The sequence below is a fragment of the Cyrtonyx montezumae genome, unplaced genomic scaffold (assembly GCF_038088225.1).
Source record: "Cyrtonyx montezumae isolate F1298 unplaced genomic scaffold, pur_monq_1.0 scaffold_3, whole genome shotgun sequence".
NCBI lineage: Eukaryota > Metazoa > Chordata > Aves > Galliformes > Odontophoridae > Cyrtonyx > Cyrtonyx montezumae.
This window is the reverse complement of record NW_027072034.1, coordinates 130,110,547-130,254,725: the sequence shown is the minus strand read 5'-3', so window position 1 is coordinate 130,254,725 and position 144,179 is coordinate 130,110,547. Positions and strand designations below refer to the sequence as shown.

Below are 144,179 nucleotides of genomic sequence, written 5' to 3'. Positions count from 1 at the left end.
AGAGTAGTCTGACTGGACCAACATTTCAGGAATTCGTGATCTAAGTTCTTGGCTTTGTGGGGCTTTTTTTCGTTTGTTTGCTTTCTAGTTTGGTTTGTTTTTGTTGTGTTTTTGTTAATTATCATCATTTCTATTTTTAGGATTATGAAAAATCATTATGTGAGAATCTGTTTTAAATTTGAACTGAAATCTTGTATTGTTTATCTTAATTAGAATTCCTCTACTCCAAGCACTGAGGCAAGTATACCTTACCAACCTCAAAAGCTATCCATATCCTTAAACTGAGGATCCCTTGTTATTACCTCTCAGAAAAGATATTATCATTATATTTCTTAGAGATTAGAAATACTTTCCTTATAGGGACTGAGATTGTCCTAGAGTGCTGGGTCTTGTCCATAATTTCTTCCTCGTGAAGGCAGTGGCAAGCTCCAGCACTGAACCTTCTGTTAACCTGCACCACGATCTACACAAGACTATTCTGAGGGTATAAAAACAGACTTCTGCCTCCTGTTCACCTCTTTTCAATATCTTCAGAAGGGAACGTCTGCAAAGGACAGCTTTAGTGATCTCTAAGTGATGTTAGCAGTAGAAATAAAATATTCTGTGTAAAATCAGAATGCTCATTACAGAAACTAGATTTTTTTTTCTTGGTAACTGGAAAACAGACCTGTCTTTTAGCCTACAGTACAATAACTTCTGTCCTCTTGATATTTCTTCTGATAAAAAATACAAAAAATTACCATTTGAACCTTGACACTTCATGCAGGAATCCAGTAGCTACATCTCATCAGGAGACACCACACATTATGACACACTGACACAAATGTCCAGCAAAATATAGTTTTTATTTTTTCCTTCTTGAGTTGTCCCTGCAGAGGTGATAAATGTATAAGTCTGTCTGAACACCTCGTCTGCAGAGTAATCCAGACCCACACAGCACTGTATGGGATGGATGTCTAATCCAAGTTGCTTACTAGGGTTGCAATAAAATGCTCACAACTTACAGCAATTGTGCACTGCATAAAAATTGCTTGGGCTAGCTATTAGATATTTCCTATGTACTCCTTAGACCTGTAAGCCTGTAGATCTCTCCAAATAACTTGAAGCCTTTCTAATGTCAACTAATCTTTCAAAGTCAGTACTCCTGTACTTTGTTTGAACACCATTCTTTTCCTCTGTTTTAAAAACAGTTTGTGTTATTTTCAACATCTTTCAATACTGCGTATGCAGTTGCCTATTATTTTTTTTCTAGCAGTAAGCTGAGTGTTATTTAAATGAGAAATCAGAGCAATACCTCTTTCAGAGCAAATGTCACACACTGTTTGCCAATCACAACATTGTTTGCTGGTAATATATTATTTCAGGTTTACAGTTTTCTCAAAATGTTTGTAATTTAGACAAAATATAAGCACCTGTCAAAGCAAAATGTTCTTACTAATCAGCAAAGTTGTCACTTTCCTAGACAAAGTGGCATAAACTGACCATGCAGCACAGCTGGTAAATGAGTCTAAAATATTTCTAAAAATAACAAAAGAAATCTGAAGTTTCTTCAGGAGCTAGTAGGAATGAAAATTTTCAAAACACTATTAAAAATCAGAAATGTTATCTAAGGCAATAATTTTTAAGACTCATAACCTTCTCAGAACAACTCTAAAAAATAAATTGAGAGAAAACTATAAACACTAACAGGTGACCCACCCAGTAGATAAAGAAACTTCAGAGATCAGAATTTCAATTCAGTTTGTATGTCCATGTAAGACTTGGGATTTAATTGCTGAACTCCATCCAGGTATTCTTTTTTTTATTTTATTTTTTTAAATGATGCCAGAAAAAAGCATGGAAAATCTGACAGCAAAATTATTTACTTTTCTGCTTCTACTGAAACAATAGCTTCTCCCACAGAGTTTTGCTTTTTATTTTAATTATAAGGGAAAAGAAGACTAAGGATTGCAGGCATATTTGAATTTGAAAGCATAATAAAGCATAATAAAGTTTGAAGTTTATTCAAGTTTGGAGTTATATTTTGAATCATCCACCTCTTTATCTGGCTGGTGAGCTCATATCTTTATTAATGGGAACTGCATATAGTGTGTTCCTGGTGTGATCTCAGAAGGATCACACAGAAATAACGTCATTTCCCAACTGGATATTCCAATAGCTGTGCTTATACAGCTTGAAATTGATTCTGCTTTCACCACAATGTACTGCCAGGATAGATGCGAGCTGCTGTTCAATATCGAGTCTTTCTGAGCAGCACAGCTTTCAGAGAACTTTCTCACATTTCAGTGATTCTGTGTAAGAATATTTTTCCTATAGGAATTGTCTGAATTTTATTTTTTTTAATATCTTATTTCTAACCTCTTCACATCATGTGATACTAAATGAAAATGTCAGAATTCAACAGATTCATGAAAAAAGGCTCACGTATGTGAAAATAAAACAGAGAATGATCTTTTGAGACCGGATAAGAATAATAGTTCTTCCCTAATACTATAAACATTAATTAGAAGCTGTTGTCATTACCATTGTCTTTTATAAATGTGTAACACTGTATAGAGTCTCTACATAATCACATACCTTCAAGAAATGAAATGAGAGTGAATATCAGGAAAAATTCCCTGGACAATGAGATAGAAACACGGTTGGTCTAGGAGATATTCTGTACAGTGTACATCATGTATATACACAGCTACATGTCTACTGAGTATCAAAATCTACTTTGAGTATATGGGTTCTGCAGCACATAATTTTAAAACTATATGGTTTTCTCATTGACTGTAGAGAGAAGACTGTATAACTCAGTGGCAATCCTGGGACAATGATTTGATTTTCATTCTGGTAAAATGTTGATAAGTTGTAGTTAAGGTTCAATATTTTCAGTGTTGCTGTTTGATGCAAATGCTGTATTCCAAGTCTAGAATGGAAATTATATCTACCTTCTATCTAACAGAGCATTTAAGGAGGTAGCTGTGGGATGGGGAGATGGGAGAAGGAGATAAGTAGGCCAAGTGCGTGATACATATCTACCTGCTCAGGTACCACTTAGAGCTGCCTAGGTAACATGTCTCACATTTTTATCTTATGTTATTAAAGAGAACATGGACCAAATAGTAAGCTTAGTAGGGGTCAGTAGATTACTACCTTATTTTTCCTCTGCAGAGCTTCATAGAATAACTCAAATCTCCCCCTACCAGTAACTTGCCTCCATGTACAACTTGGCAATGTATGAAAAAAAAAAAAAAAAAGATCTCAGTGAAAAAGAAAACAGTTTGTGACATAGCTGGCTGAAAAAAGTACAGAATAGAATTTAGGACAAATGAAAAGGGAGATAGAAGTTCTCCCAAATCAAGATGCTATGGGAAGGACAGAAAGGAATTCAGAAAAAAAGGAGAAATGAGACTAAGTTCACGCTTCCTGACGTACAACATTTTGACCTTCTCCTCTGCAAGGAGGGCATAAAAAACTACGGACAAGCAGTAACAAAACATTATACTTGGGTTTAACTTAGCATTTAGGACTTAGTAAGCAAAAGGCATGGCTCTAAAATAAGATTATTGAAAATAAAAAAATAAAAAAAAATCATGTTAACAGCTTTTGAAAGAAGATTGAGTACTTATTTAATAAACCTGAAAACATACAATGGGAGATATAAAATGCATACAGAATTAAATCAAGCAGGTACATTTATCACTGACAATAGAATAAATGGACCCAAGTACCAAACATTTATTTTAATGACCTAAGGCAGCTTGGGGATAATGACATAAGATAAAGAACACTGTGAAAAGTTTATTTTTATTTATTTTTTTTTCTGTAGCCTGTAGCACAAGGGCAAACAGATGCTGTGATGGAGAACTAAGGTAGAAGGATGGTTATCTTCTTAACAGGTTAATTGCAAATCCATACATTTTAGATGGCCAGTCTTTTTTTATTGTGTCAATAATGGCAGGACAACATGTTATTTTGATTTTAACTTCTCAATGCCCTCTATAAAGAAAAAAATTCAAAATACAAAAAAGTCATTCTAAATTATGAAGCATGTCATTAGAAAACTGTTAAGACAGAACACTTTTTTTCCTTTTTGACTGCTTGATTGTTTTTAATGTCTTCCTCTAAAACAAAGTTTAAAGTGGCTGATCAGCAACTACTGAACCTGAGAGTATTAACACCCAGAAAGACTGAACTATTAGATTTAAAGTAAGTATATTTAAAGATCTGAAAAGGCAACTTAAAGTAATTTTAATTTCTTTTCTCCTAATAAAACAAGTTTTAGAACTCCTGTGTAGTAAACAAATCTGGATCACATAGGACTACTTATGTTTCTAAAATCTGTATGAATTTAAGAGCCTAAATGTTAAATTCAGAAATGGTTCTCAACTGGTATTATCTCTAGTGTTCTGTTTTCCTATCAAGTGTTATTTTCTTTGCATTTGCCTCATAGATTAATGTATTACTTCTGAAGTTAATAGCTATTTCCAAATACTGTAAAGCTGACATAAGCAATTGTGATTTTTTTTATTTGTTAAAAAAAAAAAAAGGATCCTGATTTTTTTGCCTCTTTTGTTGTTGGTGGTGGTGGTTGTTTTCTGTTTTTTTGTTTGTTTGTTTGTTGGTCTTTTTGTGTGTGTGTGTTGTATCTGTAATGGACTAGCATTCAAGAATAAAAACTCTCAGTGACAGTACCTCTAACTTTATTACTGAAGTCAGAATTCCCTGAAATTTGAAACAGTTGATGTAAATTCTGAATTTGAGGATTTAATTTAAATTTTTAAATTATAGGTCAGTAGGTAAGGGAATTAATCCTGGTTCGTGGTCCTGTCTATGACAGAGAAACAGGCCTTCTTCTGGGACAAAAACTGGTGAAAGGTTTACAGAACTGAATTTAGAATCATGGAGAAGTTTCTCTTTGGCCTTAAAATAAATAACAGAAAGGTTGAAATCAGAAGCTGAAGCAGAATGCACACAGAGATAAATCTGTACTCTGAGCAGCATAAATAACTCTTTTGACCAGTTCTTCTAGCCCTATCAAAAATAAGAAACCACATCGAAGGGACTGGAAAATTCCTAAAGACTTGATAGCTGGAGTTGACTCCAGCTTGGTGACTGGGCTTCTGAGTCCTAACTCCCATTTTCTTCTTTTTGCTCCAGAGTTCGTATTAATGGCATTCTTTATTGAGTCTGCTGTTAAGACTGACAAGTCTATTCAGCCTTGATCAACACATTGGCCTTTGCATAGCAATACCATGCTAGTTTGTACAAATACCATATCAAAGCATCATAAATGCCCTCTTTCACCTCTCTGGCTTTGAGCTGTTAGCAGGTACATGTTCGTAAATTATTAACTGCATATGACCTTCAACATGTATGTAGAAAACTCCAAATCATGTCTCCACCTCAACAAGGTTCTGTCTTTAAGCCTTCTGTCCCTGTTCTACCTTACGTCTTAGTAACGTCTACTGACACTCCAGATTATTTTACTTACTGGTTAAGATTCATCCCACCTAACCTTCACCACTTGCCTGAATCAACATTTAACATACATTCAATGAGAAAAAAAAGCAGAGTAACATTCACTAAGTAGGAAGATCAGTGTAACAAAACTCAGAAGGAGTTCTTACATGAGGAAACTGATTTTATTAAACAGCATCTTTAAAAATCTTACTCCCTTCAGATTATCAACATAAAAATCCTAAAAATGATCTACCCAACTCTACACATACACTCAAAAAAAAAAAAAAAAAAAAAAAAAGGACACAAAAGCAATACAGTAAAATAAAAGATTATTAATCATATAAAGAGTCAGAAAGTTACTGAAAACTACTTTTGTCAACTAATTGTCAACATTTTACAGGCTGGTTCAGCCTGGAGCAGGAGGACCTATGGACCCACGCCCTGGGATAGGGCAAGGAGGAAAAGGGAGAGGACAGGGAGATGGGCCTAAAAGCAAAACAGCGGCAATGATCTGAGGAGGAAAACTAATTTATTAAATAAGATATCAGAATACACAATAACACAATATAATACAATATAATTGGAATTGAAGTTAATAAAGCTAATAAAATGAGAGTGTCCAAAACTGAAGGCCTTACTCTAAAGCTGAGGGCGAGATGGCTAGGGAGCTCCCGCTGCAGATGAGCAACAAAATAGGGAGAGGCTTGGGACTTGTGTGCAGTTTTATCTTTCCCTCTGAATGTAAAATGGAAACACAAAGTTCTCTGGGGTATGTAGTTCTTCTTCTCTTCTGAGAACCGGGTATTTGGAAATCCAGCAGCCCTAGATCCAGAACTGGAGAATTAACTTTCTAATTTCCAGTGCTTTACATAATGTTATGATGTGGAATATCAATAAAAAAATCGTTAAATCATGACAATAACATATAATACTGAAATGCGTTTACCTGAAGTGCAAGCACCCTTCCACCTACAGCTATTTCGACTGCCTTCATGAATAGTAAGAAGATGAGATGCCTAGAAGACCTGGTTTTCTTAAGAACCAATGTTGTGACTCTTGTCTGAGGAGTAAATGGGCTCTGTGAGTAACTGAGATAAGTAAGTGCAGCCTGCTTGCAAAAGCTGTACAGATAGCTGGTGCTGTGCCTTGGCAAGGACATGAAGGGATCACAGTTCCTTAGAAGGTATCCATCTTCTTCCCCCCCCCCGCCCCAATAAAATCTAGTAGATTTTTGCTTCATATTCTCACCTGTAATCACAGTCCTTTGCCTCACTAAGAGTGTTATAGTCACTACAAAACCCCATAAGGTCCCATTTTGAGTAGTATATCCACATCTTGAGCTATCAGTACATGAAAGATGTGGAGCTGTTGGAGATGGTCCAGAGCAGGGCCACGAAGATGATCAGAGAGCTGGAGCACCTCCCCTATGAAGACAGGCCAAGGGAGATGGGCTTGTTCAGCGTGGAGAAGGCTGAGGTATTTGCAGTATTTGCGGTCTTCCAGTTTTTAAAAGGGGATTATAACTAGGAGGGGAATCAAATTTTCACAAGAGTAGACAGAGATAGGACAAAGTTTTAAGCTCAACAAGGGAATGTTTAGATTGGATGTCATGGGGAAGTTCTTTGCAGAGAGCAGTGAGTTGCTGAAACAGGCTGCCCAGACAGGTTGTGGATGATCTGTCCCTGGAGGTGTTCAAGATGATGTTGAATGTGGCCCTGAGCAACCTGACCTTGTACCAGACCTCGAGGTTGATGGCTCTGATTGTGGCAGGGGTTTGGAACTCAATGATTCTTGGGGTGCCTTCCAATCCAAGGCATTCTGTGATTCCATGAATCTGTAGTAACTCAACTGTAAGTTAGATGCTTAAACTGTCTGAACATTCATTCCCTGGTAGAGCATATTTCTCTCCACTGAGTATAAAGGGATTCTTAACTTGACTTGCTCAGGCTCAGACATCTATCTTTCTGACATTTAACTTAGGCAAGTGACTCTTGGACTCTTGAATGTTAAAAATCATGCTAATGAGTCTCAGTAAAATACTGGGAAAGAGAAATTTGATTTGAATTCCACCAAAGGGCATATTTTGACCCAAATGATTTCTTTCAGATTTGAGTTGCAACTTCTGTTCTACTTGGTCAGAATACATCATTAGAATACACAAATGGATATTGAACAAATGAAGGGAATTATAAGAAAAGATTCAATGCCAAGTTCATTAAAGTCTCTGAATTGTGAAAAGAAATATTCACTCCTGTTTGCTTTTCATTTTTTTTCTCTTTTCTCATTCCTATACTCTTCCTTATAATAAATAAATCAATGTTTTTACATAGTTGCAAGACATTCTATTGTGCTCTCTGAAAAGTAAAACCAGGAAGCGAATAACAATTCAATCACTCAGAATAAAACTAAGGCTTGAAAGCTCTGTAAGAAAAGCCACAAGTAAAGATTATTTATATGTTATCTGATCAATGAAGTACCTGCATGCTTTTCTACTTGTTATATATTCAATAGCACAAGCTTTGAAAAAAAAATAACAATAATTAGCAGTTTTATAAGTCATAATGTGTTTATTCAGAAAAAAAGAAATGCCAGTTTCAAAGTATTACATAAGCAGAGGTGAAACCTGCAGCCTGATAAAGCTCAACGTGTTTTTCATCAGATTGCTATTTAATTCTTATTACTTTGTATTTTCAGAGTGAACAAGCAGATGAGGAAAATGAGTCACGGAAGTACACAAGGGAGGGAACTTAACATCTCCTGCAGAGAGAACTAACAGGCTGTGTGTGTGGATGGAGCAAGATTTTGCATCCCTCCACCTCCTTGAATTTTTTCTTTGTAGAGAAAGGAGGCAAATTCTATTTGTGTGAAGCTTTTCAATGTCTTGAGGGGAAAGAAAGAATTGTGGCAGTGGGGAGGGAAGAAAAGAGAATCTGACAGAAATTTCACTGAATGGGCAAGTAGTGCAAGTTTTAATCAAAGGGAATGTCCTGTCAAATCTAAATACTTGACAGGTTTCAATTTAAGGACCACAGTCATTATTTAATATTTTTTATATAGAATGGAATGAAAGACCTGGTGAAACTGGGGGAAAAAAAAGTATTTAGGAAAAAAAAAAGAGCAACAAATTGATGTAAAATAGAAAATTAGTTCAGACAAAAATGAGAAGAATCTGTCAAAGTAGTTACATTTTGAGCTAATCTTCTGGGAGAACACAGGTAAAAATTCTAGCCTGTTTAAAGGTAACTTTTTTTAAAGTACTATATTATGTAATATTCTATGAGGTAAGTTAGACTCAAGAGGCCCTATTCTTGCCCTGTTATCTGATGTTCTTAAATACAGTGGCACATGCTCAATCTCAAGTGGAAGCTGCTCATTTTCATATAGAATAACAACAAAACATCTATATTTTTCACTGTTTTCTATTTCAGAGGGAAAGGTAAAGTACTCAAACTGGGGAGAGAAGTGCAACAGCAAAAAGGAAGAAATCTGGTGTGCTAATATGACGACATATGTGTGTGGTTTCACACAGTAATGTGTAGTTGCAGGTGGTGGAAACTGTATGGTGTCATGTTAAGTATACAGGTGTTGATTAAAGATAAGTGAAAAAATTTACTTCAGCATTCAGATGTTTAGGGTGCTGATTTCCTGCCACTAAAACAAATGAAAGATTTGGCTAGTTCTGTTAGACCTGAAATGTGACAGAGGAGAGAAGTTTTACAGAGCTAATTGATGGATTCTACACCTGGACTCCAGTCCTTCTCATTAAGCCATCTATCACTGTGTGCCATGGATGTGAATTCCAGCAGCAGTTTAAATGCAAGCCTTGTAATCATTCCCCTTGTCCTTCTGAAGTACCTGACCTGCCAGCTGTAGCTTTCCTTTTGCTCTCTAGTGAGGTTTTGAAGAATATTAAGGGGAATGTATCTGAGCACTGTGAAGCCCTAGAAGGGAAAAGCTCCAGCTAGAGCATCCTGATGTCAGACGCTACCTACTGATGGCATCCCAACTGAGTTTGATTGCTGTGAGAAATACAGCTGGGTAGAGACAGGAAAATTCAGCTTTGGAAATCATACATCTTATCCCGTCTTTGATGTTGTCTCAGCAGACGGTGCAAATGAGCAGTGGCCTCTGAATTAGGAAATAACTCAGCAGTTCCAGCTGACATTATTTGCACATACAGTGCTGCATGTTATGCTGTTACAACATGTGCTCTTAGAATAAAATTCTTCGCAGAAAGTGCATAGTTGTATTTTTGAATATGGAGCACTCTGACAAAAACTTGACAAAAAGTTTCTCTCAGAACAGTGGATGAAGAAGTGAGTTTAGTTATAAAGCTTCATAAAGCTTCATATCACCAAGGTTGTTAGGACTTAATGAAAATTGGTCCTCTACAAAACTTTTATAACTCCTGGCAGATAACTTATTTTTCATGGAATCATAGAATCATTGAATCACCAGGGTTGGAAAAGACCACAGAGACCATCCAGTCCAACCGTCCACCTACCACCAATGTTTTCCTGCTAAACCGTATCCCTTAGTGCAACATCTACACATTTCTTGAACACTAGGGCCTTCCTACCCACAGGCTGATTGACACTTCCTCCCACCTCAGTGCCATTTGCAAATTTACCAAGTGTGCACTCAATCCCCTTGGCCAGGTCATCAATAAAGATACTGAAGAGGATAGGCTCCAGTACTGATGTGTGGGGAACACCATCCATCATCAGTCACCAGCTGGATGTGATTCCATTCACCACCACGCTCTGGGCCTGTGCATCCAGCCTGTTCTTAACCCTGTAAAGAGTGTTCCTAGGCAGGCTATGGGCTTCCAGCTTCTCCAGGAGAATACTGTGTAAGACGGTGTTGAAGCTTTGTCAAAGTCTAAGTAGACTACACTGACCGTCTTTCCCTCATCCATGAGGCGGGTCACTCATCATAGAAGGAGACCATACTGGTTCAGCAGGACCTATCTTTTATAAACACATGCTGGCTGAGCCTGATATCCTGGTTGCAACCTCACTCAAGATAATCTATTTCATAACCTTCCCTGGCACCAAGGTCAGGCTGACAAGCTTGTAGTTCCCATAGGTTCATAGGTTCATAAGGTTGGAAAGGACCTACAAGATCATCTAGTCCAACCATCCTCCTATCACTATCCCTACCCAACTACTAAACCAAATCCCTTAGCACCTCATCTAAACGCTTCTTGAACAGCACTAGGGATGGTGCCTCAACCACCTCCCTAGGCAGGCCATTCCAGTGCCTGACCACTCTTTCAGAAAAAAAAATGTTTCCTCAGGTCTAATCTAAATCTTCCCTAGCACAGATCCTCCTTATGACTCTTCTTGTAAATGGAAGTCACATTTGCAGTCCTCAAATGCCTTGAGACATGTCCAGTTTACCAGAACCATTGGTAGATGGTGTAAAGTGGCTTGCAATCACCTCCACCATCTCCTTCAGCATCCTCAGGTGGATTCCATTTGGCCTGCATTTTCTTAAATAATTCTTGATAAATGAACAACAGACTTCAAAATTTTCTGGCAGCTAGAATTCACAGCTAGTAGCATATAACCTACATCTGGAAAGTATTTGCAGTGTTACATATGATTTTCACAGAATCAGAGAATTGTAAGGGTTGGAAGGGACCTCTAGAGATCACGGAGTCCAACCCCCTGCCAGAGCAGCTCCCTAGCCCAGGTTGCACAGGTAGGCGTCCAGGCGGGTCTGGAACGTCTCCAGAGAAGGAGACTCCACCACCTCTCTGTGCAGCTGTGCCACTGCTCCGGCACTGCACTGGGAAGAAGTTTCCATGAACATTTGTGCAGAACTTCCTGCATGCACTCCAGCATCCCATTGGCCTTCTATGCCAACAGGGCACACTGCTGACTCATGGCCAACCTGTCGTCCACCAGGACACCCTGATCCCTCTCCTCAGAGTTCCTCTCCAGCAGGTCATCCCCCAACCTGTACTGGTGCATGTGGTTACTCCTCCCCAGGTGCAATACTCTAGACTTGCTCTTGTTAAACCTCATGTGATTCCTCTCTGCCCAACCTGGTGGTCCCTCTCCAACCCGTCCAGGTCTTGCAGAATGCCAGCACAGCGTTCCAGCTTCTTTTACTTGTTATTTTTTATATTTTCAGTTTCTTCAATAGAAACCAATAAATTACTTTTGTAACACCTTTTGCAACCAGGATAAAAATAATAATAATACAAATATTAACCATATAAACTGTATTTTGTTTGTTTACTTGCTTATTTCTAAATACTAATTTGGTAAAACTTTTTTTTTTTTTTATTTTGAACAATTCCAATTTTTTTCCCTTTGTATTCTTGAGACATGAGAAATTGACTTTTTTAATGAAAGAATGGATTCTCATTAATTTTTAAGTACCACAGGATATCATAAATGAGTGTTACTCTAAAATTACGTAGATAAACATCAGCCACTTTGGGATAACAATCACTGACTTATCTAAGCAGCACATCTAGTTGCACATATTTATTCTACAGAGTGGCCACTAAAATGTAGCAAAATAACTTTTCATATGGACTATTACTGATCACAGTAGAACAATGTAATTTCAGTAAGTTCCATGAGCAAAACTGCCTCTGTATTTCAACATAACATGCAAATCTATGCAAAAGAGATGCTACAAATAAAATTGCAACACTTCAGCACCTTTACATATTACTGAAAGGCTTTTGTTAAGAAAAATTTTTGATTAAAAATTATGTCTATTCTCACTTTTCTTTTCCCTTCAAATTTCATCATATATGCAGGAAGAGGGGCTTCCTCAGATAGGTAGGAATTGACGTAGTAAGTCCTTTTGTTCAAATTAAAGCCTTCAGATTTGACTGTCAGCATTTCCAACATAATATCTGATCTGTCATCACTTGGCACAATTAGCAGGCTTTGCTTAAAAAAGATTTTGGAAATGAAATATCGAAAGGTTTGCAGTATCAATATTATTTTCATTTTACATCACTCAAAGCACTGTCACAATGGGAATAGGTTCATTGTCAAAAGGTGTTTTGCAGATTTGAGGTAGCAACAAAACCATCAAGCAGAGTTTAATTGGATTTGACTCCAGTCTTGTATGTTGATTTCTGTAAAATGGATTTACTGGATAAGATATGGTTGAAGAATCTCACTCACTACCACTATCTCTGTGATAGGGGATGAATATTTGGGGAACAGGAGGCATACATATGAAGGAGGCATACATATGAATGTCACTGTATTGAGCAATCTAGGCCTAATTCTGACCATGCCTGGAAAGCACCATTTGATAGTGAAGAAAAGAATGCTATGATGAATAGCTCCTTTCAAGAGCAAGAAGAACATTTCAAGTTGTAAAATATGAGACGTTATTTTGTTCAGGATATAAAAATCAATATCAGTATTATGAGTATCACAATGGCCATAAAGATATCCCTGCTAAGATCAGAACCACAGTATATCTTGGAGTCTGTGCATTGAAACCAAGACCCAGTCCAAGAAACACATAAATAAACATGGTAATTAAATTCCATGTTTTCACAAAATACAGTAGAGCAAAGGTAGGATTTCTTTTGACTATTGCTGTCTAAGAATTCAGTGTCTTCTGTGAGGTAGTTACTTGAATTCTCTCTGTAGGATGAGTGCTATCAGTGAGAAAGTGGTGTTCATGTCTTTCTGCCTCTGAGCTGTGAAATGCGGTGCACATCCTTTGTCCTACTGTGTGTACTATGCAGTAGAAAACAGTACAGCTGCTCAGCAAATGTTCTGCACTGAGTTAATTCTTAACAAATCAAAGAATATAAAACCAATATACTTCTTTACAAGAATCACTGTTTCTTTATAAAACAAGGTAACTGAAAAAGTGTAAGTCTGCAGTTGAAATTCAGCCTCAAGCCATTGATCTCTAAAAAGACATCTATGGAGCTGCTGAAGGGTGTAAACATACAGAAAAGAAATGAAAAAGTACTAACTCTCATGCACAATGAAGCCCAAAATCCCAACAGTGTAAATAGAATTTAAAAAAAAGCCTACAAAAAGCACAAAACTTTTAGAGGATACAAGACAAAAAAACATAGATTTTAAGTGCCAACAGAAAGAGGGTAGGGAACGATTAAGAAATATATTATCTTCTGTTGCAACTACTTCTTGGGCTCTAGGCTCTAGGGAGCATAAGTTGTGTGTTCCTAGTAAACCAAGAAAGATTATGACCCAAACAAATAAGAACTAATTTTTGCTCCTAGAGCCTATGGAACCCTAAATTCTGGGTAACAACATGGGTTAGACAAAGCAAACAGAAAAACTCTGGAAGAATGCAGATAAAATACTTAATGAATTATTATAGCTTTTATCTACTCAGTACATAATTATGACACTGATTGGTGCATGTGGCTGCCTATGCTAAGACAAGCTGTCAGTGGATTTAAATGTAAGATGTGAAATGAATAGAATTTACAAAATTGCCTGCTTTATGCTTCCTTTTTGCTGCAAAGTTGGTAACTGGAGTATCAAGGACAAAATCCACTTGATACAGGGCGATAATGATTTAAAGAGGAGCACTGTGAGGTCCTAAAGACGTTGACAGGCAAATAACTGAAAAACATTTGAAAAAAACACCCAAAATTGAAAGAACAAAAGAGCTTTCCCCTTAGAAAACTAAATAGCAACTGTTAGTCATGCAAAATGTGGTATACACTGTTTGAAAACAAGCCATTTTCCCTATCATAAGACAAAAAGAAATTGAAGCTGTGACAAGATTATTTCTGATAGCCCTAAAAATAAAAGAAGCATAACCAATTGAACCTTTGTTATCTGGGGAAAATGCACATCTGGGCTATCAAATTGTAGAACATGTTTCAATGACACTATAATCAAAATTAATCTCCATATGATCAGCTCAGACTGAATCATTTTTCCCTTACATTTGTATTTTAACTCCTTTTAGTAAGGGCATGAAACGAGAATGCATGATAATTAACTATGCTAATTTGCATGCTTTGCTCTAATAAAATAGGAAAGTAGTTCTGTGTGTTATTGCAGCTATGAATACCAATCCAGTTTGTCTGTAAAAGTTTTCCAGAACACAGGAACCATTTACCAAAGCTTCAGCCCAGAATCCTCTATTTTGGCTGTGAATAAGTGTGTTACTGGTATTCTCCAGCACATATTGCTTTCAAGCTAATTTGCAGGAAGGCTTTCTAGTCAATAGAGCAATTCTTCTCATTACTGTGAGGTCTGTAGAGTGCCTGTCCTTGGTAGGATCTCTAATGGGATAAAGCTGCAAAAAAAGAGCCATCTGCCTTCAACAGTCTTTCTGATGATAGTGCTGGTAAAGTATGCAGTTACCATTAGTGGCCAGCTGGCCTCTTGCATCGTTATATGTTACAAATGTTTTACAGCAAGACAATATAACATAAAATTACATTTTTTAAAAACTATAGCGTGCTTTGAATAGTAAAAGCATCTTCAAAGCGAAAGATTGGCTGTGATTCTGAAGGCAGCCCATCCAGGTTCATATTTGTTTATGCAAGCTTTTTAATTCTAAATTTGGGTATATTTCATCTTTCCAAATCTTAATAAAAAATAAAATGTTGATGAAGAAAAATATCTAACAGAAATTATATTCTGGATATGAATGAAAATAAAAAATATGCACAGAATTTGGATCTTTGTTTCTTTGTTTTTGCTTAATGAAGTGCAACTATTTGCTCATGTGTTTTTTCTTTAAAATGCATGGTAATGATAAATCATCATACTACAACAACAACAACAAATGGAAGCCCACAAGACAAACAGCAGAAAACTGCCACTTGTTACCAACTCCACAGATAACCATTTCAAGTAATAAGGGAAATTCAAGGAATATGCTAATTTTTACTTCCCTTCTAATGTACAAGTTTCATCCTTTGAGTGACTGTGAAAATTGCTACTGTTATGACAATACTTTAAAAAATTAAAAGATAGATATATTGTTTTCCACTAAAACACAGCATTTCATCCAGCACTGGCACACAACCCATTCCAGAAGCACTTTCTGCCACTGCCTAGTCCTGTTATTTCCTAATTTCTAACAATTAGCAAATGTTTAGAAACTTCTGAGAGCTGAAAGCTGTAGGCAGAAGTTCATTTTCACAATAAAGTGTTTAGTGTTTTGATTATTGAAAAGAAAGATCAAGATTGAGACACATTAGCAACCGGAGAGTAAGTTCCACATGACCCTCTTTTTTTTTTCTCTCTCTGGTACGATTGGGGTTTGTCAGTCCTGAAATCCTTAGTCTTACTCAAGAAAACAAAAGCCTTGAAAATCATCTGACTTATAATAATGCCAGTGAACCCTGACAAAAAGAAAGTTAAAAAATAACAAATTCCTGTCAAAAAATGTAATCAAACAATGGGCTTATATTATTCTGGAAAAAATAAAAAATCTACCTCTTTTCCCTTTCCCTTTTTCCCTTCCCCTTTTTCCCTTTCCCTTTTTCCCTTCCTTTCCTTTTTCCTTTCCTTTTTCCTTTCCTTTTTCCTTTCCTTTTTCCTTTCCTTTTTCCTTTCCTTTCCTTTCCTTTCCTTTCCTTTCCTTTCCTTTCCTTTCCTTTCCTTTCCTTTCCTTTCCTTTCCTTTCCTTTCCTTTCCTTTCCTTTCCTTTCCTTTCCTTTCCTTTCCTTTCCTTTCCTTTCCTTTCCTTTCCTTTCCTTTCCTTTCCTTTCCTTTCCTTTCCTTTCCTTTCCTTTCCTTTCCTTCTTTCCTTTCCTTTCCTTCTTTCCTTTCCTATTCCTTCCTTCCTTCCTTCCTTCCTTCCTTCCTTCCTTCCTTCCTTCCTTCCTTCCTTCCTTCCTTCCTTCCTTCCTTCCTTCCTTCCTTCCTTCCTTCCTTCCTTCCTTCCGAATTCCTTCCTTCCTTCCGAATTCCTTCCGAATTCCTTCCGAATTCCTTCCGAATTCCTTCCTTCCTTCCTTCCTTCCTTCCTTCCTTCCTTCCTTCCTTCCTTCCTTCCTTCCTTCCTTCCTTCCTTCCTTCCTTCCTTCCTTCCTTCCTTCCTTCCTTCCTTCCTTCCTTCCTTCCTTCCTTCCTTCCTTCCTTCCTTCCTTCCTTCCTTCCTTCCTTCCTTCCTTCCTTCCTTCCTTCCTTCCTTCCTTCCTTCCTTCCTTCCTTCCTTCCTTCCTTCCTTCCTTCCTTCCTTCCTTCCTTCCTTCCTTCCTTCCTTCCTTCCTTCCTTCCTTCCTTCCTTCCTTCCTTCCTTCCTTCCTTCCTTCCTTCCTTCCTTCCTTCCTTCCTTCCTTCCTTCCTTCCTTCCTTCCTTCCTTCCTTCCTTCCTTCCTTCCTTCCTTCCTTCCTTCCTTCCTTCCTTCCTTCCTTCCTTATTCCGAATTCCTTCCGAATTCCTTCCGAATTCCTTCCTTCCTTCCTTCCTTCTGAATTCCTTCCGAATTCCTTCCTTCCTTCCAAATTCCTTCCTTCCAAATTCCTTCCAAATAATTAAAAAAAAATTATTGTTGGAAACAAACAAAGCTTTTCTTAATGCTCAAGAAAAAAAATACTTAAAAATTTTGCAGCAATGAGACACAGAGTCAGTATTTTAGCAAGGTTTCATTTGTGTTCTAAATATGTGTCATATCAAAAGTTTACAATCAATATTATTTTTTAGTAGAAAACTCTTGGCTATTCAAACAATTGAGCCATTCTTGAGTATACCCTAAGAACATGAGACATTATATTACCACTGACTTTAGACATTGGAGATTGCTTTCCTTTTTATCAAACACTGAGGTGCCATGAGAAAACAGTATCCTATGTGCACCAATTAGGGCAAATATATATAGTTGTTTCGACCTACTGAAATTGATTGTAGTTAGTTGTTATTTATTTCTTTTTGGAAGAGCCCATAATGCAGTAGGTGCATTCAAACATTAAAAAAGGCACATTCACAGCTTGTTTGTTTTTATATTCTAAAAATCCCTACAGTTCTGTCTCTGAAAATAATGGCCAATGTAATGAACTCAGCTTCTCTTTGAAAAATATGCTGGCTGGGCCAAGTTTTGATTTTATTGCTATTTTTGCTTTGTAGATTAAATAGTATTCTTGCTGCTTGACAGAAAAATAGAGCTTGAAATGGAGGATAACACTGACTGGTTGAGAGCTGTAAAGAACTGCCTAGTGTCTGAGTATTTCTTTGAAAAGCATACAAAATTCTTATTTATGGGCACACACACACACACACAAAAAAAAAAGTGTAGTGCATTTCAAGCGTAAAGCAACAATCAGAACCAAAGTATTCCAGAAATGCTGTGAAACTATGGTGGGCTGTATATAAGAGGAGGTGATTTCAATAATGTTATTCCCTTGTATGACTTTATCATCAAAGAAAACAGTGTTTATTTTTAATGGATTACACATAAAAATGACATGAATCAGTGTCATGATTTACACACCACAGGAAACTATTCTCCTCTGTAAGTTTCACTTCTACTGTACACAATTTCAATGTTTTTCAGTTTCTTGCTATTACTGAACTGAGCTCACATATAATTTTCTGACAATGTTCAGTGCTATATGTAAGGAATATACAACAGTGAATAAGGATGAGGGTGTGGGATCACTCATTTCTCCTATTTTTATTCATCATTCTACTTGGGATCCATGGTTTTCTAGATTATTGGAGCTGACCCAGAAATTCCTGAATTACGTATTATTTATTATTGATTTGGTTCATACACAATTGAGAGAAAAGCTAAAAATATCTAATCTTGAGTAACAGGTGACAGGTGATAAAATTAAGTTATTCTTGTATTAAGCATATTCTCCCTGTTCTGAGCATAAAACTTAGTGTGAGGTTATTTCAGATCACAAGTATTTGAATGGGTGTTTGTTTTCTAAAGCTGGCATAGGAGTTTGCTTGCATACTTTGAGTTGCACAATAACTATAAGCCAAAATAATGCACACGCTTGCCATCCAAGTAGCAAAGGTTTGATTTAAAATTTAAATGAAAATCTTGCAGACCAAAAATCCAGCATACCACCAGATGTAACAGATCAGAATACATTTCTGAAGCGTGAAATGTCTCTGCTTAAGAGAAAATCTACTTCTCTTGAAGATTGACTTCAGCACTACTTTTGGCTTAACTCTTTCAATGACTTCAAGATAGGTCTGTTGAACCCCTTTATGGCATATAAGAGAAGAAATTGAAACAACTTGACACAGTGATTTTCCACCTCAAACAGAAACTGTCATTATTTTTTTATCCAGAAAAGCAAAAACATCACGGAATGATGACAAAAAAATAAAGTGAAAAAGGAAAGAATCAGATTTACATCACTACTGATCCCAAATATTCTGTATTCACCAGCTGAATTTTTTTATGTATTTTCAAGAAGTCACACAGCCATCAAAACCTTGTATTTATTATCAAATCTTTGATAGAGATTTAACTAGTATATCTATATATTCCTATATATAGGTAATTATACTGAAAGTATAACTGGGACTAAAAAGATAAGTAGAATATCCTACAAATTAAGGAAGTTATTCTTTCCATTAGCCATGGGTGATCCCTGAAGGCGTAGAATGGTATGTCTGACAAGGTATCTGAAAAATCCACTGGGTTTTTCTCTTACTTTTCATAAGATAGAATAAAATAATAAATTAAAAGAATAAAATATAATGATATAAATTAATAAAATAATTAAATTGATTTTCCGCTCAGTCAGATGTGAATGAGGGTAATTCTCCAAACAACTTCGAGACATCCTGCATCTTTGTCTGTACAATTTATCAAGCAGATACATACAGTGCAGCACTCCAAGTTTCTCGTTGCAGGCAGGTGTGGTAACTTTGCAATTTTATTCTTTCACAACCCTTTTATACAGATTATAATGGCACTGTCACAGGTTGGTATCTCCTTTATGTGACATCTTCAGACAAATAAGCATAAGCCCTGATGTCTGAGTTGTTTTGGGAAGACTCATTTTCCTGTCCTAATGATAATAGCCTCTGCAAGGTCATAGTCATACAACCAGGCACCATCTCTTACTTGGCCCCTGAGGAACTGGCATCTATATGGTCTCCACTGTTCTTTAACACCATGTTATGCTCAGAAATAACTCAGGAAGATCACCTCAAAATTATGCCAAGGTTTTATACTATTCATGCAATTGTGTTTGCATAACTGTAAGAATGGTTTGGGCCATTTCTCCTCCCTGAACCTCACCCTCTTTAGGTTACCAGACCAGATATGACTGTAGGATAATTTGAGGGCACTGGGGAAAACACTGAGCCAAATTTTAAAACTAAACTGTGACAGCATTAAAGTAGAAATGAACATATAAATGATGAGGCAACTTGTGAGGGAGGAAGAGAGATTTGTACACATCACTTAGTCTAGCTGTTAGCACCACTAGTTTAGATCAATAAAATCTATTCTCTTATTACATCTGTGGCTAGCCTTACATCTTCCGTTTCCAGAGGGGAATAAACACACTATCTGTTATCTTGTGTCCAAACTCTACATTAGTCCCTAGGTTAGATTTCTTTGCCTTGTAGATCTCTGAAGAGAGATGGTTACAGGCTCCCATTACTCTAGCGCTCTACTCAGCACTTTCCCACGATGCTTCTGGGCCTGTGGGTCCTCTGCAGACATCTCTTCCAGTCTGCTTGTAGAGGAAGCTCAGAATGTCTATCATGTTTCCTACTGAGCTGCAGCTTCAGAAACTATTGTCATCAGAGATTGTAACAATCACAGTGCCTGTGCCTTATTATACTCGCAGATATTTTTTCATGGCTTTTAATGCACTGAAGTCATTTGATTCTTTAGTAATATATCCAGTTCACATTTGCAGTCTCAGCTTGTTTAAACTAATTCACACTAGCCCTGTTTTCAGCACGTTCAGGTCCTGAGGCAGTCCACAGGTCAGTCTCCACTGCTGGCTCCTCCTCTTGCTTAACACTGGTTCGGATATTTCCTTGATACAAATATCTGAGTCAGTTTATTAACCTGTTAAGATATTTTCTCTGTTTACTTAGCTTGGTTTACTCTGGATTATATATATATATATACACACATATTTATTTATTTATTTTTCCCGAGCTTAATGAAGTAAATAAGCTTACAGTGCAGTCAGACACATATGAGGTTAGGCACCACAGCAGCAGAAGGAATGCCAATCTCAGAAGAGCAGGGAAAGGATGGAGGTGGAAAATAAGAATGGAATCTCCCTATTTTTTCCTTTGTGGAACTGTTAAATATTAAGTTACAAAAGTGCATCTTAAGGTTCAAGGTAGGACTGTCATTCCTTGCCTATTTCCTATACTATCTCCCTTTCTAAGGATCCTTCTGAAGATTACAACATTGTTTTTCATAATGACTGAGGACTTTGAGTGTCTTAGTTTTCTCATATTATGTCTAAATCATTATTTTTTTGTTTTTTTGTTTTGTTTTGAGGAAAATTTCGTCTTATGAAAATATAATCGTGACCCTATAACTGTCATTATCATAGCAGGTATGTAAAATCTACCAAATACAGATCTTACCAGATTATATCTGAAAATCATTTTCTGTAAAAATGTTTCATGATAGTGAGAATAAGAATGTAAACAAAGTATGACACTTTTTTTCTCCAGTATATGCAAACAAAGGTATGCCAATCCTGGACAGGAAAACCACAGTATCATTAAAATTATATAGCTGCACAGCAGTGATTTTCTGTGTTTGTAGCTCCTAACTTTCTGCATGATTTCTTATTTCTGGAAATTTTTGTTTTTTTCTTTCTATGTCTTCACTACTTTTGCTTTACTCTCTACATGTTTTCTTCCACGCATTTGCAGTCTTGTTTGTTGTGCCTTATGCAGTCATTTTCCTTGTTTTGTTGACTATACCTATGGTTTTGCTCTTTGGTTACACAGTTGTATCACACAACTAGATTGCTATCTTTGTATGCTTTCTTATTAAAGACGACTAGAATTTCTAGACTCCTTTCTGCATCTCATTTCAGACATATCAGCTACATTAAAACAACAATCTTATGACAGCTTTCACTTACCTGAACAGACAGCTTTCTCTTTTGAGTCTTTTCCAGTTATGCAGAAGAAAGTTTTATTCTTTATACAAGGCAATCTAGTATCTTGTTGAAGGAAGTTTGAGATTGGTACCAAGGTATTTTCTTTGCAGCGAAAGACAAACACAGCAGTGATGAAGGAGCAGAGGCAAGTAGAGGGAATATGTCGTTTAACACCTATCAGCTCAGATTGCAGCTGCTTCAAACCAACATGTTCCACTTTCCTCAGAGAAACTATGACAGAATACCTTCACAATCCAGGATATATATATATATAAATATATACATATATATATATATTTATTTTTTTTTTACACTGCTTTGGATTTTAGGTGAAATAAGAAGGGAGAAAAACACAACTCCCATACAAACTCAATCACGTCTATAGTCCAATGTTCAAGTTGCAACAGCATTGAAATGGTTGCTGAAGCTGGAAATCATCCATCTAGTATTCTAGAGACAATCCCTGCTATCCAGAGCATCGTGATTTCATTCCTCTCCAAAGTCCCTGTATTGTGACCATACCCATCACCATTTGGCAGCAGTTTCAGGAGAGAAAAAATGTATAATTTTGATGCCCCAAACAGCATCTGATCCAGACCTAAGGAGGTCACTGACTGCTTTGTTTTTCAAAATAAAAAATATTAAAGCATGAATATTCTGCTTGTCTTAGTTAAAGGTGAAGTTTTCAAAATGAGTTAGTAATGATATCTGCCACCTAACAACACTTATTAAACCTTTCCCTACTCTTTCATTATTAAGTTTTAGGATGGCATCTGTGAGATCTTGCCCCTCAGAGAGCCTAGTTCCAGACAGTGTATCATAGCGTGCAGTAAATTAAATGTGTTCTCTCAATATGTGTCCTTTCTGTGCTGCAGTGTTCCTGTCTGCTGTGCTGTCCTTGAAATGCAATGTGAAATTAGCTCTCGATAGTGCAGCATGGCAGAAATCAATAACAGAATTATGCCAGTGTGTAGGATGGGCTGCTACACCCTGGCAGCCCCAATAGCATCTCAATGCATGTCATGACGAATGCTGAACTCCGGAATAGAGAAGTCTCTCTCTCTTTAACCACTTTGATTCTGGCTGATACATTCCCAGAACAGCTGAGGTATTGGAAAAGTACTGAAATACATCACCTTGTGATTTCTAGCTTCTATAAGAGCATTTCCTGACTATGTAAGCAGACTTTAACTCACCAAGGATATGAGCCTATGCTTTATTACTATACTGAAAATGATCACATAAGAGCTTCTAGTGATAAATATTTTGGAGCATGTTTTTGTGTTCTTTCGAGGAAGCAGAATAATCTGTCACAGAAGATGAAATTTCAATCAAATTTGACGTCCTTTACACAAGTTTACTAAGAAATCTGATTAAAGTCTCAAAGTCTTCTCACTTTGATATTAAATGACTTGTCCCGGGCAGAATGCAATATTGCCTAAAAGGATGTGATTAGGACTTGATGTTCACTCTGGTTTCAAAATCTTTGAGGTGTATGAATACAAAAGAATTGCAATGATATACTTAATAGAAAACAATCATGAGGTGATTTGATATTTCTGTGTTACTGTATCCATGGAGTGATACAGAACTTAGCAGAACAAGGTGTTTTCAAGTGAATTAATTATGTGAGACAGAAATTAAGAGTTTTAATGATAATGCAGGGGGCCAAATGCTTTTCAGTCAAGAATCCACTTAGCCAAATATCTGACCCTTCTCCAATAATTTTATGCCACTAAGAAAAAGCAAAAATAAATATAACAAACCGGTGGAATTGTCAGTGCAGAGACTGCAAAAGTAGATTGTAACTTTTTTTCAACAAAAATGTTCATTCTTTGGAAGGTGTTAACAAACAAAAGCCTAAATTCCTGTACAACAAGAGGTCACTTTGGACAACTTACTTCAGTATATTATCTGATATCAGACGCTGTAAACTATGATAATGTTTATTTCTTAAACTAGCCTTTTCTTATGAAGATGAACAGTTGCATTATCTCCATAGGAAAAGTTGAATGTTTCTTTTGCTTTTGTCTCCCCTCTACCCTCTGTTCTTATAGCTCCACATCATCACTTTGATTCAGTACAGCCCTACATTCTAACTCAGCTTTAGTGGATTACACAAGAAACAAGATCCATCAGCAAATGTTCCCAGGCAGACTGGCTCATCACTTTGACACCTACAGCTGCCAAGTTTGAGGACTTCTCTGAATGACATGTCTTTTAAAAACCACAGACATGAACAACTTTGAGGTCAGGCGATAGTCAGAAATACTTTTCAGGAAATATGTACAGATTCCCTTATACTTCTTTACAGCATCAATTTTTTGATTGCCTGTTCTGAATCCTGTCACTCTGAATTGAGTGCTCCAAAGATACAATCAACCTTTTGCATTTCCCCTCACATTTTCCTTCTTCTCGCTTGACCTAGCTATTGTGAGTCACCATGATGACAGATCTCTTTTTCTTGCTACTCACTCCTGCTAGGAGAGGGAGAGGACGTACCATTTACATGTTCACACTCCTGCAGGGCTGGAGCCAACTATGGCAAGAGCTCCAGTGGCCCCCTTAGACCTGCCCTCATAGACATCTCCACACAGGGCTGCTGAAATAATTAGCATAGAGTCAATATCTCAGGGAAAATGTGGGGAAACACCTACATTATTTCCTTAGAAAATATACAAGAGTTTTAACTGCAGAAAATCAATTCCAATTGTTGCCAGGTAAATTTCAGATAGAAGCCTATTCAGCTTTCTGCCAGCCTCTCTACCTCTTGGATTCCAAGACAATCTTGCCAGGGCTGCCAGAGATTCCCACCCCTGGGAAGCCTCCCAGGCATGTTGACAAAGAAGTCCCTTTGACAGTGGCTTTCAGATTTTCCAACTCCCACATTCCCCAGATATTAAGGCTGCTGCCCTGGGTACCAGGAAAGGTCTTAGTTGTAGCAGGGATTTATATCCACATTGGTGAACTGCCAGGGAGACAAAATAATCAGATACATCATCCAAAAGGGTTGTATTTTTCTTCTCTCTTCAGTCTTCTCTTTAGAATCTGAATGAAAATACAATTGGAAATGTAAGCTTCCCAGGGGTTAGAGATTCCAAGTTTTGTACAGATCAAATTGAAAGCTTGGGTTGGGAAGGTGGAGAAAAATATGCATTAAATTAGCTGCTGATTAGTCTGGCAGATGGATTGGTGCCTTTTCCACAGGGGAAGAAATGCTATAGAAAGACTAGAGATAGACAAGAAAAACAGTGAGAAATCAAAACAGGAGGATGGGGAATTAGAAGACAAACTCAAGGCAAGAAGGAGGCATAGATTTGGAACAGTATTATGAACTAAAAAAAAAAAAGCCAACAAACAAACAAAAAAATCCCATACCATTAAGATGAGTTTACAAGTTTTACTATGATGAATCAATTATAATTAATGTCCAAGTGTGATGCTGAATGAGTCAATAAAGTCCTGAAGAATAAATATTTTTAAAACAAGATGTGTATACAACTCAAAGACAATGACTATGGTTGTCATCTCTTGCTATTACTGTGAGGAATACAATAGTTATTCTAGCATGCTGAGTTTATATCCTGCCCCTGGATAATAATTTAGAATAGAATTTTACCTTTATGTGGAGTAATTTTGACTTGGCACACTTAAATGCGAGAAAAGAAAGAAAATGCTTCTAGAGACTTCATGCTTGAAAATGAAGGTGCGAAAAACGAGGCTGTGTTTTAAATATCAGTCTTCATACAGTCTCAGGGTCAAATTACAAATTACAAACTGATTTACATTCTCTCTTAACCCAGTGTCAGGAAATCACATATAATTTATGTAAATCTTCTTTTCACTCTAAATAACTCCACGTGCTGTCTCTGATGGCAATCGCATCCCAGCTCTCCAGCTGTAGAGTTTCAGGCAGAAAGAAGCATATTCAGAAAACATAGAGGAAATAAGATGTCCATTTTTACTTCATTCATAAAAAAATAATAATAATAAATAAAAAGCAGAGAAGGCTAGAGGGGTTAGACAATTTTTTTCCTTGGAATATCTTTTAAATTTTTTAATGCTTGTTTTCTGGTACATTTTATTTAAATCCTTCTAAAAGCAGCAGTTCTGAGTACACAGCTAAGCATTTGATTCCACTGAAGTTCTGACCTCCAGTGTCTAATATGCTTTCTAAACAGCTTTGCAAATAAATGTCTGGATTTCTCCAAAGAACTGTTCCCTTTTCTTGCATTACTATTGCATATATCTTTTCTCACTTAAACTTCACCTCATTCGGCTTTGTTGTTTTTATTATGCATCCTTTAAAATCATTTCAATTGGAAAAATCCAGCTGTTAGTAAGCTGTCCTAAAATGTATGTGGAGCTAACTTTCCAGACACTTTTCTCAATGACCAACACATCAGATACTCTGCCAAAATTATTCTTAATATAACCAAATGAAGAGGGGAAAAAAAAGAAAGAAAGAAAAAATCACTTATGGCCAATAAGAAGGAAGAATTGACTTCTAGTGGTTCACATTTATATACTTGATTTAAAGTAAATCTTGAAACCAACCAGGGTTCCCTTACAGAAAATCTGTGAATTTTTAGAGCACATAGATAAAAATAAACTAATGAGAGATAAAAGAGTGGAATAACGGGATCTAGAATTATATAAATATCACCACGAAACTAGATTTTATACATTAAGTTTCTGATATACATATTCAATGTACAAATGGTCAAGATTGTACTGTCCTTAACACGACTCAGTAAGAGTAAATAACAGGTAATAAATTGCTACCATTTCAGCCTGATATGGCAGTACAATGCAAGGACAGTCAAAGAAATCATCATGATAAGGAAAAGGTTCTGAAGTAAAGGGGAAATAAGATTCAGCTTGTGTATCCACCCAATTTATTTCTCTTCTTTTAAATACTGATGCTTGCAATGCTATCTCCATGCAGATCACAGTATGGGCCTCAGTTGTCACAGATGAAGTTAAATAACAAAATTATTAGGGGAAATTGACAGTGCCAAGTAATTAAAGTTTAAAACCTCAATCTACTCTTGGCTATGAACTCGATCAATATAACTTGTGAATCTGTCTTAAACTTTCTGAGACAGACTTTTGTTCTTTTATGTGTTGAATTTGCTTCTGTTAATGCTTCAAACAAGTGAACAGGAAAAGTTAGACTGAAAGATTCAGTTCTTTTCCTTGAATTAGTTAGAAGTTATACCACAAAACTGTGGAGAATCAGAACTTCATGTCACTATCTGGCCCCTGTAACTAACATACATAAACACATCATAAAGTTTAATATGTTCAATATGTTTATCCCCATAACAACATAGAGAATAAAGTATTATTATTCCAATTTTCTCAATGTGTAATTGAGGGCAGGATTTTATATTAATAGAAAGTCAATTTGATGTAAAGCTGCTGCCAAAAGTCATCATCCTACTACACATTCTTCATCAGTTCACTTTTTATGCTTCTACTCTAACACAAATCTTAGTCTTTTATGCAGCTACATCTGCAGAAAGCCTCCCAGAAAAGTAGGAAGGCTCAAGAAATTCTCTTAGCATCATCTGGTCAGTAAGTCAGTTTAAAACTTAAGCATATCTCTCAGAATGGCATGAAAATGTTTCAAAATTAAGAAACAAATTTCTTAAACAAGTGGGCCATTTGTGATTGAGCAGAAAATTAAACATGAACTTCCACTACATCTCTTTGATGGCTTGGTTCCTTGCCTTTGCTGTATCTGCATTTGAAAGTGCTATGATGTATTTAAAGGGAAAGTAAAACATGATAACGTGATCAGAATTTTAAAGGTTAACATATTTGGTTACAAGAAGGGACATTCTCACATTTCTCAGAAGTTCAGCTTCAGTTTCATGGTACTGAGACTCAAAAAAATGAGACCAGTTCGTGGACTTCCTGCATCCTTCCCTTCCTCTGCAAGCCTCTAATCAATAGCTCTTTACTCTTCATTTTACCAATGCAACAGTTTGAGGGGTCATGCAGTAAGTGGAATCAATGAAATAATCCAAGCTAAAAAAAAAGATCTTTTTCTATTTTGGAGGTCAGGAAAAGGTTATTTTTAAATGACTGCATTTACTGCATAGTCCACAGTCATGTGTGTCAAAATAACCTGGAGGGAGGAAGAATAGCAACACTGATCAGTTTGGGAGTTGGAATGCAGTGGGATGGAAACTGTAAGTCATAGTTCCATTAAAAACAGGATATTGATAAATAATGTATTTATACTACCAGGGGCAGATGTGGCCAGAAGCATTTTCAGACTGCTTTAGATGACTGAAGGCCTAAATATCAACAAAAATGCTAAATGTGTATTATGTGTGAGTGCGTATAGTAATAAATCTGAATGACTGCTAGTAATAATGGTTATTTCCAAAATTAAAAAAAAAAAAAAAAACATAGGGAAAATATCTAAGAGATTACTGAACCAATAGAAATAACTTAATCAGCAAAAATGTAGACAGGAGCCAAAACATATTTGCTGCTAGATGGTGACCACATGCTAGTAACATCTTCCAGTATTATATTTAGCATTCTCCATAGTCCTTCTAAATGACAATATTTGAATTGCTATCTAAATACAAATGACAACAAATCACAACATGCCACTCTTTGAAACATACAGACAACTTCGGTCATTAAAGTATAAATTAATATTATATACATTAGAGGAGAAGCCTGTACAAATAGTTTCCAAGAATTAAAAGTGACCACATTACAAAGCAATGATCCAAGGTGATTTCAATAAAATCAGTTAAAATGCATTAGAGCACAAGCAACCACATTCATGTTTACTGGATGTTTGGAATATGCATTTATTATGCTTAGCATAAACTTAAGTGAAAGAAAACACCATCTATAAGGCACAGGTCAAGAACATTTTCTGGCTATGTCAACTCCAGAAAACAAACACACAAGACTACTTTGCACTGCCTCAAAAAGCATTGTATATTGTATTGTGTGGCTGCAAGCAAGTAGTGGGTATGGGAAGTAACAGAAGACATTGCTATTGCCAGAAAGCTAACATTAATTAGAAATAAATTAATCCTCATACTGAAGTTCATTTCTCTGCACTGAGAAAACTGCGATAAAACCTCTCGGCATCACATGCCAATGAAACTGTACAACCTACTTTCAAATTCCTCATACCTGTCTTACAATCTAAAGGGAAAAAAAAATTAGAGGTAAAGATTTAGCTTGCTAAATCTTCACTGAGCTAAGAACTGTAGTGGTTTAAGGCATTACCACTATCCAGACAGTTGTTACTGTTTCAGTACTAATCCAGGAAAAAAAAATTAAAAAATTGAGAGATCAAAAGCATCTCTCTACCACTTGGATTAACGGCCAGGTGTAAGACTCATTCCTTTTTTCCTCTTCTACTTCACAATTTTTTCAGCCTCTTTTCTTTATTATAAATGTTCTATTTTCCAAACAGCAGAGCAAGAGGGCATTTTAATACTGTCAAACAAAAAGAAGATCATATTGATTCTGAAAGAAATTACTTAGGAAAAACAAAAACAAAAAAAATCTTAATTGTTTATATTATATGAAGGATCGTTAATAAAATGAGCCTAGGTTATTTATGGCAAGTTTGAGAGGAGACAGGTACTCAGATTACTACAGGATACCATTTGAAAAAATGGCTCACTTACATATGTGTTGTCCTTGGTAGTGCAAAGAGAATTGGCAAGGTTCCCAACTTCACTGTTTAAAACTCATAGCATGAGTACTTTGTCCACTGGGAAGTAAATGGTATGCTCCTTGATGAGGTTTTTTGTTTTGTTTGTTTTTGTTTCTACCAAGAGTTTTGAACAGTTTGCTATATTGCACGGATGTTAACTGCTTAAAGTGATGTAAATGTATATTAGTTAATGCCTTACACAAAAGCGAAGACCTTCTAGGGATACACAATAAGCTAACACAGTAGCATTTATATGGAATTTAAATCCATTCAAATCAGTAACACCTGAGACAAGAGCACAGTAAATTTACAGTGGTGTAAGGACATAAGCAAGGAAAAAAATAGGAAAAATATATAATTTATTATATCAGTTGATAAAACTCAAAATGTGTGCTGAAGAGGCTATTTCTTCCATTTGTATCTCTTCACCTGAAAATAAAAAAAAATACCTCTCCATAACAAATAAATTCTTTACAAATGCCTTCAGACAAGTTATAAACAATACAGAGCAGAAGGTTAAATACACTGTTCTAAGAGAAGTTAATTAAAACCAAAAGTCTCTAGACACTCAAAGTCATTCTACAATAAACGTGAAGAATCTAGGCAGTATTGAAAACCATAGTTGGATTAGGTAAAAGAGAATAACAAATAGAGGAATGTTTCAAAAGCCTCACATTTACTAAAGAGTTCAAATACACATACTAGGATGCAAGAAAATATTTTCATGCAATTTGAATCCAGGCTTTCAGGGTTCTTTTCAGAAGGATTTTCACCGTATCAAAAAAAAAAAAAAAAAAAAAGTATTGCTGATTGTAATTAGCTTATGCAGAAAGGTTTTGGTAACAGGTGCTCTGCAGAGGTGGTCTCTGTGAGTACAGATTTCCTGCCCCGTGTTGGATCAGACAGCTCCGGCTGCTTCAAAAGGGACCGCGAGCAACGAGCGATGCAGGGTGTGCTCTGGGAGAGCGGATTTAATGAAGGGAAAAAACTGCGCAAAAACAGCTGGGAGAGCAGAGTGAAAGTAGTGAAAAGCAGCCCGGCGGGCACCGAGGGGAGCTCAGGAGGTGCTCCAGGCGCAGAGCAGCAGCTCCCTGCAGCCCACGAGGGGTACACGGAAGAGCAGCACACCCCGGGCACCCCTGCATGCAACCACGGAGTGGATGCAGCATCTGTGGTTGGGATCAAGCCTCACATGGAACAGAGGCAGAACACGACTGTGAAGGTGTAGCAGAGACTAAGTACTGTGGATAGATTACAACCCCCATGCCCTGTGATGCTTGAGGGGAGAAGGTGGAAAAGCGTTTTCAGTTCTCCTAGTTCTCTCTGGTCTAGTCTGTTAATTACATTAATATCCCTTGTGATATGTCTGTTTTGCCTATGATGACTGTTCTCCTTATTGTTTAGCTGATGAGCTTTTTTCAATTGTATTTTCTCCCCCACCCTTTTGAGGGGCAGGAATGGTGGAACTTAGTTTAACAGTGATTAGTAGCTATCATACTGATATCTACAGAATAAACACAGGCTTGATTTTACCATGGTTATCTCTAGTTTTTAAATCATTAACTGTTCCACATACAATGACTGAACATCGCTAGGAGCAAAGACTCCTCCTTCCTAGAAAAAAAAACCCAAATACAGAATGACAGATTGGGACTTCTGTAATGCTGTAACAGAATGAAATGCACAGCAATGACAGCAGAGTAAAAAAAAAAAAAGTCATAGGCTGAAGCAAGTGAAATGCTCAAACGCTACAGACACAAAGGGAAGAATAGAATCATAAAACCAAAGGTAGAAAGGACCTACTAGATCATCTTGTCCAACCATCCACCCATTACCACAATTACCACAAGTTACTAAATGATTTCTTGTAGCTCCTCATCCAGATGCCTCTTGAACACTGCCAAGGATGGCAACTTCACCACCTCCCTGGGCAGGCCGTTCCAGGGCCTGACCACTCTGAGAGAAAATGTTTTTCCACGTGTCCAATCTAAACCTTCTCTGGTACAACTTGTGGCCATTTCCTCAGGTCCCGTTTGTTGCCTGGAAGAAGAGGCCAGTCCCTTCCTCATCACAACCTCCCTCAATAGACTTCCCCTTAGAAGGCCTCAGGTAGGCAGGGACCTCCAACAAACTTCCCTTTCCCTTAAATGAGGTCTGGGAAGAGGTGAATCCTGGCTCCACCCCTTCTGCTCACTCAGGTGCATTGTTTGCAGCTGAGCTCCTTTGGGTTGGCCCTGTTTTCCCACCAGGTGCTCCATCACTGGTTCAAGCCTTGACTTAGTATTTCCACTACATACTTCCTTCTTCAAATTCTCTATTTTTTTGTCTATGAATTTTAAACTTTTTTTCTACAAAGATACATAGTGCAGCAAAAAATTGTGAATTGCACCTGATGAGGCAGTTGTTGAGACTAGACTTCTTTTTCTGCACTACTGCTGTAGCCATTTGTTTAATAAAAATAAAATTCTAGTTTCTCCTCTAGATAGATCTTTGGAAGAAGTCTAAACGTGTCTGCTTTTTCTTCATCTGTTAATAATAATAATAAAATGTTCCTACATACAAAGATACAGTGCCACCTTCCTAACTTCATACATTTAATTGAGGACTCTGACTCCAGTCTTCCAGGCTCCTCTCCCCTGGGAGTAAAAAGAGATACAGACATCAAGGGCTATACTGCTCTTCTCTAGGTTGTAATATTTTTCTTTACAGGTGAAAGCTGCTAAATTTGATGTCTCAGACATCAAATGCCTAAGTAAAGCAGGATGAAGGTGAGCCCACCTGTATGTCAACTTACATATAAAAATTCTTTTTTTTTTTTGTATAAAGGTTTGGGTTTTTTGTTTTGTTTTGTTTTGTTTTTTTGAACCAGTTCTGACAGCTCAAAAGAAATCAAAGTAAAAATAATGAATTAAGAAAAACAGCAGTCAACAAGGGCTTTACTAGTTTATATATGCCGGGTTAGGTTCTCCACTGGCATATCCTCAGGCAGTACTTCAATTAGAACTACATCAATATGCATCCACTGAGATCCAAACTTAAAACTGAATAGATTATTCCTTTTTTTTTTTTTTTTTTTTTTTAGAAATCTTTGTCTTTGGGCATAACTATTATCAAAATAGAGATTAAAAAAAACCATTTTTTTATGTATAGTCAGTTGTTATTTTGGTAGAATCTCTCTTCGACAAAGCATGTAAAGTAGAAAATTTGGCCTATTGAAGCACCATGTATGTATTTGCTTAGATGATGAGTTGTGCAGTCAAATAATGGCTCCTTTGTTGTATGACTGAATTCATGAGTGATTCTTAAGGTCAGTATGTCTCTGATACGTCCTTTCTCCATAAACACTGTACTGGACTAAATCAATTACTGCTCCCAGCCTCCATGGAAAATCTGGATGGATGAGTTGAGGTTTTCTTTTTTTTGTTTGGTAGGTTGTTTTCCATCTTCTCTTGAAAGAAGGTAAATCTGTAAAATTAAGATAGACCATGTAAAATAAAGTGTTACTGATTTCCAAACACTTTATCAAAATGTTATGTGAAAATCACTTTAAAACTTAGAGCACAGAAAACTTGAAACCAGATGACATCTCTGTCAGCCTTAAAAACTAGTTTCGTTCATATCATCACTGTGAGTGACATTCCTCTGCACAGCTTTTAAAATGCCATCTGCATTTTTTTACTCAAATCTTCATCATTCAATAACTGTCTTTATTTTTTTAAATAACCTTCTGATTTTTCCTACTGTATCCCCCAGAATTGTCAAAGTCTTTACTAATACTTTAAGTCAGTGTACACTGTAATTGTTTCTGGTAGATAAGATCAGAAAGAATAGACTTAAATTGAAGATTTGGGAATTGGTGAAGGGCTGGGAGAACTAGCTGACCTTTTGTAGTCCTTCCCAGATGTAGATTTTTTACAACAGTACTGTATGGCCAAAGTTGAACCCATGACAGCAAGTCATGTAAAGACTGAGCATGACAGAATTTACATCCTCAGAATAAAAACTCTCACTTACTTCTGCAAAATATATCATCTAACAATGTAAGAACTAGCTGCTGATATCTCTTTCAGTATACCTCCTAGTTCTCAGTTGGTTTGCAAATACTGTAGTAATTCAGAGGATGAACTCCAGAAGAAATATCTATTTGGGTCTGGAACTGACACCTTCCAATTTAATCTATATAAAGAATAATACATAGCTGTTGTATCACCTTCTCAAAAAATTACATAGCAGAAATACTTAATCAGGAAAATTTCATATAAGCTTTCCTGTACCGTCTCCTTTTTCTCTCTGTATGAGAGCATGCAACCCATCCTCGTAGGGAACTGTGAGCGATATTTCTCTTCCGACTGTAGCAGTGTGCTACCCACGCACAGTCTTTTAGGCAAGAAGGGAATAGCAGTTTGCTGTCAACACTTTTTTCTCTTCTCTGATGATTTGACAAGTCCATATAGGGGAAGAAAACATCACCTTAATCTCACTACAGCTCTCTGCATGTGGCACCATTCTGAGCATAATGTAACTTATGCATTCTCGCAGGCACAAAAAACTGGGAACATTTAGATTTATTTTTATTTATATTTTTTAACTTCTGTCTGCTTTATAAAGCTTGCTACCAGGCAGCTCTCAGCTCTCCAGCAGAGAACTGGAGAATTTTAAGGATACCTCCCTTTTTCTTTCTTCTTTTTTTTCTTTTTTTTTAAGATCTGTCTAGAATTAAAGTAAATTGGTGAAGGGCGACTATTTTATTTTACACTTTAAATTTAAACTGAGTCATGGGTTAACCACATTTCCACACCTGGAATTTGTTTTTCTTGGATTTGGTTTATATCTTTAATAAGTGTTAGAGTGAATGTGCTAAGGAAATACTTTCCAGTTTTACTATTTTTATGTTGTTACAGTGAACTTAGTTTCAATTTTTGTTTTGAAGTGCATTTTATTTTATTAATGTATTCCTTTGAAAAGAAAAACTTATTTCAGTATGGAACTCTTCTCCCCTTCATGCTGCCTCCTGCCCCTACCTCTTTTAAGTTTAATGGCAATTAATGAATTCACACACAGGTGGGCACAGAAAGTTAGCAGATCCCATGGTTTATTTTTAATGTGGTTGGAATGGTGTTCCTTACACTTCTCTTCTTGCCAAGGCTGAGTGAAAGTGTTGGAGTGATCTCATACTCAGAAAGGTGTGTCTACATGCTCCCATTCACAGGTGCAGCAATAGAAATCCTACCCACTCAGTAACTGAAAACCCATCATGTTTGCAGCCTTGTTTCTGCTCTGTGGGTGAGTGCTGGAGCTGACTCAAAAGCCAATCAAAAAATCTATTATGGTGGTTTTTTATGTTCATGGACAATCCCAAAAATTTAAGGACTTGATTCAGGTTTCATTTAACATCTCCAGGAAGTTCCACGATGATGACAAAAATCTACTCTTCCCAGGGACAGTCCAACTTACTTTCTAATTTATGTATTATAATGCTATTTAATTCTTGGTCGTGCCATTTCAGGTTTTCTTGTGACAACATTTAAGAAAATATTTCTGTCCAGTGTAATTTAAAATGTACCAAAGACCTCATGTGGGAGATGTTTACTGTTTCTGGATACTACTTAGGATCCAGAAAACATCTTTATTTTAATCTTATCACTTACAACATGTTAAAGGTATAAAATAATTCTTTATCAACGTTGCTGTTTATGCTCCTCAATAAAAGCATATAGCCTTTTATCTAACCTATTTAAGTGCTATTTCTGACACAAATAATCTCACAGATGTTAGGACTAGTTAGATAATGGGAAATTTTTAAACACCTTTTCATACCTTCCATTTGAATAGTGTTTGCATATCACGTTTTGCAAACATCTGGGTGAGAAAAGTTCTTTTTGCACAAATACAAATTGCAGAACCCTTTTCAAGTGGCTGCAGTAGTCAGATGGTGACCTTAAGGAAGTCTGGATCAGCAAGTCTAGTGCAGAAGGAAAAGCATGGAAGTCACAAACAGCGCATGACAAACTGCATTCTTTGAGAGGAGCAAATCTACTGAAGTATCACTGAAGATACTGAGAGGACATTAGCAGTGGGGCTCAAGTTGCATTTAACATATGTGCTAGCAGCACTTTAATCCTCAAAGCAAACCCAGTCAGTTGATGATCCACACAGCCAGTGAAGTGTAGTTCGTTCTCACCATTCTTTGGAGTCAGCTAACTCTTTCATCTGGCAGGGAGCTGAAGGGAAAGATTGGCTGCTAAGTGAAACCTGTCCATGCCAGCAGTATAGACAGTATTGTCACAGGGAACCTCTTTTTGGATTCAGGCATGAAATCAGCTGTCAAAGGCAACATTAATTTACTACCAAGTCTTACAAAGGGCATAAGGGCACGTAAACAGATTACTGAACTTTGCCCTAATGGTTTAACCACGAGCATCGGCGTGCATGTAGCATTGGGATGTATGTACATATTTTTCCTGTTTGTAAAACTAAGTTGGAAAATTTTCTTTCCAGTTTTACCTCCAGTCATGTACAAATCTCCTCCAAATATCTTTGGAGAATACTTTGGAGAGAAACCAAAAACAGAGTTAGAAGGAGCCAAGTGAAGAAGCCAGAATCAATACTCATGAGTGGCACAATCCTCACAATCCAGAAAGGCAGATTTATATCTCCATAATCGAGGCTTCCCTGTGCTTGCATGTGCTCTCTAATTTGCAGCAAAAGCTTTGCCATTTAACTCTACTTCAGGATGCTGAATCATGCTACCATCCTAGAACTATGTATGAGACACAATATAGCATTTTGCTTAATCACACAGAGCCTAAAAGGTCAAAAGAGAGTTGATATTAACTTAATATCAATTTTTATGCTTTTGCTTAGGGACAAAGGTAATATGATTTTGGCAAAGAGCCATTATCTTAAATCTGCTAGCAACCTGGAGGGGAAAAAAATCTTCAGTAAATACTGTGTTTTAAAATGTGAAATAACATGAATAATAACACATTAAATTTCTGTGTGCCTTGTTTACAGGAATAGGCAGAAGTGAATAAATAAAATGATATTATAATCAACTGCACTTCAGTAAAACACATACACGTACATGTCTACCTTCCCACTTACCTAAGTGGAAGTTTTTATGCAGGGAAGGAAGTGGGGTGAAGAGGACTAGGAGATGGAAGTGGAAACAGAAATTGTGTGATGGAAAGTTATTTCTGCTTGAAATGTACAGGCCAGAACAACTGCGTGATAAGCAGATCTTCACCCCAACACTACAGGGAGATTTGCAAGACTTCTAAATATAGCTTCTCTCCAAGCCCTTCAGGCACAATTCTGTCTGAAAGTAGAACTAAAATGTAATTAAACTTTGCATTTAAGTTTACATTAAAAACACTGAAAAACTGCAAGAGCAATTTTATGTATTACCCTTGCAGCAAACATAATAAGTGCATGTGAACGTATGGAACAAAAGTTCTATTTCCTTTGTGTGACACTTTTTTTACCACATACTACATAAAGAAGACACATCTGAGTTCCTCAGCCTGGCTGTGTTCTTGAAATGGGAGAAAAACAGGTCTTTAATTTCAAACATGGATTCTTATGCCCCCCTATTCTTATATAACACTTGCTGTGATTTGTTTTACTTAGTTCAATGCTTGTGAAAGCTTACTATCTAGCTTAGGTTTGTTGTTGGGGTTCACTTTACATCAATGAAAAGAGGCACCTCTAAATGGTAACTCATACTGCTCATGTCAGTTGTCTCCTTAGGACAACAAAAATCTTTTCATGGAGATGCCGGTCTTCTTCTATTCACTGAAGTGGACAACTTACTTAGATTTATGCCTCTGGCTTTCAGCTGATTAAACTTAGTTGAGCTGAATCCCCAGGCATAAGCCATGAACATTCGTATTTTCATATGTATGGTGAGATAATCTCAATAGACACTCTATAATGAACAAATCTGGATGTTTCTTTCCGGGTTAGAAGTCTTTTTCTGGAGGACCTTACTCTACATTAAGCTGCCTAGAAAGCCAACCTATATCAAAAGAAGCATTAACAGCATCTAAAAAAAGAAGGTTGAAGGAGGTGATTCTTCCTCTCCACTGCACTCTTTTGAGACCCTGCTTAGAGTACTGCATTAAGCTCCGGGGACCCCAGCATGAAAAGGACATGGACCTGTTGAAATGGGTCCAGCAGAGGGCCACAATGATCAGTAGAGTGAAGTATCTCTCCTATGAAGGCAGGTTCAGCCTGGAGAAGATAAGGTTCTGGGCAGACATTGTGGCTTTCCAGTATCTAAGGAAAGCTGGAGAGGGACCTTTCACAGGAGCATGTATTGATAAGACCAGGGCTATTAGCTTTAAAAAGAAAGAGGATAGATTTAAATTAAATATAAGGAAGAAAATCTTCACTGTGAGGGTAGATACTGAAACAGAACTACCCAGAGAATCTGTTTATGTACCATCCTTGGAAATACACAAGGATAGGTTGGCATCTCTGACTGGCAGGGGGTGTTGAAGTAGGTGACTTTTAAGGACCCTTCAAACTCAAAGGAAGTTCTGCACAAATGTGCATGGAAACTTTTTCACAGTAAGAGTGTTGGAGCACTGGAACAGGTTGCCCAAAGAGGTTGTGGAGTCTCCTTTGGAGACATTAAAGACCAGCCTGGATGCCTACCTGTGCAACCTGGTCCAGGGAGCTGCTTTGGCAGGGGTGTAGGACTAGATGATCTACAGAGTTCCCTTCCAAACCCTACCATTCTGTGATTCTGTGATTCTGTGAAACCATGATATCTCATGGTAGGAGGGGACTTAGGAGTTATGAAGGTCTGCATGAGAGAGCAGCACATTTGAGTAACAAACCTGGATAACATTCAAAGATGTTGAAGTCAAAACAGAGAAGTGGAGCTTACTCTAGAATAATGAAAATGTGCAGCGCACAGCATAAAAGGCAGGATCCCACAGTTCAGTCTTGGGTCTTCTACATACTTATTCAATATAACTGATAATTATGATCAGAATTTGCATCATTAATAGACTGTGGACATTATTATCTGTGTAAAAGAAAAACAAACTTATTTTTTACTTTTCCTCTTAGCAAAGCAAGAAAATACTGAGAGGAAAGTGAGCCACGAAGCATCCATCAGCACTGTTTTCATTTAAATCAGTGATGGAAGGAGAACATTTTCAGGCCTTGATTCAACATATAAAAACTCTTAGACTGGTTACATACTTAATAAGAAGGAAGGTTATTTCCAAAGGATGTGCTAATAGTATATGGGCCTTACTCTTCCAGATAGTCTTAGATAGAATATAAAATAATAATCCTCTGAATAACCAGAATAAATTTTTCAGTGCAAAAGTGTACCCAGAACAATTTTTAGTTTCTATTGAAACATATAGAGATATTAGCACAGAAATTTTCCATCCATTGTCAATTTTGTTTTTTTCTTGGAATTAGCAGTGCACTTCCTGTAATTTAAATAATAATAGTAATAATAAATTCCAAGAAAGACAAAGGATTTTTATTACATTGAGTGTATGCAGCAATCACTGGATTGAGAGTCACACTAGGACAGATGAATTTCACCCGCCTGTAGGCACCTATAACAAAGATACATATTTTAAGCTGGTTGTTTAATCTCCCCCACTACTCCACTGGAGTTGTCTCACTCAACTGTTCTTGCTTTCTGTCCCTGTCCACTGACTGTGGAAATAACTAATTTAGAACTAGATATATAACTTATAGACAGCTAAAGTACATGTAATGTATTTCCGAGTCTGTATATTTATCTATCTGACTGCAGATGAACTTAGAGCCTTAGAAATATTATCAGTAAATAATGCTAAGGAAAAAGACATCAGAGAAAAATCACCACAATCCTTTTCATGATTTTGCAGTTTTTTCTTTCCGCTGGCTGTTATCTTTACAGATAACAGAGACGTAAATATTGTATTATTTTAAATAATATAGCATTATAATATAGAAGCATCTGTAATTTATAAACTTTGTTTTTTCTACACCTTTCAAGTATCCAGTTACATTGTATTTTAATTTAGAACAGAATCAAGAAATTTCACAAATGTAGATATGTAAAAAATTCTATTTTAATTCTTTTTAAAAGCAGGTATTTTTATTGTGTTCGAACTCTCTGGTGAAAAATGATTAGATTGTTCTGCACTTCAAAAAATTTCAGTGACAAGCTTTGTTGAGAGTCATACATGCTCCCAGAATATTTAAGATTTATTAAAACAACCATCCTTCAAAAAGAAGACTTTTTTATTCCAGCCAGATCTACCTATAAACAAATGAGCTGGCAATGTGCTTTTTCTGAATAGAATTTGACAAATAAAAGAGGGGGTTGTGACTCAAAGAAGTAAGAAAAGATTTGGATAATTTTGCTTGAATTACCAAAGTTAACAGACTTGTGCATCTTTAGATGGGTCCCTAATTCAGATGCTTTCATCAGCATTCAACTGATCTCCCATACAAAATATAAAATTTTGCTTTAAGAGATCTCTGGTGACTTAGATACTTCAGGAAATCAGTGCACTAAGTAGGTAGGGTAGTATCATTTGCTGGCATCCTTTTGTGAATTTAGGTAGACTGTTAGTGACTGCAGTAACACGAGCCTCAACAAGAGCACATGCAGCATCCCATGAAGATAACCAGAATATCCATTTTGGCCTTGGAGACTGCGTACTCCACTTACAAGGTAATTTAAGAACTGTATTGTCACAGCTCAGCTCCTGTTACTCTCTGACTGATTAAAGCAAGCTTTCACCAAGCAGAAATGTATCTTTGTAAAAAACTCATCCTAAATTTTCAGCCTTGGATAAGTACTTCCTATCTTTGCAGCTGCTGCACATGGTATGGCTTTGGTAGGAGTGACAACAACTCTCTGCCCTCCATTTTCTTCCCCAGAGCACATGACCTTCCATTCAGCTGAGTGTACATCCACTCTACTGTTCTGGTTTTGGCTGGGTTAGAGTTAGTTTTCTTCATAGCAACTGGTATGATGCTGTTTTGGATTTGTGATGAAAACAGCAGTGATAACACACTGATGCTTAGTTGCTGCTGAGCTGTACTTGCATAGAGAAGAGATGTCAGTTTTTCCTGCTGCCCTGCCAGCAGGGTTGTTGGGCATGCTCAGTGAGCTGGGAGGAGATACATCCAGGAAAGCCGACCCAAAACAAGGTAAAATCTCATACCATATGACATTATACTTAGCAATAAAAGCTCCAAAAACAACTGTTGTGGTTTAATCCTAGTAGGCAACTAAGTACTACACAGCAACTCAATCACTTCTCTGTTTCTGATTCTTAAGAGAGAATTTTGTTTTGGATTTATGGACAAAAATAGTATTGGAAGTATAAAAGTCTGGGAGATAAAAACAGTTTCTAGGTTGCAATAAAGACAGTTTACTAGGTAAAGCAAAAGCTGTATGTGCAGGCAAAGCAAAATAAGAAATTAATTCCCTGCTTCCCACTGGCAGGCAGATGTTCAGCTATTTCCAGGAAAGCAGAGCTTATCATGCATAATAGTTCTTGGGAAGGCAAATGTCATCACTACAAACAGCTCCCATTCCTCCCTCTTTCCCCCAGTTTATTGCATCACTATTGTCATCATAAATCCCAAACACAGCATCCTACCAGCTCCTATGAAGAAAATTAACTCTATCCCAACCAAAACATGGACATCTATCCAGGAGGAAAAAATGGTTTGCAATGTCCTGCCCCTCATTGCCCAGCTAAGAGTCAACCATCCTCCTGGCTGCTGTCTCCATCTTGCAAGAGCCATGTAGTAGCCCTGCTGTGCAGCCGAATCAGAAGGCCGCAGGTGTCCATGAAGCAACTTCATTGCGGCCTTATTGGCAATCTAGGAATGCAGGTGTTATGGTTTTATGATTTTTGTTACATTATTGATATTCCACCTCATCACATCATGTAGTGTATTGGGAGTTAAAGTGTTAATGCTCTTGGTCTAGTTGTTAGGAGCTGGCGCTCTCACTGCCGCGGCCTGGGTTCGATTCCTTGTCTGGTATACCCAGAACGCAGCTAGAGCATTAACTCCTTAACTCACAATACACTACATGATGTCATGATCTGGAATATCACTGATGTAACAAAAGTCATAAAACCATAACAGAAGCCATGGAGTAGGGAGTGCTCATGTGACCCAGGAAATGGGAGCACCAGCCTGAATGACACAGTGGTAAAACAGCTCTTATGATATGAAGCAAATATCTTCGCATATTAGCTCACCCTTTCCAAATATGAAAGAAATCTTTCTTTGCCATTTACCTCAGGCTTACTACAGGGTCCAGATATTCACACGAGCAGTTACAGGGACCATTTGATACCAAAACTTAATGCACAGGGTTACCTGTCTGTTTGCCCTGTATTTATTGAAATACCATGATGAAAACTTTTCTTCTGTTTCATACATTTAATATTTATGGTGAATAGCTACAAGGCATAATGAAAATTCATTTTCACAGTCAGTTTGAACCTGCTTGTTTCAGCTTTTCTGAAAGGCAGCAAGACAGAGAGATGAGACATATCTTGCACAGGAGGGTAAAAAAGGACAACAACAGTAAGAGAAAAAATAATGGAAGTGTTCTGCAGATAAAAACAATATGAGAGAAAAGATTGATTTTTTTCTCTGAAATAAGATGTCCCCAAAGCGCTCTCATTTATTTGTCTAATGGCAGGGTACTTGCCATTGCAAGTACTGCTCCTTTATATGTCACCTGTGCACAACTGCAGGGACTTGTCAGCTTGATTAAAACCCATCAATTAGCTTCAACAGGTTTTGAATCAACCCCTGCTCTGCTTATGGGATCTATTTCTCTTTCAGATCTGTGTGAAAAAGCCTCTTGCCAGTAGGGGGTGGATCTGTCTTGGAAACAAGGACAGAACAAGAATGAATCTTAATGCACCAGACACCACCCTGTTTTAATCATTATATTTATTTATAACAGCATAATAGAGAAAGTGCCAAGACATTATCTAATACATAGATGGTGCCACAACAGCTTTTCATCTTAGTCTGGGAGCCATTAGGATATTTTGCTGCATAAATAACACAGTGAATTAAGACTTCTCCTTGTATCAGCACCACATGTTAATAACAAACATATTTATAATGTTTATTTCAATATCTTCAAAAGGGGATATTACAGCAGATCTGTTGAATTGTAAACACTATTAAAACATTTGTTAAACTTTATCTCAAAAGCCTCTTAGAAGACAGAGAAATGTGCTAGTGAGAAATTTAAAAAGTGGGGAAAACAACTTCTCATCACGTTAACTTTGAATTTCTTATTGCTTTCATTAGCTATGTGAATTAAATAATCTCAGTAAACTGCGTGTTTAACAATTCTCTCTTAGACAAATAACAGAAAATGCTGGGCTGTCTTGATAGTCGATCAGTGAAAATTGCTCATGTTACAGGGAACTGTACCACTGATGTTTATAAGTTTCTGGGTGATATATTAGAGTTAACATAAATACAGATGATACTAGCAGTTTCTGTGTCCACAAATTAGACAAGCAAATGAAAAGTAAGGAAGCACTTACATGGCTATATCTGAGAGAAATTATCAAGTTAGCAAGTTATTCTATGTAAGTTCACATTTCAGAGAACTGTTAGTGAGTTCAAGTCTAGTCCTTCTAGTTTCCTCATTTGTTAACTGTCGTCGGCATCTTTATTTATTGATTTATTTGTGCTCTTTTTCAAAGAAATTCACAATTTTTTTTCCAAATCCAGCTTCAAAGAACAAGTCAGCTGTATTTAGTGTTTGTGTGTGCTGTTTCCTTTAAATATATTCTTCAGTTAAACTTAGTAGCTATTAAGACATCGATGACACTACCCAATGGGAAAGAACCTTTAGCCTTCTGCAGCACAGTAAAATGCTGACTCTTTATCTGTACCCAGTCAGGTTAGTCAGCAGAAAATCTGTGCAAAGAGAATGTTTTCAAAGATTTCCACAATGGACAAGAAATACATTCCAGACACTTGTACATCCTGAGTTAGTCCTCCAAAAGAAATGAAAACGAACAAACAAGACAAACAAAGAAAACAAAATAACGATGCCAAAGTTTTGATTTACTGCAAGGAAAGAAGGAAAATATTACATTGGCTGGGATTCACTTCCCTAAACACAGGCATCTGGTGTCATTTAAATTGTGCTAAGATATTCAGGACAGCTGTGTGTGTCTGGTACTTATGATATAGAATCTAAGGAGAGCTCTCCTACAAAATCAGTTGGAAGTTTGACAGGATACCACAGAGCATCCAAAATGACGTAACACTCTTTTGCATCAGTGAATAATTTCTCACTTGCCAGTGAGGCTAATTAAACGTCCAGGTAGATTCAACAGTTCCTTTCTGCTTACACTCCAGAAACATGCCTACTGTCTTAGCTATTTCCTAGAATTTCAGCCAGTCTGAGAAACTGGGTTCTTTCTGTATAGTGAAAAATGTCCTTGCACATGTGACTGGTCTTACTATCTGTTCCATATCCTATATATTAGTTTTTGGAATGAGGACTGTTTCTAGCTACAGGACTACTAGTCTCAATGTTGTAAAGGAGCCCAGGAATGAGTAAATGGACTGAGCAGTTGCTTACTTGGAGAAAAGAGCACAGTAATTCTACTGTTTCATTGTCCTTCACATGTGTCATGTATCAGCTAAGCTCTTTTAAACAAATGAGCCCTTCTGCATCTCCAGATCTGCTTCAATGCAGCTTATGATTCAAAATGGAGAGCTAGCACTGAAAAATTTCAGCTGGATTTTACAATTTTGAACATAGTCACACAAGTATAGTATTTTCCACCCAAATTCCTGGGATGTAGATGCTCACTGATGGTTTCAGTATGTGTAGATGAATGTAGGGTGCTGTGTTGTATGGACTTGATTTTTGCACCAATAATAGGCCTTAGAAAGCAAACTTTTGAAGTCAGTACAAAATCTGGGTAACAGAAATGGAATTTTAACATTTAAACCTTACAAACCAGCAGTCTGAAAGGTGTTAAAAGAATATAGCATCATGAAGCCAAAGATTCCAGAAGTTAAAAAATACCAGAACTGGTCTGGTATTGGCCACATAAAACCTAATTTCTTTTTCTTCAAGTATATGCATTATAACACTGTGTATGATTGCATTCTAACTTGTTACAGACCGCAAGCAATTTCAGTGCACTAGACAGTACAAGTCATGCACTGGACAGTTACTCATGCAGTTACTGCCTCTCTGAAACTAGAAAAGAAAGCAGTGTAAGGCTTTGTTTCAGTTGATTGGCTTGCTACATTCCCAGGGCATCTTTTTTTTTTAATATATGAGCTATGAAGGTGGAGTTGAAATGAAGTCAATCACCAGCTCTACTCTGAGTAAGGGGTCACTAATCAGTGCTTGCACCTTGTCTCCTAACAACAGCATTATTGCAGTGTATATGTATTCCCTTCAAATGCATGTAAGAGGTCAGTTGTGTGCTCTGTATCAAAGACAGGTTGCGTTTTGTCAAGTTTTGTCATTTTACTATCATAGTTTTGGAGCATAGCAGGAAAATCTAATACAAAATATTATGATTACTTTAGCATTCCAAGTGGGCTTTGATCCATATTTTGTTGTTGTAAAGAATTTCTGCTTTCTGAATAGATCACATCTATGTCTAAACCATTTTCTGGATTCTGTCACTACTCCCCACTCTGCTTCAGAGCAGCAGGAGTATATCTGCAAATGGCTTCCTTGCTTCAATGGCATGCAAGAGTTAAGGGTTTCAATCAAACCACAGTAAGAACAAACATCCATATGGGTTTGAGATCCAGGAGTCTGCAGACTGATTCATGAACTTCTGAACTGTGTTGGCTACTTGTGACACTTCGCTGTGAATTCCTGCTGGACTGGCTCTTGGAACATAGGAGGGATTGGGGCAAGCTGGGTGTGTGGGAAGTCTAAGTTCCCGAATCTGGATCTTTCCATCTACTGTTGGATGAGAGGGACATACACTGTGACTACACTACAATTATTCACTTTGCATTGTAGGATGAAATTGTTGTTTTGAAATAACTTTTCCCATATTAGACATCTTCACATGCTGAAAGGAATAAATTGCTCATAGAAGTACTCAGATCATTCTCCAAGATGCAGGAATGGCACAAATCTTGACTTTTATTGCTGTCTTCAGTCAGGCCCGCACACACCTTTGTCTGATTACCAAGACAGCTTTGGTGAAGTCTGCGGGGTACATAGCCAATCACTACAATGGCAAAGTTTATGCTAAACACAGCTTTTAAATATATTAATTTTTTTTTCATTATATTGTTTGAAGTGGAGCCACTCAGTCTGTCTTGTGCAGACTGCCAGTTTTTAAGCATGGAATGAAATTTGAAAAGCTTATTTTACTTGGGCAAAAATGCCAACATTGAAAATATGATTATTAATTTAAAAAAATATATGTTTAAGTTATTTTGCCTCAAAAAATGCAGTTCATAGACTTAGAAATGCATGTAACTTATTTGTTTGATTGTTTCTCTAAGCATGAATTGGGTTTCTGCATTATAATCTTTAAGTGATTAGAGACAGGATATCCAGTAAGCATGTTATATTCACAAATAAAATGAGTGTATGTGCTATTTAACTCACACTAACCCACTATTTAAAAACATTTAATGGCTATCTGCTCTTCATTTCTTTTCTTCTGACAATTCAATGGAAATTGTGTCTTCTTTCTAAATTCTTTGCTAGAAAGACATTTTCCATTATATATTTTTTTCTACCAATAAACTTTAAGACTATACTTTTTAACAGTACTTAATGATATTTAATGGTGGACAAGCCAATAAAAGTTCAAGACTCAGAATGACCTCATTACTTAATCTTGGCTTTATTCAACTTCTATATTTGAGGTTGAAACAAAAGACAGAGTAAAGAATTCATCACCATGACCTTAAAAGCTGTATTTTTCCCCTTCATGTCCATCACCCATATCTTTCATATAAATAGACTGCTTTACTGGCTTTACTCATTTACTCAGTAAGATAGCTGTCTGCATCCATCTCTTTACCACACTTTTTGCCATATCTAGGTCTACAGTTGTGACACTTTGAATCACACTTCTTCAGTAAAACCCTAATGATCCTGGCAATTACATTAGGTTATAATACTGACAAGGCATATTCATTTAAACATCTTAAATATTTTAAAGAATCCTATAGAATTGGCCTGAAGGCCATCACTCATCTAATGATATAGAGCATATATTTACATTATAAGTACTATAAGTTTTGGCTTACCCTGACAAGTCTTTACCAAGGGTTAAGTACAGCCCATTACCTTAGCTCATTGCTATTCTTAACTCAGGATACGTCTAATGGAAATCACAGAAGTGATAAACCTTTAGGCTTTCTTATGAAATTTCTTCTTGGTTCTTCCAGATTTTGGCCAAGAAAACCCAAGCACACCAAAAAGAAAAGTATAGAACACAGGTAGTGCATTGCAATTGATGCTGATGTTATAGATGGATATACAAGAAACAACGGCTTCCGTGTGAGAGGTGTTTGTTCAAAAGAGTGTGATGTTTTCAGGTGAATTCAACAGCATATACCAGACCCACACATCTGAGCTAGTTCCTGGAGGACCTGATTTCACATCACTCAGAAGAGCCATAGCAGGTAGCCTCCTGTCCATGTTGTGCATGTGAAGAGAAAGGGACACCCCAGGTTAGGACTGACAGTAACAAGAGAGAGAGAAAGCCTCCACTTGGAGAAAAGCAATAGAGAAAGCATTGCACAGAGCTGTGCCATATCTCTGCATTTCTCTGGCACCTGGCTGCATAAAAGGCACCTTTGGACTCACAGTCCAGAAGCCTATCTTGAGATAAGTTCTCACGTTCTCAGGAAATCAAACAGAACTTTTCTCTCTTCTTTTTTATGTAGGATCTTAATCATAGAGTCATAGAATGACTTGGATTGGAAGGGATCTCAAAGATCATCATGTTCCAACCTCCCTGCCAAAGGAAGTGTTGCCAGCTACTGGATCAAGTACTAGATCAGATTGCCAGGGCATCCACAACCTCTCTGGGCAATCAATTCCAGCACCTCGCTACTGTCTCAGTAAAAAACTTCCCCCTGACATCTAAACTAAATCTCCCTTCCTTTAAAATCATTTAAAATAATTCCCATTTGTTCTATCACTATCTACCCATGTAAAAAATGTATTTCCCTCATGTTTATAAACTCCCTTTGAATACTTGAAGGCTGCAATGAGATCTCTCAACAGCCTTCATTTTTCCAGGCCAAACAAGCCAGTTCCTTCAGCCTGTCTCTATAGGAGAGGTGCCCCAGCCCTTTAATAATCTTTGTGGACCCTCTTCAAGAGCTCCACAACTTTCCTGTAGTGGGAGCCCCAGTCTTGAATGCTGTACACCAGCTGGGACCTCACAAGGACAGAATAGAGGGGAACAGTCACATCCCTTGCCCTGCAAGCCAACTCTCTTCTAATGGAACCCAGGATACTTTGGCCTTTTACGCTGCAAGCACACACTGCTGGCTCATGTTAAATTTTGCATCTACCAGGACCCTTTTCAGCAAGGCTACTCTCAAATTCTTCTCCCAGTTTGCATACTTACCTTGACACAAGTGCAAAACCTTGCATTTTGCTTTGTTGAACATCATTATGTTCACAAGGTTAATGAATATTAACATGGAATATCGTTACTATGGTTATATGAACCTTCTCATGAGCCTAGGAAGAGTGATTTGCAATTCCCATCCTACTGTGATTTGCAATTCCCATCCTACCAGAGGGTGTCCATACTATTCTGTTAAGTCATTCACCAGCTAAAAGTGTAAAAAAAAAAGTGAAGAACTTGACAGTTGTTGAGTTAGAAAGAAAGAATGAGCAGCAGCTTGACCAAGCTTTCCAGAAGGAAGACTGATAGTTGTTCCACAGGACAGAATAAAGACAATGGTCTTGGACTGATGGTGTAGCTCAGAAACCAGATTTTTAACCTACCTGCTCAGTACTCTTGATCAACAAACTAGGAGAAGCAGTCATATTGTACATTTTTTCTTCTCTGTTGGAACCATAGTTATTGGCTCTGCCACAACCGTACTTCACCAGTAGCACCAAATTGCTTCCCTGTTTGGGCTACCATACAGCTTGGTGATAGGGGTACATTCTGGGAATAAAGGGAGGGAAATTTCTCTGACAAGGAAACTGAATCCAGATGTCCAATAGGAAGTATCAAAATCTTCAGTGTTAAAGGTTTGTGGATCCTTGTCTTTCAGGACAGACCATCCATTTCTGTTTCATAAAAGCTGTTTTGAATAACATAAACACATCAGCTGATTGTCACTGTCTCCTTGTTCTGAATCCTGAGCAGACTGCACAGATCTGTGTTCAGTATCTCTTACCAGCTAAGTCAAGACAAGCTGTCATTCTTGTGGAGGCATTCTAGTTCTTTTAGTGCCTGCTTTCCTCCATCAGCTAAGAAAAGTAACAAGATACTTAGCCTAACTGATTTAACTGCCATGACAAGACCTTACATTTTAGGCTTTGCAACCTTTTTATATACAGAGTAAAACCCCAGAGCACCAGAGTAAGATACTGATTTTGGTAAAAATTTTAAAAGATCTAATATTCTATGGAAATTTAATCAGCTATGTATATCTGCTATAGGACTGCATGTTATGTGGGACATTAGAGGCCACCTTCAAACTGCATTTAGTTTGTGCAGCATGCAATAAATATAATCCACAATTATTATTCCATTTTTTATCAAACACAGCAGAATAACTTGTCAAAAACATATTTTTAAAGGTCTTTGCATGATCCTCCATGGCTAATATATTCTTGACAACTGAGGGATACAAGGTATTTAAGTAGACATGGAAATTCAACTAGAAGTGAAGAAGGTAATTTAGAAGTCCAATCGCAACTCCCTTTTGGGAGGAAAATTAAATGTAAATCTGCTGAACTCAGAGTTTTGATTGATTAAAAAAGAGGAAAGAGGGAGAGGGAGAATGCCCTTGCTTTCATGACTTATCTATTTGCTAGTTATTGAGCATATTTTGCTTTGTTATGATTTGATTTGTTTTTCTTATGATAAAGGTGAGTCTTTATTTCTCATTTCCAGTTCCAGTGTTCCTGAGATGTGCCAGAGGCAGTTCAACCTCATGTAGTAAAATGAGCTGTTAATACCTGTTTGTATAGCTAATTCTGCTGCTCCCTAACCTGGGATTCCATTTTTGACTAAAGTAGTAGCTCCTCATCATGCAGTCTTATCAGGTTCAAATGTGGAATAGCATCCTCCAGGAATATTTTGGAGACTTACACTGGCCCCATTTCTTGCCAGGAACAGGCTGATGTTCAAAGATGAGAACACTCCTGCCTTCATCTTCTTTTTGTTTGTTTCCCATATTAAAATAAATTGAAACCTTTTTCTTTGCTTGTCTTCATGGTATTGCCTGTGTATAAAAAATTCTGTCAAAATAATTAAGAATTAGTAAGGGTTGAACTCTGTGCTGAGGCATCCTCAAGCTTGAAAAGAGAAATACTTAACCAGCTTGTTCTGGTCAACTTTGTAATGCTATAAATTAATATTTCATATTTCCAGACCTTTGAGGTAAGAGAGTCTGAAGAAAGGAAAACTTCCCCTTGGTCAGAGGGCCTGGTCAGAGAGCATCTAGGGAAAATCGTCAGACATAAATCTGTGGGCTCCAAAGAAATGGACCCACATGTGCAGAGGGAGCTGGTGGAAGTGATGGCTGAACCATTCTCTATTATATTTGAAACATTTTGGTGAATGGGAGAGGGGTCTGAAGGCTGGAAGATAGCCAATGCCACTTCAGTCTTCAAAAGGGGCAAGAAGGAGGATGTGGGAAAGTACAGACCAGTCTCCATCCCTGGAAAGGTGATGAGCAATTTATTCTGGATGTCATCTCCAAGCAAGTGGAAAAAAAAGAAGGTTATCAGGAGTAGTCAACATAGATTCACCAAGGAGAAATCATGCTTGACCAGTTTGGTAGTATTCTAGGATTATTATGACTGGTTGGGTAGATGACAGGAGAATAGTGGATGATGTGTATCTTGACTTCAGTGAGGCTTTTGACACTGTCTCCCATGACATTCTTGTAGGTAAATTTAGGAAGCGTGGAATAGGTGGGTGAATGGTGAGGTGGATTGAGAACTGGCTGACAGGCAGAGCTCAGAAGGTTGTCATCAGTGGTGCAGAGTGTGTTTGGAGACCTGTAACTAGTCGTGTTCCCCAGGGTTCAGTGCCTGGGCTGATTCAATATCTTCATCAACAACTTTGATGAGGGGATAGAGTCCACTCTCAGCAAGTTTGCTGATGATACAAAGCTGGGAGGAGAGGCTGACATACCAGCCGGCTGTGCTACCATTCAGCAAGTCCTGGACAGACTGGAGAGTTGACCAGGAAGGAACCTGATAAGTCTTAACAAGAGCAAGTGTAGAGTCTTGTGCCTGGGGAGGAATAACTGCATGCATAACTGCAATACAGTAATACATAATAACTGCAGTACAGGGAAGGGGGGGATCTGTGGTATGGAGACTGGGGAGAAGGAAGGATCTGGGTGTTCTGGTCGACAATAGATTGGCCATGAGCCAGCAGTGTGTCCTTGTTGCCAAGGTGGCCAATGGTTTCCTGGGATGTGACCTGCAGGTCAAGAGAGATGATCCTCCTTCTCTACTCTGACCTGGTGAGACCACTTTTATGATACTGTGGCCAGTTCTGGGCTCCCCAGTTCAAAATAGACATTGATCTCCTGAAAGGAGTCCAGTGGAGGGCCACAAAGATGATAAAGAGCCTGGAGCATATTCCTTATAAGGAAAGGCTGAGTAACCTAGGTCTGTTCAGCCTGGGGAAAAGAAATCTGAGGGGGTATCTGATTAGTTTATAAATATCTAAAGGGAGATGGGAGGCAAATGGATGAGGCCAGGCTCCTCTTGGTAATGCATAGAAATAGGACAAGGAGTGATGGTAAAAAACTTGACCATAGAAAGTTCCATACAAGCATGCAGAACTTCTTTAGGACAAGAGTGATGGAGCACTGGAACAGATTGCCCAGAGAGGTTGTGGAGTTACCATCTATGGAGATTTTCATGACCAGTATGAATGCCTACCTGTGTGACCTATTTTAGGGTACTTACTTTAGCAGGGTTGGGCTCAATGATCTCCCTTCCAACCCCTGCAATTCTTTGACTGTGATGTGGAAAGAGAAACAGTGGACCCATAATTTTGGCTCCTATAATGTTGGCATAGTCTGAAATTCATAGGTAAAAATGTCAAATCTCAAGTATATGGACATCAGCACAAACTTGTTAGTGTTCATAATTATGCTCTCACATAAATAATCCAGATGGTTCCTTGCTTTTGTGCATAATTGAGAACTAAATAATTGTCAGACACTGAAAATCCGTTGAATGTTCTTTTTTATTATTTATTATTATTCAAACAATAAATCAAGATCAAGAATGTAGAAAGCAGTAATCTGGAAGAATATATTCTATGAAAAATAACTTATGAAAAGACAGTTTCTACTTGCTGAATAAGCTTCTGAATTGGTCTCTGCATAATGATATAAATCTTATCGATGGATTTTTCTTCAGAGAAATTTTGCCTACTTTGTACTTTTGAAATAGGTTTGGTCATTTCCACAATTCAGCATCTGTTTTTGATGCAAAGACTGTGAGATATCAGCCCCACAACAGAGGGAAATTGTCGTCAGGTTGTAGAAGTTCCTAGATGAATGTGTATCAGTTAAATCATAGAATAGAAAAATTTCTTCCAGAAATGAATTACAAGACAAGGAGTAAATAAACAAACCTGGAGTCCACGCAGGTGGGAAAGGCAACTGAGCAAATCATGAAACTTAAATCTGTATGGGGTGCTAGATCATGGGTGGGGTGGAGGAAGGCCCGAGAGGAGGGATCCCTTGAGGCCCTGACAACAACAAGGACTACTGTAATAGCATAAAACTGGAGAAGATGAATGTCATGGCTGATAAATGAGCTCACCAGCGATGTCCCAGAAACACACATACTTCTACAGTGCTAAGAAAAACAGATCAAGATTCAAAAAAGCACATTCAGTGCACAACGAAGGCTCTTGCAGTAGCATTACTGTCCCTAGACTCCCAAACAATATTTGCAGTGCTGCAGCCAGTCCACCAGCAAACTGGCCTCTGGAGAGTAGGTGCTTTGTGTTGTTGGGAAGCACTGCAAAATCAGCATGCTGTGCTCGTCACAGCACTGCTGTAACAGAGACCTCTTCCTCTGGTGTTGCCTCTGCAGACACAGTAAATCATTTTTCCTGGCTACTGTTCATGAGAATGTAGCCAAGGGAAAACTTTAAGTTGTTATGGGGGTGACAATTTCTGGCAAAGATAAGTTACGGTATAGTAAAAGGAGCCCTGGAGCTGGTTTATACTCTGTTCTGAACAATGATGGATATTCTGCTCTGAGTTCTGTTTAAGGAATATTTTAGGAGCTGAAGTAAAATGAAGCATTTGCCATTTTCTCCTCTTAGTTTTTCTTCATTTGGAAGCCTCTCCAAATTAAAGTTAATGGATAACATGCATGAGTTTGCAAAGTACATATGTTATATGGCACAGAAAATCTTACTTTGTATGCAAATTCCTTCCATTAGAATTAGATACATATTTCTTGTTTTCCACAGTCACTTTTTTGATTTTCAGTCTGATCTGAAGCTCTAGAAATATTAAAGCAAGTGGCAAAAGAGGGTTTCTGCTTCTTATTATCTCACTACATTTGCATTTGTAGAGGGGCTCTGAACATACTTATCCTTACCAGGGAGTCAAGAGTAAGACAGAGGTCCTTTTTTGGTAGGTCTTGCTGTTACAATTTCCTTTTTTTATGCCTGTAACATATTTTACAGCATTGTACTCACTTACACCTAGAAGTTTCCCTCCCAGTTATTACTCTAAAACTGGTTGTCAGTGGTTTGACAGTACATCTGTAATTAAAGTCAGACAGTAAGAAGGGCACCCAAACAGGCTTAAACGAGAAACATCAATTAAGAGGAAATGCAATAAATTACTGACTTACATCTCTTGTTTGGCAACTAAGAAGTTAAAGTGCAGCAAAGCAGTGGCTTTATTTTCAAGCATATTTTCTACCAAGCACCTCCTCTCTTGAGCACCAGCCAAATCAAACATTCCAACAAACAGCCTGGCTTTCTTCCTCCAGAGCAGGACCCCCTCCTATTTTCATTTACTTTAGAATTTAAAAATGCAGTTGAATCTTGGTTGCTTAAAATTCAGTAATGGAAAATCATTCCTTGCTTGACACAGATTTCTGCTGCCTGAATACAGCAGCAAACTACTAAATCCTGAGTTTTCCTGAAGTTATGAAAGCACCCAAAGTCACTGGTAGTTCTAAGCCTAACATAAAATAAATTAAAATAAAAAATCTTGTAAAATGTAGCATATTAATAGCAAAAGTACCTAATATTTTTTTCCTAGCCCTCTGAAACAAATTCACACATTGATATCTAATTTCATCCCTTGTCACCCACACAGTCCAATATTGCAGGTGAAAAACTAGTAGATCATATTTAAGAACCTCTTTCTGACTGGTTACATTTTGGTGCCACCCACCTTACTTTGCACTCAGCATCAAGAGAGGGGGTGAATGGACTTCCAAACGTATCCAGCAGAGAATGAAAAATGTGATGAAAAGTCTTCTAGAGACTTCAAGTTCTTAAGGCAATTTATCTGTCCTTGAACACACTGACTGCAAACCCTCACTTGGAGATTACATTACACAGATAAATTACCTTACATCACATGAATTCAGGGTTTTTGTCTGGTAGAGGTTTGTCTATTGGTTTTTCTGTTTTAATAAAATCAATCACTTCTATCTGATTTAGAAAATGGTAGCAACCCACCTGTGCTGGGAAACGTGTGCAATCACAGAAAGGAAGAAAAATGATCAGACAATGTTTTAAGCTACATGCTGGCTTATTTAATTACTATTGATATAAAGAGAAGTGTGTTAGCTTTGTCACAAAAGTCACAACTGGCTCAACAAATGTGCTCCGTGTTCTTTCATAACACTGAAAGAAAAATGTAAATGGGAAAGTAAAGGCACAATAACATTTTTTTCAGCAATCAGCTGTCAAAATGAAGGATATAAACATGGACCTGAATTTTGCAGCATGAGATGGCATTCAGATTTAGAGATCATTTCTGGAGTTGGTAAACATTTTCCTCCTCTTTTTCTATAAGTTAGAGAATTGGTTGGTGGTTTATTTTACTATTTTTTTTATTATTATTATTTTAAAACCCATTAAGATAATTTTTATCTTTTCACTTTACATTCATTGAAACCTTCCTAAATGTTCAACTGTGTAGTCACTGAAAGGGAATTAAGTAAAAAGTTTTTTTGTTGCTGTTTTTGTTTTTTAATGTTATCATTATTATTATTATTATTGTCTCACTTGCTAGATATTCTGACGCAACTGCCCTATCTTAGGTAGTTACTTCACAAACACCAGAAAAGGAATATTCCTTTTTCTTTTCCCCTCAAGTGCTGAAGATATTGAATCACCAAGCCCCAAATACTTTATAACTATTTGATATCTCTTTCAATCATTTAAAAAAGAAAATAACACCTCATGCTCAGTTGTCACTGACAGTTTTGCCACTGCTGTCAAAAAAACAGACTTGACTAACAATTATTTTTGTGCTCAAGGACGTCCAAAGATAAATGTTGAAGACACTTCCACCATTTCAGTGGAGAATCCCTACAGATTATATTTATTTCCCTGATCTCTAGGAAAACATCTTTTCTTTTATATCTTCAATGAGATTGCTATTTTGTGAATATGGAATAACCAGGATAACAAGAATACATGGAATATAGTAATTCTTATGACAAAAGGTGTCTGAAATTTGCTTCCTCAACAGGGACCCATTGTAACAGTATGAACATTATTCGCAATTAATATTTTAATATTTTCTCTAACTTAGTAATCTAGAGTGACCAGGTAGATAAACTGGTCAGAATAAGCAGAATATGATTCTTTCATTTTTTTCAAATTTATTTTGGCATGATGCTTTGGGTTATTTATAAGATAGAAAATTTACAGTCTAAACGAGTAGACCCCCCCAGTTTCAGAGGTTTAAGCCCTGGAGACATATCTTGCTTTTTTTTTTTTTAATATCTCTTTGATTTTTTTCTCAAGCATCTGTAATCATTCTAAGACCAATCACAATAAAGAAAGACAGATGGACTTTTATAATACTTATTTCATTTCTCTGTAACAAAGTCTTTTCGGCTATTTTTACAGTTGAATTTTTTGTCACAGCAGTGACCTAGGACAGAGGTTATATAATCAGTCCTACTTGTTCGTTTTGTGACATGGGTTCTAAATGTCTACAAGCTCTATGACTTAAACATGATGTCATAGGCAATCATTAAAAGATTATTTTTATTTTCTTGAAGCTATTAGGAATTACAAAAAGAGCTATGTTACAGATCTGTCCTAAGGAATCAAGTAAGTGCTCAACCTAATCATGTAATCATACAATAAGCAAGCAAATAAATAAGACTTCTGTTTTTATTGATTTTATCAAATGTGGGTTTACATAGCTACAGTACATTTTATCTACTGGAGAAGAAAAGGATAAGAAAAAAAGAAAAAAAGAAAACAAAGAGGAAGGTAACAACGGTATGACACATTATAGCCTCTATAAGTGAAAGAACGGAGACCAGAATCAAAACTTCCAGAAAGTAGAAAAGTATAACTGTAAAGGGCATTAGAGGTCATTGTCAGCAAACTGAACTCAGGGTGAGAGGAAACCTTGAGAAAGAAATGAAAGTAGAAGGAAAACAAATAGAGATGCCAAAAGGGTGTTGATCTTAAGATAAAACCGTATTTTGGATGAAGAATTCTTAAGAAATGTGTTGGAGGTTGCAAGTAAGGTAAGGAGTCAATGAACAAGCAGTAGCAGTGGTTTTGTGAAGAAAGTAGAAAGCATTGAGCTAAGTCATTTTATGTATGGTGAGTCTGAAGAATTTAGCAACTGTCAGAATGTGGGAATGTCCAACTCAATTATGGGCTTGAATAAACCTGGTACATTTGTTGGAGATTGTAGAATTGAACTCATAATCACAGGTTTCACCATCAGGATTACAGTCTAGGAATTGCTTCTCCAAATTAGTCTCGCATTTATGTGGTCATGTTTGTTTTGGCACTGCAATATGCATACAGTATACTACATACTGCTGCCTTTATAACATTTTAGCAAATAAATTATTCGAGGCTTTTCAGAAATGTCCTTCTAATTGAGCCCAATTCTTTCTCAAACTGCACACCTCTTTATTATAATATCTAGCTCTGCGATTTATCCATGCTGTAACTCTATTTATGAACAACAATGTCATTGTGTGCAAAGGACAATGAAATTCTTATTTCAAAGTAGTTGATTTATTTATTTTTTTTTCTTCTAGGCATTTCATTCAGCCATTATGGTCTTTGCTGCTTGTTTTTGTAGTTCCTGCATTTCATATTGGTGCTGAGATGTGTGAAGTTGTTGCATACTAAAATTCTTACAAAATTAAATTGTACTATAAGTTTTTTTAGATGTAACTAACAATAAAAAAAATATTGCCCATTCTATTTATAGCTAATGACCAAAAAAGGAAACAAGTTATAATATATATTTAGTAAACAACCTGAGGTTTGTCTATGGCCTAATTTTAATCTATAGTTAATAACTGATGGTACAGATGCTATTAAAATAGTAATATATGCATCCAAAACCTGCTAGTCTGGTCTCATTTTGGTTTTGTTCCTCCCTCTCCTTCTCCCCCACTATTCCATCACAAAACATGCTGCCACGCATATAAATTTTTATTATCTAAAGCTCAGATAGCTGCTCATTTCCATGTAGAGTAGTTTTCATTAGTTCTGCTTTGCCATATTTTTGTCTTCCTGGGCCCTTTTCTCAGTTCTTGCCTTTGCTCACCTCACTAGACACATGTTCTGGGTCACGTTATGCTATTTCATTTGGCTGAATTGGCTCCCAGTGCAACAAGGTGAGAAGCAAAAATAGCTGAAGAAAGAAACAGAATAAATCCAGTAAGAGAAAGAATAATTGATAGCAACAAAAGTGGGAACTGACAATTTTAGTCAAGGTTTGGACTATTTTGCTACACTAGTACTGTGAAAACATGTCCAGAATTCTCTCATCATCATCTCCAATGAATGTTTAGATGTTGTGTTGAGGGACATGTATTATAGAAAACTATTGGCAATAGGTGGACAGTTGGACTGGATGATCTTATAGGTTTTTTCTAACCTTGCTGATTCTAGGATTCTACAATTCCACGATTCCTGGTTTCATATAGATTATTGCTCAGGATCTTCTGGACCAGAAAATGGTTGGAATCTGGGGCAATATATAATTCAAAATTTATAAAACTGGGATGCCCAGTGCCATGGCAATTATCTCGACCAGGGAAGAGCTGGGGAGAAGATATGTTTAAATTAATGTTAATTAATATATATACAATATTTATGCAAGCTTTTACATTGGGAGACCCATAGAGAATGTTAAATCATGTAGAAACCAGAAACTTAGGAGATTTACATGCAAGTTTATTCTTTTGTATGATCCAAGTTAAATGCCATAGCCAGATACATCTTTTTTCAAAGATGTCAGAAGATGGCATGCTTGTCCTATTAAGGAATGAGAATGGAGTAAAAATACTGGAATGATATGGGGAAATAGGAAAAAAAAAAAAAACAACCTTATTTTTCTTATTTTTCTGTATTAATTACACATTCACAGCTTGTCAGTTTTGCCAAACCCAGACATCTCAGATCTTGTAGGTAGTGTTTTTAAGAGAATTCATACATTCATTAACTATGAGTTGGATGCTATAAAACTGTAAATCTCACAAGATGACTGAACAGGTCTCTAATTTGTTTCTGCTATTTTCAGCAACTCTAGGAAGACCAGAGTATTCCCTGAAATTATAAGAAAATTTGTGTTGCACTAGCATTTAAGAGGAATAAATAAGCTGATCTGCCTAAAGATATTGTCAGCTTGTTCTTGACCCTTAACGAAGTAGTGGAATAGCGTATGAAAAAATGAATTAGTAAATAATAAAATATTCTTAGTGTTACTTAATATTGACTTCTGAAAAATAGATTGTCAAGCCAGCTGCCTCCTGTCTTTCTTATTCTCCTTTCTTCTATTTTTTCTCTTTCTCGCTTTCTTTCTCTCTCTGTTTCCTTATTTTTTTTTCTGGAGGGAGTATGAGTTAAGATGACAAAGGTAATAATATTAGTACATATAACTAAACATCGATCACATTTTTTACTTTAAATATCAGGATATTTTGATTAAGAGTGTATAATTCTAAAAGTTAAAAAAGTGAAGTTTACATATATAATCCATTAACTGTGGATAACTAGTGACAGATGTCAGGGAAATCATCAAGCAGGTGTGCTTTTAGTGCAATCCCATAGGTAATGCATCGGTAATATATTTTAATGAGTTTTTATAAATGATCTGGAAGATAACCAAAACTTCATTAACAAAGTTTGCAGATATCAGGAGGAGTTAGAGTTTGGCAAATAATAAAGAAGAAATGTTACTGTCAAAGGGTAAACTTGTCTGTTTAACAAGCTGGAAACTTAGGAAGAGCATGAAAAAGATGAACGAAAAACAATAAAGTGTAATGTATTGATATGATCAAGCAAAAGCAGAAAATAACATGGAAAATTTCTGGAACGACTAGGAGTCATGGTCCTGCTCTGAACTGATCTGAGGTCCGTGTGAAAGCTCAAAATTAAGTAGCAAGGGAATTCTGAAAAAGTGTTAAGAGTCATCATCATTTCAGTATTTGACCCAAAGTAAACATAACTGGAATACTTAATCAAAATCCTATGTTTGCAGTTAAAGAATTGATATTTGGAAAGAGTTCAGAGGTTTGTAAGAATAATTAGATTATAAGAAAACAAGACACACTGAAAAAAAGAATGTTGGCAGCCTAATCACTTTATCAAAGATAAAATGAAAGCATGAGGTGATCACAGTCTATACATACCTATGTGGAAAAAAAATAAATAGGGAGTTATTCTGGCAATCATGGTCTAGCTTCAGTAAGGTTTGATTCAGGTAGCCTGGTGACCCGTGTCACAGAACAAGGTAGTTAACCACAGTGGCCATTTCTGAACGTATAATCTATGACTCATTCACTACTGCTTATTTCAGACTAAACAGAATTACAAGGTGGAATTGAATAATTTGAAGTAAGGTTATGTATGATTATATTGCTGAGACAGGCTTCTGTAAGAGATTGTATCTTAAACAATTTGTCTTGACTGACATAGAACATACCAAAAAGGAATGAAAACTGAAACATTGTTAGATTATGGAAATTATTAGTCTTAGTAATGGATGTCATACCTAAAATATATAGTGCAAAAAATAATATTTTTTAAGAAATGGAAAAAATATTCATGAAAAGGATGCAGTCTTCTTTCCTTTTTTTAACCAAACTCGTTTTTTTCTTCTTTTTTAAAGTTAATCCTTCAAGTGTTCAGTTAAGATATAAAATGGACCACACTCTGTCCCAGATACTAACCAAACACAAATGACCATGCAAAGAATGAGGTCAGTGCAAACGCTCCCTTTAGTTTAGAGAAAAGTTATTCATTTTCGTAGTTTGATCTGAAAAAAATAGAGAAAAAATAAGTCACAGCTGCTTCCTAAACTACTTACACAGCTGCAAGTAGATACACAGAGGCAACTTCAAAGAGAAGAGAAATGCAACGTCATTACTGCAACAATAGCCGTGATTCCTGTGTTAAAGAGGGCACAAAGAGAACAAGGGAAATAGCAGCAGCAGCTCTTGCTCTGTTATTAGACATTGCTTAACATATTACCTTACTGAAAATGTTTTCCTCCATGGTTAGAAGAGCTAAAACTTGGTGGACTAAACTCATTTTCTTCATCTGCCTGACCTGTATGAGAAGATTACCAGTCAGATATCCGCAGAAATTACAGTCACATCCATAGGGAGATGAGGAGGGGGCTCTCATAGGTGTGAGGAGAGATCAATGCAAGAAGCAGCTGATAAGCATTCAAACTTTTTATCCAAACTGCTCTGGTCTGGAAGCAAGACTGGAAATAACTCAAACAGAATTTCTTGAAAGATTTCCAGAAGCCCTTGGTTTTGGCTGGGTCAGTAGTACAGCAAGAGTAACCTTCCTGGGATATTTTGGTATTGCTGTTTCCTGTCTCAGACACAAACAGAATGTTTGGTTTTTTTCTTTCTGCTCTCTTCTCTTCCCATTTCCCTGCCTTGTTCTCTGTCTCCCTTTCTCTTTCACAAACCACTTTCAGCATTTTCACACTGTTCTGGCTGTGGTTCATCTAGAGGTTAGGACAAAAGCTGGGAACCATCCCACTGCCTTGGCCAGAGTAATCACCAAGTGCCCTAGAAGACTGATCTGCACCAAAGCCTGTGACTCCACAGAGAAAAAGAAACAAGAATATTTAGTACAGAATGGAAATGGGAAACTAACGAATATTATCATTTGGGGAAAATATTTCTTCTTTTCCTTATTACTACTTCATTTACGGAGACACATACGTATGCAGATGTGTGCACATGCAGTCAGAGTCTCTCCCCAACTATGCATGCACTGATCCCATTGAAACACAGAAGCCACACACGTGCATCTGAAGGAAAAATGTGGACCCAACAGCTGTTTTTTTTTCTTAATATAGCCACATTAATTACAGAGTTCATTGACCACTGCATACAACTGAAACTCTGACCACCCTGAGCAGAAGACCAGCTTTGCAGTTCCTCTTCAGGAGAAGACAGTGTCTGAGAGAAGAGAAGCACCCTAGTTTTCAAAACTCTCATCTGTTAGTTCTTCCATTGACCATAAGCACCCTCCCTCCTTCATTAGGACTCCTTGTTAGGTGTGTGGCCACACACAAAGACTGCCTGGTAGCCAAAGAGCACATAAACCCAGCACTGCACCTACCCTTACTGGCAGTACTCAGCAGTTACAACTGGGATAATAGTGCTGCAGACTTGGCCACGTCTTCCTCAGGTTTGGCTGCCACGAGGCCTTCCCAGCTGCCTTCTTTCACTGGCGTGATTCAAGAACTCGAGTTACTTGCACACACAGAGAATGGCTTTACTTTGTTCTGGTACATACATGCACACACACACAGCTGCATTTATTGAGCTGAAAAATACCTGTCCATACATGCTCTCATTAACAGTTAAGTAAATGAAAATCGTTTTCTAGCACTTGATAATATAAAGTAAAACACTTTATAATTGTAAAAATAATGTGCTTTATGATACTTCTAAGGATTAGACAATAGATGGAAAGTCTATAATAAAAATGTTACATTTAATGACTAAGAGGTCTGAATTTCTGGGTGTTGCAAGAAGGCTTGGGTAATGGTCACCTGAAAAAAGGCAGTGTGTTTTTTTGGCATAGAAAAGTCTCTGACATCATATGCTGGGTTCCAGCCCTGCCTTTGGTGTCTTTGACAAAAAACATGCATCTTGGCCAGAAATTCTAGTAGAATTGCAGCAAGGCTGTTTTGCTCTATGTGATTCATTAACTCCTTGTTTACCTCTTCTCTTTTTTTTTTTTTTATGTCAAACAAAAAAGGCTCATTCTTCAGCTGCAATGTTTCCTTAAAATCAAAGGAAATACAAATTACTCCTCCCCTAAGAACCTGCACCACAGCACAGCAGCTGAAGTTTTCTCATGTGCATCATTAATTTTACTTTTTTTTTGCCCAGTGCTAATTTATACTTTTGGAAGGAGGAAGACAAGGTGATTGTGCCTTTAGAATACAAAAGTAATTAGCCTGGCTGATTTCTTTACAATTAAGAGTCAGAAGGGCTGACTACATTTACCAGATGGAAATCATGCCCTATGAGGCCAGAAGGGAGTAATGCCACTAGAATCAATAAGAGTGATACAGCCAGGTAAAACATTGCTACCACAGAAGTATTCCACATCAGGGGGCATCTGCAGCTAATAATAGCTTTTGGGGATAGCTAATTCAACTGTGCACTAGCTGAATTTGATTTTTTGCCCTGAAAGTATTTTATACATTTATTATTCCTCCTGCATCAGTGATTTGCAACCTCTTTTGATTTACTGACCTTAAGAAATATCCATTCAATGAATGCACAGAATCTGCTGTAGGAGCTTCTGTGGCCCTAGATCAACATTTTTTCTCTGTTTTGTAAATTAGAGACAAAATGTAGTGTCATCATGTACTATGAAATTAAAAACAAAAACAAAATCAGTGGCATTTCATTAATGAAAAAGCTGTGGTTTTCTCAGCAAGGAACAATACTCAGTGTAATTAAACAAAGAAAAAAAAGATAAAGTAATGAAGGAGGCTATGAAATACTTGCAGCAAGAGATATTTCCATCTACTTGATATAATCCTTGCATTCCAGATGCTCATTTTCCTTCACCCTCAGTCTCAGCTCTTTCGTAGCTGAGATTCACTCATTCACTTCTGTTCTTCATACCGTTAATGGAACATGTAGTCCCTTGAACTCATCTTTGTGTAATGAAAGTTCTCTGTATTCTTTTTATCCTGTTCATATAGCATTCAGATGGTGATGAGTACAGCTAGATTCTTTTCATACCTCTTCACTGTTTTTTAGACAGGGTATTTGTATTCGTTGATTCGAAACAAAAAAGAAGAGAAAAAATACAGGGAGCCTGCCTGAGTTATGAGTTTCATAAAATCCTTTTGCTGATATTCATTAAATATAACTTAGATTTGTTTAAGTCACGTTACTTACTTTTTAAAGGTGTATTTCCTAAACATTTTCTTTGGTTAAAGAAAGAATTCATTGAAGACACATTGTCCAAAATTTTATTGAGAATCTTTGTTCTGAAGCTGTGACCTTTAAGACTAAAAATTTGATAATGATGTAATTATTGGTCCCTGACATAACTCTGAAAATTCCAAACAAAGAAATCTATTCCTGGTATTTTAAGAAAAAATGTTAAGATGTTTCAATGATGACTCTTTTCAAGAAAACAGTATTTTCAAGTAATGCATGTAGGTATACTGAATGTACATAGAAATTTTGAGAAAATTCACTCTGAAAGGAATGTTGGCAAGATTTTAATATTGTTAGAGGAGGCCAGGTTAAAATAGAAAAATATTTTAAAATAAATTATTTATCTTTTACCTTTCTTTTCCCCCAAGGAATATGTTTCTGTAGCAATGTTATCACGTGTTTCAACATCCTCTACTTCAGTTTGAATAGATCCTCTGAAGATCTCAATTTAGCAGGCCAAAGTCATGTAGAAGTACCAGTGTTAACTTTGAATAAACTAACTACCTTAGAGAGTTGAGGCAAGACAGTTTCTTTAGTGGGATCAAATGCTAAGGGGAAAAGCCTACTGTCTTTTAATACACTAATTAACTTATTTACGATAGATTCCTGTAGTTTCCTGCCTTTACTGAGTTCCATGCTTCAATAGACAACTTTTGAAGGATAACTTCCTACAGCCTGGTTCAAGTCTGCCCATTTAATTGAGATTCAGAATGTGTGAAAGTTTTGTCTGTATCAAATACCTTGATGCAGAAGACAGTACATGTCACTTTTAATAGGTCAAAAGAGAGGATGCTGTCTGCTTTGCAGGCTGGTCAGAAAGCTGGAGGAGCAGATGGCAAAGAGATTTATTGCACTAACTACCTGTTCTAATCTCACTTCCCAACAGTGATGGGTTCATCTTATACTGCTTTATGTTTTCACAACCTCAGTTGCCCCTTGTATCTAGAAATCATGCAGCTAGACAGACACTAGGGATTTTCAGTTCAATATTCTTTAATATTATTATTTCAATTAAGAGAATTTTAATCAGCTGTTGAGATGGTCAGAATCAGTGCAACCAACCCCTTGACATTTATCAGCAACTGCCATTGTTTTCACCACCACTTAGAGTCACAGCTCTAATTCTGTGTCTGAGATATACCCATAAAGTGCATATATATATCTACATTAACTATTAATTTTGGCTCCACTATAAAAATCATATGTTTTATTTATTTTTTTGTGTATGTCTTGTTGCCTTTATTCATGGTCTTTGTTAATTCACTTACGTAAATATTTTATATTTGATATATTCAAGCATATGGATAAATTTCTTATCTGTATTGAAGTGTACTAGTAAACATTTGACTCTCATTCAATTTTTGAGTTGCTAAGGATCCAGAATACAAAAAAAAAAATGCACACAGTTTCATCACAAAACATGTCAGTGTCTTGGAACAGAACTCTATCATGATAACAAAAATAGTTTAACTCCCCATTTTCAATAAAATTATCAGTAGGATTCTGTGAACTTGTAAGTGTTGAAGCAGTAGCTAGCAACATCTTGTATACTTAACCAGATGCTTTTTGCTGTTGTTGGAGAGGAAAAGACATTACTAAACACTTTTATCTGACAAATAATAAATCTGTTCATCGGAACCTGGTGATGTGCTCTCTATGAGTTGCTGTTCCTTATATTATTCTGCAAAAAGAGACAAGAACATGCTGTTAGGTGTTTTTTTATAGTAAAGATGTCTATACTGAAGACATTTTGAAAGCTACCATTGCTATTTCTGACTGTAAAAGACCCTTTTTACATATACCCCTTCAGAGAGAGCCATACCAGGCTCATATGTACATCAGGTTGTTAAATTGAATTACCAATTTTCCCTGTGATTTACTTCAATTCACCAGACTCACCTCTTGGCCAATTTTTTCCCCCACAAATAACGTAGATTGCATCCCTCTTTCCTCTTCTAATGAAATACAAAACAAAACAGAATACAAACAAAAACACATAACTATATCTCTATATGAAAGTGCTAAAGGAAAGAAAATTAAATATAGTGAATTTTCTGTAGCAGACCTGTTCTAGCAGTTTATTTAGGATAAATAGCTAGACAGATAAATGAATATGATGCATCTTTCTCAGGTGTAATCTATTGTTGCTATAACACTGACTTCTGATAAGAGTGTATGCTGCCTAAATAAGGTTGAATCTGAAAGAAGAAATGAATTAGATTTATATTCACAAGACCAATTGCCAATACCAAATAGTATGTGAAATGGATAATGTTAATTGAACAGAAACTTAGTCCAAAGGCCTTTGCTTGTCTTTTTTCCAAGCTACATAAATAAACTATTAAGATCAAAATAAAAAGGAGAATAGATCATAAAGGAATTACAATCCCAAAAGTAGCTTACTGAGGCTCAGATGTTCTTGGCAGCACTACAAATTATGCGTATATGATCAGAAAAAGCATGGAAAAGATGTAAAGTATAGTGACATATTTTACTATGGTGTTTGTTTTTCTTCTATTTTGTTCATTATGTACAAAATTAGAGCTGAGAGCCACAGCCAGAAAGCAGTATCACACTACAAAGTAAGCCATAAAGACTTAACAAATAGCTGATTGAAATAAACCAGGAAAACAGGAAGAGTGGAAGAGCAACAATACAGAAAAGAGACCTAGATTAAAAACCAAAATAAAATAAAAACTATATAATGAACTAATAAAATAATGGAGAGGGAAAAAAGGAAGGGAAGGGAAGGGAAGGGAAGGGAAGGGAAGAAGAAACAGTCCCATCCTTCCATGACTGTCTTTAATGACAACAAAAATTGAGAAAATATGTTAAAAAAAATAAACATTAATTACTAAAGTAATTAATTCTCACATGAGCATCAAGACAAATTCCTAACAAAATTCTGGAAGAATACTTTAACTTCTTTCAGTTCTGCTGGTTCCCTCCTTCACCTGACTGCTCAGGTGTCCTTGCTGCAGCAAGCCCTGATAAGCATAGTGCCAAGCCCTGACAAGAAACTGCAGCCAGATCCATGGAACAGATGAACCTTAGGCAAGCACACCTCCTGTGTGGTGGCTGCTGGAAAATGTCTCCTGGTAAAGTTACAAGGATTATGAGTGCTATTTGTATAATTTGGCACTGAAGATGATAGGTAGAATTAGGTGGAACTAGTAAGATACTGTCCACCATTTAAGGTGAATCCAAAGTCTAATAAATAGGCTACAGTAGCATCATATAAATTACTATAAGCCAGAAGGATCAAAGGTGAATTTCAGATCAATACAACTACACTGAAACTTATGAGAAGGATTTTACTTCAACTATCTCATTGCAGTTTTCACTTTGATTAATAGCAGCTGTCTTCCACCATCTGTCCTACAGAAAACTGATGAAATCACATACATGGTCATTTATGCTGGGCAGAAAATTCTCTGATCCACCCGGAGAAGAGTTCTGTCTTTATTGTCAGTACTCATGAAGACCAAATTTTGTTGCTTGGAGAGGTTAGAAATATTGCTTGCTCACAGAGCACTGCTGCAAGCAGCTGATGTCAGGGAAGAGCTGAGAGGAAAGCGGTTTTCCTGAAAGTAATTTGAAGGATGAGCTTTTTCCTTTTCAGGATCTCCTCTTTCTATGCATATGCTGGTTTGAGTAATCACTCCCAAAACAGGCTAGCCACATTATACATTATATATAATTATCTAAGCATTTGTAACACTCTTCTAATTTAAATTTTGAAGTTGCTGGGAAAACAGAATTCTCTTCCTTGAAAGCAAGACAAACCTGAATCTACAAAACTACCTTTTATTTTTAGACAAAATACCTTTGAAAAAGGGAAATGATAGGAAAATACTGAGTTTCTGACAAAAAATACATTAAAACACGGTTGGTTGTGTTAGAACATCTTTTATTCAAAATAAAATGTTAAAGGAAAATATCCACCAGTTCTAGCCTGTTGTTTCAGAGAACATTTTTCTTTCTATTTCTAAATTACTTAACCTTTTCTATGGGCTGTGAAGGAGGATTTACTGCATACAGGAGCGCCATACAGAAGTAGTCATGTCAGGAAGTGTTTGTGTTTTTCTTCCAAAGAGATATCTTGGTAGACGTGCTTGTGATAAAGCACTCCTGAAGGTGGCCCTTTGCACAGATATGTTAATAAAAAGTCAAAATCAAACATGGCTGTGTCTTGAAGTCATGAGTTCCTAAAAATTAACCACCTTCAGAGCTATCATTCAGATGAGTCAGGGAAGTAGAGAGCAGGGTAAGCACCTCATGTACTTTTCACACTTTACCCTTCTACTCTGTCTTTGGAGTTGTTTCTCCCAGTTTCAATGCTTCTCTGTGAAAGCCATGCATCAGATTAAATACAAAGTGAAACTAATGCAATTACAATCTTTTAAATATCTTTTGCATTTTAAAGGATTGTTTTTTTTAACTGTGTTATGAATTCTCTTCATCATGATTAAGTGACTCTGAAATTTGATATGCTCTAGACTAAAATCCAGCCAGTGTAAAGAAAGCAAGATGAAATTTAGTTCATGTTTAGCTCCATGTTTCTACATGATCTTGGACAAATCAGCTCATAGTTGTCTGATTTTGTTTTCCAACCATCACAATTTATTTATTTATATATTCTCTATATTATATAAAGCTTGTCAAAGGTGTCTGATAAAGCAACAGAAATGCACAAGACTGAATTGCTATAAAAATCCCTTGAAACAGCATTGGGATTAGTCCAGATCAAGGAAGATTACCAGTGTCACATCCCTACTATTCATGGAAGGAGGGAATGTTGTTCTCCTGAACTGTCACAAGCTGTAAGTTCACTAACATCAACAGATAAAATATTAAGGCTTTTTCTTTTTTTTTTTCACTCCTTCCTCAATAGAGATAGCTCTTGTAGCTTTCTTTATCAGCTCAGCACTTTCCACACACATACAGAATTAAGGGGATTGTTAAAGACTTACAGGTTAAAACCATCAATAAAAAAAGAGTCAGTCAGTAACAGTAATGTTTCCCATATTTTTCTTTTATCAGTCAAGTGTGAAACACAGGCACAGCCATTGAACGTGGGTTTAATTGAATCACGGTTGCTTAAGCAGTCTCAAGAGATGATAAGTGAAAAAGTGCTATGCATGAAAGAAATAGGATTCTGCAAGCTGGAAAAGCAATATGGCACAAGCCCAGTAATAAATTGTTGGTTATCCACTAACATCAAATTGCTACCAATAAAAATTATCTTTGAGCATTTTAACGAGAAAGGAAGAGTAAACAGAAGATTTTACACCAGGCACGATTTAAAAATCGTCTTCCTCTTCGTCAAATTAGTGCCAGATTCACTGTAGATCTGGTCAAATTATTTATTGAAGAAATTAATCCAGTGAATCCAATTGATCTAGGATAAACGTTCCCTGACAGATAGTTGGTTAGCTGGTTTTGTGTCTGCTTTCAAAATTTTCTGAAAATTTATTTCTCTTTGGCAAAATTTTTGTCAATTTTTAAAACTGTTGGCATTCAAAATTCAAGCTAGTACAGTTGCATTCCTAAATCACATGGTACTGGCAATGTAAAGTCATATATTTACCCACAAAAATCTTTTCTGTGTTTTTTAGTATTTTACTCCTACTCTTAGTTTCTGGGGTGTATGCTGACATCTCTAAAGAAAGTTGATTACATCAAGAGAAGACATTTTATTATGTGTCTTACAAATAATTTAGAAATGCAGTAGAATAAAGCAGGAAAGACACTTAGAAAACAATCAAGAAATGATATATCACATAAATTTGGCAATATTCCCTATCATCTCACACTGACATTTACTCCCTAAAAATCAGAATATTTGGCCAAGAGTCAGAGCAAAGTACCAGAAGAAAATCAGTGCTGATGGAATTGAATGGGAAACCACCTCAAGAGCACCCCTGTGCTATCCTAGGATGCTGCAGAAATGCTATACAGGGTAGAACAGGACCCCAGTGGCAACCTTTGAGTCTGAGGTTGATGAATCCCTCATATTCCAGCTCAAATATACTTACAATATTTCAGCAGTGCTCCCATCTGGATTTAGCAAATCTCTTAACTAGAAAAATAAACAAGCCAACCTCCTTTTGTCTTGTCAATTGGTTTACGGGCCCAATTCTGTGACAAATGGGGCATGGGACCCACGGACCCATGCCCTGGGAAAGGGGAAGGGGGAAAAGGGAGAGGATAGGAAGATAGACCTAAAAACAAACAGCAGCAACAATCTGAGGAAGAAACTAATTTACTAAATAAGTTATCAGAATGCAAAACAATACAGCATAATACAATATGATTGGAGTTGAAGCTAATAAATAAAATGAGAGATAAACTGTCCAAAACCGAAGACCTTACTCTAAAGCTAAAGGTGAGATGGCTAGGAAGCTCCCACTGCTGAGATAAACAGCAAAAAGAGGAAGTCTCAGGACTTGGGTGCAGTTATATCTTTTCCTTCTGGTGGAAAATGGAACACAAAGTCCTCTGGGGTATGTAGTGCCCTTCTGAGAGCCAGGTACCTGAAAATATGGCAGTCCACAGACTTGGAGCATTAACTCTTTAACTCCCAGTGCCTCATATGATGTTATGATGTGGAACACCAGTAACAAAAATCACAAAACCACAATATGTCTTTACTGAGGATGTTTTCTGGAGATGTATTTTCCCACTACTTCTTTTTCAAGAATTTTTTCACAGTTGCCCTCCTTTTTAAAAAAAAAAAATTCTTATGTGAATATAAAGCTATGAAAACAAAGATCATAGCCAAAGCTTAATTAAAAATAAAGTGTAATCTTTAAATGTAAGTGTAGTCTTTAAATCTGTAAATGAGTCTTTCAAGATATATGTTGAACATCAGGTATTTCTGTTCTATCAGACAAAATGATAGTGATCTTTGAGCAATTCTGAAAACTTAAAGACACAGATTGGGAAGAATGTTAAAGGAAATTGAAACTGAAAGATTAATTCCTAAGAATAAAGCAAAAAAAGTAAAATAAAATTACATTTGTTTCACAATTTCAAAACATCAGAAATTTAGGGTTATATTCATAAGAAGCAGTATTTTCAGTGGAAAAAAAATACATTTATTTATCTCTCTTTTCATTCTGTATCTTTTGTATATATATCTGGGTGGTAATATAAAATTAAAAGAGTTTCCAGCAGCAAAACGTTCCCATTCAAACTTAGAAAAACAATACTTACATAGTGGAACATTGTGTAACAAAACAGTAAATTAAATTTAATACTCTTCCATATTCTTCAGCCCAACATCTCAGGATTCGTAATCAGAATGAATATATTTAGTATTTTGAGAATGTGATAAAAACTGTGCCTGTTTATATTTAAACAAAAAGTTTGCAGTTTCTCTCAGTTTAAAGATGAAATTTTAGCTGTTAGAACCTCATGCAAAAATTTAACCGTTCTGAATGTGTGTATACGAGTGATAAGTAGTCTCTCACATGTGGAAAACACAAGGGAAATGATCTCTAAGTGGTTTTGTGCTCATCTGAAAAAGGAATCAGGTGATCTTTTCAGTTTAGAGAGTATTAATGGAAGATGCATTCTTCTGTGAGAAGACTAATTCCCCCTAGATGATGATGGCAGCACAACATCTAAGGACAATACTCTTCACCATGTACACAAGATTAAACAGCAAATCAAACCCAAAAGATGGAATTAAACCTCTATTAAGAGCTAATTAATTTATTAATAAAGCTACCATATGCAGATCAGAAACAACTACCTCATGTATGAAATGATGAGTGTGAGGTAAACTGAAATGAGAGGCATCTGGTGCACAGAGATGGACCTCAGGTTTGAAATAACCTTGACTCAGGGAACACTCAGCAGGCAAATTTGGAGTTGTTCCTGCTTGCCAAAGGAGTAACCCTTTCAAAGAATTATGTGCTTTTGACTGCTTGTACTATAATCTAAATATCTCAGCATGGCAAAATGGTAATATTTTCAACTTGAAGTTTATAATTCAGAGGAGTATAACCTTGGAGAAAAGATCATGATTATCTCATACATATTATGGCTGAGAGCAGCAGGGAGACAAATATGAAAAATGAGACCACTAGTTTTTAAAGGAAGTTTAACTGTAAAAATACATTGAAAAATTTTTTGCTACTAAACACAGTTAGGTCTCAGATTAATCAATCTCTCAGACCATACAGAGTACATGCTAGTTTCAGGGTACTTTCCAACATCTACAGCCTATCTTGGAATTTATTTCACCTAGTTTCACCATCTGTCAATTGGACACCCATTGTTTGTGGTCATGGAGGTTCCCTGTGAGGGGAGAGAGGCTGATAAGACAAATCTCCTCTAGGAAATGCTTCTAGGAATGATCCGGGGGCATAACAGGGATTTCTTCTTGCTAAGGAAAGGCTGAATTGTAAACAGATGCCTTAGTTCTAGGTGACTGAAGCATCATAATGTAATTTCCAAGAATATGCAAGTTTAGGGTACAAAATATCATCCAGCCTTACATTGCCTGTGGGGAGAGAAGGGTTTCTGCTTCTCTGAGTGTTCTGCAGTACAAATGGTTCTTTATGTTCCAAAACTGACATTCAGGAGCTGTTGGAATATCAGGCATGTACATGATGTGTGCTCAGTTAGTTACTGTCTGGGAAAAGTTAAGGCTTCTCTATTTTTTTTTTTCTTTTCCCTGTCATTACCTTCTCCTACACATGCTGTTGCAGGTTTAAGGCTAATATATTAAAATGGTACAGTGTAATTAAAATTATTCATGTACTTTATACAACTAACATATTCAGTATGAATGGAATAGAGATCAGACAAGCTAAAGTGTCAGAATATGTTCTTGTTTTTCATTAAAATTCAGGTTTCTGAGAAATGACACATTTTGAACATTGATTCAGCTGATTTATTTCCATCATGTATTGCTGCCAATTACTTGCTGGCTGTATTAATGAGAAATTAGATCATTTTAATAGAAAGATCTAAACCCAGTGTTCCATTGCACTGGCACAAACCCTTCCAAGTAGTCATGTACTGAACTGCTAGAACACTAAAAAAACCATAATGGGAATATTATTAATATTGACAGTGACTTCAAACAAGGCCAGCTGGTACCCAGTTGTAACACAAGTGATCTCAGAACAAGCCAGAATCTTTTCATGATTCTTCTCAACAGAAATTCATCTTTTCTTTTCTTCAGCTACCCTAGTTCTTCTGGGTCTTCAGGGTTTATTAGGGCTGTGGTATAAGTTTTATGGACACCATCTGGGTGCTTTGATAAAATAGAAAGGATACGCTCGAAGTTTGGCTTTTGTTGTTGTTCTGCTGAAGGAGTTTCAATGTTTAACACTTCTATTTTATTAATTTACTTATTTTAGTAAGGGCAATTTTTCACATTTGACAATAATGTTCTATAGTGATTATTGGTTAGATGGGTAAATTGAGAAGAAACATCAGAAATGGGTACTACATTGATTAAGGAATAGACAATCATTTTCAAAGGTAAACACAGAAGTTCAGGAATATTCTTGTGATTTTTGTTTACAGCTGATTATCCCTGATCCACCCACTCCACACGCACTTATACTGCCCACTTCCTATACTACTCCCCCATACACTCCTCCCTGTATGTTTTCTTTCTCTTTTCATTTTATTGCTCCTCTCCATATTTATTAAGTCTTCCCACCTTAACTTCCTGACAAAAACAAGCTGTCATACAAGCACACTCCTTTTTTTCAGCCCAGGCCACCTCTGTGCAAGCTAGAGGTCTGTTCAGGCAGCAGCCTTGCCTAGTGGAATGAGCCTCGTGTGGCTTCTTGACATGACCAGGAACAGAAGTAAAAACAAGAAGATACTGTTCTCTGGAGACACCTTTTGAACACATTGTTTTTCAGTTATGTGGGACATAGATTTGGGTAAGTCATTTTACAACATGCAAGGTGATTAAGGATTTTTAAAAGCAAGATGATTTTGAAGCATGAATAAAATTATGAATGTTTTCTAAAATCAAATGTTTTGCACATTGAGAGCTTCTAGGTTTAAGTGTGTTCTGCTTTGGAAATTCAGGTATCAGTACTGATAAATGTATTAGAGAAGATAGTAGAAAAACATTAGAAAATTTACTTCTCAGACTTTCAGTTAAGCTAGCTGAAGCATCCTAAAAATGTTGAAGTCTAATCCTTGCCAGTGACAATTCTTTTCCATATTAGTAGGTAGGCTGTATCTGAAATAAATTTAAGTAGTGAGAATACAATATTCATATATCACTGTATGTAAGAAAATATTTGTTTCCAGGCAGATTAAAAGTGTGAAGATACTGAAGAGGTTAAATACTTAACTTTCACAATAGTTGATTAGCAATAGCTAATCAGCTATTAGCAATAGCCAAACTGTGGCTGATTATAACTGTGATAATAACTCTTTTACCATAGAATGCCAGAAAGGTTTGGGTTGGAAGGGACCTTTAAGGTCATCTAGTTGTATCTCCCCTGCTATAGTGGTGCGCAAAGCTCTGTGTTAGTTACCATATCTGTGGATTGTATATATTAGTTTGTACCATAACTTGGTGCTCTGTTCTAAGTTATCATTCTCTAGTTATTATTGAAGTAATAGCTAAGAAAGAAGCTCTTAGATGGAGCTTATTATTCGGTTGTTAACAGTAATAATTTCTAGCAGTGATTGTAAGAGAGGTCATATTAATAAAATCAGTGTTTCTAAAACCCAGCACAACCAGCTGATCAAATTCAAGGGTATTTCCAAATGTTTCACCCTCAGCTATTGTCTAACAACTCCAACGTAGTCCTATGCTCATAAATTCAGAGGGAACAGCCAGAAACAATGTATTTTAAGAGGAAACTAGGAGCTGACTCTGACAGGCTGACCAGTCCTTCAGGTGAAAGCTGGCAACTGTAGGGAAGGCAGAGGATGAGTACAGCCAGGAAGGCTGGACAGAGACATCTCCTCTGCAGTCAGTTGAACCTTACTCCTAAATATGACCACAGCTTAAAGGAGCCTACATCATTTGGACAGAAAGCAAATGGTCAAATATTTTGCTACTTGGACTTGATCCCACAAGGAAAGAAGAAAGCAAAAGTTGTTTAGATAGTGCACACCCCAGCCCTCATGAGGCATGGCAGACAATTAGGATGGAGATCCAGCTTACTGCAACTTGCTCTCGAAGATAATGAGGGGCAGCTTAGCTCAACCCTTGGAGATGCAGCTGCTCTCAGTGGGCTCCTGAAAAGTCTCCTTCGTTGGTATTTGAATCATTGCCATGAAGCCTGGGACGGCTCACCAGGGCAGGTTCCTACCACGGCTGCTTGCTTCAAATTGTGCATACATTCTGTCACTGGAGCTTAGTTAGCAAGACTGTTTTGATTTTAATGAAAGGATTTCTTTTCTAATTTGTCTCAAGTAGCTGAATTAAATCACGGACGTGCAGAACTACCTAGGGAACTCTTTAGGAAGAATGAGTACATGAGAACCTCCACTGCTCACGCTCCCCCCCACACACACATGCACTCACACATTTGCACACATACACAGTTTATTTATGGCTTTCTTTCCACCTGTGCTGATGTGGCTGGGAATTTACAACAGTGTTGACAATGTTACAGGCACTACCTCACAAATTCCACATTTTACTGTGCTGCATTATTATGGAACATTTGTCACACAGCCAAATGGTATGTCAGCCCCATAACTGATCTGCAGCAACATCGGTAAGAACATTTGAGGAAGAGGAGGCAACCAATATGCACACTAGAATTCACACTTTTCAATAAATTATAGGTGGTAGAGATTCACAGACAGAGTACACTAGTAAGAAACAACATTTTTAAGGGAGTACATGCTAAATGTTGAAAAAATTCATAATAATAATAAAAATAAAAGTGCAGTAGTTTTTATACAGAACAACTACAGCCTTTCCAGGCATGTTTTAACTTAGCCATATAAAACACCTGGCCCTAAAAAAGCAGACTTTTTTTTTCCTGAGGAAAATTTGAAGCTGAAACAGGAAGCCCACACATGGGGTTGAATCTCCTTTGTGAAAGACCCTATTTAAATAAAGAAAAAATCCACCAGATTTATAGAATAGTCACTTTGTAATTACTGTGTATTGTACAAACAAAGATCTAAGTTTTTTTTCCATTTAAGAATGGAAGAGATGAAACAATCTGGGGGGAAGGAGGCGTGCTTTTCCTAAAACACTTTCGCCTGCCTCTTTGACTACAATAACTTGCTCTTCTGTTCACTTATTTTCTCTCCAAGACAGTAAGGATGATAATTATTAGGACTGCTGGATATATGATTTCCATTATCCTCAAATACAGTGATTTTGCAGGTGTTTTTTTTTTTTTAATTGAACTCTATAGATTTTGGGAAGTTCACTCAACATCCTTATTGAGAGTCCTATGAGCTGCATCCTCCTACTTGTGCCTCACTTTGATGGGAATGCTCACACCTACCCTAAATCCAGGTGCTGCTGCAGCAAGGAATGACCACAGCAGGGGCAGCAACCCCAAAGATTGGCTGTATGGCAGCTCCAGAAAGGCCACTCCATGCTCCTTCAGAAACAAAACCACGTCGGGTTAATGCAGAAAGTACAGGGATCAGCTTTCTGCAATTCTCCAGGAGTACAGAGACTGGAAAATTTCTAATCATAGAGGAAAATACTGAATCTGACTCTTTACAGCTGCAGGAACTTGTTGAGTCAGAACTGCTAGGAGGAATTCAAATGAGAATCATGCTCTGGCAGAAAAGAGAATCAATCTACAGGGACCCGTCGAAGTTGGATCAAATGGCTTCTGTGGTAGGGAGGAAACAAATGGCAGCTCTGCCAACAGGAACCTGTGGTGTACTGCCCCAGTAACCTGCAGGGTTCTGTGTTCCAGCCCTGTATGGAAAAGTGATAGTTTCTTGAAAATTAAAAAATAAAAATGAAAATGATTTTGTAACGGCAAGTAAAAGTTGAAGTAAAAAATTCAACCTCCTTTCCATTTCTTGGAATTTTCTCACGTTCTGATCTTAAAAACTTTGGTAAAAAAAAAAAAAAGAGTTCAGGGGCTCTGCATCACAGAACTTCTCTTCATGATGGCATCTCTTAAAAAAAAAATCTTACGTTTTGATTGAAAATGTTATTTCAGATGAAATTGCTGGGGTGTGCTGCTAGGTGAAAGAAACACAGTTGTGGCAAGCTACAGAGCAATAAACAAACACTTTTTAAAATGAGGCATGTCAGAACCTCAGTTTATGCTAACTTAATGAATAAAATCATACTTTAATACAATTTTCTGATTAGTCATGTTTTCCATCATTGCCATCATTTTACTGCTGTACCTACTGTGCGGTTGCAGTTGTGTGGAACTTAATTCGTCATTAAGTACTGCTTTACACGTAGGTTTTGTCCTCGTGCCAAACTCCACGGGCAGATTAACTTTTCCCTGCTTACAGCAAATACCCACGAAGCCGCTGTGAGCGCCCCTGACACTTTCCAGTCTTCAGCTCACACGAAAGGCTGTGTGAGCTAATTATCGTGAGGGCCACGTTTCCCCTTTCCTGAGGGAAGGTTAATAACTGAAAGAAGTTTACGCTAATAAAAAAATACGATCAGTGTGTGGCAGAAGCCAGGCCCTGGGCAGTTGGTTGCTGTAGCACTGATGCTTTGTTAATACTGCAGGCATACAGACCCACAGCAGGTAGCAGCACAAGTACAGTGAGCTACGCCAGCAGAGTAACTAGCTTCCTTTCTAAAAGCTGCCTTGCTTATATGTCATCTATCACTTACTTAAGCAGTAGCTTCTTCGTAGCCACACTAGTGACCTCCCGTTACATACAGCCCCGTTTGGAGATGAATTGCAGTGGCCCACAATATCTTTCTCCTTGTAGTTGAATAAGCTGAATGGGGAAATTCCTGATGCCAAATGGAGTCTTTCTGGCTATTTCTTAAGAGTGGAAAAAAAAGACACTGAAAAGCAGTTTCAAAACCGGCACTGGGAAAAGTACGTGCACATCTCTCAGATGCAGTTCTCCTTGCCACCTGAGGGGCTCTGTCAGCAACAATTCTGTCTTAGGCAGACTGAGCATGACAGAAATTTCTCACCAAGTATCTCCACGTCAAACACATTCTGTGTCCTGTAGAAAACACTGGAGTTGGCCCATTCAAGCAACGTATTGAAATGTGTTATGAGGGAGAAAATGCTAAAAACAGCATAAATTATTCCCTTGGGATAAATGGATTACTGAAAACCACTTTATGATTCAGCAGGGATTTCAGCCATCCTCCTTTATATCCACCACAGTGTCTCTAGCTCTGATGTAGAGCAGCGTGGCACAAGCTGGCACAATTAAATACTACTGTCACTTGTGAGCACCTCCGAAAGAATCAGCATGAAATCCACTGTTGATGACTGGAGGAACCTTGAGCTCTCCATGGTACAGTAACACAAAAATGGAAGGCAGAGGCACATACAAAATGTCCACATCAATGCCTGTTCGTCCATTAGTCATTTTCAGTAGATTTCACAAACAAACAGGCTGAACACCAGGACTAATGACAAAGGTAGTTTCTTTAACTAGATATGAGCTATGTTTTTGCACAGCAACTGGACAGGAACTTAAAATTTTCACATCATTTTGCCTCAAATAGAGCTGACACCTCATTGCTCAAGAAAGTAGTCAGTTAGATTCAATAATCTTTGTGAGTGCTTTCCAAATGAAATTTCTTTTCTTTTTTCCCCCACTATTCTATGTCATTTCAAATAGCTGTATAATCAATACTGGAATTTTGATTATCCAGCAGTGAACCCAGATCATAAATCACAGCTTCTCCATGCATATCTACAAAAGAAGTGCTGACTGTAATTAAGACAGATTATACATTGCTATGGCAAACAAGGGGCTCTTTAGACCAAGCTGCATACAAGTCTTTCAAATTAAAGGCATCACAGCCTATATAACCTCAAATCCTCTCCTATATTCACAGGATCTTATTACCTCAGTCAAGCAAGTGAAATCCTTATTTCCAGTGTGATCACATTTGACATTTTCAGAGCTTAAAGATATTCACCATCCATTTTAGAATACAGTTTATACAGGTGTTCAGACTGGAAACTCCCACATTGCATTTGTTGGTGAATAGCTCACAGTCAACAGTCAAGTGGAATGGATATAACACAAAAGTGCTTTGAAGTGACTGTATTGACGTCTAAGGAAAACTGATCATGCTGAAGTACTATCAGCAGTCCATAAACTAGAGTAATTTATACTTCTGCTGTCGTGTGGGAAATAAAATCATGGATGCAAGTCACGAAGCCAAATTGTTTTTTACAGCCAGTGAACTTAAACTACTCCAACTTTGCTTTCAAGTCCTGTTGTTCCATGACATTCCTTAGTCATACTGATCACCAGTCAGTGGACCCCACAGACTCTGTGACTCTGGGAAACTATGCATTGCACAGCAATATTTAGTCCTGAACACAGGAACACACCAAATAACAAATGCATCTTGTTTCTCATCAACCAGAAAAGGAGATTTCAGAGGCAGTAAGACATAATGCTCTAGATGACATGCTCTTGAGTACATAGCTGCTTTCTGGCATTATATAGCACGAGAGTGGAACTAAGTACACAGAAAGTATTATAAACAGTAAGGAAAAGCATGCATTGTATTATAAATACCTTATACTCTCTCTCCTCAATTACACATTGACTCCATATTCAGAAAAATTCTCCCCAGCCTGTCTTCCTATGCTTCCCCTCTTCTCCTCAGCACTCTTGACCTCTTGCCTTGAACTACACTGTGCTCTGCACACTGAATATATTTGTCCTAGCTTGCAACCACAGCAACAGGGCAAGGCAAGAAAATGGAAACAGAATGTGTGAACTACCACAGTGGGTCCCTAAAGGACACAGGAGAGGTATTGAACTGCAGTGGAAAATGCAGCCTGGGGAACAGGAGAGGTGCCCCACTAAGATAGGGTATAGCTGTACATTGTTTCAGTGGAACAAATGAATCCTATTTCCTAGGCACAAGAACCATGGATAAGCACTTTCTGCCAAACATAAGTTATCAAAAACACTACAGCCTTTATTCTGTTGTAACACTTCTCCTAAATATAATACGGGAAGATACATGGAAAGCTCCTCATGTGAGTAAAACCACATGTACAAGAAATGCACATTAAAAAAAAAACCAAAAAACAAAAAACACTGGGTCCTGAAATGAATTCAGGAAAAATTCTTCAGGTAGAATTTGTCTTAATGTTTTGTATGTTCTAAATTGTAACATCCAACTTTCACTTCAGATGCTATGCATCCATTGTGTTGTTTCAGACACACTCCTTAGCTTATTCATTTAGAGAAAGCTTGCTCCAGAAAGATTTTGGTAAACAGACAATTTCATTTATCTGTTTAAAATGATTACTCAGTGCTTGCAAAAATCTCCACCTTCATCAACTGTTTGTAAGAGTTTACTGGGTAGAACATTTGTATAATGCATTAACAGCATACTGCCTCTACAGAATATTTTACAAGTTCTGTATGAGCCGGTGATGAAATTCCAGTTGCTGCAGGTCATAAAACTGCAAAATGTCTGCTCTGTCATTCATCAATACTTGTTTCTCATTCTAAGACTCTTCTGAGCTTCAGTGTAAGCTTTATACAGCGTTGGCCACAATTTATTTTCTCATCACATCAACTCAGGATTCAGTGTTCAGCTGTGTAAATATCAAACTACCAGCTACCTAATTCCCTGGAGCTCCAGAGGAAAGAGAACGAAGGTAACACTTGCAAGGTTTTAAAACAGATGTTTGCTTACATCAAGAATCTTTAAGAGAACTATTAAGACATTGCAAGCATCTTTCAGCTTACAACTGCCACTGTATTTCAGCACAATAACCTTCCCAAACGTGAAAGCTCAAACTAGAAAGAAGAGATACTCATTATGAGCATTCATTTCCATTTCTGTGTATTTAAGGCATCAAATAAAGTTGCAGCCATTTGTATTTTTAGGCTGCTCAAAAAAAATTCAGTGGGAATGGTCTAAAATTCCAGCATTGACCCTGAAGGCTTTATTTAGGTACAGGGATCCATGTCCTTCGAAGATTAAGATGTTTACTTTCCAACAGCAGGTCTAAAAGGAAAGTATTTAAAGGAGAAGATGAAAGAGACATAAATAAGTGACACTGTCCCAGCTTCCAACCTTAATTCTGGGATGAAAGTTGTACTTGCTGTTTTTAATTATTATCTTTTAATATTTCAGAAAAGCAATCATGCCATCCCTTCCCCTTAAAGGAAACAAACAAACAAACCAACCCTGTGATCAGGGCATGAGAAAAAAAGAAGATAAATTATCTTGAATTATTAATTTGATCAAATTTAAGATTTCTTACCTTACTGATTTATAGCTTTGTGCTTAAGTCAGGAAAAATTCATCTCTTTCAGTACGCACTTAATCATAATCAAATACTCATATCAATGTCTGTCACCACATATGCACATCTGGCAGCAATAGAGACAAATTAACAAGAAGAGTCAGAAAATCTGGCAACATGATAAACTAAAACACGCAAAATCCTCTCTCTACACTTAGACCACCAGTGACTAAGGATGGATTAACTTCCTGTCTCTAATACTGGCGCCAAAATTAAAGGAAAATTACATTGCAATCTGGGTACCAGGTTTCATGCTGCAAACAAGAAAAAGCCCTCAGCTCAGCTGCACCAGGCAGTGAAACCTTTGCTCTAGCTTTAGCTGTCTGTGATGGCCCCCTCTAACAGCTGCTTTTAATTTAGTTTAAAAGAAGTGATTTGGCAAGCATGTACGTTTGCACCTTCAAAGGAGACAGATTTAAAAAGCCAACGTCCTGGAATATTAACCGTTTTGGAGTCCCACTGTTTTTAATACAGTGATGACAAGAGGAGTCACAGCTTTTTAAAATAGTAGGTATTGGTACATAGAAAAACCAGAATACAGCATTTTCATTTAGCTTTCTTCACCATCTCCGACTTTGTACAGTTAAAGGCATTGTGGTCCTTACTTCAAATTTAATTCAGCTAGAATTTAAAATTGGTCAACTTGACTGAGCAACTAAGGCACAGATTTCATTTATAACCAAAAAAGCACAGCTGAATAAGGAACAGAAGCATGTGTTAAGCCAAAGAAAACATTATCTTGTACTTAGATTACCTTCTCTTGTTGGGTGTGGCAGTGGTTGCAGAAACAAAAAAAAAAAAATAGTGAGAAAGGGTATGGGAAAGCAAAGATTCAGACATGCATCACCTATTTGGCAAAGATTTAACAGTAAGCCACTTAAAAAAGAGTGGTGGTGCCAGGCAGATTTTCAGTGCCTCTTTTTATTTTATTTTTTGTTATTATTTTCTTTTACTAAGTATTTCAATATGGATTTGTGTATCTACTATGTATCTATCCTCCATCAGATGCACACAGACCAGTTACAGGCACAGGCAAACAATGTTTCTCTCTTGTGTGCATGAAAACAGACTGTGTGCAAACACATTTGACAGTTGGAATTCAGAAAGTGGAAGATTTGTTCTTTTATTTTGGCACAAAGGGCTTCAACCCACCTTTTACCAGGCATCAGGCACACACCTACCCTTGGAAGCAGAACACATTTAAGACAGTAAATCCAGAGACACGAATGTCAGATAAATGAAGGTGCAAATACTTAACAGAAGGAACCTACAGATTCAACACTCTCTTTCCCTATTTGCAAACAGAATTCACACTTCTCGTTCTTCATACATTAATGTGGGTCAGAGACCACATGGCAGCATAGTTTATTAAAAGTAATGTGCAAATAAGATGCATGATACCTGCAAACAGCATGGGGTTTCCATTTGTAGAAAAGATACAAGTACAAAATTAGAATGCTTACTGCTCATTTCAATAAAATGAAGTCTGACATAGAAATACATATGCTGTATTATTTACACCATTAATTTACAAAAGATATTATTTGCATAAAACAAAGCTATAAAATAATTAGAAATATAGTATTTTTATAAGGAATGTTTTCCCAGTATAAAAACTTAGAGCATTTTAGCTATTATGTTTTATCTGAATAAAAATGCATTTATTTGGTCTGAATTCATAGCATCATGTGGTTTCTTTCTTCCCTTCTTCCTTATCTTATTCCCCTTCTTAAATAAAATTCCACACTGAGGTAGTAGCATGTCAAAGTATTTCTTCGGTTCCAGAAATAAATGGCAGGTCCAAAAAGAGCTATGTATCTAAATCACAGGACTGAAAAGTAAAAGTTCTGAAGTTTTCAAAGGACTGTTTGTAACTGTAACTGCTATTTTCTCCTCTAGAAACTGTCCTTTCCCTTCCATCTTCATCTGCCTCTGGATCAAAGTCAAATGAGGAACGGGGATTATTATGGGAGGTTTTTGGCTGACAACTTGCTGGCTGTCGATGACTTGAAAGAAGGTCCAGCTGAGGCCTCCATACAGGCTTTCCAAACGTTCCTGAAAGACAGTAAATGTATGAGTATGGAAATACTGACACAAACAGTTTTATGTCACGCTGAGGGCTTCATGTTAGAAGAGAAGCAAAAGTTCAGCAACACGAGCTTTTACTCAATTATTATTCTTCCCCTTCAAAGCAAATGTGATTGCAGCTACGAGGCAATATTCTACCTGAGATTTCAGAAATAGTTCCAAGGTAAATAACTTGAAAGCCACACATATGACGTAACTTCATTACCTTTGCTTTCACAACTACACCCATGCCCATTTTTCTATAGAAAAGAGCACAGAGATTAAACTATAAACAAATCACAAGGCCTGCTTTGATGCAAAAATCAGTCAATAACAGGACACAGAGACTCTTCTGAACAAATGATGCAAGAAATTTGATGTGTAATTCAACATAAGTGAAAAGAAACACATACAAATACATAACACCTTCCATCATGCAACCTGAATGCTAAAACATTCTTTCTTCTGGTTAACATTTCCCATTAACTAATAACGAAGGTTCTGTCAGCCAAATTCTGCCTTTATTCACACCTGCACATTTTCCCACCCACAGCTAGACAGAATAGACATAAGTTGAAAGAGAATTTGTCATTTAAGTTGAACCCTTATTAATAATAATCTGGATTCACTACCAAGAAAATACTTAATGTGCCCTTCGCACTTCACTACTGTAAAGCTGCTAGCATAAGCACCTCTGACACTGATACAGCTGATGAAAAGTATATCTTTTGCGATACTTAAAAATAATTATTTTCTTAAGAAAACTTGCCATGAGCTGATTTTGAAGCACTCAATTTTTAGTACTAACTTCACACTACAATTTTTAACAAATCTTGCACTCAACTGCCATACAGTTTTGCGTATTTGCTAACAGCAAAGGTTTCAAGTAAAACTCTGATTAGAGATGCTAGTATGAATTGATTTGGACAGGATCATATTTGCATCAATGATGTGTAGAGCAATTTTGCTTCTAACGAAACATTAAAAGATGTGCCTCAGCAGCAAAGCTACAAATGAAACCCACCTTAAAAAAAAGAAAAATTCAAGCTGTGAACTTTCTGCCTCAGTTATCAGCAGTGATGTTAAAGCCAACTGCCCTTCCTCATGGTGGTTCGAAGAGCAAAGAGAGTGCCAAATTTGAGGACAGTGATGCTCAATATGAGAAATGTATCAAGATCTCTTCCACAGCCATCTTCAAATCCTGACCACATGCTCCTCTGAGTGTAGAGTGCTAATGACAAAGACTGTCCAAGACAGTGACGATGCAACTTGTGTGTGATAGGAGCTGAGAAAGCTGACAAGTAACCAGACCTGAATTGGCTATTAGGTCAGAAATGGCAATACAAGCCTCAAGGCTGTATTAATTCCTGGGTATATCTTCACACAGTAGAACCTCTTTCTGTGGGAGACGTGGTAAAGCCCCATCTGCAGAGTTCTACCACAGCAATAGTGGCAGGCAGCCAGTAGGCTGTGTGCAATCCCAGGGCCTCTGCCAGATATGGCATCTGCAATGTTTTAAGTTCTAAACATCTGTTTTTTGAAGGGGGAAAACTTCAAAAAATGTATCCCCACTCCCTCCTTCCCCCAGAGAACAAAGAGCTCAGTGATGCACATTCCCACAGGTTCCCCTTGCCTCAGTAGGCAGATCCTGGCCCTGGACAAGTCTGCTGACACATAAGCCAAGAAGGGGTTCACTTTATCAGTGCTGCATTTGTCATTCCGATATCACAGGGATGAAAGTAGTACATGTGTTTATACGCATTTTAAACAAACCAATCACTGCAAAAAATTACTGAGCTTCAAAGTTAAAGCAACCTTCCTCTTCTTCTTCCACCTCTCACTGCAACCTGGGTTAAAATTGTAAACTAAGTTAAACTTCAGGAACTACTCTGTCATTCATACCACGAGAAAAGAGACGGGAGGGGTAGACAGGGCATTTTTCCACAGTGCTTTTCTTTGAAGAGCAAATAGTTGTGGTCGACAGCATTACAATATATCCTTAAACACTAGCATCAATCTCCCCACCTGCTCTGAGCCCTCCTGCACACCTTTTTGCCTTCTAGGCAAAACTACTAGTATGTCTAAGGTTTATGGAAATGTACTTAAGTTAGAATCCTAGCATTTATAGAAATCTGCCAGCTACATTAAAATGAAAAATAAAAATCATACCATCGAAGAGATGTTTAAGTAAGCTATTAAGACCTCCTAGTAATGTGAAATCTGCTGATTACGTAGTTTTGTTGTGATCACTTTTCTATTCCTGATGGTCAAACGTTGTATCAAATATTACTGAGAAGTCAGGTTTCCTGATAAGCAGAAGATGGCTCCCAGTTACACTCAAGGGTGAACCAACTCTTCAAGACTAACACCTTCAGCATGAGGACTAATCTGGTGTATGCCAGCATTGCTTCTGAACAAGCCCCAATCTGCCCACTTGGAAATACAAGAGAGGACCCACTTCCTGACTAACTCCTGGTCCAATCTAGATGGCAACACAGTTCAGGAACATCCAGCTGTCCACATACACTGTCATGGAGAGGCAGCCCACATGTACCTCTCTGCACAGTGAATGTCTTAAACACTGTCATACAGTAAGTTACTTGAGGAGGAAGAAAACAGTAACAGATGCAAAGCATAAGAACAACTTTACAACTGCCTTTCCTCAGATACTTCCTGTCTCTCCTCCTTTCAACAGTACTGGTATCTCACACTGTATTATCTTGCTCAATTCTCTGACATCTGCTGAAAGAAACCTCCACAAACTGAACAAGAATATTTATTTCACAGCACTAATCATATGAGCATCAAAGCACTACTACAGACTTACTTACTGTAGGAGGAAGAATCAAAAAGTTGAGAAATTTAAGTTTTGCTTAGTGTTGCAAGTAGGAAGCGAGAGACAACAAGGACATCAACAGCTTGAATAAAAATGAGTGAGAACATACCCATGAAAGTGCTGTTACTGATAATAGATGACGGTTCCAAACTTCTGTTTAAATCAAGCTTGTCTGAGTTCAGACTTCTGCTTTTTAGTCCAGTTCCTTCATTTTGAGTGTAAACAGAGTTAATCAACCTGCTGCTTGTAGCCTGCATCCCAATAACGCCAATGCACTGGTCAAAGGGATCTTCCAGTGGAGGTGAGTACTGACAGCATTCCTTTTTCTTTAAATATCCAGACTCGTAAGGATCCAGGTTTGCTGCTCTTTGGTCAGGACTGCAACCTAAAGAAAATGAAATTCCTTTTATATGCATTTATCACAGCACAAAAATTCATTAAGACAGGTTTCTTTTTCAACTTACTTGTGCTGCATGCATCGAAGGTCTCAGAGCTGTATGTGTTTCCTTTTAAATACATAGTCCCTGAAGTCCCCAGGTAGTGGCATAGAAATGGATCTGCAACACCCTCCAAGTCTGTCTCACTGCTGTTATCTAGGTGGCAAATGCCTTAAAAATATAATTGAAACATCAGCATATGTTCCTAAGATTCAGCTTATGCTTCCATAAGTTTTGTTCTTTTAAGAACCCCATCTTATCAATGAAATTTCATAGTACGTTTAGATCTTGCTTAAGTTTCAGCTAAACTTTTCAATAAAAGACCAAATGTACAAAGAGTTTAATTTATTAAGAGAGAACATATCAAACCTTATTGTATAGTCACCGGATAAGAGAACTAACCCAATCACAGAGATCAGAACTAAGGAGGCCAGGCTTATATTCTGTTACACAGACACTTTCTAGTACTGTGGTAATGAGAAAGTCCTGAGTGGAAAAGCTAGAGGGAGACACTGGCTGTTCAGATCGCTCTTCTGATTTCTTGCTCACTGGCTCACGAAAGCTATGGGCATGCTCCATGGCTCTTGCTCTGCGAAGAGGCAGACTCTCAAAGGACTTTATGACTGCAAGACATTCAAAACACTGCTCCACTCACTCCCGTCCCAGCATTCTCCCAATAAGATGCATTTTCCTCACTAACTCAGCTATGTTTTGGACTCTTAGGTGACAGATACGTTAAAAATGCTGCAACTTTCAACATGCAATTATCTTAAATTGTTTATTGACTCTGACTGTAACAAGTTCTCTGACAGGAAATTTCATCGGTTGTGTTACTCTGAAGTTATGCTGGTATTAACATTCATCTCTACGTTCCAGTATAACCATTCCTTCCAAACTACAACAGAGTAATCACATTGTTACAACTCCTTCTGGGCAGTTTTATTTTGGAAATGTGATCATCAGATTGAATTTACCCTTGAGACTAGAGAAAAAGTTTTAAGCAAAGCCATGGGGTCATTTGGATGAGCAGAACAATGTTTCTGTTATTAGCTTGCTGATGCAATCACAACCAATAAATCTTACACTCTCACTCAAAATTCACTGAAGATGTTTCACTAGTGTTATTTCCTTAAGTTAGAAAGGCAACAGGCAAGCTACTCGAGAGATGGAAAAACTGCTTAACATTTTGCACTTACCATTACTGTCCCTCTGCTGTAAGAAATACCCTCCCACAGAAGATGTGAGGAACTGATGATGACTACCATTTTCAGATGAACCATAGCCATCCTGCCTTTCAGCCAGTGTGCCCTGGGATGACAGGTAACTTGGAATGTCAGCAGGCAAATTTGTTTCATCTGTGGTGAAGCAAAATATGTACAACAGCCATCAGCATACTTCAGGATTTGTAGGAGAATTTTTATATTTGTCAGAAGGGTGCTGTAAGTAACAAGCAATTCACTCTCCAGACTGAGAAAAAGTACATAAATATTCCTATAAGAAAGTCACTGGAAAGTAACCACAAATGTATACGTTTACACACCTGTATTTGTGATGCTGCAATCTTCATTTCTCCTTCTGGTGTGGTAGATGATGACCACCCACACCAAGGAAGTGCCCACCACACAGCAAACCACAGCTATGATGACAATGCCAACTGTGGCCCATCCATCATCATCAAGTGCTGGAGCAATGTTTTGAGGAGAATCACAGGTGGGAGTGGGAATTACATTAAGACGAATATTGCCTCGTTCTGTTCCAAGTGTATTAGACATTTCACAAGTGTACTTCCCAGCATCTTCTACATCTGTATCCACAATAATTAGTAGCTGATTGCTTGCAGCAAAGAAATGTCTTTCTGTTACCATGAGAGGGCTGTCATCCTTAGTCCAGTTCAGTCGAGGTGGAGGGCTACCACCAGCAATGCACTGCAAGACTGCAGTTTCACCTTTTGTTACGGTTCGATCCAACAAAGGCCGCAAAAATGATGGCGTTTCTGAAAAAGGAAGTGTAAGCTTTATACCCTATATAACCTTGCAAAAATGAGAACATGCTCCTTTCTTTCACAGCTCAAGAGGAAAAGCTAAATAAAATGCATCACTAAGGCCTAATGAAGCTTACTGCCATTTTCGGAGAAAACACCTTCAAGGAATTTGAACTAAGAGTCTACAGCTTGCTTGGCAGTTGATCAGATTTAGACGCTTGCTTTCCTTACGAAGATAAAAAGCCCAAATCATGTATGCTTAAGAGTGCAAAGAATTAGATTAAAATGGCTAACAAAACATCAGGAAATTACAAGAAATGCAAAAATTTCTCTTTGTATATATATTATAAATTGTTTCAATTACGCAAGAGAAACGGATTATAGAATGGTTAGAGTTGGAAAGGACTTCTATGATCTGGTTCCAACCCCGCTGCTATAGGCAGGGGCACCTCCCACTAGACCAGGTTGCTCAAAGCCCCAGGTGTAACCATCTTCTATTATTTTGCATCACAGTAGTGATTCTGTGCTGCCATACATATTTCTAATCCATTACTGTGTGTCAATGCATAATATTTCAGAAGACTGTAATTACTATACACCACTTTGAAAATAGTGCAATTTTTTTCATCAGTACACGATTTCAAAACTACTCAGCAATAGTTCAGACCTTCAAGAAGATTTATGCACTTAAGGACTGCCAATTTCTTACCTAGAACTGTTAATGTTGCGTTAGCTGAAATGCTTCCTGCAGTGTTTTGAGCTGTACAGCTATAAACACCCGTGTCCTCGATTTTTACATCAACAATAAAGAATACATCATCTTCAGGCATGACATGCATACGCCTCTTGCGTGCTGCTGGAAAATCTGTTCCACCATCTTTCTGCCAAGCAATCTGTGGGACAGGATGCCCAACTGCAGCACATTCCAAACGTGCCATTGCCCCAGCACGAATGGTTAAGTCCATGGGAATCTTCGTAAATGAAGGAAGCACTGGAGAAAAGTTAATGATACCAAAAAGAAATAATTAGTCATAAATAAAACATACTTTTATGTAAGTTGTTCCAAAAGTAATTACTCCTATTTATTTCCATGTAAACTACAACAGATACGAAAAGCACAGCCACTACTGATGGAGTAAATTCTCACATCCAAAACTCTGTTTTTCAACATAGTCTCCACCGTTACCTATGCATTTTTTTCAGCAACGAACAAAAGCCTGCATGCCTTGCTCATAAAAATGTGCACCAACAGAGGTGACCCAGTGTTTCATAGTTATTATGACAGTATTGCTGCTAGAAAAATGTTGCCCACGCAGACCATCTTCATTGGCCCACACAGAAGTCAAAAGGCACCAAATCTGGATTGTATAGCAGGTAGATTGGATAGTCCAGAAGAGATTGGCAATATGCTCCACAGGCATGAGGCCCAGCATTATGCTGCAAGAGAAAGGCTGTCTTCTTCTCTGGCTTGACTCTGAATGTTCAAGCCTTCAGCTCAGTCAGCATCACAATGTAGCAGTCAGACTCAATGGTCTGTCTGGGATTCAGGAAATCCAGAAGGATCACTCCTTTCCAATCACAAATGACTAAGCACAACACTTCACCTGTTGAGGGCTGCATCTAAACTTCTCAATGGGGACCTGCAGATGTCATCAGTCCAGGGACAGCTGTTTTGAATATGGTTTGTGGTGGTGACATCACATCTAATCACCAGCAATGAAGCAATCTTGGAAATTGTCACCTTCAGCCTTCTATTGGTACTCATAAACTTGAATACCGTATACTTTCTGTTCTTGTGAGAGCATTTGTGGAACACACATTGCAAATTCTGTAATACTCCAACACTGCCACCACTGTTTCCTACTCATTAAAGCTAATACTCAGGTCTGTATACAGTTTCCTCATCACAATCCATTGTTTTGCATGGATGAGGTGATAAAGATGCTCTTCATTTCGAGGTGACAGCTGTGCAATGCCTGAGCAGAAGATGGATTCTCTTTCACACTGCTGTTTGCCAGTGCTGAAATGCACCACCCACCACCTCATCGTGCTAACATTCACTGTTTGGTCTCCATAAACATTCAGTGCCAATGAATGTCAATGGGTGCATTTTTGAATCTGCATGGATTCAACTCTACATCTTTGCTTCATATGCAGTTCCGTGTCAGACAATTTTATCAGACTGCCCCTCTGCTGTGATCTGTTGCATGGCAACAAATTGCCATGGAATACTGTCAGGAAGATTCAACCTCTATTGCCTTACCGCCAACATTCACCTCTGATGTTATGGGCCAACACAAAAAAATGAGAGTCATTACTTTCAGAACAGCCCTTGTACTTTCTGGCGCAGCACGCTCATTATTTAAATACTCTTCCTGGACCTAAAAATACACAAAGCCCCATAACCTGAACTTAGCAGTAGCCAGTAAAAGGAAAGGCATAGAGTTGTGTAGTTCGCAAGACTACCAAGATCTAAATCTCATTCCTGCTAACAGCTTCCTTCAAGATTTTGCCATTAACACTTTGAAATGAAGTATATGGAATAGACAATACTAATATTTACCATTGTGTTGCATGAAGTTTGTCACATTTACTAAAATTGAGCTTGGTTGTTTTTTTCCTATACTGTGGTTCAGCACAGCGGATTATGAGGTAAAACTGAATGGTCATCTTGGAACCAGAAACATTTTAAGAAAAAAAAAATAGCTCATTAAAGGAGATTTTCTTCTTCAAAGGCTTTTATCTTTTTTTTTTTTTTTTTTTTGAAAGATGCAGATGATAAGAATGGAATTAAACATATTTAAGTAACTTGATTAAAATGATTCCACTTGAATATCCAAAACCAACATATAACATACTTACTGTTTACTGTAAGTCTGGCTTTAACAGAGTAGGATGAACCAAAGTGATTTGAAATAACACACTGGTATTTCCCTTCACTGCTGAATTCAACATTGCGCAGTCGAAGGATGGTGGTATACTCCATCACTTCACCACCTTGAGCCCGGAGGTGTGCATAATTTTCCATTTCAGCATCATGCAGTAATTCATTGTCTTTCTTCCATGCAAAGGTCATTGGGGAATCACTGCTGCTGGCTGCCGAACATACGAAACTCAAATTGGAACCTTTAATTGCTGACTGAGTTTCTGGCTGGACGGTGATCTGTGGCTTAGGAAAATCATCTGCACAGAGGGGAGAAGGGGAAAGAAAGAAAAAACAATACTGAGGAAGAGTAAAATCTATGGGAGCCCTGAGGACTATTTTTAGAAGTGTTTGTTCAACTTGTTTTTATAGGTTTAAGAGAAGAGTCAAGTAAGCATTCATAAAATGGATACACAATGTTTCTGCTTTAAATTCTGCCAGCCTTAGGGCATTTAAATATGCCATATTTATGAATTTATTGTGCCAAGTCATTTCTTATTGAAGACAAAGCACATTTAAAAGCAGACTGTTTGTATAGTTTCTTCAAGAGAGATCCACCCCTAGACATCTGGAAGAATTATTCTGAATGTAAGTCATAAAGCTTACTCTTCAGCTTTACAGCACCTCAGTCTGCAAAGAGTTTTTCTTCATTAAAAGCAGTTATTCTGCTATCAGAAACAATGTTTAAGACCTAGGCTCTCCCCAAACTTGTGGGGAAAAAAAAAAAAAGGTACAGCAGTTGCAGTTCCAATGATTTACAGCTGTCTGGTCTATTTTGCAAACACAGCGGTGTTTAAAATCCCTTAAGAAGGCAGCACAGAAAACATTCAAGTGGTCATCGTCTGAAGTCTTTTTACTACTGCTAAGTTACCTCAAGAATTCTACTTTGTGAGTTTACAGAATTAGCTTCCTTCTGAACTAGTTGTTCTGTCAACTGCATGTAGATCACATGTACTAAAGGAGCAATTAAATACCTGGTCTCTCAAAAGCAAAAGGCCCAAGATGTCTCCTACCTATTGACAAAAAACTCAAGCTTGAATTTCATATGCAATCAAAGAAAAGCCCCAAGCCCAAATTACTCCTTGCCACAGACTCCGCACGAACAGCAGAGACTTGCCTTGCCCATTTGTTCTTTTATCTCCTCTTTTTGGAAACAACATAATACAGTCAGATCATATTTTTCTTACAGGATCACAACACAGCTTGTTACAGGAATATATACAGTCTGAACCTGAGCCAAGGATAACCTGAAAATCTAAAGGTAACCTCCAGCTTCAGAGCAATATAGACCCCATTCCTGATCTGGAACCTTTGGCCTGGATCTTAAGAATTAACCAGGCTAATTTGCTTTCCTCCTTCATATCAATGTACTGAGTCCTCCAAGACAGATTATACCACTTGCAAGATGAGCTGCTACTGTCAAGACTTTGCTCAAAGATAACTAACACCTCAAGTACTTCAATTAGCCATGTGAAAGGGCAGGAGGATATATTTTTCTCTGTGTCAGTTGCTATTATCAGTAGAATAATGAAATATTTTTGAATGGTAATTATTTGATAGAGGGCATGAGAAAGTCAATCAAAAAAAGCAGATACTACAGAATATGAAAGATAAAACCAGTAGCTTGTTTTCTTCAGGACAGAGTGTTTATTTTAATGTGTCACACATACGTACACACTGATGCATCACAAACATACACACGGGCACACACATGCTTTTTCACTTTTGAGGAAAATATTTCTCATTTCATAGAAGCCAATTGACTACTCCATAATGAAAATCAAACTACTCATCACTGAGATGATACTCCTTTAGTATCACACAGCTAAGTTTTAGTAATCAATTCAGGTCACAAAGACATCTACTCTATCTTTATTCCAGTTATCTTTAGCATAGAAATATTTCACTATTTATTACAGCTTGAAATGCATGCCTTTTGAAAACATAAATTATATGAATTTTCCATTTTTCAAGCTAAGAATATGTATCTCTTGTCTAGCATGAGCTATCCTTTAAAAAATAAAAAAGATTCCTTAAATGTGTTAAAATTAATTCATTAAAGATTGCATTCAGCAGCTTTAAGAAAGATCACTGTCCCCTGTGGTTTATCAAATAAGAGATATATATTTAAAACCTCCAACTGAATATATTGCCAGAATTAACATTTTGTAAATAATTATATATTTATCATTTGTATATATGAATGATATGGCATTCATATATACACTTCATTTGCTATCGAGTAATCAGTAATTTACTGCACTATGTCAACATCTCTTCAGCACTAGCAAAACTATGCAGTATCTACTCATTATTTTATACTATTATATTAAAACATTTGACCTCTAGCAGGAAGAGAGAAAAAATGTCATGTAACATTTTATGTTCAGTACCTGATTTGGCACTGGAAAAAAAAAAAAGGTTATGAGCGGAAACAGTACAAATTATCATACTTGCAATGAGAGGAAAGTTATTGAGAAGACAAATACAGAGTTTGAATTTTCTTTAGCAATAGAAAAATATGAGGTACATAATAAAAATATATGAAATCCAGGTAGCTTTCAACTTCCTCAGATTTTCAAAGATCCCAATTAATTCATTAAGAGTACTGAAATACACTTACATTGTTGATTTGAATTCCTAGTATACGTATACTATTCTCCCTCAGGTATATAACAGTGATAATGAATGCACTCCATGCAGGTAAGAAATTTTATCTTAAGGCATATGCTATCACTTCAAATTCTCAAGCCTTAAGGCAGTGAGAAAGAATTAAAGAATATTTTATTAGCATTCACAGTATGGCATATTAAAATACAAAATATTAGTAACAGAAGTGTGAGAAATTAAAAGTTTTAAAATACAGTTCAAATACAAGCAATAACTTGGTGTTCCCAAACATTTTTGAAGTAGACTATACACAAAGAAATCGAAGTATAGCGATTTCATCTTCAACTTTTCTCAGCTTTGGAATAAACTCAAATTTGATTAAGTAGAAATAAAATTTACAAATAATCAAAACCAAAAATGGCATACTAAGTTAGTCAAAATACAGCTCACTTAAGAAGGATACCTACTGAAAAAACATCTATATTTAGAAGCATATGCATTTACCACCACAAACTGCTGAGCTTTCTCTTGCATGCTGTGATATTCTATGCAAGTTGTACATGAAACAAAAGTCAGGAAAACGTCACTACCCATCTTGTAAAAAGCCTCAAATTTAGGTCATCTATACCAGAGTTTGGGAACAGAGAAGAAAATAATTAAAAATATTAAATCCTTTCCATTTTACTAATGAATTCAAAACACATCAAAGAAGCCACCACCAAAATCAATTCATTTAGCAATTTTTTTTCTATGTAATGAGGAATAGAGACTATACTCACCACAGACAAATGCATCTAGGCTGACAGTAAAAATACTTCTCCCTTTTAGTAGCTGAGGATGGGCACAACTGGCATTTACAAAGTTCTGGAAGTTGTTCTCTGACACCCACTGTGGTAGCCACTTTAACTGGCAGTCACACAAGAGACTTGATGTGTTTAAGTGCCTAAGAAAAAGCAGTTACATTCAGAGCCTGTTTGCTTGGATTCTTACAAGGCAAGTCAGTAACATAAAGTGAATTTTTAATCTAAATATTTCTATTACAAGAAAAAGTAACCAATGCTATTTGGCTTAAATTTGATGACACTGTTGTCAGGATTGTGAAATTTTACACAGCACACATTCTCCTTAACTCCCAGCTTCTGCTTTCAGGCAGTTGGACATGTTTCCAGTGTTCTGGGTACAAAAATACAGTCAACAGTGGACGACACAGAAAAAGCACTTAAAATAGCAGACCAGAAGAGAGGTGCTCTGAAAACTAACATCAAAACAATTCTGAGACAATTCATTTCCCCATTCACATTTTTTGTCTGAATTTATCTTGTGGCACATATTTTAAAAGGAGAATCTGGAGATGGAGAATAGCCAGTACTGCAATAACAAGTGCAAATATGTTTTTTGGTGTACCTAACTTCTGTGAATAAATAGCTACATTCACAGAGGAATAAAATAATAAAAGAATAAACCAGAGAGATACTCCATGAAATGCATACAATCAATAGCTGAAGTAGGAAGAGTTCAGTTCAGATAGAAAGAAATGACTAGATGGGAATTTATACTAAATAATTTTACTTCTGGGAAAGTACTTTCTATCACTTGCTTATGTCTCTCTCATACATTATGGAGGTCTATAAGATCCAGAAGCACAGAAAAAGAAAACCAATAACTTTTGAGTAGTTACTTCACTGAAGTGTTCAGAGACTGCTATCTTGTAGCACCTCACATGTCCAAAGCAGTGTTAGCCTGTCAGTTCACCACAGTTGATCATTCTTCATCTGAATCAATCCCCAGATGTCAGGCCCGGGCTCCCCCTGCTTTTTTTGTGCCATACCTTACAATTCTCCAGCAGCTGGCTGGCTGACTTCAGCAAACTAATTGAGTAATACAACCAAACCCATACTAAGGAAGAGGAAAATGCCTGACAATGGATAGAAACATGGCTGCTGCTTTCTACAGCGCCTGCAGCTACGCCAGGATATGGTTAACATCAAATTGAACTTTAAATGAACCAAGTATACAAGGTTCCTCACTAATTTTCTATTGCATCCAACATCAGGTAACGTAAGCCTATGTTCCTGCTATTCTTCAGTTTGCTGCCCCATTATGCAATACAGTAACTCTGAACTACAGAAAGCTGATATGAATACAGGAAAAAAGAATATGTATTAAAAGAGGAAGCATTAACTGAACTCAAAATACAAGGAGTAATAGCTGCATTTTCACCCCTGGTGAAATGTAGGTATAAAATCTAATGCCTTGATCAAAAAATAAGAGTGAGAAGACAAAAATATCAAGAAGTTTGCTAACAGAATACATTCCTCCTAATGACCGCTTCATGACTTCTCTGAAGACCTGCCCCTACACTGCTCCAGGACAAAAGGACCTAATTATAAACTCTGACAACTAGGTCTTTATAAAAGAATTACTTTACTGCATTTCACTGGTCCAGTGAGCTTTAGCTCAGCAATAGCACTGCTGAAGCTATAGCACATTACATCAAAGTCTCCCTTATCTAGTATCTATTAGAGATCAGCCAATTTAAAATCAGGACTCTAGATACCAAATGTAGCAGAAAATGAACACTCCTTACCCTATGCCATCTCACTTAAACACACTTGTCACATAAAAAATAAAAAGTAAAAAACACCGACACCTTCAGAGATGTTAAAATACAAGTTTATCACTGCATCAGGCATCAACTTACAAGGCACTTATTTACATAGTTAGGATTTTTTTTGATAGAAACTTACAATTCTTTGAGTTTCTTCATTTGTGAAAATGCATTTCCTTGAACTGACATAATTGCATTATTACTTAGATCCCTACAAAACAAACAAAAAGAAAAACATGAAAGTAAAGAGTAATTTATTCAACTAATGTATTTAACAAGAAGACGCCAGGAATAATTTGTTACATAAGTTACATACAAAGTTTTTTTAAGCTTAAAAGTGAAAGAGACAATACTGAAGAGTTTTATAGCATGCTTAATATATGGGACACTTCTGTATTACTATCAAAATTCATATTCAGTAGAACCCCATTAAAAAACCCTCTTAAGAATACTCCATTATTCAAAGTGTGTCTCACTCAAAGTGATAAGTAAAACTTGTCGGTCCTGTTTTTGTTCCTGTATCAAAATTTGTTGGTTTTTTTTTTCAATGATGGCTTAAATGGAAGTATTTACTACTTACAGGTGTTCAAGTGCATCCAAGCCAGAAAATGCCTTCTTCGTAATGGATCTAATTCTGTTTCCATGCAGTATCCTGAAAAAAAATTTAGTGCATAATGCAAAAAAGATGGAAGCTTTTCTGGAGCTGAACAATTGCATTTTTGGCATTTATTTCCAAACTGTGACTAATATTTACCATTCAGCCTTCCTCAATGCAGCAAAATGTCTCACCCTTAAAATAAATTGATTTATTGTACTTGAGTACACATCTTGACTTTACAATCATTTTAAAACACAATTATACAATTCAGGAATGTAGATTATTTAGATGCAGACACATAAGCACCTTTTTATTCCATAGATGCGCATTTTCAAATTATCTTTTCATAACAGTGAAGCCATTTCCATTGGATGCTGCACTGCTTTATCAAAGACTATTCCTGTCACTATACCTCTGTAACATTCAATAATACACTCTTTTTTCTAAGAAGTTTCTACAAATAATACAAAAATGAAATCTGCATGTGTATTTCAGATTAACTTCTCTCAAAAAATCAGAAATTGCTTTTATAGAACCTAACATTTTATTGCTAAAACAGTGTTAAGGGAGAAAAATCATCTCAGCTGTGGAAAAAAACATAACATCATTTTGCACTAGTCCCTCAAAACAGGCATATTATAAGCTACTTATTTATTTTAAAAGGAATTAGACATGGTGGTACTCACAGTTTCCTAAGTTTATCCAGACCAGAGAAGGCACCATTCATATCTTCAATAGTCCATGATATTTCATTGTTTTTCAGATCCCTATTTAAAGGGAAAGGTGGTGGGTAGAGAAATCAAACCATGAAAAGAAAACAAGGTATATACTTCTTAAAGAACACATATTACTTAAAATAATTTCTGAAGTAAGTGTCTGGCAGCACTTATTTTCTCCTCTCTTTTAGTTATTCCATTCTAATTTTTACTGGAAGACTTTGACAACTATCAATTTGTATTTTTTCCCACTGATAATTAGAAAGATCACAAGATGAAAGTTAAGAATTATTACAGAACAAACTCACATTCCCTGCAAGGGTTTTCAGATACAGGACAGAAGGAGAATCAGAAAAAGGGAAGAAATCAATTGTCGCCTCCTTCAAACTGAAATACATTTATGTCTTTGTACACTGTAAACATTAATATACTGAGATTTATGAATAAGTAAACCATTTCTACATTCTATACTATAGAGTAGAACACAGAGATGAGAGATTTGTGAAAAGAATAGTGTCTCAACAGAGAATCAACAGAGTGAGGCTAGAGAAGAACAAGTCTAGGGGAAAATGTTTAATGACTTCTACTGTGTAAAACTTGGGACATCTGACGAATTCTCTTGACATCCTCATTTTATGATCTGTATCTCCATATGTATTTAAAATACATCACTGTAAATTAGATCTTTGATAGATGCCTCTAAACGCTATCACTCTTTAAAGTCTAAAGGAAAAAATAACTACTTCATTCATGTTGCTAACACATGAATCAGTGGTATGCAAATGAACGATTCTAATGAAGCAAAGCATTTTTAGTTTCATTTACTTCTTTCTTCTTCCTTTAAGAAATGCTATTTCAAAATACAATCAAATGCTTAACATAATTGCTCAGTCAGGACAAGCATCTACATTCAGTGTTGTCTGCTTAATTCTACCATGATGGAAAGTACTGATTCAGTTAAGACAGAACTATCAGATCCCTAAGGCCAGTAGTGGTGTTGCTCACTGCCTTTGAATGGAAAATTGCTAGAAGAGTTTGCATTATAATTCCCAGCATCCATTGTGCACAGCCTTTAAAAAAATAAGCCTTCCCTCTCCAAACTCATTATGGAAAAAAACCAAAACACTAGACTAAGGAAAGATACCTAAGCAAAGCAAAGCAAAACAACAACAACCTAACAATGCACAGAGGGTTTCTTAAGGTTTTTAAACTTAACACTCAAGTTAATCAACTTACAAAGTCTGAAGACTAGATAGTCCCCGGAAGGCACAATCAGCAATGTAGTTTACTTTGTTGTTTCCAATGTACAGTCCAACTAGCACGCTTAAGCCAACAAAGCTTGAATCATCTAACCTTGCTAAGTGATTGAACGTCAAATCTCTGCAAGTTCAAGGAAAAATGGATTTTAATGTTTTCTTTTGCATTATTTGTTATGCAGCTCAACCCAGTTGAATTGTCAAGTGGGGGAAATAGTTCCCTTCCTTTACAACAATCACAAAACCTACTACACTATTTTTGACCATTCAGCTTATCATTTCTAATTATTCAGAAATTACTGCAGAACAAATTTATTTCATTTGAAAATGATTGCGTTACAGCTCTAGAACAACTGCTACAGTGAAATGAAGCGGTCATGGTTGGCTTCAACTTCTTCCAACAAAATCTAACTGTCTTACATGCAGAAAAGTTGCTGTCACCTTGGAAACTCTGTTATGAAAAATTCACAGATCAGTGGTAAGAAGCTCATGCTTTGGCATGTACCCTAATTTCAAATCTGGAATAGAATAAAAGCTACTCACAGCTCACTGAGTTTTTGGCAAAATTCCCAGGCGTCAGGACTGATCCTGCTGATGGCATTTTGGCTGAGATGGAGCTGCTGCAGCATCAGCAAGCCATAAAGCCAGCCTTTGGTTACCTCTGTTAAGTTGTTATGGTCCAGCTGCCTATACATACAGAAACAGATGAAAAAACTAAGATTCAGAGACTCAGTGATATGTGTGCACACTACACCACAGGTCCACATCCTGACTTCATGGCACTGGCCAGATAGCTGCAGTCAATGTTTACAGTTAGAGTTTTACAAATGCATTCAGAATGTACTGCTTTACATGCTTAGTGATTAACACCAGTTGCTTTTCAACTCATGCTACAGTAGTTTAATTCAAAAACACTTCTATATTTTAGCAAGTAATTCCATTACATACAATTCTTAGTGTATTAATAGCAGAATCTAAGGAAAGTTGGTACTCACAAGACTTCCATGTTGGTTAATCCCCAGAATGCACCATCCATGAGCCTAGTAATTCCGTTTCTCTGTAGTTTTAACGACTTCAAAGCTGGAAGCCCTTGGAAAGTAAGCCCATCTATCTTTTTAATTTTGTTGCGATTCAATTCCCTGCATCAATAAATTTTACAGTTTCAGCAGAAGTTTACTTGCATACCAACAACTCTTCCTACCTTCCTGGAAACAAACTTTATTTAAATACCTGTCTTGCAAATTAAACAACAGAAGCAAGATGTAATAAAATTCAAACATTTTACTGCAATACATTATGTTTAACCATGCTACTGCTGTTCTTCCTTTCTGATATTGAGGACATGTATATGAAAGTCACTTGATGTTTAAAGAATCCTTCTAGACCAAAAATAGCATTATCGATTCTGTTCTCAGAAGCAAAAGCAAGTTCCTGGTGTTCACCCAGAAGTAGAGTTGTTAATTTTCGCTTTTAATTTGCGTTCCGATTGATTATTGATTGCAAAGTTAAAATTACTAATTGTAATACTTAGCCAGAACCAATATCCAGGATAACTTCTCCCTCTCTTAATCTGGAATCAGGCATTCCCTACATTTTCTGTGACTACTTATATAATTAGTTTCATCCCTCTTTCTTCTCAAGTAGTCTTGGGCACTACACACACACACACACACTCCTTTTGCAGGCCTGAGGTTAGGACCCAAACATAACAGGAATTATGAGGTATGACTAGCTGGAGGGTAAGCTGAAGTAAGAGCAGCACTCCATATTTTCTGTTTTCCTACTCTTTACATTCCCTTGGCTTCTGTCCTTTTCAACTACAAATTCTGTACCAACCCAGGCAGCTTTCTGTGCTAAGTGAAGTCTACCCTCATGAAAATACAGAAAACAACGTTAAATGTTTTTATAACAGTGGATTTTAAACTAGCTACTATTTGCTAAATTAACAACCATATTTTTGCATTATCAGCCTGAAAAAAATGTTATTGGACATGAAAGCCCCTATGAAACAAAGGTGTGTTACTGAATTCCTTCATGCAGAAAAAAATTGCAGCCATTGCTATTCATGGATGCTTGCTCAATGTTTATGGAAACCCAACAGTGGATGTGAGCACAGTGAGATGGTGGGTGGTACATTACCGCAGTGATGACAGCACCACTGGGTCACCTCCACACATGCAGATTTTTGCAGATGAGCACAGCATGCAGACTGTTCATAGCTGGAGAAAATGCATAGCTAATGATGGTGACTATGTTGAAAAATGTTATTTTGTAGCTGAGAATTTGCTCTATCAAATAGTGTTACTGTGCTTTTTGTATCTGCTGTGGTTTGTAGGGAAGGAGAAGAGATGTTACTTTCAAGCAATCTACGTACCTTTTTCGTCTTTATTGCAAGTTAGCTACTGACATAACTTGATTTGCCTAACAAATGAATTGAGTATGATAATATCTAATATATATGATATTAGATATTATATAATAATATGCTAATATCAGCGATTTGTAAAATTTAATGTGAATCTTAAGATTGGAAAGTCTACTGAGATCATTAGCAAATCCTGAGCTCTCCAGGACTGTTCTCATACACTTCTGTTGAGGTTTAATTCAAACAACTCCTCTATTTGTGCACAGGAACAACACTGTTACGGTTCCCAGTTATATCAAGCATCCTAACATTTCACTGTTCTTACAACTTTTTACTTACAAAGTTAATCTAACAATTCATCTTGACTATTAAATATGGAAAATAATTACACAGGATTTAACAAAGTGACCATCCTCATCGACTTCTCATACACCTCAAGTTTTCCAATAAAAGGGAAAATATATTTCACCATACTCTTTCATATTCAGTCGCTACATTTATTACTTAATAAGTAGAATAGTAATAGAGTATTTGATCCGTGAAATTGGTGAAATTCTATTTACTAAAGCATATTGTTTATTGTTACACTTTTTAAAAGCAAATTATTTCCCTTCATTACACCATAATGGTTAGATTTGATAATCTTAAAGGTCTTTTCCAACCTAAGTGATTCAGTAATTCTAAACTATTCTATACTTCTACAAACATACTAAGAGACTGATGTAGTGAATGATAAGTCTACTTCACTAATTTCTCCAATGTTTTTTACATAAATAACTGCTGTTACTAACCTTTATTTTTTCTTTTCCCTTTAATAGGCAGACAATTTTAAACACAAAGACTATTCATATCTCACCAACATATAAGACTGGTTTTGTTCAGTATAAAGCTGCAGTTGGCAAGGGTTGTAGTAATATGTTTTCTGTGCCTGTCTCACTCTGCGTCTGCTTTAATTAGAGGCTAAAGTTCAACCACTACCAGTTCTTTGGAAAACCTGAAAACAATTAGTCAATTGTAGGTTACACTTACAGGTGCTGCAGATGGGAAAGTTTAAACATCTTTTGAGGGATTGCTGAAATTTTGTTCCTGTTCAGTTTCAATACTTGAAGTGTGGTAGACAAATTGTCAAAGGTACCAGGTTCCATGGAGGTTATTCGGTTACTGTTAATGTACCTGTTGAAACAATGTCTAGGAGGTTAAATTTACAGTTATTTAATAAAATTTTAATACTAAGTAGTGAAACACAGAAGTCTTAGATTGCTTATACTGTGATAAATGAAATTTCATTAATCGCATTAATCAAAGCTCTTGACAACTCAGTCTACACACAAATAGTATTTTGCCACCAGTTTTTTTCTCTTTTCCAGAAAAGCGTATTATTGGCAGAAGACAGCATGTTGCCAAAATATTGTATGTTGCAACTCCATTACTTTCTTCACAATATACCTGTCTTTGCATGATTACTATTAAAAAAAAAAATAAGGTAAATTCAACGAAGTCCACAGAATTTCATGCAACTCAAGATTATACCAGCACCCACAACTTAAATTCACTTTGTTATATAATTATTTCCTCACAAGGGAGACACAACTATTTGTTTCATCCCAAGATAACAGCCTTCTCAATTAAAATTGTTGCAGCAACTGGTATATTCAAGTTTGCAACTTAGATTAAGATCGAGTAAAAGTAGGAACATTTATTGTGCATCTGATTAAAAAATATTTCATGTCTCAACATACAGTTGCCAGCCTAAGTTTACCACCTAGTTTTTTTGAAAGAAACCTGAAAAAAAAGGAAAAATAAAATGTAATACTTCGTTTTACTTACAGATATTTAAGCTGTAGAAAAGGAAATGATGACATTTTTAGCTCTGATATGTTGTTGTTGCTCAAATCCAAAGTTTCTAGACTCTGAAATGGCTTCAGATGTTCAGATAAGATGTTGGCAATCTTATTACTGGTCCTGAAATTTAAGGATAGTAATCAAAAAAAACCCCAGACATTTCCAGAGCAAACACATGTTAACTAAGCACCACTTTCAAACTCAGTACTTAATTTCCCTGTTGTTCTATAGGCAGAGCATTTATTTCTAGTTTTCTTGAATCACAAACTAAAATGCTCTGAAACATTTACATTTACCCAGTGAACAAAGGAGGGAAGGCAGGGGGGGAGAACTACTATAATCGAACAGTATTTTATTGCTTTTAAAATGTTAAAATGAGACAAGAAACTCTGTGCTCATTAATCTCTTAAATGTAGACACATCTATTATTTACACTAAATAGTATGTCACAATACTGCAACGAAATCAGGTCAGAGTTGTTCTTTATTTTAGCCAAACTAACGTAACAGTAGCCAGACATTCTGCTTTGTTTTTCTGAGAACTCCTACAGCATGAAAACCAGACTGAATTTCCATAAAAATAGAGCTAGATGAGATTGATGACAGAACACTACTCCCAGATACATTCTTTAATACTGAAATTAGATCTAGTATTTTATCCAGCAAATTTTTCTACTGTGTTAGCAAAGAATAAAATCTGTGCTTCTCACAGCTCTTCAGAGAGGGTCTAGACTTCATGTTCCATCAGATTTCAGCTAAGCGTCATGTTCAATTCCACAATAAAGAATTGGCAACTATTAGAAGACATGGCTATCCTAGTCTACTATAAGAAACACCTCTACTTTTCCATCCAATTAAATGTACTTTTACTGTCAATAGTATTTCATGTTTGCACACAGCAACTACCGTATTTTTCATCCCAGTGGCGTAATCATGCACGTACATCAGCAAAGTGAATAGCTATTTGTTGGGGCTAATGGCACATAGGGGGAAAAAGTATGTGATTAATTAAGTGATGCAACCCCAAATGATCCTTGTTACTTTGTAAAGTTCAAGTCAGTTCTGGCTGTGGTACATTCTGTTCCTAGTAAGATGAAAGATCAAAATTTAGGTGCCTTCCTCAGCTTCCAGAGATTGCAGGCAAGGGCAATTTCAGGTTAAACTATCAACAAAAACGTTGATTCTTAAAGGTGTTTCCCTTTATTAGAAATAGTTGCTCTGGATTAATAGTAAGCCATGAACTTAGGAGAGCACGGACAGCCCTCACGTAAGCAAGGGAGGGATTACTACTTAAGACAAAAAAAATCCTGACTCAAAAATTGAACCGTAAGTTTGATTAATGGGCCTTCTTTCTGACCACATGTGGGAACGGGTAAGTGATCTTGCAACTCCTCCAGTGCTGCTCTTGTATCGTGTTTCATTCCTCAGGCTGTCTGGTAGAGCTGTACTACATTATTTTTAAAAAAAATACCCCTCTTAACTGTAAGTATTGTATAATAAATGGAAACCAATCACTTTAATAAAAAAAAAAAACAACAAATACCACCACGTGTCAATTCTACTGTCCAAATGAGACTGCGTGTTAGATAACAGGTCACAGAGAGTTGCCTTTATGCATTAGTTTATTTACAAGGTAATTACTAACAAGGTATTAAAACTGCCAATTACTTGAGTGACGAATAAAATTTTCCTTGCAGTAAAAGTGTGCTCCAGCAGAAGCCAGCAATTTCCTGAACTGCACGCCTCCTAAATTGCAGTGTGAAAGTGTTCACTTACAGACACAGCTTACACAGTGCTCTCTTTGTGTCAATATTGCTTCATAAAACAGAAATTCCTTACAACTGGCAGGATAATAGTCTCTGTATTACAAAGTTTAGTTAGACCTAATGGAACCGAATAAAACTTACATAGCCTTCAGATTAGTGCTTAAACTAACAGGCAAATTATCTGATGCAGACCAGGTTACAGTGAAAGCATACAAACAAACAAAAAAAAAAAATCAGCTAATTTGTTTTGGGATTGGTCTTCTTTTTCAATGATAAAGTCACGTCACAGGGAGATAGTAACTTCTTTTTTTCATCAAAACAAAGGTCCACATCAAAGTCCTACTCCATCTCATAATGAAAAATCAAATGAGCCCCTACAATGCCTTCTTGCCTATTTTTTGTATTCGTAGAAGCCAAATGTAAAATACCTAAATGCTTCACTTCTTATTGCCCCAGTCTCCTAATCCAGTTTTCTCTTCAAAAAAATTTCAAATGCCATCATTATCTACCACTGAACAAATCTCAAAGTTTCATTTAAGGTTCAACTCTAGTCAAAATGAAAGCATTAAAATGAAAGCCTACTTCTAATTTGATTTTTCTTCATAATATCCTTTAAATAATTCAAATAATAATTGCATCTACTTCCTCCTGAGTGCCAAATAAGTAACAAAACTACTCAAAAAGATATCATTGCAAATGCAAGCTTATCTACTTGTTACAAGAGATCTAAAGAATATCCTCTATCTTGGTACAATCATTTGAGATTATTCACTCTGCAAAAAAATTCCAGTTGCTGTAACTAATGTGCTCAGATAAAAGAAGCTCCACATGCTGCACCAGTTTCATTTTTCAGATCCTGAAGGGAAGATTAAAGCAAGCAGGGATCCCTGTACAACAAGTCAACCAGTGCATCAAGGTTGCACAGAAATATGCCAATGGCAAACAGATCACAATTTCTCCACATGCAAGAACATGCAACTTCCTTATAACTTTTCCTGATGCAGTTGAAGAAGAAAGATCACTGAGGAATATAGACAAATCCACCAAAATACACATAGTAATTTTTGAGTATGTCTCTCTCTATTCAAGTATCTACACCCTGACTTGCAGGTCATAAACAAAGAAAAAACCTCCAAAAACGTGTGCATGTAAACTGATTTAATTATTTTCATGCAAGCCTGAGTGAATAGCTTATTAAGACAGAATGTCAGTTTTTCATTAAGGTATGAGAAACACTGGCTTTTCCATTCTGAATTCATAACTTCAGACACACCAGTAGGTCAAAACACTTATAACAACCCCATCAATCATGATCTCAAGATTCATTCAATACAAACAACAGCTACAACATATCTGACATATTGACTTGTATGTTCCTTGCCTCTAGGGAAATACAAAGCAGGATAGCAATTGCCATATCCATTTTATTAAGGATCTAGTTAACACACGCGGTTCTTATGTGCTGGGGATAAAAAAAAAAAAAAAAAGAAAAGCTTTTAAGACATGAAGTACTAAGATTAAATATCCCTTAATAAAGATTGTCAATATGCAGTGTTTTCTATCTCAAAGAAGTATCTACATTAGCTTAAAAATGAATCTTCATTGCTCTGGTCTTATAAACAGAAATTCCAATTCTAGATCTGAAGCACTTTATTTCTAAAATAGCTTCAGTACAAAAAAAAAAAAAAACATTCTTGCACTTTCCCTCTCAAGCATAACTTCCCTCCAGGCAGATCTTGATCTGGAGCATTACAAGAACCTCTTGGTCTTCTAATCCTACACCATAATCCTAACTAGAAGCGTGTGTCCGAGTATGGAGACGCAGCAAACTGAGAAAAAACATCTGTTCAAAAAGATAATTTTGGAGAGTTGTCTGTGCAGCCTGTTTTTCCAAAATCGTATAATAACTCTGTTCTAATGCCTTTGTGATTCTGGACTATCTCCTGTCCCTCACCTAATCCATGAAAGGCAGGATATATTAAATTTGCACTAGAAACAAGCGAATTAATCACAGTGAAGTCTCTCCGTCTCTTGCTAAATATTAGGAAGATATACAAGGAGAAAAAAGCATTTTGATAAGGCTATATACATCTTTCTGAGCAATGCTGAAGCCATGACACCGGGACATTAGGATTCACAGGTATTCACTTTGACCACCTTCTAGTTACACATCTTTCAGATTAGAACTGTCTTGGAGGCAGTCATGTCAGCACAGGCAAAGTAGATGAGACTGTCCATGTCCATCCAAGTACATACATGGTGGTCTCCATTATATTACAGTATGGCACAATCTCCTTTTTCACCTTTCCTCCAATCTGTGGTTGCTTCAACCTGTTCTTCCTTCCACTTACCCCTTGGTGTCATACAACTCCTGTTACATTTAGTACTTGCACATTTTTCTCAAACTCCTCCAGACTTTAGGAGCTCACATGAGAAACAATCATGAAGACACTGAGAGGTATACAGTTTTAGCAGAAAGAAATTAAGAAAATAATTGATAATAAAGATAAAAGATCAAGACTGTAATAAACTTAAGTGACAGAAGACTCCTCTTTTGTAGCTTTTTAGAATGAGGCTGGAGAACATAACTACAAGTAAGTCTCAGTAACTCTATAATAAGAAAAAAAAAAAGATCCTTTCTCTCTCATTACTATGCATATGACAAGTAAAATTAGCCACACTTTAATGAACAGTTACATCACTTAAAATATTGTAATTATAATGCCAAGCTTAACACTCCCCTTACAAGAACTTCCCAATACAAATCATTCCACACATTCAGACAACCAAATACAACCAATGAATTAAGATCCTCCAATTTCTGGCATCTTTGCAACTAGTAGAGAAGAAGAAAGAAAAGTTTCACTTGAAATATTTCTGAGATGATGATGACAGAAATAGAGCCAGGCTTACTTGGCAGTCCTACTGCTATGTCTACAAAAGTCTGCTGTCCGGTTCACACAGAGGCTTCAAGCACTCCTTGAAACAAGTAGTAGTTCTTGCTTTTGAAGGTCTCCTTCACACCACAATCCTCATCCATCACTGTTTTTTCAGGTCAGATGTTTTTTGTACTTTATGTGGTATATAGGCTTAAAGCATAAAACCAAAACTTGTTAAGTCTATAGATACTGATTCCCTCGCTAAAAATCAGAACAAAGGATTACCATTTCCCAAAACAAACTGAAAAAAGGAAGAGAAAAACATGTAGAATTAAACTACTCTAGGATTCAGAGGTAATTTAATCATTAAAAAGTAGATAGCAACAAATCCAAACCTTCAAGCATTTGGTATTTTCAAAGCGATAATCTCTGGAGTCTGTTTTCAATTCCTCTTTTTGGCCTTTCCAAAATAATCAATATGTTGCTTAGGACGTGATGGTCAACTGAATGCCTAAGTTCACCACTTTAATGAAGGTAAACATAAACCATGAAAGTACAGCTATTTCAGCAGGAGCTGACAATAGAAATAATAACCCATTGCAGACTTGGTGCACTCCATGACTGCTAAATGACACTAAAATTTTAAACTGCAGCTATGGCCTAGATAAACATAGCATAACATCCTCTAAAATTATTAATCATACATCTAATCTGATTTATGAACTTATTAATTAAAAATATGTTGTTGTTTTTTTCTCTGTTTAAAACAGAGCCAACTCTTGGAGGATGCAGACTGAAGCCTAGGTGCTTCAGACCGTACACCCTCCTAGACATAACTCATATCTCAACTGACAGCAACAAGTTGAGGGACCTTCTCCTTGTCCACTTCTATTTCATTCAAAATGTTGAGCCACCACATAACACTCCTCCCTTGCAATAACCATCTACCACAGCTCTGTGCTCAAAACCCAGTACTTACGATGCCTGGCATTTTAACATCATTCCAACTTCTCTCATTTTCTCTGCTGTCTGTCTCACAAACCACAGCACTTCTCATGTCTTTTTTCTACCATTCTTCCACTTTTATTCTTTTTTAATTCATCTGAAGCAGGAAATCATACCATTTTTTTTTCCACTGCAAACAGTTAATAAAATTTGCATTCTCTGCTATTCTCATTGCAAAAGACACTCATCTAGACTCTATATTTCTGCTACAACAAACTCTGGGTTTCCAGATAGTTATACCCTTTCCCAACACTCAATCTAAATTGCTGTCATAAAAATCTAGTATCCATGTCTGCAAGTCTGACTAAGACAGGTTCCTTTTCAAATTCTTTCATTTACTTCCTTTTAGTCTCCACACCAAGTCAAAGACTGCGGAAACTAATTCCAGTAAGTCTTTTGCTCTACTTTTTACTCACAACTTCAGCCCAAGTCACACATGGTTTACCACCACTCTCATTCTTGGGACTTCCTCCAATTTGCCTTATGCCTGAAGGCCAGTCTGGCATTCCTCTATCCTTTCTTTCAATCCTTCTTCAAAACAAACTCTTCCAGGCAGCATCCAAATCTTAATCCTTCCCATAATAAAGTGGTAACTGAAGAGATGACAAGGATGTAAAATATTTGACCAAAATTTTCTTAATATTGGGAACCAGACTACAGTTTAGTATGCTGGCTTTATAAGTACACAATACCACTTTCTCTGGCAAGCGCAGAAGGGAAAGGCATCCACTCCTACTGAATTTAAGCGTTCATTTTCAAGAGTCAAGTCTAAACTTATTTCTTATGACACTAGCTTACTAAATACAAACTGAGACAGCGTTCTTCTAGATTCTACACACAGCTGCTATTTGCAAACTACTGCAAGCAGACAGATTCATCATTCCTACCTCTATTCCAAATAATCTTGCAAACAACAATTATGAAAAAAATACATATTTACCAAAAGCACTTTGCAGAAATTCTCCTAATTGAGGTACTGCCAAACTATGCACATCATCACTTTACTTCTACACTGGCAGTTAGGCAGATATATAAGATATCTTGCATGTTCACTTCAAATAATTAAATTTTTCTTATCAAGATGATCACTGAAGTGTGATCTGGAATGCCCATTATCTCAAACCATATTTACATTTATGTTTATTTTAAAACAAATGCACACACAACATTAAGATCACTTCTAAATAACACACTACTTTTCTTCAGAAACTGAATTTGTGCATAAATAGGTATATAAGCTACATGTTATTAATCAAAGTCAGGATGAGATAACACACATTAATTAAATAACAATGAAAATCTATGAGCATATGCTCAATTGCTGCCCCTCAAAAGCAGGTGCACTCCTCTGCTACAAAAAAGATAGAAGACAGGAGGAAGCTGCCAAAAATATGGATGAATTTACAAATCATTAGTTCAGCATTTTACTTAGCAAAGATCTATGAAAAGCTACTTTCAACTTAAGGAGGTAGTTCATGTATTTTTAAGAGCAATAAAGAAAAATCTTTTTTCAGACTACTTATCTGAGTTAAGTAGCACAGACTAATCTCATTCATCCTAGAAGCCCCATAGAGATCCAGACACTTCAAATATCATAAGTCTGTTTCACAATGGACTAAGCTCTCTCTCCACTGACTGATAGCCTACAGCTTTCAATCTGAGGAAATAACTACACCGTAACTGGAGCAAAATGTGCTGTCCACAGAAGGAATTTTATGTAAATTTTAATGACTGAAATCACAATTAAAAAGCAATTCAGCAATATAGAAGGAAGAAGCTAATACAACAAGACACAAAGCTAAAGCTAGGCTGATTTAATAACTTAAAAGAAAAAAAAGAGAACAAACCCAACCAACCAACATCCCTCCCTCCCCTCAAAAAAAAAAAAAAAAAAAAAAAGTAGAATGCCTGAAAAGTTTTTCAGGTGCATACTGTAGTGTGCTCTCCGAAGGGCTGGTTCTACTTGTCAGTCTTCTAACCCACTGAAGAAAATATGCAAGTTTAATATCTACTACACTTTATAAGCAAGATCTGAGATTTTAATTTTAAATTATTGTTCATGGCTTAGATAACCTTGCTGATTTGTTTTCTCTTTGAAGAGGATGACTTTGCACTTTTTCAGTTTTTCAAGCAGCGCTTTTAGCTTTGTTTCAAAAGTGTTCTTTGAATACCAAGGGCCTGAAATTAAAAACTGAGTAGTCAGAATCATTTTAGAATGGCTGGTTAGAAAGCTACATTCAAAGTTGGAACAATTTTACTTAGTATGTGATCCCTGCACTCAACTAAGACACACAACTTCCCAGTATTTCCAGCCCATGTTGTATCCTGACCAATCTTTCTGTTAATGACTTTTTGTTCATCAACTTTTTTAAGCATCCTGGACACAAGACTGCACGTGCCTTCAAAGCCAATACATTTAGACTTAGAATACACTGATATAAAGTCATTGTAAACTGAATGCTGTTGAAAGCCTTCAGAAAACTGAGCTGTAGTTTTAGCCCAGCACTCACATACCACCTCCGTACTGGTGATTGTCCATGACCTCAGAACCCAAAACCAAATGTCCTTGTTCCAACTGCCCTAAAGGGTTTCAACTAACCCTAAAGGGTTAACAGTCCTCTCAGGTTGCAGACAAAAACATGTACAACATTATACATTCTATACCTCTCTTACAAATAGAATCCACAAGAAGAGAAATGAGAACATAATACAAGCAATATATTAATGTAACGTTTCAAAAAAATGAACATTGTATTTTCTACTCTGGCTTTACTAAAACTGAATATTTGTCCTCTTTATTAATGTGAGTAGTTTTTAGAATGTAAGCCACTAGGTACTTCTGTCTAATTCACCCGTTCCACCTATGTCAATGGTTTTAAATCAGATAATTTTTATTTAACAAGAAATAAAACCCCTAACTAATGCACAACATCATTCAAAGCTAGCCTAACGTTAGAATTTCACTAAATACAGTAGAAATTTTGGCATGTATGGCTTTCCTAGTCACAATCAATGAGATGATTATTACACAACATCTGCTAGAAGTTGGGCTATAAGAAACGTGTTGTTTTTTTTTAATATTAGTTCCAGTTCTTTTATTTTTATAAGAACAATAAAATTTAGTTGTGGACACTGGACTCTCAATAGTCAAATCTCTCTAAATTAAATCTCTCTAAATTAATCTAAATTAAATCTCTCTAAATTCACTGACTGCGGCCATCCATTTTTTCAAAGCACTCAAGAATACAGCAGTATAGTACATTGGCAATTTTGGATGGTGTCGATGATTTTGTTGTTAATTCTGCAAATAAAAGATCATAGATTTATTACCTATAATGTATATCCTTAAACAAAACCTTAAGCAATGTTGCAGAAAGCATTAACCACACAAACTAGTCATTATTTTCTGAAGACTTTTATAGTAGAATGTGTAGTAGGCAAATGACAGTTAAACAGCACACAGGACTTCTATAGAAGAGTGGTGCACTTGATTACTCAGTTTCCAGCTCTTTTTTCATTGTCAGTAGCACAGCTTTCACCTACAATGGTAAATCACAGACCTAAGTAGATTTAAATGTCCTTTGTTGCTGACTGAACTGAGAGGTTTCCAATTATTTATAATTAAAGCGGGTAACATTCAGAGTTATTTTTTAATAACCCAAATAATTTCTTGAGCATTTAATGCACCCTAACGACACACGCTAGATCCACACTTTTGTATCATGTCACATTTGTTTCAGCCTTGTGTGAAACCATGACTTGAGTCTGATCCATATTAACAGCATTAATTATTAAAAGTCAAGCTTGCAGAAAAGAGTTGTTTGCTGTATCAGTTATGTACACATTCCCAAAAGTGGAACCAAGAGATCTAGAGTAGTGAAAGAAGGCATCAGGTCTACTGCAATAAACTCAGATCTCTTATTTTGTTTGGATTGTTGATTGGTTTCATATGTTTGTTCATATGTTTTTTCCAGGGAATAGTGACACTGTAGAGAAGTTCTGGAAAAGTTTTTGAATGTTAAGAGCTTACAATCAAAAAAGGATCATGTTGATATGTACTTGATATATGCTTATATACTACCTTTATACAAGTACATACAATGGACACCTTACATTAAAAAAAATCACTTCCACTCTTTAGAGTATGAGTTTATGGAACCCAGATTCAAACTGGGTGCAAAATTTTACAGTGATCATAAACCTAAGAGACAAGCTTTTATTCTCATGTATCAGTATCACAGACTCTTAATTGTTTTTCAGGATCAGTATGACTGGTACATCTCAGATAAAGAATATCATTAAAATGGGAAACAACTTCAGAAATTTCCTGCTTCTCCTGGAAAGAATGTTCATTTCTCTACTTAACATAGTGATCCATCTATCCAGAAATAATGAAAAAACTTTTTTTTTTGCCCCATAGGCACATAATTTTCTAATACAAAACTTGTAGAACCATTCAAAGTAATTTCTACATCAATTTGACTTTTTTAAAAGCACTCCAGTAATGCAAATCAAGAGATTCCTAACATTTCATTTCCAGGGATAGACAAGCAGAGTTACATTTCTGTGGATGGCACCCATACACTATGTAGTTATAATTCACCAGATACAGTCTAACAAAAATCTTGTTTTCTCCAGCATATGGGTAACCTGGCCACCTGACTACAGCTATTGTTTTAATCAGAGATGGAAATCTCTGACAAATGCCTGAACATTTTTCTTTATATATAGATAACTATTTTCTGCCTTCTCTTCCAGAAGACAGTGAAAACATCTGTCTGTCTAAGGAGAAAGGAGAGCTGAACTGTCAATTTCAAATAATCAACTTAAATGATCAAATGTGCTGAAAAACATTATCAGACCTTTGCAAGTAACGTCACTGTAAAACAGGCATGTGCAAGTACTCTTGCTAGACATGAGGCAAAATACATATTCATCACACAAATGAAGCGTTAGATGCATCTCCACCCATGTAACGAGTGTACCTACATTTCGTCTGAGTTTGTATTCCTTTCCATGGACATATATCTTTCCAGGGCGCAAAAGGGGGAGGGAGTGCCTGCCTGATTCTCTTCCCTCTTGTGGTGTTCAACTCTCTACTGGCATCCAGGAAAAACAAGTTGATGGCATCACTGATTAATGTTACTGACAAACTGTGACCATAGGACCAGGAACAGCTATCGCTCCCAGTATGTTTTCTCATGTGTAATTCAGCAGTATGAAAATACCTAAGCTGGATGAATATCCATTTGAGCTAGAAATGAGGTAGATCCAGAAATAGAAACTGCACTAACACGACAATCCACCCATGCTTGTTTATACTGCTCAAAGAATTTAGACATACAGTGCTGTATGGAGATACCTACAGTATCACTTTTTCACTGTAGACATACAATCAGCCTAATTTCTTTTGTGAGGTCACAAAAGAGGTGAAATTCTAAGTCTTGCTGATGAGCTGACGATTACTTGGGAGAATTTTTTCACTTCACTATAGAAAGTTTTCAACCAATAAGGATTTTGCCCTGAAAGGAGGCCATTCTACACCATTTCTCAAAGACTCCTTGGAAAAAATGATTGGTTTTTCAATTGACAGCAATTAACAGATGTGTAAGGTATTCAATCAAATCAAGTTCCTGAAGACTAGCAAGCTCTTTTCTGCTACTATTACAACGTCAGAACAAAGACTCAACAAGAAAACTGTAGTTTGCTTTGGAAAGGTTCCACAAGCTCTTCTCATTATGAAAGTTGAAGACTGTATAAAATCATCAGAAGTATATGTGAAGAACAATTATTCTTTGAAAAGCAGTTTGAAAAAATCTATTCTAATTGTTCCATATGTGTCTTCTTTGCATGACTTAAGATAAATATTAACCCAGTTGTATTCAACTAGGTTCAATTAGTCAAAATATTATTTCGCTTCTAAAAAAAACATCAGATCAAAATATATGCAAATCTATTACATCAGTTTATTACATAAATTTTTCTGTCAGACAAATGCTGCACGTTTACTCCCCTTTATTGGCATCCTGTTGTAAAAATTAGACTTAACATCTTTCTACGTAAATAATTTCTAACACAAGATGTTTGAAACAGAAATCTTTGCAAGAGGATCAAGATGCTTTATTTTTGGAACAGTGCCACCAATTATCTGTTCTGTCCACATACATTCTGATAAGACAAAAGATTATTTATTCATTATTACACACTGACCATTGGAAGCTAGCATAAATTACTTAAGGAATTAGTTCTACTACATTAATCTCAATGAATCCTTACAGTGGTCATACAATCAATATTAAATCTCAGCTAAAGCATACCTACACTCAATAATCTCACAACATCGTACAGAACTAATTGAAATTAGAGTGAGAACAAGCTAGCACTCAACCAGACCAACTTTAACTACACTGGTAGCATAACATTTAGAAAATAACATTTAGAAAAACATTTTCTGTGTGTGTGTCCTGTAAGCATCAGTAAAAAATAAAGTACAGAGAACAGATCTACCAAAAGTTCTTCCATGTTTGACCACATGGATGAATGAACCAAGCTAGTGGCCTAAGGATATGGAGCAACCACTCCAGTAGTGGCTGATTTTGATTCTTTCAAAGGAGAATCAAAATCTTAGGACAGTTGAAGAAAGCTGATTTTACGTTCATCTAAACTAACTGTGTTTCCAGAAGGACTGGAGATGTAAGAACAAGTTCTCAATTTCATATTCGTAACAGGTAAGGCAGGATGTTTACTATTGTATACTTTTATTATGTTAATACTTCCAACTTAGTGGTAAAGGTGGTAAAGGGATCCTTAATAACGTTTGGGTTTTTTTTTTAATCTTATTCAAATCAGTGAAATGCTTAAAATACAGAATGCTATGCCAGTGTAAAAATAATGTCAACACTAATGCAAAATAGTAATAGATGACATGCTTAAATTCAATAGTTATTAGTCAGACACCATCTGCTTTTTCTTTCATTCTTTTCTGATCCTGATTTGTAAGAAACCACATCAGTATCAAATGTCACTTAGTTCTTATTCAAACAAAGCAGTCCAGACACAGTGGCTGCACCAGCTGACTTAGCTGACCTGGGTCTAGAGTAAAAACAAACCCCTATAAATCAACAGATGTAAGCAATTGAACAGTGATCAATTTAATTAACTGAACAGCTTTCTGAAGTTTACTGTATTGTTTTAACCCTTCAGGCTTCAGAAAGTTACCTTGCAATTTGTATTCGAGGGTAGGATTTGGCCAGAGGGCTACATATTGCTAGGTTTAAACACTTTAGATTCTCACTGATAAAACCCAAGTCCCACATATCAAAACATGTCCTTTTTCACCTCCCCTTAAGAGCAGGATAGCAGGATTTCTTCCAGCATCTTAGAGAAATCATACCACGTGGTAGAGAGGGAGGAGAACAATTAAATGGATTTCAGATTTCCTCTAAAATCAAGTGTTTTGTTTTGGGGTCCTGTCTGCCTTTTACAATTTTATACCCATATTACAGATGCCACATCAAGTAACCCAGTAATTTTTTTCAGACAAAATAATCAACATGAACATAAGTACGTGTCACAGCTACAACCACAAAGTTATATGCTACACACAAAAATGGCCTCAAAAAGACATTTTAAAGAGACTGGCACAACCTCTTCTAACAAAGATAACTGTCCTGAAGCCGCACGTCAAGGGGATTTCCACACATCGCCCACTGAAATTAATGGAATTCTGCCATGATTTAATACAATTGGGATTTCACCCAAGATGCATAACAGAAGAGTATAACTCTTGTTACACAAACTTGTACAATGCAGACTTCAGAGCACTTACTAATTTTTTTTCAGTGCCTAGGACAACAGAGCTGAAGCTTCTCAGCACTACCACAACATAACTTAATTCTAATACAGTCTTTGTATCTGAGGGAAGCATAAAAACTAAAAGGATTAAGCTCAATTATACACATTTTAAACAACCTGCTAAATAACATGACATAATCAACCTCCTAACCACAAACCACTCTATTTCCAATTATTTTACTTTAATCTCTGTAATGCGTGTATTTCCACTAACCCTGCAGAGTTAGTTCCATTAACTAGGGACAAGAATAAGGTCTACTCACAAAGACAGAAGAGTTAGATTTGCAGAGGCTGGTCCCAGATTTGGAATGATCTCCAGTTCATTGTTGTTCAACTTCCTATTAATATAAAAACAGAGTTCACATTGAATATAAATCAGAAGTATGTCCATTGGATTTTCTAAATTCCTTAGCTGTGTCAAAAATTTTAATTAATTCCAGTTTCATTCAATGTAAAATTTCAGAATAACAAACATCTTTGCCAATCAATTTTCCCTAGGTATTGATATCCCAGTGATAGAAACCACTTTTTTATTATTATTATTATTAAGACAAATGAACTTACACTTCCCGAAGACTATGAAGGTGATCCAAGAAGTTGGCCTTGACTGAAGATAATTTGTTGTGACTTAGATCCCTATGAAGTTACAAAAATAAACCTGTCAGTTTTGCCATAGACTATTGAGTAAATCAACATATTCCTAATTGTATTGTCTTATCATTTATTTCCAAATACACAGTTATTTGCTTTATTTATGTAAAATTAGAATACAAACTCACAAGGTACAAATAAGAGCAAATACTTTGATCACATTTCTTTGACAGCATCAAATAATTTCCTGAACAATTTAAGGGAATAGCTCATTTGGGATTTTGTGTGTGCATATGTCTTAAACACTTAAAGATGGCTGATAAACATTTCAGCACGTTGATTTAAGTACACCATCTTCCCTCCCTTCTCAGGGAAAGATCTGGCTAAAGCATGCTGTTGACTAGGAGGAAAATTTATAAACCAAGGCTCATTGCTACCCCAATCTTGAAACTATTACTGTATCTGTAGCTTCTGCTATCCCTGCTTGCTTCTTTAAAGCAGCTCACAAATCCTAGCTACATAATGAGGGCTGTACATCAACCTCAATTCTATTACACACAATTCAGGGCCCACGTAACCAAATTTAGTGGAGAACTTAAAATAGTAACAGAAGAAAATACACACAAAAAGGCATAAATCAAGTTTGAATTATAAGAAGTTTGTGTATTATTCACATTAATACTGCACTCAAATGCACCTGAAGTAGCTCCACCACTCGGGTTGTACCACTCTGCACTGAAGATCCCAAAATACAACTTGATGCAGTTTTCAAAAAACTTTTAGTGCCTTTCTAGACAAGGGTGCTTGCTGTAAAACAAGCTAGGGTACAAAGAATGCAACACACTTCCTTGACTGCTGCCAATAAATTCATTTCCCTACAGATAGTGTGCATCTTCACTGTGCATTTTCCTGCCTATTTGAAATTATAACAAAATATAGTCCTAAAAACATTTTCTGTGGTCTCAGAAATACTGAAAACATCACGGAAATAAAAGAATAATTACACAATAGAAGGCAGCAAAGCTGATTACAGAAATTCAAACTTGTAGAGATTATCCCACGCATTTCCAGCTGGACTCATTACCAGAGATAGCAATGTTGAAGGCCTTCCCCCTTTTAAGTTATCCACCCACCACTACCTCCAAGTTCCTATTCCTTGTCACTATCTTATCTGCAGTGATACAGCTGTCTGCAAAGTGCTTGCTGTACATTGTAACAGTTAGTTTATAACATAGGCTTCACTATTTTTAAGGAGCTCTTAATCTTATGTGAGAATTTGCAATACAGGCCCACAGAAAATTGCATCAGTGCACTTAAGCAGAAAGCAGCTTCAGCATCTAGTTAAAGGATGTAGAAATTTCTCACACTCCACACTTATTTTTTCCATGCTAACTGGCTATTGGATCCCAAACACTCAGCAATGTGCCTGATGATACAAGGGCTGCTCCAAAAGTAATGCCTCCTATTTTTCAGCCTACATCATCAGAGGCAGATGTTGGCGGTATGGCAGTAGAGGTTGAACCTCCCCACCATTCTGTTACATTTTGTTGCCGTGATGACAGCAGATGGGCAGTCTGACAAAATGGCTTCTGATGAGGAAACACTCATGAAGCAAAGGCATCACTGAATTTCTCCATGTAGAAAGACTTGTAACCGCTGACACACACTGACACTTACTGAACAAATGGAAACCAAAGAGTGGATATGAACACAGTGAGGCAGTGGGTGGTGTATCAGAAGGAGTGGGTCACCTCTGCTTGTGCAGACTGTTACAATCATGGTGTAGAGGCTCTTAATCATCACTTTCAAAAACGCATAACTAATGGGTGGTGACTACGCTGAAAAAGTGTTTTGCAGTTGATAATTTGCTCTATCAAAACAGTGTTATTGTGCTCTCAGCATCTGTTGTAGTTTCCATGGAAATAAAGAAGAGGCATTACTTCTGGAAAGACCAATGTAAAAGCTGGAAAGATGGTGCCAAGAGTGACAAGATGCGTCTGGAAGTCAATGTCTAGGCCACCATCCAGACAGCTACTCGTCAGGCCGTGTAAGAGAGAACTGTATTTTCAAACTGACTCTTGAGGAAACTTCAGAAGACCACACTTCTCAGGGAGAACATGATTTAGTGCACAGTCACAGATCATGCCAAGCAGAGGTCTACAGTCATCAACATTATCTACTTTCCATCTATAGTCTCAAAGTGATGACCCCTGATGCTGTGTGCCACATATGGATTAGAACCACCTCACAGCAAGCCAGCTTCAGAATATATGTTAGGTGCTCTGCTTCATGACTAAACCTTCAGCAACTCCAGATCTAGAGAACAAGTTTATCTGCAAGAGGCATTGCAGGTCCTTGGACACAAATGTTATCCTGAGATCCAATCAGGCACCTCTGCTTTTTAAACAGAACAGTAAAATGACATTTCAGACATCTTTTCCTGGTACCCCGTGCAGTACGTACTGTCAGAACTGACATCTGCTGTCTAAGACTCCTCATGGGCATCTTCCCAGCTCCTCTCTAGCTGCAGCCTCTGAGCAGGCCACAGTCAGCAAACAGAAGTACAGTCTCAGCAGAAGGCACAGGCATTGCCTACCCCAGGGCAGCTGCACAAAGTCTGGGAGGACAGGCTCCCCTGCAGAGGGGACACAACAAACCCCTCCCCTCCCCCCTCTGAAATGAGAAGGACTCCAGGAGTCACTCACTCCCCAAGTTAGACAAGAGAGACAATCCTCACATTTGCTTTGTTGCTTTTAAACTAGACTGAGTTGAAAATAAATAAATAAATAAACACTAAAAAGTAATCCCTGCCACATACATGCATTATAAACAGCACTGGTCAGGCCCAGGGCTCTAGGGTACTGCTGCACCATAGGAATGTGCACAGAACAGAACTAGAGGTGTGGCAGTATTTTGCAGCACAAAGAAGGTGGGGCAGGTACTTTGGGAGGCCCCAGAGAAAAGACACACCCTCCACCACATGCAAGCGGCCACAGAGGGATCATTTCTGGGATCCAGCTCTGGTTTCACACACCTGATATTGTACACCTGTGTCTTCTTCCAGGTGTCTAAACTCCTACAGATTTTCCTCTTAAAAGATGGAAAACCAATACAGTGCTAACATTTTCAAGAAGCCACAAATGTTAGTTTCATCACTATGATTTTGAGTTCTCCTGTAAATGAGGTTAACCACACTTGAGTTAGAGAATTGCATCTTTCACTGCTTAGAAGTCTAGAGCAAACATTTGTCTGGCTATAGACTTTAGAAAAATCCATTTGTTAACATTTGAAGACACCAGCTGTACAGATTTGGGATTCTCATACTGCCTTCTTACATGAAGAAAAAAATGTGCTGTAACAAAGATCTAGATTTTAATAGTGATGGGAATCTAACTTCCCTTAAAGCTGAGTAGATATAATTTTTACCCTTAAACTTAACTCAGTATTTGGCTTTAGTCCGTAGGGATTATAAGAACTATGCAAACAACCAAAGTTTAGTAGAGTAATGGCAGTTAGTGCCTAATTTGTTACTGTTCTTCATGCTTTAGAGAAGACTTAGGAATAAGTAATTTCAACAAAAGAGATTCCAGTATTACTGCTAAAAACCTGCATTTCTTCATTTCACCTGAAAACCCTGCAAGAGCTTTATTTAAAACATCTTTGCCTAAAGGACCTACCAGACAGTAACAGACATGAGTAGATTTGTTCTGCTGGAGTTATAACATGTTTAAAAAAAAAAAAATCTGGCAGAGTCCTTAAACTATAAAAATCCTGCAATTACAACCACTGCTGTGCATGATCACCACACTGGAGCCAGACACTTTCACTCATAGCTCAAGCTCACATCCATCTGGAGTCTATCAAGGGAACCGTGAGCGTAACAACTTGCACTAGGTTTCAAACTATTATTTCGTGTTTGTCTTTAAACACTAAGGATACTCTCAGATTTTCCACATAGCAAGTACCTTAAGAAACACATGCAGATAAATTCCTCATTCCTGGCTTACTCATAAGTTGCCAAACTCAAAGCAAAACAAAAAGAAAAATAGAAACTCCAGACTATACTGAATTGCCAGTTTCACACAGCTGTATACATTGTTGTGCAAAGTATGAACTGGACATGTTTTAATAAACATTATTTCAGTACTGAAGACATTAGAAACTTCAGAAAATAAGCCTTACATGCTACATTCATAACTTAAATCATAGTGGCTGAAAGTGAAGTAAGAGTTACTTTAACAGGGATTTTAAGAGAGCCTTAAGCCTATAGAAGTTTCTGAGACTTCTAAGCACTGGATATGAGGTACTTTGCAAACATAAAATGTTAGCACCCCTGCTCCAAAGCTATTGATGCATATCAATTCAATACATTTCTCAACATGTCCTAAAACAGATATTAAAAAAAAAAGATTTGAAAATGAGTCAGTATTGCTCCCTCACTTGGAAATGAGCATTGATAACATGAAAAATATCAAGAATATTACTATGCATTTTTCATTTCTTAATTTCCCTTCTCTGTTGAAACCACACTACAAGAGGAGAGAAAATCTCCTGTAATTATTTTTATGACTAGAACTTCAAAAGCTATCACAGATGCAATAGTGAAAACTCTCCGAAGCCCCATTTTTATTGAGAAATCTTTTTAACAATAAAACGTATATATACCTGCTCATCACAGGTTCTAATGAAAGCGATTAAGCTTTTATCAGATTGCACCCTCGTTAAAAAGCTTGGCATAGTTTTTGAGGCCCTTTAAAAACCTGTTTTATGAAATATTTTCTATACTGCTCTCATAACTCAACCTCTGCCTTCAAAAACTAAAACGTAACTCTGAACACTGATGTTGATATGATAAAAAACTGAAAGGGAGCCCTAACAAATAAAGGGAGAGAACGAGTGTTTCTTCACACATTTATAAATATAACTTTTAGACTCTACTTAATTTACAACACTTAGTTACAATTATCATCTTCTTCCTTAGAGAACTCAGAAACCTGAGCCCCAAGTCAAATTTTAAAATGCAAATCCAGCAACAGCTCCTTAATCAGTCCCACTGGGGCCTATAGAGCTGCTAATTCAGCAGAAATCAAGAGAGCTGAAAAACAAAAAGCCAGGCTGTAGCTGTTTTAAGACACTGATCCAAAGTGACTCATAAATCAGTTCGCCATGTTCAAGTTTTAGTCTGGAAAATATTGAAAAACAGCTGTGAAAACCATACGGCCCTTTTTTCTGGCAATTCTGGTAAAGGACTGGAGGATTTATAAAATGTAAATACTAAAGATGTAATACAAACACAAGTGAAAGCCATCTTTCAGATTTTCCCTTCTGTCCTGCTGACAGTTTTAGCATTCCTAGGTGAACCTGGCTCAGCGAACTCAACAAAGCCTCCGAGAATTCACAAACACTGAGGACGCTGGCCACCGTTCAAACTCTCTTCCTCCTTCCACTTCTGGCTATGAAACATCAGCTCTAATGCAGCAATGTTCTCTCCATCTCAAGACACAAACACACAAGAAGTAAATTGAAATCTAACTTTAAAACCATTTGTACACAGCCATTACAAATATTTATCAGTTTCCAGTGAATTGTTATCTTCTGTGAAGGCAGCATTACAGAGGATGATGTTTCTGGCTAAAATCACAGCAAGGCTGACAATTATACCGTTTACACCCTATTTCATGAAGCCATTCCCACACAAAGCACTAACCTCACATTTGCTATGAAACAAGAGGAACATAACTCAGTATTCAGGGTCTGTCTTCTGATTTTCCCCTTTGCATGCTCTAAGGTCAGACAGCACTTCACTAACTCCTTATTTCAGCTGGAGTACAACATGAAGGAAAGACTGAACGGACCAGGAAACTGACTTCACCAGATGTGCTGTCTGCCTGGTAGTTTAGATGGACGAGAGAAGGTGAGAGGTTCAGCGTGGGCCCAGACATTCTCACACTGAAAAACTCTCACTGCTCTGCTTGGGAGAGCTTTCCTGCCTGCGCTGAGAACACGGTGTCACAGTTGTTTTCCAAGTAGCATTGGAAAGCCTGCAATTAAACAACTAGCCTTTGGCTATATATGCCATGGACTTCCATGGAAAACACAGTAAACATATAGCAATAAAATTCATAAACAGTCTTTTACAGTTTGTAAATGCACAGTTTGTTGCAACAATAATTCAGCTTATTCAAACCTTTTTGTGTACGTAAAACTGAAGAGCATTATAATCTTGCACGTTTTGCAATCTAAGCTCCAAGTACTTAAGTAACTGGAGGTGAAAGGCAGTGCTACACTCTTCCTCAGCCCTAGTTCAGAAGAGGGGAAGGAAGAAAGAGTTGGGTACTTCCAAGTCACTTGACACAAACAAAAGAAATATTTACACAAAAGCGGCCAGACCACATGGTTTGATGACACCTACAAAGATGTTCTCCTGTGAGTTTAAGACCAAGTGACACAGCTGTCCAATGAGTAATCACAGCAAGCAGCAAGGTTTCTTAACCAGACCAAAGCTTATTTATACAAGTGGTACTTATTTTCTCACTTTTAAAGGAATGTGAACTTACACAAGGATAATTTACACTACCAAGGGAATTCTAATTAGAAAAAAAACCTCCCTTGTGCTAACAAAAAAGCCCTACAATGTGTTCTACTACTTGGTAAATTAAGAGGAATAGATGTATTTGGATCGCTGCTAACACGAAATACTTTTAAAGCAGTTCCAAAAACAAAAGTTGGGGTTTTTTTTTTCCTTCTTTTTTCTTTAAACTTTTGTTTTATTTAGTGTGCTGTCACATCTGAAATTTATCTTACCAGAACCAAACTAGTCTAAGAAAGCAAGCTGCAAAGCCTAGCTTAGTATCAAAAATAACTTCCATTTTGTCAAAAACCTTATGTTCGCATACTAAAATAGTTCAAAAGAACAGGAGAGATGAAATTTAAGAGGAAGCCTAGCCAGTTGTTGAATGTAAAGCAGATCCGGCATTTGATTCATGTGTTTCGATCACATGAACCAAAAGAAGTAAAAAGTTTCTTTCCCCTCACACTTTCCTGAACTGCTCATGGAAACGTTCACCTCCTGCAGCCCCCCGTGTGCTCAGCGCCATATGGTGTCAATACAGCTATCCACATTTCATGAGCAAAGCAGCATGACCTCCAGACGAGGCAATTGAGCAGAATTAGCCACAACTAATTGAAAGTCTTCCTGTTTACTTTAAAGTCCTTATCTCGATCTGCTTTGGAAATGTAATAGAAAATTACGGCGACTAATACAGAAGATATCTGAATGACAAGAGATTAAAAACAAATGTGCGAAGTGCCCTGGCTCTTTTCAGGTTTCCAGCAAGCTCCCATAATTCATGCTTTGTCCATAAAAGTTTGTCACAGGAGGCAAATTCCCCTACACACGGCATTTCACTACGCGTTACCGAGAATTCAATAAATCCGTGTCACCGAGTCACACGTGGCAACTTCCAGCGCTAGAAAAGTTATTAATGGGGAACGAAGAGCGAGAGAGCTGCAGAAATAACACCGAGGGCGATATAAAGTTGCGTGGGTTCTCTTTTCGGCAAAGAAACGAACGCCAGCTCGGAGATTTTCGCACGTTCTCCGAGGAAGTCGTTGCGAGAACAACTTTTTTCTCCTCCCTTCGCGGAGCAACGCAGTGCTCCATCCCGGCGCGGAGCCCGCTGACAGCCCCCTCCCGCCGACCACACCGCCGTGGCCCCGAGGGGCAGAAGATGGCGGCCGGGTCCCCGTACCCCGCGCTGCCCAGACCCCGTACTTACAGCTGCACCGCCCCCCGCGGAAGCCGCTCGGGCAGCCGGCTCGGCTCCAGGCGGCTGCAGACGACGAGGTGCCCGGCGCAGCGGCACGACGCGGGGCAGCGTGCGGCGGCGGGTTCCCCCAGCAGCAGCAGCAGCAGCAGCAGCAGCAGCAGCGCCGGGAGGGCGGCGGACGCGGTGCGGGGCATGGCGGGCTCGAAGCCGCTACCGCGCTGCCTCGCGGACAGACGGACCTCCCTCCCGCCTCTTTCTCTCTCCCTCAGCGCGGGTGGCTGCTCCCGCTCATGCCCCGGAGCCACCGCCGAGGAGGGAAGGCGGTGAGAAAAGCTGGGGGGGGGGGGAGAGGGGAAAAAAAAAAGTGAAGGGAAGGAGCGGGGACGGGGGGGGCACGCGGCGCTGTTAGCCACTCCGCAAACTTTGCAGCGCCTCAGCCCGCCCCCGCCCGGCCCGGGGAGCACCGAGCGGCCCGCCCCGCTCGCAGCCCCCTCCCCCTGCCATGTGACGACTACAGCCCCCGGCCCGGGCCACTCGCTCGGGGATGGACGGGCGGGCAGGCGGGCCTCGTTGCCGACGGGCTGCGGTGCCTGCTCCCCGCCCGCGAGGCCGCTGAGCGAGCTCCTCGAAGCGCTGCGGCGCGACTCGGAGCGGTCCCGGAGGCCTCGGCAGGTTCCCAGCCTCGGCTAGGGTCACTGGCATGTAAAAGGTGAGGTGAGGTTAACTCCTGCCTTCCGGGTCCTGCGCGGCTAGTCCAGACGCAGTAATTAAGCCCATTATGTTCCCCACAGGATCCAGCTCCCGAGGTTCAGGGAAGTAGGCAGGGCGTGCAGATTCCACATCTCTGAGGTAATCTGTGTAATTTAAGTAAATACCTATTGTTCGAGTTCCATATGTAAGGCCAGACCCTGCCTGAATTCGGTTACTTGGAGGCATTACACAGCCCCGTTCAGCAGCAGCGAAGTGTCCAACCAGGGGTGGACGCTGCAAGTTCTGTCCCACCTTTATGTATACAAAACACATCTCACCTGTGGAACTGGTGACAACACGCAGTGCCTTGCGAGCTTGACAGCTCCAACACCAAAACATGAAGGACTGAAACTGTTACACTGCCTCCATACGCATTTCAGGAAGCCAGTTACATTACGCAGAACTACATTTTTAGCCTGGAATCACGGTTTTGTTAACCTAGCAGGCAAATCAAAAGTAAAAACATTCTTCTGCTACTGTCAAAACGACTATTTCAGGTGGACAGTGTACAGAGCAGTGCAGTGACCCACTGACCACTGGTGGCCCTTACAGAAATCACTGCAGGAAAACAAACACTGCAGAGATGCAGTATTGTATGCATAAAAGCAAACAAACAAGCAAATGGAACACAGGTTAAAATTAGTATATATTCACAAGATACTCTCAGTTATTTGTTGTAAATGAAAACTATCTTGGGAACTTTGTCTTGCCATAGATATTCAGTCTTTCTGCAGACTTTTTTTTTTTCACTTTAAAACCATTAGGTTGACATTAAATTTACAAAGCCAGAGGAACTACGAACTGTTCTATGTAGCCAATTGGAAAAAAAGTAAACAGTGCCAGACTCAGATTTTCAAAACTATCCACCATTGGCATGTCCATTTTCCTATAGAAGTAAGTAGGAAGGCCTTAATCTCTTTCAAAAGTGCTAACATTTGTTCTGGCTATGAGGTGTTTCACACTGTTATGTCAAGATTCAGGGACACCTAAACATGTTTTGTTTGTTTTTTAGGTAAAATACGCTATAGTTGATAATTCTACAAAGTAAACAAAAACTTGAGATGATGATCTTTGTATCAGACCGGAGAATTATCACACACAGCACTAAAGTCAAAACTGATTCAAAGTAGCCAAGCTCAGTACCACAGTTCCCACAGAGTACCTCTTATTTGGGAAAAGTGAGCATGTCTTAAGCATTGGCAAGGGCAGTAATTCACTGGTAAGTCACAACAGAGTAATTAAGCTGTCACTTTTAAAATACAACTGTAAGAAAGTGTAGAAGCAAAGCATATGAATAATATATCTGATGTACATGTGGAATGTGGAACAAGAAAGTCTATGAGGAAAGAAAGTGGGGGAAAAAAAGATGAAAATATCAAAAAGGGGAAGAACTTTTGTTCTTTTCAGTTTGAAAAGCATTCATGCAGTCATGGAATACTGTGCCCTTAGAAAACCTTATGCATATTTAGTGCTAGTAATATATGAAGCTGTTTTAAATTAAGCAAGGTAAATCAATTCAGAAAATTAATCCATTTGTCCTTGCAGCTTCTTTTCTCTGAATAATAATTCCCTCAATAAAGCATTTTAAAACTGATTATATTACGAATTCTAAAATGCCTGTATGCTGTACTTCAGAGCCCATGACAGGAAGTCATTCTTCCTGCAGGGAGATCTGTTCTCTTCGGAAGTCTCAAAAGCACCAATTTGGCAGCTGATACAAATGTTGCGAGGTCCAGCAGCCTCCACACCCAGGGTCTCTTTATCATTAATTTTAGCTCGAGAGTGCACCATAATTATACATAAAACAATAATGGGAGACTTCTTATATGTCTTCTTCAGGGGTATGGCTGGCCTATAGCTGCTCCAAGTGAGCTTCCAATAAGATGAAAGATCTCACATTCCCCTACCCTGATATCTCTACATGTAGCAAGGTATCCCTAGCAGCTCTTGTTTGACATCATAGTTAGTGTAACTGCAAAGTCAAGAGGATTAAGATAATGGTCTTACTGCAAACACATCAAAACAAAAAACAATCTTCCACCACCACCACCATTAGTTCTGCTCTGGAATAATTTCCTCATCCCATTTTCCATGTAACTGCATACGGAAGCTTATCTGTGGTGATGGTTGCTTAGGCAAAGACAGGCCTCTTCCTTGGCAGCTGGAATATAGGTCAGCCTGAGGGGACGATGCTGAAAAGGGGGAAGCATGGCAGCAGACAAAACTTCTTGTAGAACTAGATCCTCAAACACTCTGGTTGGTTGATGAGATTTTCTTTTTTCCTCCTTGAGACTACCAGCATGGTAGCCTGAGTGAACTGAGAGTGAAGGAAAGGAAACTGCACACTGAACTGTAGATCCTTCACTGGGATGTTATGGGATCAATTGAGTGGTGTCTTTTTAATTCTCTGATTATTAAACCAGATAAATGCACGTTTACAGATACAAGTCCAAACATATGTTGTTTAAAAGATGCATTAGCTTCAGGGAAAAGGCACACCCAGAAGCTAAGTATGATTTTTTTTTGTTTGTTTTTACATATCATGAACTCATTTAAACAAACATTGCTTTCAAGTAACCTGCCTCTAGAAGCTGTCTACCTCAAATCGGGCTGGTTTTAGCAGGTTACTGAAAGTACTGAATCTGTTATTAAGTTAAGCAAAATCAAATTATGATACTATACGTTTTCTTTTCCGTCTTTCATAGTATTAGTAACTTCAGTGGTTTGATTAAATTACATTTATTTTGTCAGTTTTCATAGGAGTCAAGACATTTCAAAAGACAATTGCATATAGATAAGTTGTATGTAATTATGTGTAGTTAAATCTGTAGAATTTGCATTGGAAGGTCAAAAGGAGTGAACAGTTACATCCACTAAATGATTATGTCCATTAAGGACATCCCAGAGTCTCCTTATGTACCCCTTGGTTACCAGGTAATCCAAAACTGTGTCTGGTATTTGTTTCAGAATTTCTCTTTTCCATAGGTAAATGATATGAGTTGAGAAGTGTTCAGCATCACGAACCAGAAGTGGAGCAGAATAACATTGCTTATGCTTTGATGCATCTCAGTTCAGACAGTGAGATAGAAATCAATAACCCATCTATCCACCTTTCTATCAGTAAATGCCCTGTAGGAGTACCTGAAAGAATTAATGTCCTGTCTGTTTATTCCTAAATTTTCCCAGCTCTGTTTTATTTCTAATTGAAGATGTTTATGCCTATTTAAGAAAAGGAAGTAAGCATTCATCCTCTAAAGGTCACCATGCCCTATTGCAGTTTCCCCTACTTACCCCATTTTAAAAGTAATAATAATAGTTAAAATAAAAACAACTAGGTCTTCCAAATTTTTTTCTAGGGCTACAGCTGGAGGGAAAGATTGACCGGTGAGACCCACGTTGCTTAAAAAACCCACAGAAGTGAAGCAAAAGATGTATTTTGTGGAGACTGCTTGTGTACATGAATCAGCTTGCAATAGGCTATAGGAGGTTTTGCCTCAGGCAGCTGTCTGGAAGTTGCTAGAGAGTCACATGAAAACTCCCCTGTTGAGCAGAAGGCCTTTTTCACTTCTTCCCTTTATGTGTTTAAACAAGAATCTCATCGCATATCCTGGGATATTTTTCAAGGAAATATTTCTAAATGCAGAAGTTTCCCACCTTCCTTCTGCCTTCTGAGAATAGTGATTGCTTTTACTTTTAGTTAATAATAGCACTAAGGCTTCGTGACCATTTATTTCAATTCCTGTGATTAACCGTTGCAATTTCACTCACATTTGAGGCAAAGCCATAAAATGCTCTTAAATAATTTCCTAGCAATTGTGAATCTCCTACTAGTGTGTCATAAGTCCATGGTGAGTATACCAAGGTGCATACAGGAATTTATTTTTGGTAGTAATTAAACTTGACTTTATGTGATCCAGCAGTGAAACCATGAAAACCAAATTATGCATAATTTTAGTGCACTGATTACAACCAGAAAAACCATATGAACTCTTTCCAAATACTTTGCCTAAGGTAGAAAATGTTCAGCATTTATAGAATTCATCCACACACCGACTGTTTGCCTCCATTACAAATAAACTTAAATGTCCTAAGGCAATCCACATTAGTGACGACTGTTAATGTCTTCAAGTTATATCCTGTATGGGGCTAAGTGGGAAGTTAAGTGCATGATTGGAAGGACAATTAAACAATCAACATCTACAATGTTGTAACTTCAAAGAGGAAAGAAGAAAAGTTAATTTTATGCCATTAAGGAGCACTCAAGTTGAAATGTTGTCAATTTGAATAAAAATAAGTGGAAGTAATTTCAGGATGGTGCTACTGTAGTGAAGCACCTGCCGTGTCTGTTCCACTAGTTGTTTTAGTTCGTTGGATTCTGTTTTTGTTTTTATAATCTTTTAAAATAAATAAACGTTTTGTGGTAAGAAAGATCAAGAAGTGGCCTAAAAGGGAATGTGAAAGACATGCTCTGTTAAATCGAGCTGTGGCATTCCAAGATACCACTACCTCTCATCCTCCTCTCCTTGCAGTGTGGGGATTCTTGCAAATGAAGCATAGATGTGTTTCCTCCTGCTCTGAGGACTGGAATTTTCTGACAGAAGAGAAGCATGGTTGTTTGAAGGCATCGCTTACCTAAATCATCGAGGGATATTTGGTAAAATTTTTGTCAGTGTTCTAAGGCCTCCAAAATTAAGCATTCACTGTGTTTAGGCAACTCCTGAAGTCAACGACTAAAAGAGCTTCACAGTGTGAAATCAGTGAGACTTAGAGCCTAAATCTTTGAAGTATTTAAGTCTAATTGACTGTTCCAGAGGGAACAAGATGCAGCTGGGACTCATCTTCTGTAATTTTAGCAATTTTGAAGTTCGGTATCTATTTTAAAGTGGTTGTCTTGGCTCCTGTAGTCAGTGGATAGAGGAAGACACCTCCAGAGAGTGATTACTACCTTTCTAAAATGAGCAATCAAGGCATTTGGAGTGAATCAGCCACTGGAGGTTTCTTTTTCTCTCCCGTAAGTGGAAAGATCCTTACGACTAATTGAGATTAAACCTTTTATTTTTAGATGTTTCCCACTGTACGCCTTTAAGCATACAGATTGAATAGCTAAGCATGCTAATAGGTATACATATATTTACAAAACTTTATAAATTGTAGCTATAGTAAGTGTCATTGCAATAATAATAATTGACATTTCTCACTTATGAATTGGTGTGGTTATTGGTACTCATTTAATAGTTTGCTTGTTGTCTGCTGATGTAACAAATTCTATTATGGAATTATTAACAGATTAAATTGTATGAGGCTTAGTAAGACTGAAGGGAAGTGCTATGCTTAAAAACAAATATCATATGAAAATACAAAATGAGAACCCTGTGGAAAATGGTCTCATAGAGCACTGCGAACTAAATAAGTGCATTCCAACAATGAGACATCACAGAGGACATTTAGGATATATCAGTTGGAGTTTTCTATGTGAAGAAATGACGATTCTGTTGTGCTGCTGAGGGCTGAGATGAATTATAATGTCCTGTTTGGTGTCAGATATAAGACGAGGATAGGTTTGGAGTAGAATGGAGAGGGTTACAGAAAACTGGTAACAGGCTCAAGAGGACATAATTTACAGTTCTCGGAAAATGAATGCCCAGTGTTGCAACACAGTAAGCAGCATTAAAATTTTGCACAAAATTATTGAGTGACTATCACTGGGAAGCTAGTGAGTTGACTGCAGACTGTACGTCATCCGTCTTTGCTGTCTATTGCTTTCCTTGTTATTCTATAAAGCAAAATAAACATTCTCTGTCTTGGTAAGAAATAGGCCAAATTCACACTGCACCACTTCCACAAATGCTCAAGCATTTACTTGCTGTGGCCATGTTTACCAAAACTGGCCAACTCCCTGAGCTGGAGCACCAAGGAGCAAACTGGGCCATAGCAGCATGTCCTGTGTATTGATCTGGATCCAGGCTCCATCTGGAGCTGTAGAAAGCACCAAAACTCTGCACCAATAGGATTAATTGGTGAATACCCATCATCAACACTCCCCTTGTACTGATCTTTTTAGTATTACATTGAGAGAAATTGCAAAGAATACTTTTTAAATCACGCTGACGCTTTTTGTGAAACTTGTGCAAGCAAAATTTTCTATGACCTCTTTGATATCTCCTACATTTGGGCAACATGGTTTCAGAAGCCTCTGAAATGCAGAGTGCTTTCCAAATAGCCTTGCTAGCCTTCAGCTTTCCAGTTCTTGTTGCAGTAAAGAAAGCAGGCTGAGGTTTGCCCATCTCCTACTGGCCACAGCTCTTCTGGCCCTCTGTGACTTTCTCAGGTAGGTTTTCTTCCAGGGCAAGATATGCAGACAATCAGCACACATGCACATTTATGTTGTTCACAGTGAGGCTTTTCCTTTGTTGTTTTCCTTCCCAGGCCTGCAGCTTAGACGACTCTTCTCATTTGCTGATCCCTTTCGCAGGCCTCTCTGTACTCTGATCTATCAAAGGAAATAGCAGTGCAGAGACTTGCACATGTTGAATCTCAAAATCCTTTTCTGGTTGTGCTGTTGTTACCAAATGAGAAACTTCTGGTTCAGGGACTGTCCTTGCAGTTTTGTTCTCTATTGCTGTTGCTGGAAAATAAGTAGGAAATAAATAAGCTAAAAGTCTGCAACAATTTAGCAGTGCTACAAGATGAATAGTTCCATGTCTCACTGGACTGCTCTTCTTGGATTTTAATTGACTTGAGCTCTAGAAAAAGCAACTTTCTAGAGAGAAGTCAACAGCAGTGTCAGCATGGGTTTTTACCTGCCTTGTCTCACATGTGCAATGTCAAAATCAAAGCAGTACTACCACCTGGTCAGGCTGGGCCCAAATATGGTAGCAGTGGTTAAGAAAGCAGGCCGTTCTTTGGACTGCAGTTGCTCAATAAGTGAGTTATCTTTTCAGTGATTTAAAAATAATTTACAAATAATAAATAAGTCTCCATGAGCTTGGCTAAGTTAATTCTGTGGTATGCATTTCTCATTTTCGTGAAACTAAAGTAAACAAGAAGAGGTTTGCTGATCACTTTTAACTTAAGAAAATTATATTTTATTTTAATCATAATGAAAAGAAATCCACTGCACTATTATTTTTCATTCTTTTTGATTGTGTTTTTTTTTTTTTGTCTTGTTTTGTTGTTGTTGTATTTAGGAAAATACTGCTAATGATAAACACAGAATTACTTTTCTATAACTTTGATAAATACATACACATGCTCCCTGAGTACCACATGTGAGTAATATTCCAGCTATCCCACTGATGTCACTGAGATGGAATTGGAAGTGCTGAAATGTTCAGTGATGTATATTCCACTACAGCTGTGAGCAATGTGTTCCTCAAAGACTAATTCTCCCGGGACAGTGTTAAATCCTTGGACTTTCACATTATTAGTATAATAATATAACTTAAAATAGTATCAAAAGAGATCTAGCTAAGAAGCTTAGTCTTCTGTATATTTCAGTTTGTATAAGAATTAATCTCTTAAATTATAAATAAATATGCTTTTTACACATATATATATCTATGTGTCATAAAAAAATAAATCATAAAGTATGTTAAAACAAAGTGAACAAAAAGGGCATTCAAAGATAAAACTAAAACCATAATCTCTTGCATGGCTTTTGTTGTTTAAAAAATGGCAACAGTTAGAGATTAAGTGGTAGGATTTTTTTTATGTTTTTTTTAATGGTTTGGTTTTTTTTTTAAGTATAGCTGTCTGACTTTTTTTTTTTGCATTTTGCATTTTGCCTCTTAAACTTACTGTAATACTTTCCAAATACTTTATTCTCTAATATATTTTGTTAAACAGAAGGGGTGTTTTTTAATTAATATATACATATATTTAAAATGTGTTAGAGGAGCTCATGCAAATGAATAATTTTACCAAAGAAGTCATTAGTGATTATTCTGCAAATGCAAAAAACTCCTTCTTGCTGTTATTGTTTAATGGCATACACTGATCTTCAGAGCTGTCTGAGCTCCAGACGATTGCAGAAAGCCCTGATTGAATAAAGCATTTTGGCATGTATTTAGAAACAGGGCTTGGACTCAAAACAAGGCTTGTTGGGATGAGTGGTGGGCATCCTTCCTTCTGCAGAACTATTTTCCCAAGCAGATGTGGCTGCAGATTTTCCTACTCAGTTCTGCTGCCTGCTCAGACCTGTTCCTTCCATGGTGTGAGCACAGGTGTTTGTGGTGCCATGCAGGAAGCCAGATCATGAGGTTGGCTTTTTTTTTTTTCTTTTTGTTTTGAAGTTCGTCATGTGACCCCACAGAGCCAGGCACTATCTTACGGAGCAAGGGAACCAGTGGCCAGGGGTCCTGGGTGTACCTTAAGCTGTTGTTACTGCTGAAAACAACATAAGAAATGTATTGTGGACAGAAGAATCTGACTTAATGGTGGTAAACAGATGTCTGGGACATTGTATCTGAAGTTAGGAACGGCACAGTCCTTTGAAGCTATAAAAACCTCTCTCTGCTTCTTTAAACACATTCTTTTTTTTTCATTGGTATCATTGCCCTCAAAAAAGTGCTGGCTCAGATACTGTCATCTTCCACGGGGTTAACTTTGTGCTTGATCGCATTTGATGTGTCCACAGCTCACCAAAATCTAGCATAAAATCTCAAAGATAGCATTAAACCGAGTATTGCCCAGTTTTGCAGAATGTAATGACAGTCATACCTGGTCTCACTTCAGAGTGCACTTCCATTTACTTCTCTAATGCACCAGTCTGGTGTTCATGATCACAGAATCAACAGGTCATCACAAACAAGCTCATTTTCATAAGTCTGATAGATGTTCATATTCTCAGCAAAAGAAGTAAAAGGGCTCAAAAATTACAAAATAGTTGAAAACAAACCAGACAGCATATGTCAGTGCTTGTACTTTAAGTCCTTCCATTTCTGGTGTTGCGGAAGCTTGTCTAAGCCACAGAGTTTGCATGTGGGTTATGGTTCTCTAATGCATATCTTTTATCCTGCTTGCTTGATTTGAATTATGTACAGTTAATGCTCAGACTCCCATTTTTATATTATACCTGTAAATTCACATATGCACATACTTATGCATATACACACATATTTTCTATGTACTTGCTGTACACAAGAGAATGTATTTTTAACATTTAACTTCCTGTACTGCATGGTTTTTTTGTTTTTGTTTTCAGGAGAAGGAGTGCAGCCTGTTTCCAGAACAGTCAGAGCAGTCTTAGCTGTTATTCTCTGTAGCAGCCTCAGGCTTAACAACCTGGCAGGAAAACCTGCAAATCCTGCTGTACCCTGCAGGTTTCTGTGACTGATAGAAACACTCTCTCTTCTGGGGTGTTAAAAGTTCCCAAATAAGGAGCCTTGCATTCACCTTTTCAAACATACTACATTACATTACTGCAATTTTCAGTCTTTTTGATGCTAAACTTGGAACACGTGTTATTGCTACGCGCACAGCAAATGAGCATCAAATAATTGGGATAATAATTGAAGCTAATGGGAGTTTTATCACATGGCTTTAAGAAGGTTGGCATTTCTCCCCAGGGTTGTGAAACTGTCAGCCTTTAGAAATGTTATTTTAAAGTAGTGTTTAAATACAGTTCATAGGTCTAGGTTAGAGTGATAGTCAGAAAGATGATGTTTTGTCCCATAATTAAGAGTACAGTGTTATTTTATAGTGTCTAACAGCTTGAAAACAGTCCTACAGCTGCCACAGATTTGGTGAATTATTCTGTATTTGGTCACTGCTGAGAACGAGGTAGAGCACTCAATCCACCGTGCCCCGAGATATAGCTTGTTTGTTTTGTTTTAAGTTGGTCAGCCATACCTGTTGAAAAATTCAGAAAACCAAACAAAACAACAAATGAATCAAAGACAGTTGAAAAAAGTCCTATAGGATGTCAGGTCAGTACTTGTATTCGTTGCTCACAATTGTTGATCTCAAAGAATGGACAAAAAATTAGAGGATAGAAAACAATAAATGCAGCCTGGAGATACGAGAAGCGAAGACCAGTGGTAATTTCAGCCTCTCTTCTGCAAAGAGTTATTCACAGTTTGTACAGTTATACTTAATTTCAGAACTGTGAGAGTTGTTTTAATTCCAAAAGACACTTCCCATATCTAAAGTCATGCAAAGACATAAGAGCTGTTTTCTAAAAGGGGTCGTTGATTTAAAAAAGCTAAATCAATATACAAAGAGAACTGTACCTTGAATATAGGGAGTATAAAAGGAGAACTACTCAGAAGGCAGGAAAATTAACATAGTAGTAGATCTAAAAGTGAAAGATGAGTAAGTATACTTCTGAGCTTACCAGGAAACACAGACAAAAGCCTTAATCCTGATTCACTTTACAGGACATTTGACATTTTCATTTATTATATGCTGATAAAGATGTGAGTGTGCCATGCCACTTAAAGATTTAGAATCTTTGCAAATTACTATATTTCCTTATAAAGAAGAGGTAGAATCTTCCTAGCTGACACTGAATAATAGCTATAAATGGGCTTAAAAAAAAAAAAAGAATTAATCTGCTATTTACTTGCTTTTTGAGGTTGCCTTTGCTTGGGAGATCATAAGGAGCTTTCAGAAGCCATTTACAATGCATAGCACTAATTAGAGCTGGAAAGAGCAGGCCAATTATCACTTACTTTTGCAAAGTGCCAAGCAATTTGAGATACTGAATGCCCTCAGTAACTTGTTGTTTAGGTGCATTGTTGAGCAAGTGGAGTTAAGCGGATCCGGGTGCAAACACAAAGCGGCCCCTACGGGGTGTGGAATATCTCTGCGCTTGGAGTGCGGGACCATCGGCTCTCGCCCGGGCTTTGCTTCCCGTCAGTGGGGTGCTTGTTGCCTACACATGGGAAAAAGAGAAAGCCCTAATTAAGGCATACAGCCAGGCAGTGCCGATAGACAAGTGTGTTTCTAAGCACTTTTCCCTCTCCGAAAATAATTGTGTTTGTACACATAATACACTTCAGGTGTTAATCACTATTGATTTTTCAAATACCATTATCATAGACCAGCATTTCATTTACTTGGAAAGACTTACTCAAGGATATTCATTATTTAAAAGCTGATTAATCAGCATATTAAAAGGTATTAATCCTTGTAGAAAGGATTCTTTTCCAGACCACAGCTTCAAGTCATTTTGTTCCTCTGAGCTCAGCACACCAAAAAGCATTTAGTCTGGCAAAAAGTTTGCAACTTTTGGGCATCAGCTGAAAGAGGCCCTAAAGATGTGTTTCAACTAAACAGGGGAGAGACAAGTCTAAAGATGTTTATTGCATGAAACAAAACAAAACAAACAAACAAAAAAACTATTTTAACCCTTCTTTTCAGATGTTACTTCTGTTTAAAAGTATTTTTAAATCAACAATTTAAGTAGTAGAATTCTAACTGTAAAATGCTGAAAGAAGTTAGAACAAGGACATCACATCCAGAAAAATTCTAACCATAGAACAGCCAGCCACAAAATGATTGTTACTGTTAGGATTTATAAAAACAGTAAATGATAATAATAATAATAGTAATAACAACAACAACAGCAACGCATTTTTTTCTTCTTAAGGAATAAAAATCTAACTACATTTACCAGTTGAAGGGAGGGCGGCATGATAAAATCAATTATACTTAACTACAGCAAAATCTTGACTGTAATGATTTGCAAGAGTTACTGAGGGAAAAGCCTGTTCTTACAGAAGGCAATCCCATCTCTGGTTACAACGGTGGGAAATTACAAGAAGGGCATTAATTGCATGTATTACTTTCTACTTTCTACCACTAAAAAGGAAGAATCTTGGTTAGGGGAACCTGGTTTTGCATTTGAATATTAAGAATACACTTTTGGTAATATAATTTATTATAAAACTGGCAAGAAAACAATACACATGCACAGGCTGCTCAAATGTAACAAATGGGACCAGCAGTAAGGAATTTGCAATTCAGTTCAAACTAGAAATAGTTTATTTGTTTCATGATGAAATATCGATCTGACAGGATGATGCATGGGAAAATGGAAAACAGATCAAAAACTGCTGAATTTGGAGGATGAATAGTGTCTAGGCAGATGACTATTTGCTTCACTCAGGTTTTGTGGGATGCTCAGACCAGTGAAAGCTGGAATGTATACAATCATGGCATCATAGAATATTCTGAGTTAGAAGGACCAACAAGAATCATCAAGTCCAACTCTTGACTCAGCATAGGACGACCAAAACTCAGACTGGGTGACTGAGACCCTTGTCCAAACACTTCTTGAGGATCCAGTTCCATATCCATCATCCTCTGGTGAAGAACCTCTTCCTAACCCCCAACCTGACCCTCCCCTGACACAGCTCCATGCCTTTCCTTCCGGCCCTGTCACTGTCACAAGAGAGCAGAGCTCAGTGTTGCACTTCTGCTCTCTGTGAGGAGCTGCAGCCACCATAAAGCCTCCCCACGCCAGCTTGTGACAGGACTGAGGCTCATGTAAGACTGGGAACTTTTCAAAGCCAAACAAAATAGATGTAATTCCTCCATGAAATATATTCCTCACCTTCTTAATTAACAGTGCAAGAGAATCAGCTTCCTTTGCTGTTTCTGTAACTGCTGTTCTGTAACTTCAGTAACTGAAGCATCAGGACTTCATTTTTTTCAAACTAAACAAGACCCTTTCCAGATTGCTTGCAGATTGAATGTGGTAATTTTCAAGCCACGGCAAGTCAAAGGTACAAAGCAGCTTAAGAATGGGCTTCATAGTGGGTGTAAGCCTAACTACAGAAAGTCTATTGACTCTCCAAAGTAAATACATAATAAAATAATAAGTAATAAATATGAAATAATTAGCTCACACCTGTGTATAATAAATCAGATGTTTCTGTGCTGTGAATGATGGTGCTTTCTGGGAATCACATACCCCATGGAGGTGTAAGTTAATTTCTAGAATTCTTTTCAAATTTCAGTAACAACAAAAGGTTGTGCTTCGTTTCTCCTTAAATGTAGATGGATATTTATTCAATTCACAGGCACGGGGAAAACTGGCGCAGTTTTTAGGAGGCACTTCCCTGTGCTCAGTGTGGTCACTGCCGCCTGGCCACCCAGGTTGGCTGCCCTGAGCAGCTCTCCCTGCAGCCAGGCAGGGCAGGGAGGAAGCTGTCCCTGCCTCAGGCTTTGAAGCAGACGTTGACTCTATCTTGGACTTCCAACTGGAAATACATGGGGTTTGCAAGGGAAGTTCCTGTGGCTAGCAGATGGGCTCCATCTCCTTCTGCTTTCCATCACTAAAAAATTGTGTTATCCAGAGCCAGCAGCTTCCACAGAGTGAAGAGACATACAGTCCTGGAGAGACTCTAGATATCTCTAGGCAGATCCAATAGACCTCAATTCCCTTACATAAGCAGAAAAGATTTTCTTAGCCTCAGCCAAAATGGGTGTTAAAAGTCGATCTAATTTTCTGTACAGAAAACAAAAATCTGTGTTTGCAAAATAATTTTGAAAGGAAACTGCTTTTGTCCTCATCCTTCCTGCCCCTCAACCCCAAATAAAAAAATTAAAAAAAAAAAGGAAAAAAAATCAAGTACACAGTTTAAATGGCTGCGTTGCAGAAAAACAAAAACAAAAACAAAAGGCAAGAATGTATCTGCTTTGATTTGAAATCTCTGCAATAGATTTCCAGTACACATTTGAATAAGTGACTTTCACCCACAGAAGCAGTCAGGTACTGTAAGTTAAAGTTAACTAAGTTAAGTTCCTAATTCCAAGACTACATATATCAAAACTCTTCCTCAGTGTTGGTTGCTGAAGCTCCCTCGGGTACACTGCAGAGCACACTGCACAGTGCACACTACCAGGAGCTGCATGTTAAGAACTGTTATTTATTTTCCAAGCAGTTAACTTACCAAACAAAGATTCATAGATTTTTAAGAAACGTAGTTATTTGTAGACTAACATCTGTACTTGGCATTTAAAAAAAAAAAAAAAAAAAACCTACAACTTATGATGACTTTCTTAACCATTTCACTGCAACAATCAGCACTCCCCTCATGAATTTCCTCATTTGGTTGCTGTAAATCTGCTTCTTTTTAAGGTAAATCACAGTATACACATAAATAACTTGTTTTCTCTTTCTTTTCTCTTCTTTTCTTTTCCTTTTTCTTTTCTTTTCTTTTCTTTTCTTTTCTTTTCTTTTCTTTTCTTTTCTTTTCTTTTCTTTTCTTTTCTTTTCTTTTCTTTTCTTTTCTTTTCTTTTCTTTTCTTTTCTTTTCTTTTCTTTTCTTTTCTTTTCTTTTCTTTTCTTTTCTTTTCTTTTCTTTTTTTCTACTTTTCCTTTTCCTTTTCCTTTTCCTTTTTAATTTCTTCAGTCGTTCATTCTTCTGCTAGAGTGTGAAACAAAAAAACACTGTTCTTTGATGTGTCTTTTTCTAAGGTCCCTTCTTCTGTACTTGATAGCTACTGTGACACTCTAGGATGTCTTGCTACTTTGTCTTCATTTGCTTTCAAAGCGCCTATTCCATGATAACTTATGCTTAAGTTCCCAATTGACACTGATTGATTTGTGTTCTACCTTAGGGCATGGAGGCCTGTTGCCTCAACAAGTCAGGTTTGCCACACATCCTCCAAAGATCAAAAAAGTCCCCGCCTGAATCTGTATGTAAGCTGAGTATCTGAACACAAGTAGAAATGATGATGAGAAAGTGCAAAGAGGCAGTAAGAAGCTTGGTCAGCATAACGTTAGTGGTCTTAATACAATCAGAGCAACAAGTTGACAAGATTTATAGGCAATACGGGCATTTTGCCTGTGCTTTTAGCTTTGCCTTCCATTCAGCTTGCTTGCTATTAAATGGAGTGCTATTCTGTTTTTATCTTGTAATTTCTTTAACTTTTTTTTTGCAATGAAAAAAATTATCACGAATCTCCTATTTTGTTGACTGCAGGGGTATGAATATTTTTCATATTGCTATGTCTGCTACTGACTTAGCATTTCTGCTTGTGAAGTAGCTGTTCCTCCAGTTCATATCAGACATGCTTCTTCTGCCACATGTGATGAACTTATTTGTGCCAGCTTCCAAATTCACTGGAACTGTTGCTTAATCCCTGCTTTCAAAAAGAGCTTCATCTTGTAGTTTTGTCTGCAGTAGGGACTGACTTCCTGAGGCATTTGTTCCTTAAGACACGTCTAGCTCTGGAACTCTCCTATTGCCTGACATCCTCAATACTCTCAACAGAGAAACAAAGGAATTTCATTTTGCATATATTTTCAATTTCATAGAGCTGGAAGAATATTTATCTCCAGAAGGCTTGCTTTGATGTGTGTCTCTGTCACTGTAATGCTGTTAGAGAGTTCTTCCTCATCGCTGCAAAATAATGTTAGTGTTTCAGTAACGTAAATTGTGCACTGTCTTGCAGCATACAATATTATCTTTTTGCTGGTTACCAGTGCATGCAATGAGACAAAAATCCCACCTTTCTAGAGAGCATGGCTTGGGAGTTCCATGAGGTGTCAATCCTGCTCTAGACAGTGCAGTTCTTGCTGCTCTGTAGGTACCATCATGCACAATGGGTCTAACACTTAAGTTCTCTTCTTGCGTCTCTGCATGCTTTTACACTGCATAATTAATTGCCTGAAGGATGCATCAGTTTCTCACAGGTAATTGCAGCATCTGAAAAGGTGTATCACTACAGTCCTCTTTCATGGTTTTTTGGGGGGGCAGTGCACTCATTGCTTTCAGTTTCTCACTAACTGGAATCTGATTGCTAAATAGGGAACATTAGTTTTCCCCCAGTCTGCTTTCAGCCCAATATTCCTATCATAGCACCTGTGTAGGCATCTGCTGCAGCTTGATACTTGTCATCATGGGCTGCTACTCCCCAGAACTCTCATTACTCAGGAATAAAAAAAGTATCCAGCTGCTGTCTTGATTCATGGGAGTCCCCTGAGTGCAAGCTTCAGTTTACAGAGAACACCTTCCGGCCTTGGGATGATGCCCGCTGGCATTCAAACTGAGTGCTACCTGCCAAAAAGTGTGGGAAAGGTTGTCAGGTGGTGGAACAGCTCATCTGGCCCGAAAAACAAGAGCCCATTCTTGATGAGAGCTGGCTGGGAATTTTCCAGTGAAACTTGCTTTATTGGAAAATGTGGAATCTGGTATGTATTGACCAGCTGGAATGTCTGGTCAAAACCAGGAGCAAAAGACCCACCACAGAACTGGTGGGCTGGTAATGCAGCAGTGTGGAAGAATATTGCTCGCATCTGTGCTTTGCACAACTTGTTCTTTGCTCAGCCCAATGGGTGTCTTAATCACAAGATCCTCAGTCCTCAGTCCTACTTCTCAACCCCTCATGGCGTAGCTGCTCGAATTTGTACCAGCAAGTCAGGACCTTACAACCTAATGCCATATGTGCTGCACAGCTCCTAGCTGCTCTGCTATCTTCTTTATGCATTTTGTTGACCAAAACTCCATGCTGAAAAACACCTAATTAAAAGCAATTCATTAAAACTTCAGGAAGACCTAAAACTGTATATTTGAATAAAAACATATAAGATTTAAAGTTCCACATAAATCACTGGATATAATATTGATTTCTAAGTTCTTAATATACTATTGAGTAGTAATGGAATTTTGTTTTTCATACTTTCAGTATAGGTCTTATTTTTCTTTGTTTTGCTTTCTATAATATGGATTAGTTCTATCCTAGCCAAAATGTTTTCATGCAGACTGTCTTGTGTTCCTTTACCCTTGCTTCTTTACTAAAAATAACTTCAAATTGAAAACTGAAGAAAATTTCCTCCTTGAGACAATCTGTGTTATTTTCAAAAGGATAATCTCATTCCCAATAATGTACATTAACGTAAACACTTCCAGATTAATCCATACTTTATTCTTACAAAATAGTGTACTAATAAGAGATGTTTTCTCTATCATCTTCTAGAATATGAACTGCTGCTGACAGAATATCAGGAAAACTAAGTACAATGTAAATTTTGAATCATGCTAGTAGTGAAGTATTTTCTAATTCCAGAGGAAAGTTGCAGAAGTGCCTTTGCTGTAGTATATGGAACTCCAACATACAACAGGAATGATTCCACTTTCCATGCAGGATATGTTTCAGTTTTCAGAACCTTACTCTCTCCAGGGCTAGCTGCAGTTCTCAGATAAAAGCACACTTTCACAGCAATTAGATTATTTTAATATTCTAATTTTGTTGATGCACTTAACACAAAATGACTTACACCAGGAGGAAAATATTGTCTCATTTTCTCTCTGGAAAATATAGCACTTCACATTTTCTTTAAGTTTGGAAAATCTTAGCTGCTATTCAGACTTGTTTAGTAAAGGGGAATTTCAGATACTGGGAAAGAATAACTCTGGAAATATCTTTCTCTCTCCTGTAATCTTTAAGGATTTAAATTGCTGATGATACTCAGTACTTTCAAACTACCACTAGCATTTTCACTTTTTAGATTTCCATTTCTATGAATACAAGAAAGAAAAAAAATGGAGTGACATTTTCTGGTTTGTTCATTTGCAGAATTTCAGCGCCTTTTTGCTTCAGTTCTGTTCTTTTAGCTCTGCCCATGTAACTTAAAACCAAAATAAAAGTAATGGTTTGAAAGAAAGATATTTGCTTAACAGCTAGTGGCTCCAGATAAAAAATCTTCACTACTGCATTGCTCTTGCACATTCGATGAGGCAGCCCTGGTTTGACTACATTTTTAATTTAAAGAAGATAGTTTTCTGAGTTTTCTGCTATGATTTTGGTAATTATTTCAGTGTTTCAATATATTTTTCCTTGTTTGATTGATAGATATGTATTTTTTTTTTCTCAAAGAAATTAAGTTTATAGGATTGAGGACTCATTTTGGAACCTACTAACAGTTTGAACTGAGGCACAGGATCAGCAGGCCACTATATACTACTAAAAATGGATAGGAGGAGAGGGACCTTGCTGAATGGAGAGAAGAATGCACTGAGGGAGTAATTTACATTTAATAAATATTGGAAAATTCACAAGAGATGATTCTGTTATAAATATTCTATTCATCTTGCTAGACAGCGTTCTTATCTTCTGAAATGGACAACATGGCATTTGTCTCCCTTAGTGCAGAAAACTACAATAAACTTACCATAACAAGCTTCACTGTAGTCAGCATTAAAAATAGGAACTTATGGAACTAGATTCCATTGATTTCACTGACTAGATCACCACTAGTCATAAGGAGGACATTTTTACCTCACTTTCTCTGCTTTAGTTCATATTGTTGAGTAGTCTCAAAGATCATGAATGCAGATATATTCCAGGAATGTACTCAGGAATTTCCAAATGTTTAATGGGCATTCATCCACAGGATCCAACTAGAAGTAGTCCAAAATAAACATATTTGTGGCATACTACCTTCTGATAGTATGAACTCAGAACATAAGTTTTTACTTAATAAATGACTGTAAAAAGCATCTTTTTTGTGTTCTCTCTTTAGCTAGATAATGTCAATTTATGAACAGTGTGTAATCATATACTTCTGTATTCATTCTACCTAGTGCCAGGCAAATAAATTACAGTTGAACTCTCAGTATTGGGGTAGCTTAGCATTTTCCATTGCCCTTGATGCAATTGCTATAGCAACAGAAGATATGTTAATGTAGCCTGATTACAAAGGTTTTAGCCACCCCCTTGCATCTAAATGAATTTAATGGTAACAAATTTGAGGTCCATTTGCTATAACTTCTGCATTATTGCTACTGCAACATAATCATAAATTGTTCTAGTGTCAACAGTCTGTGGTTATGGTGATGGACATAT

The 144,179-nt window shown here is 37.2% G+C and overlaps 1 protein-coding gene across 3 annotated transcripts; it reads right to left on the bottom strand.

Moving 5' to 3' along the window:
• Window positions 1-81,212: 81,212 nt before the first annotated feature.
• Window positions 81,213-124,825, bottom strand: LRIG3 (leucine rich repeats and immunoglobulin like domains 3). Of its 3 annotated transcripts, XM_065743376.1 has the most exons (19): window positions 124,641-124,825; window positions 116,836-116,907; window positions 116,535-116,609; window positions 102,754-102,888; window positions 101,956-102,099; window positions 99,557-99,700; window positions 99,105-99,248; window positions 98,542-98,685; window positions 97,276-97,356; window positions 96,572-96,643; window positions 96,131-96,202; window positions 94,163-94,326; window positions 90,713-91,033; window positions 88,560-88,841; window positions 87,410-87,862; window positions 87,066-87,224; window positions 85,897-86,040; window positions 85,542-85,817; window positions 81,213-82,584 (listed from the first exon to the last, which is right to left on the bottom strand). In XM_065743376.1, exons 1-19 carry the CDS (start codon window positions 124,823-124,825, stop codon window positions 82,340-82,342), a joined length of 3,312 nt encoding a protein of 1,103 aa, XP_065599448.1. In that variant the 3' UTR covers window positions 81,213-82,339. The 3 variants fall into 3 exon arrangements, with proteins under 3 accessions (XP_065599448.1, XP_065599449.1, XP_065599450.1); XM_065743377.1 differs by lacking the exon at window positions 96,131-96,202; XM_065743378.1 differs by lacking the exon at window positions 81,213-82,584 and having other exon boundaries at window positions 85,664-85,798.
• Between the last annotated feature and the right edge of the window lie 19,354 nt (window positions 124,826-144,179).

Coding starts and splice junctions, on each gene's coding strand:
- LRIG3 (XM_065743376.1), bottom strand. CDS start 124,825: ATGCCCCGCACCGCGTCCGCCGCCCTCCCGGCGCTGCTGCTGCTGCTG. Junction 91,034..94,162: donor CCTAGATGCATTTGTCTGTG/GTGAGTATAGTC, acceptor CCCTCTGTGCAG/ATGATTTTCCTAAGCCACAG. Junction 88,842..90,712: donor AGCCAGACTTACAGTAAACA/GTAAGTATGTTA, acceptor ACTTTTCTCCAG/TGCTTCCTTCATTTACGAAG.